The following is a 144179-nucleotide window of genomic DNA, read 5'->3' as shown; positions in this document are numbered from 1 at the left end:
TCCCAGAAAAAAAGGCTATCTATCTATCTATCTATCTATCTATCTATCTATCTATCTATCTATCTATCTATCTATCTATCTATCTATCTATCTATCTATCTATCTATCTATCTATCTATCTATCTATCTATCTATCTATCTATAGTATATGAGTGTGTATGCATAAATATATATATATATATACACATGTGTGTGCGCGCGCGCACGCATGCATGCACACACTCACTCACACACACACACACACACACACACACACCCATACAGCAGTTCAAATGCAAAATTAGGCTACCAGAAAGCCTATAATTCAAATTCTCTTTTAGTTCTGCCTATATTCTACATCCCTTTGTGGCTTACAGACTTCAATTTCAATATAGGATCCAACGCAGGATATACAGTACCAGTCAAAAGTTTGAGTACACCTGCTTGAAACCAAGTTATTCATGATTATCCATGCTTGAAATTGCATAAACTGGTTTATAAACACTGAATATTTAATGGTATGATACATGAACTTATACATGTGGATATAATCATCAAGTGAATTGCATTCAAAAATGTAATTTTAAATGAAAATATGAATAATTCACCAAATGCTAGTTAACTCAGAGAACATCTAACAAAGACACTTTTACAAGTGTTGTAATTCCATGTTATACACATTTCAGACTTTAAACTGACCTGGGATTCAGACCTGAAATCCTCTTGCTATAGGTGACCATTTCATACAATTTTATTTTCATTTAAAATAAAATAATATTGAATGCAATTAACTTATGATTATATGCACAGGTATAAGTGCACATATCCTATAATGAAATATTAAGCATTTACAGACAAGCGTATACAGTTTGAAGCATAGATAATCATGAAAAACCTGGTTTTGCAGGTGTACTCAAACTTTTGACTGGTAGAGCCATATAAATAAAGTTGAACTGAATTGAATTGAATAGAGTATACAGTTTACTTACGTTGGTTGTAAAACTGCAAACAGGATAATACATATGAATTCTATAATGCTCCATAAATTGCAATTAATACTCCATACTAATGATCTAGCAACGGCAGGTATATCAGTAGCCTAAAGAGTCAGCTATAGTGAACTAGTTGATTTTGGTGACTTCTGAAAGGAGAATATTGTAGACTACATTGCACACCTTCTACTTTTTTCCTCAACTATATTCTCAAGACTGTTTTAGGGGGAGGTCCAAGACAAGGCAATTTGCATTTTTGTAATAGGCCTACCTCTAAGAGCATTTTTCTGCCATTAAGGACCCCTTAGCACTTGATGGGTCTCAGGCCTTTTTCCCCTTTTTCTCCAACCCCTGCATACATTTATCACACATTTATCACCCCTACTCATATTTCTTACACAGATAAGCCATTGGTGGTACCTCAGCCAGATGCTGTTAAAAAGTTGTTCGTGCCTCCGGCCAGTCACGTCAGATGAAAATGATGCAAAGGCTGCGGCCAGTACGAAATACATGGAGATGGAGAGGGAGGGGGATTTAAAAAAAAAATGTTTTATTAATAACTAATACATTTACAGTTTGTGGAATGGGAATGACATGAATGATGGCACATACAGGGAATATATGTCTAATATTATACATATTTATATACAGTTAAAGTCAAAATTATTAGCCTCCAAGGAACTATGGAACATTTCCCTAAAATTCTGCCCAATGTTTGCATCATTCATAAAACTTTACATAGTAAAAAATTCATCAATGTTAAGGCCCCTATTTGGTACATTTTGGAATGTGAAATAAAGGTTTGCCTTATACCAAATGCAGTGAAATTGAGGTGGTCAAAATGATTAGCCCCCATGTGATTTTTTTGCATTCAAACCACACCTGAGCAATCAATCAGCATTGAACTTTACTTAAGGGACTCCAATGAACAGGGCTAGTGGCACTTGAACACTTGATCGCGAGGGACTACTCTTAAATTCTTGGTAAGAAGTAATTTCATCATGCCAAAAAGTAAAGAAATCAGTCTGGAACTCAGTAAGAAGATAGTGGATGGTCATCTTAAGGGGGAAGGCTATACTGCCATTTCCAAGCGTTTCACAGTGTCTAGAACAGCTCTACATTACATTGCAGTTATTTAGCCGACGCTTTTATCCAAAGCGACTTACAATAAGTGCATTTAACGTAGGAAATCAGGAGAACTACTAGTCATCAGGGGTCATAAGTGTATCTAAACAAGCATCTAAGAGCAAAACCAGTGCTAAAGTAAAAGCGCAAGAAAGACTTTTTTTTTTAAATGAGTGAATACAATAAGTGCTAAGAACAAGTAACAGGGTAGTAGTTCCTGAAGAGGTGAGTTTTCAACCTTTCAACCTCCGACCCCCCCCCCCATATTTTGCGCCGATGCGTTTAGCAATGTGGTGCTCGGTGGTACTAGCCCATTTAACTAGTGCCCAAAATTCCTTGTGGTTAACCCATTATTTGTATTCTATAAATATTCAATGCCAATCTTTGTCATTCTTCTTTTTTTCCCCAAAGTGGCTGCATGGTGCATTATACATCTAATTCAAAATTTCCCTCCTCTTTTTCATTCCAAGCAATGGACATCGAACGCTGGAACCTGGACTGTGAGTTTAACAACACTGACCACCATACTGAACTCAATGGTTGGGACAATCTGATTGTGAGGAGGGGCCAGCTGTTCACGATCAGTCTGTACCTCCGCTCTGGGAAGTATCAATCAGGAGTCAGCTCCCTCAACTGCGTCGTGGAAACAGGTACTGAAACAGATAACATCAAGTTAAAGAATGCTTACGGTTCTATGTCAGTTATGCGCAATAATGTGCCTCAGAAGGGCTCAGGTGTATGTTGGTTTTCATTCCAACCCAACGCTACTCTGGCTCATTTTACAAATTAACACATCTTCAGCCGGATAGAGGAGGACTAACCAGTGACGTCAGGTTGGAAAGAAAACCCAAATACACATGGCTGTTTGTGACGCAGGATTGGGTATCGCTGTTATTTAAAATGTTGCATGTGTTGTCAAGGAAAGGCTTAGATTTGCCAGCTCCAAATGCAGGTGTAAGCAGGCATATATTTTTACCCCTCTGGCTTTGTTTATTTTTTCATTATTATTTGGGATTTTTCATTTTATTTCTCTTGGATGTGATGCTACCCACTAACTTCTAAACAATGTGGTATTACATAATGATGTTTCAAGTCTATACATGGTAGGCACAGATAGTCTGTTTAGCATGATTCATCACTGAATACAGATGCAAGCATACCTTTGGATTAGGAGGAATTTAAAACAAAACTTTTTTTCCATTTTCCAAGAATGGAATATATATATATATATATATATGAGCGGTGGATAGGAGAAAGTATTTTGTAGCTGCATCCTGTCATTCAGAAAGCAGCATGAAGATGTCTACAAGTTGGCATATCTTTTGGCAATGGGCCATGTTGATTTTTCCTAGCACTATTGTGATTGAAGGGAAATAGAATTACCAATAACTGGAGGCCATGCCTGCTTCCAAGGAAAAGGAAGCCCTTTCTGTCCACTCCAATTGTTACTGCTTGTGGCTTTTAAAAAGTCATTCCTGTTGTTGTGCTTTTTGTTACAACTTTTTATTCTGTTAAGTTTTTTTTTCCATTGTTATCAGTTGCTCTTCTTTCTGTGTTCTCTTGGGGTCAACTGTCTTCATTATTATTCTTGGAGGCTGTGGATATAAAGTATGCAGGAACAATACTGAGCTCTATTCATTATTTATGACATAGTCAGCATTTGGATGAACTGTTGCCTGCCATCAAATCCAGCAGTTTAAACAGGAAGTCGAATGACCGACCAGACAGCATGTGTGGAATCAGAGATAACTTTATCAACTTGAAAGTTCAAGTATTTTTTTGTTTTTGTTCGGATTTGTGTATGACGCTTAGTGCTGTCCAAGTGAAGAACTGATATGGAAACCGAACCCCACCGCCTGCTTAGTCTGGCTGGTTGTGCAAAGTGGAGGACTTGAAGGGCTTGACTGTTTGGAACGTAGCCCAGCGCAAACACAGGGGAACTTGAGTTCATGTTGTTTGCCAAAACCCAAATCTCCACTGCGGTCACAAATGGACGTTTTGCATCTCAGTCTTTGGTACCAATTATGCACCATTATACAATTACCCACCCCATAGATGAGAACAGATTCCACAGAGGTTTTAACTAAATTAGGAAGGGATTTTGGCGTACTGTGGGAACACAACTCTGAATTTTCCATTTCCGTTTTATATTTACTAAAGGACAGGGGTGACAATGTTTCATTGATGTTTCTTGGCTACTGACCAAGTCTGGTCTTAGCTCTTTAACTATGTTGACTTTTTCCCTCATAGGCCCAAATCCGTCTGACCAGTATGGCACCAGGGCTGCCTTTGCTCTGTCTGCCAAAATCGACAAGTCTCGCTGGAGCGCAGCTGTCGTCAGTCCCCCTGGGGACATGGTGGCCCTGTCCATCTGCTCTCCTCCAGACGCACCTATCGGCCGCTACACCCTGACCCTCGGGGAATCAGGGCAGTTTAAGTTCATCCTGCTCTTTAACCCCTGGTGCCCAGGTGCGTAAACAGACCATATGTCATGCTGTCAGGCCATATAGGTCCTGCAGAGTCAGATGATGAGGTTTCAGGTCAAACTGGGATTATGAGAGAAGCTGCAGAGAAATAAAACCAGGGGTGCAAGCATGTGCTGCAGCAGTTGTGGTGATCTTTTTGTGCAACCTGTAGAGGAATAGAAGTAGTTTGGATCATCCGGGTAGCGTGGCGGTCTATTCTGTTGCCTACCAACATGGGGATCGGCGAATCAAATCCCTGTGTTACCTCCGGCTTGGTTGGATATCCTACAGACACAATTGGCCCTGTCTGCGGGTAGGAAGCTGGATGTGGGTATATGTCCTGGTCACTGCACTAGCGCCTCCTCTGGTCAGTCGGGGCACCTGATTGGGGGGGAGGGGGAACTGGGGGGAATAGCGTGATCCTCCCATGTGCTACATCCCCCTGGTGACACTCCTCACTGTCAGGTGAAAAGCGGCTGGCGACTCCACATGTATTGGAGGAGGCATTTGGTAGTTTGAAGCCCTCCCCGGATCGGCAGAGGGGGTGGAGCAGCGACCGGGACGGCTTGGAAGAGTGGGGTAATTCACCAGATACAATTGGGGAGAAAAAGGGGGAACCCCCCCCCCCTCAATACAAGCAAGTAAAACTTCAAATGTACAAAGTACACTATATTTTTTCCAGGAAGTCCCATTTGAGGTAGGCTCTACTATGTCTGAGCAATAAACTGCACCATGTCAGCCTTTTCTATTTCATAAGCATTTTGTTCCTGCATGGTTTATGTGTCTTGGTAACAGGAGACACGGTGTATATGGACGACGAGAAAAATCTGAACGAGTACGTGTTATCTCAGGATGGGATTATCTTTCAAGGCACTCACCAAAAGCCCTTTCCCACACCTTGGAATTTTGGCCAGGTACCAACACCAACAACAGACTCATCTACCCACATACTCAAATGAGAGAAGCACTACTTAGCCAGTTTGATATATATATACTGGTTCAGAGTCTGGATGAATGATGAAGTATTGATGTTGAAAGCCCATGTATAAAATTATTGAATGGACATGGACATTTCTTGCCAATTTCTCAAGTGTCACTTGCTTTAGTAGAAAAGATTCCCTCTTGCCATTCAAGAAATGATATGAGGGAAATTGAAATAGAAACACATTTATTGAATAAGTCTACTTTTTCTATGCCTTTACAATTTTTGTTATAATTTGAAAAAAACTAAGGGTATTACTACACATGGTGAGTAAATACCGTGTTTTGTTTATCTGCGCAGTTTGAACCTGACATCCTGGATGCTTGCATAACTGTTCTGGATATGAATCCTAAATACCTGAAAAATCCTGGTAAAGACTGCTCGGGGAGGAGAAATCCAGTCTATGTGTGCAGAGTACTGAGCGCCATGGTAGGCAGCATATAAACATTTTGATTTTTAAGTTTGCCATGCAGCGTTCTGTGTGGACAACAGTTTAACGGTTGCAAACGGCAACGATTTTACAATATGTTCAATAATGGTTTTTTGACTTGTTTTTATAAATGACTTGAAAGCACAACAAAATTTGACTACCTTTAAAATAAGATTGTAACGGAAGCAAAAGCAGTCCCTCAAAATAAAGTAGAAATGTTGAAAATGAGAAACTCAGCTAAACACATAATGAAGCCATAAGAACAGCCAATACTGCATAGCCAACACACACACACACACACAGGCCAAATAAGGAATGTAAATCATGCAGCAACACACAACATACCACTACATAAATATGCTCCCTTTCTTTTGCACTTTAGGTGAATTGTAATGATGACAAAGGGGTGTTATTGGGCAGATGGACAAATAACTACGATGGTGGCGTGAGTCCCCTGTCCTGGAGGGGTAGTGTGAAGATCCTGCAGGACTGGTGCTTTAACAGTTGTCAGCCTGTACGTTATGGACAATGCTGGGTATTTGCTGCAGTGGCCTGCACCGGTAAGCTTTCACTACAAAGCAAACACGAGCAAGGTCTGTGATTCCCGGGGATTTTGTAATCCTTTAGTTTGCTGGATGCTTGCTCTATTATACTGTTTTGTCAGCCTCTTAGACAATATCATCCAAAAGTAAATGCAGCAGTATCACCTGGAAGTGCAGCATCACATCAGCGTCATTCCACTCAGTTGTGTTATATACGTCGTAATGGTCATTACCCTGCTGTATATTTCACTCATTTTCAATGTACACATATTTTTTACAGTTATGTGAAAATAATGTCTTAATTCTTAGATTTACTATAATTTATACTTGGTGGTTGCTTATTTTCTATTGCGAATTATATTTGATTTAATAGGTAGGAGATTTTATTGATGCTTCTATGCAGGTATTTTCTCCTGATAGTCTTGGAGATTAGTCCCTCTTTCATTACATAGATAGAGAAAACATTATAATTGAATGGAATTACATTAACATTTAAATATTGTCAACATTTTCAACATGCTGCCTGTAAAGATTGTGTAGCAGTTGTGCTATTATATTGTTTTTGCTTCCTCTTGAAGTCTGTACTAGTCTGCGTAACACAACTTGGGTTAACGGGCACAGCTTAAGAACTTTTTTTTTTTCAAAAGAAATTTTCATGTTTTTAACTCCTCCAATACATGTTCCAATGCATATAAATTGTTTTATACCCTGACAGTTGCCAGAGCCCTTGGCATCCCCTGCCGAGTAATTACCAACTATCTGTCTGCCCACGACACCAACAGTAACCTGGTCATTGAGCAGTACATCGATGAAAATGGAGATTACAGTAAATCCAGAGACATGATCTGGTTAGAGCTTTTATCAACCTTATACATTTTTATAGATCTAGCCTGACAGATTTTCCAGTGAGATTCAGTCCCATTGGTGCACTGCACTTTGATGATGGCACTTATGTATTGTTCAGCACTATGTTCCGGTTAAAGAGCTATATTACTTGTAGACTACAAATTATTATTATTATCATTATTATTATTATTGTGTTGTAGAAAAGTTTTGACTCAGATTTATTGAACATTAGTGTTCTTTCATATTGATGAATGAATATGATCTGTAGTGAGAGTAGGGTGCAGGTGGAGGAGAGCCTGGAGAAGTGGAGGTATGCACTGGGGAGAAGAGGAATGAAAGCCAGTAGGAGCAAGACAGAATACATACGTGTGAATGAGAGGGAGGACAGTGGAATGCTGAGGATGCAAGGCGTAGAGGTGACAAAGACGTATGAGTTTAAATACTTGGGGTTGACTGTCCAAAGTAATGGGGAGTGCGGAAGAGAAAAAGAGAGTGCAGGCAGGGTGGAGTGGGTGGAGAAGGGTGTCAGGAGTGATTTGCGACAGAAGGGTACCAGCAAGAGTTAAAGGGAAGGTTTACAAGATGGTTGTGAGACCAGCTATGTTATATGGTTTGGAGACAGTGGCAGTGACAAAAAGACAGGAGGTGGAGTTGGAGGTGGCAGAGTTGAAGATGCTAAGATTTTCATTGTGAGTGACGAAGAAAGACAGGATTAGGCATGAGTATATTAGAGGGACAGCTCAGGTTGGACAGTTTGGAGACAAAGCAAGACAGGCGAGATTAAGATGGCTTGGACATGTGTGGAGGAGAGATGTTGGGTATATTGGGACAAGGATGCTTAATATGGAGCTGCCAGAGAAGAGGAATAGAGGAAGGCCAAAGAGAAGGTTTATGGATGTGGTGAGAGAGGACATACAGGTGGCTGGTGTGAAAGAGGAAGATGCAGAGGACAGGAAGAGATGGAAAGAGATGATCTGCTGTGGCGACCCTAACAGGAGCAACTAAAAGTAGTAGTAGTAGTAGTAGTAGTAGTAGTAGTGGTAGTAGTAGTAGTAGTAGTGTTCTTTCATAGTGACTATCAAATTTGTTTAACATGCTCCCATAGTAGCTTTTCTAAAATAACCGCAAAACATGGCTTCTCACTGCCTAGTCCTTAAATAGCAAATGTTGAATAGTTAAATTGGCAGCATTACAAATGTAGCTGATCTGTTCATTTCTGTAGGAACTATCACTGTTGGGTGGAGAACTGGATGACCAGACCTGACCTCAAACCAGGTTTTGATGGCTGGCAGGCCAGTGACCCTACACCACAGGAGAAAAGTGAAGGTAACTAAACGCTTTTCTGGGAAGTAATTTTTCACCAAGGGAGACCTTGAGTGACGAGGTTCTTCCATCTTAGTTTTTGCATCTTATCGCTTCTCTAGGGGTGTACTGCTGTGGGCCCATCCCTGTCAGAGCTATCAAGAGCGGCGAGCTCACTTTCAAATACGATGCCCCGTTTGTCTTCGCTGAGGTCAACGCCGATGTTATCGCCTTTCGAAGGAATAAGGATGGCACCCAGAACAGGATCACTCATGCTGCCATGGTGGGCCAGAAAATCAGCACAAAGAGTGTTGGCAATAATGCCAGAGAGGACATCACTCACCTCTACAAGTACCCTGAAGGTAGAGCCACTTTGGTTGCTCCACAGTAAGATAAGAGGTTTAGTTAGGAACAGGATACGTTATCACCACATACCATCACAGAGCATATCCTGCAGAATAAACATCCCTCGCTGCATACCAACCAACCAACAAGACTGCTATATACTCAAGCCCCATTTGTAGGTTTGGGCTGCCAAATCCTTTGAGGAAGTTGTCTCATTTTAAGTTGCTTTTATGTGCAGTACTCCGGTCAAAGTTTGCAGTTTTGTTTAACTTAATGACACCTTAGTGGTACCTATTGTGATACCACATTGGTATCTGACCTCCAGTAATCATTTCAAAAGGAGATAGAGTCACCAGCGCTCAGGTTAATTGGCCATGCAGGTTTGCACATACATGGAATTTGACTCCGGTTTTGTGGCTCTCTCAGTGTACTTAACATAGAATAACAACACTACAATCTTCATTATATATATATATATATATATATATATATATATATATATATATATATATATATATATATGCATACACACACACACACACACACACACACACACACACACACACACACACAAGGACTGACTTATACAGGCAAAATAAGAGGTGAGAAAGTGCAATGGTGCAGAGAATATCAGAAATGCTTAAATAGATGTTAGCAGGTTACTTACATACATACATGCCTAAGGTAGAAGGACATGACAGAGTGAACCAGTATATGCACAATGTACAGTACAGTATATACAAAATGGTTGGATTTATTTGACAGTGTTAAGCGTTCATTTGAATGACAGCCCACAGAAAGAAACTGTTTTTATATCTGGTTGTTTTGGGATACAGTGCTCCGTAGCGCCTACCAGAGGGGAGGAGTTGGAACTGGTAGTGACCAGGGTGTGATGGGTCTGCAGTGATGTTGCCTGCCCGTTTCCTGACTCTGGAGGTGTATAAGTCCTGAATGGAGGGTAGATTGGCACCAGTTATTTTCCTTGCAAACTTAACTGTCCGTTGTATTCTGTCCCTGTCCTGTTTGGTGGCTGAACCAAACCAGACAGTGATGGATGTGTAGAGGACAGACTGGATTATTGCAGTGGAACTGAATCAGCAGTTCTAGAGGCAGGTTGAATTTCTTGAGCTGGAGGAGAAAGTACATCCTCTGCTGGGCCTTTTTGATGATTGTGTCTATGTTGGATGTCCACCTTAGGTCCTTGGAGATTGTGGAACCCAGAAATCTGTAGATTTTCACTGTAGACACCATGCTGTTTAGTATGGTGAAGGGGGGCAGTGTTAGGAGTCAACTCCTGAAGTCCATTGCATCTCCACTGTTTTGAGCGTGTTTAGTCCAGGTTATTATGGCTGCACCAGAGGGCCAGCTGGTCAACCTCCTGTATATATGCAGACTTGTCACCATCCCAGATAAGGCCAATAATGGTTGTGTCATCCGCAGACTTCAAGAATTTAACAGATGGGTCACCTGAGTAGAGGGGAGTGCACACATCCCTGGGGGGTGCCAGTGCTGACTGTCTGGATGCTGGTTGTGATTTTCCCCAACCTCACATGCTGCCTCCTGTCTGTCAGGAAGTTTTTAATCCACTGGCAGATGGGGGCTGGTATAGTGAGCCAAGTGAGTTTGGAGTGGAGGATATCTGGGACGATGGTGTTGAATGCTGAACAGAACTGAAGTCCACAAACGGGACCCTTGCATATGTCCCCGGAGAGTCTAGGTGTTGGAAGATTTACTGAAATCCCATGTTGACTGCATCCTCCACTGACCTGTTCGCTTGGTAGGCAAACTGCAGGGGGTCGAGCAGGGGGCCTGTGATTTCCTTCAGGTGGGCCAACACCAGTCTCTTGAAGGATTTTATGACCACAGATGTAGAACCCACCCCAGTGTCAAAAAAGACATTGTTGAACCTGAGCTTTAGATATTGATTTTATACTATTTGTTGGCAAAGGTCTTATCTGACTTTACTCTGCCATATCTGCCTGACAGCCAGAATAACTCCCTTTTCTTTAATCATTCCGCCACCTGCCCTTTTCCCTTACATTTAAAAGCTATGGTGAAGATGTAAAATGCTATCCGCTGCTTAATGTCTCCTGGGAAAGTCCAAATATTTTGTGGATTAGCTATTGTCTTTTAATATGCCATAGAAAGTGTGCAAAAGGACATTTGCCTCCATGTAAAATTGTAGCCTCAAGCATGATGGTCACTACTGGTCCCTCTCTAATTTGATGTATGATAATGAACTACTCATCTCATTTAATTATTTATTATCATCCTTACTACAAGGCTCTGCTGAAGAGAGAGAGGCTTTCCAGAAGGCCAACCATCAAAACAAGTTACTCCGGCAGCAAGAGAACCAGGGCCTGCATCTGGCCGTCAAGGTGTCATCAGAGATGAAGAAGGGCTGTGACTTTGATGTGTTTGCTTTGGTGACCAATAACACATCCAGCGAGAAGAAGTGTCGTCTCGTGTTTGGGTCTAGAGCTATGTCCTACAATGGAAACATTGGAAAGAGTTGCGGCTTTAAAGACTTGCTCAATGTCGAACTCTCCCCGGGAGCAGGTGAGCTCGAGTCAACCTATGACTGGAGTGCTGTATGGATACTATGCTCAGTACTTTTGGTCTGTCAGTGTCAGTGTTGTAGTTGATCCACAAAACTGTGACTCTTGTTGCAGAGAGGCGGATCCCACTAAGGCTGAACTACTCCAAATACGCTGGCGCGCTCACCGGGGACAACCTGATCCGTCTGACAGCACTGCTGATTGACCACACTGCAAATGAAGTCATGCTGGGTGTGAGAAACATTGTGCTGGAGGAACCTCAGATCACAGTCAGGGTGGGCAAATTTATCTGGAACAAAACATATAGATGTCAAAGAAGAAGCATCTGTTGGATCTAGTCCATATTTGAAAAAGAGGGCTATTTTGTGCCTCTGGGGCTGGTCACTAGCGGAGGCAAACAGTTGTGTAATCATGACCGTCATTTTAATGATGGTATGAATTCTTTAGGCCTTTGCAAGGTTTAAACTGAATCCAAATTTGGAATTTGAATTAGTTTATTAGCAAATGAATTGAGTGGAGATTCTAATGGCAGCAACCGCAATTCCTCGAAATAAATTAGAGATGTTGAAGTGAAAAACTCAGGTAAACGCATAACTAAAGCCATAAAAGATCCACCACTGCATACCCAACACAATCACACTAAAACACACAAACACTCAGAGGGCAAATAAGGAATCTAGATTATGCAGCAACACACAACATACCACTGCATAAACATGCTCCCTTTCAAATAAGATTGTCAATAGCATGATTATTTAGAAAGATGTCATTGTCATTACTGAGCATGAAGACCCATTATAGGCTACAGTACATAGATCAATTACAAAGACTTGGCCCACTTTCAGTATATTACCTTTTATGCTAAGATTGGCTGCTCCTCCGCCATAATTTCCTAAACATTGCTGAGAGAGGTGGTTGAGCTCATTTACTATATAAGGGATGGGGTGTACTCAAATTGTGGGAACTACCCCACGATCCTGAAGAAACTACATTGACCTGAGCACAAAGCGCAACAGCAAATCAAACCTGAAATAAATAGATTAGAAGTTCATCTTTCCACCACATTGAGAGGGGTAGAGGTTAATGTTGACAATACCTTTAAGATTTGTGTCAGATCACCGTGACTCTGTTCTTCAGATCATTGGTGAACCAAAGGAGAACCGGAAGCTGACAGCTGAAGTAACCCTGAAGAACCCCCTGCCAGAGTCTCTGGAGGGCTGCTGCTTCAGCATCGAAGGAGCCAACCTCACCGGCGGACATGCTATTACAGAGAGGTAGCAACACTATTGGATTATCAAACAAACTCAGATTTTATAAACTCAATAAACCAGCAACTTTCTGCTCTGTCGACTGACATCTTTTGCATCTGGAGAAAGTGACCCGTACCAAATGATATACAATTTTCTGTTAAACAAGGGATTGTGAATTGAGCAAATGTACACATGAAAAAGGCATTCCTCGTCTGTCTGTCCATCTGTCAATCATATGATTGCTTTATAGGTCTAGGATCAACAGGAGCTTACTCACCAAGCCAAGATATTAAATCTGTCTAGCAAGATATGTTGGCTGAGCTGTCCTAATCTGAAAGGAAATTGGGCTCATTCAAAATCATTCATTTTCCAGATGTTCCATTCCGTTTTGATTTCTAAAGTTCTGAGTTGCATTGTCTCTTGGTTGTGATTTGCTGGTTTGGTCTGTATGCTGTTCATTGTGGTGTATAACTATAACTGAGCCAACATTTTTACAGCCAAGCAAAGATAAATTGGTTCACGGAAATTGCAGATAGACTCAGACAGCCTTGGATCAGTACAAAACTGGGGCTTGTTATTGCTAAGAAAGAACCACTACCCTTCCTATATATGACCCATAAAACGTGAAGTTTAATTTTGGATGATGATTCAACAAAGGTTGCAAGTAAGGAAATATTTTGATGTCCCTTAGGGAGTTAGGTCACAAGTGGCCAGTCTGTCGATGCTCATAATACAGCATTGCATAATTAATCACATGATCGATAATGAGACAATAAGCAAAGCAATCTCAGTATTACAATCTTCGCATTTGAAAGCATAGGGATTCGTGGGCTTTGCCAGAGCAGGAGCATATCAACAGCAGTGAAACTGTATTTGAAACTTTCCCCCTCTTTCTTGCTTTTACTCAACTACAGAAACTGCAAAATATTTCAATTCCTGCAGGCCCATTGCCACAACTCCATAAATATCCTTAACTGTTATAGAACTCCAACGCTAAGCAGTTGTCAATGCTATAAACGTCTATAAAGCCTGACTAGTGGATAATGTGCTCAGTGAGTGTCACTAATCCAGGGATTAAATATTTACCCTTAGGCTGAGCTCCACAGTGGGACCAGGAGAAGATGCCAAGGCCAAAATCTGCTTCACACCCACCCATTTTGGGCTCAGGATGCTGGTGGTCAGCTTCGACAGCAACAAGCTTTGCCACGTCAAGGGCTACAGGAATGTGATTATTGGCAAATAGAGCATCCCAAACTTTACACCAAAGTACAGTGCAGAGAGATGATTGTCGTTTGATTTTTTTTTATAACATCTTAAGGACAACAAAAGCATAAAAATTTGATTTCTTTTTTCTTCTTCTTTTTTTTTTACACAAGTCATATAGATACCTAAAAAGAAATTGTTTGATATCCAGATAGTTTTAGACCTCGCTGTATGTTGGAGAGTGGCATGCATGAACATGTCGATGTTATCGGCCAGAAGTATGTTTATGTAACTTGGAAGAGCCAGTGATATTAGTCCTCATAAGAAGTTCAAAGAAGGTTGAATCAGTTCATCTGAATACACTGTTAATGTTGTATTACCTGGATTATCAAGCATGCATCAAGATATACTCATAAGAAGCTAACCAAACTTTGCATGCAAAACTTTGCTTTTAAACCTAGCATTTGATTCTTCTCAAAGTCTCAAGTAATTCGTTTCTTTTTAAGCACTGCATACTATTTTCATACTTTGTTAATGCTGAATCAAAAGGGCTTGCCTGAAATGTTTGTGTGATATGATTAATTGCAGAAACAATATGTATTTGCACTGGATTTAAGCTCTGCATCCTGTTTTATAAGGTATTGTCCAAAAGGTCATCATCAAATGACCTCTAACCTCAACCAAATATGACCATTGAGTACTGGGGCCTTAAAGCCAACATATGTATCCATGTTTTGTTTTTTTTCCTTTTTCTTTTTTTCCTTTTTAACTCGTTTTTTTTTTATGTGGTCCAGTGAATGTGCATTCCTCTACTCTTATGTTCTTATGTGACAGTTTGACAGGTGCATTCAACTTATAGGTGTACCCTTGCTGGATATATTTACACAGCTTAGCAACAAGCTACCATACAATGAAAGACACGTCTTATGTAATCTTTGGGGGGGAACTCAAGAGGTAATGAGGTCACGCTAAATGTTTTTGGGCAGAAATGAATGAGACGACAGGTTGGCAGAGAGACTAGAGGTAGAAATTCATGAGTTTTGACAACGTCGATGATGAAGATATACCATATGGTGATCTCTGAGAAAAAAGAAGAGGGTGTAATGCATCACATGAGAAAAACAGCATGTATTATACTAAAAATGTTCCCTAAAAAATGAAATGAGTGTTCAGATTTATTTGCTCCTATATTCAGTGAATGTCAAGTGTCACACAAATTGCATGATGGAGTCACATGTAAACCTGAGAAGCCAATCAACAATTTTAATCTCCTGTGGGCCATTAAACAAGGGCTGAATGTTACCTATGGCAACTCATGCCTGTCCAGTTAGAAGGTTTGTGATCTTGTTACAAGCTCAATTCTCAAACACAAAGATTTGCCATTGAACCGAGTTCCCTCGAGTAATCTGTTGGCGTGGAATGTCCAATCTGCTTTTTTTTCGGGATGTATATTTTTCAAATTACTTTTTTTTTAAAATGGTTTGTATCTTTGGTTAAGGTTTTGAGCATATACAGGAATTAACACAATTGTAAAAGTATAACTCATTAAAATAAATGTAACCCATATAATCCCTTAGATAAAATGATCCAATCTTTGCTTGGAATAGTGGCCCACTTCACCCCACAATCACCATTTTGACAAAACCGCTGCACATCACAACCCAGGCCCACAGCTATTCTGAGGTTATGACCTCATTCTGCAGTTTACCCTGGCCCAAATAAATAAATAAATACACGATTTTGCCCCAAAATGTATCTTCTTCTATTTAGAAACAAACAGCACAACAAACAATGAACCTAACCATTTTGACCACTGTTTATGCTCTTCCTTCTCATCTACAGAAAAAAATGAATTTCTCTTTCTGAAATCTTGATTGTATGATTTCTTTATAGATGCTTAGATACAAGAACGGCCTATTGTAGCTAATCACATCAAATTTTTTTGGCACAATGGCAAGTAGGCATGAAACTCTAAAACAATAAAATAAAACTTGGTGTTTGAATTCATTGAAGTTATTTTTCATACATTGCATGGCCGGATTATAGGCACCACCTCTGTATTGTAGTTTCCCATGTGCTTTTTGTCGTCATTGTTGACGTTGTCATCTTTGAGGGCAGGAATACCGCCTCAACTGGACTCATTTCACCGAGAAAAATCACACGTGCACTTTGTAATGTCCGTAGACGCCTTGTCTTACTGACATAAGAATAATTCAAGAATGAGCCGACTTCGTAGGTTCTTAACTGTGTAGCTTTTACTAGCGTCCGTTCAACATACAACCTTCATAACATGAGCGTCTAACTTCCTGTATACGTCACACGCGCTGCACGTACACCCGTGAGTAGGTCAAGTTAAACAAGTGACAGGACCTTCAAAATAATAACATCTTTCATTCATTACATCTCCCCCTCTAAGATGATTTTCTAAACATTTCTCTGAACATTTACTGCCAACAATTTTAACTCCAGTTTAGCAACTCCTGACTTTAACCGTAGCTTTATTTGACAAATAAAATAATACCATTTTCTTTCTTTCAGCAACTGTAAAACAGAAAGAGCAAAGACATCAAACATCTTTGATTTACAGTGTCCCACATTTTACTGACAGGCCTGGGGTGTAAGCTTTAAAGAGTCCATAACTCAACTGAAATATTTATATTTTAATTCCAACCTGTATATCACCCCCCTTTTCACAAAAAAATTTAAAAAATCTCCCACAGTACACAAGTCCATACGCCTCACAAATCCAGCTGGATTGCTGGCTTGCTCACCCTGCCAGAGCGAGTAACATATGGTGTGGAAGTTGGCATTTCTGCTGCTCAGGACTCATCCGTGTTTCCACTCTCCCCTGGAGTGACATGGTCAGGATCCCTGCTGACAAAGGTGAGTGTTTTGGGTGTGGCCAACAGGTGGCGCCTGTTCCTTCTGTAATGTTCACCTTGAGCTGTCTCCACTATGTAGGATCTGGGAGTGGAGCTCTGACTGTGAACAACTGCTGGCATTGTCCATGTTTTCTGTCCATCAAGTTTGGTGAGTACTGCGTCACCCGAGTTCAGTGGGTGCAGTGTCCGCACGCCGTTCCTGCGGTTGTAGTAGAAAGCCTGCCTCGATTTGGCTGCGGCGTCAGTGGTTTTGATCAGTTCCTCTTTAGGCCAGGCCGGTTTCAGGTTATGCTGCAATGTGGGTAAGGTGGTTCTGATTCTCCTACCCATGAGCAATTCCGCTGGACTGGCTCCAGTGGAAGAAGAGGGTGTAGCTCTGTATGTCAACAGGGCGAGGACAGGGTCTTCCTGTCTTAATATGCTTTTGGCTATCTGAACAGCCCTCTCTGCCTGTCCATTACTCTGGGGGTAGTGTGGGCTTGAAGTCACATGGATGAAATCATAATCCTCACTGAACCTCCTCATCTCTTCTGAAACTAGCTGTGGCCCATTATCGCTAACTACAATTTCAGGGATACCAAAACGTGCAAATGTAGCCTTCAGCCTAGCTACAACCTGACTGCTAGTGGTTGTTGGTAGATTTAGGATCTCCAAAAACCTGGAATAATAGTCAGACACTATCAAGTAGTTTTGCTTTTTGTACTCACACAGGTCTATGCCAACTTTCTGCCATGGTCTGGATGGGAGCTCACTCGACATTAAAGGCTCTTTTCTCTGTGTGTTTTTGTGTTCTCTGCAGAATTGACATTGCTGTATCTTTGTTGTAATGTGCTCTGTCATTTTGGGCCACCACACTGATTGGCTAGCTCCCTCTCTGCACTTAACTATCCCCTGGTGCCCGTCGTGTATTCTCTCTAAGATCACCTCCCTCATCTCTGTGGGAATGACGATACGACTGCCTCTGATGACTAAACCATCTACCTCAGATAACTCCCCTCTCACCTGATAAAAGTCTGACTGTCTCCGGCACTTTATCGACATACTCAGGCCAGCCGTGTCTGATGAAGCCCAACACTGTCTGGAGCTGCAGATCCCCATCCGTGCTCTGTTTTATCTCCGGCATCCTTTGAGGTGTGGCAGGCACCTGACACACGATGGCATCGATGTGCGCCGCAACATCATCATGAGAAGCACCATCTCCGTAGCGCAGCTCTGGGCCTCTGGAGAGTGCGTCAGCCACAGCTAACGTTTTGCCTGGTGCGTATTCAGCCACTGCATTGAAACGCATCAGCCTCATTAACAGTCTCTGGCACCTAATGGGCACATTATCCAAGTCTTTGCTGTTCATGAGAGGCACTAGTGGTTTATGATCGGTGACAAGTCTGAAATTGTCAAGCCCAAACAAGTTCTTCTCGAACCTTTCACATGCCCAGACGCCGGCTAAGCACTCTTTCTCGATCTATGTGTACCTTGTCTCTACGTCACTCAGCCGTCGGGAGCAGTAGGCCACGGGCTTCCAGTGTTCCCCGTGCTGCTGGAGCAGAACGCCCCCCATAAAAGGTGAGTACCGGGGCGGTGGCGAGTGCTGCTTTAAGGTCTTGGAATGCTGTGTTCTGTGCAGGTCCCCACAGCCACTCTGTCATTGCTTTAAGCAGTCCATAAAGCGGCTGACCTACAGTGGACAGCTCTGGGACGTATTTTGCCAAATAGTTCACCATCCCGAGGAACCTCTTGAGTTCCATCACGTTCTGGGGCTGAGGAAAGTTCTCTATTCCGGCCACTTTGTCCGGGTCAGGTCTGATGCCTGCCTCGTCGATGACGTGACCAAGGAAGCGGACTTGTTTCTGTTTGAACTTGCATTTCGCTTGGTTCAGTTTGAGACCAGCTGTTTCAATGACCCCCAGCGCCTCCGCTAGGCGCCGGTCATGGATTTCCTCAGTCTCTCCATGTATAAGGATGTCATCCATGTACACCTCTGTGCCCTCTAGCCCGGTCAGAGTTTCCGCCATCTTTCTCTGGAAAATCTCTGGAGCACTCATTATACCAAATGGAAGGCGGCAGAAAGCATACCTCCCAAATGGGGTGATGAAAGTGGTGAGCCCCCTGCTGTCTTAATGCAAGGCGATCTGGTAAAACCCACTTGCTGCATCCAACGTTGTGAAGAACTTTGACCCTGCGAGCCTTGGCATTATTTCCTCCATAGTGGGCAGCACGTATTTCTCACGTTTCACCGCTCGATTCAGCCTCCTGAGGTCAGCGCAGCAGCGAACCTCTTTCTTGTTCGGTTTCACTACCGGCACCATAGCGGCGCACCATTCTGTGGGCTGAGTCACTTTTTCAATAATGCCCTCATTTTCCATGCGCTGCAGTTCTTTCTTAACCAGTGGTACAAGTGGCAGCGGTATCCGTCTGGCTGTATGCACCGCGTATGGCTGGGCATCCTCCACCAGAGCTATTTTCACTGGGTCTGTTTTCAGCAGTCCACTTGAACCGAAAACTCCACTGACCTCATCCATCCGCTTCACTAGACCCATCTCCACTGCCTCTGGACGACTCAGCAGACAGCTGCCTCTCCCCTTGATCACATACACTGGAAAGGAGTATTGTTTCTCCTTGTAGTTGGTTGTGGCTTGAAACTGTCCTATGCAGCTGATGTTTCCACCTGGGCTTATGAAGCATGTGTCAGGAGGTCCCAGTTTTATGTTTGGCTTCAGCTTTTTAAATGTCCCTTGGTTGATAACAGTAGCGTCAGCCCCCGTGTCAATTTTAAAGGTTATTGGTACATCACTTATTGTTAAACTAACAGTCCAATCTTCCTGACTGCTCTCTTTGCCAACTTCTCCCAGAAAGTACAGCTGTTTAACCTCTTCAGTGACTTCTCTCACCACTTTAGAGTGACATACACGCTCCCAATGTGCCTTTTTATGACACTTGTTGCACTTACTGTTCATTGCAGGACACTTCCGCTCATCGGTGTGCTGCGTCTTGCCGCACCTCCCGCATTCATCCACTTTGTCGGTTGCAGGTCTGCTGCCACCATGACGCTGTCCGCCCTTTTTCTTTAGGTGTCCGTCCCGCCGTCGGACAACATTGACGTTAGCCAGCTGGGCCTCTGGTTGGTTAGCTTGGAGGCTGAGCTGCTTTGTTATTGCCTCCGCCTGGCGCACTTGTTCAATGACTTTCACCAGAGTAAGGTCCGCTGTGAGCTGGAACTGACGGGAGAGCACTTTGTCTTTTATGCCCACTACCAGACGGTCTCTGATATGTTCATCCCTCTTATCCCCAAACTCACAGTGTTCAGACAGCTCATACAATGTCCGGATGTACATCTCCGCTGTCTCTCCTGGCTGCTGGCTACGTTGATAGAGGCACGCCCTCTCATGTATGATGTTACGGCGGGGAATAAAGTAGCCGTCGAACTTTTTCAGTACGATATCATAGTCCACCTTATCACCCTCCGCCGCGAAGTAAAACGAGCTGAATATCTTTTCAGCCTCGCTGCCCATTGCATAAATCACCGAACTCACTTGAATCTCCCCGTCGTCTTTATCCAGCTTTGTCGCGAGCCTGAAGCGCGAAAACCGTTGTTTCCACTCCGGCCATTCAACGGGGCAGTCAAACTTGAATTCACTCGGCGGATTAAACTTCGACATGACCGCTCGTGTTCAGATACACAGACTATTCTGACACCACGTAATGTCCGTAGACGCCTTGTCTTACTGACATAAGAATAATCCAAGAATGAGCCGACGTCGTAGGTTCTTAACTATGTAGCTTTTACTAGCGTCCGTTCAACATACAACCTTCATAACATGAGCGTCTAACTTCCTGTATACGTCACACGCACTGCACGTACACCCGTGAGTAGGTCAAGTTAAACAAGTGACAGGACCTTCAAAATAATAACATCTTTCATTCATTACACACTTCATCGATGTTGCTGTAACCGGAACGGTTTCTTTATTTTGCGGCGCGCTCTAATATACCACAGGTCAACACGGCAGCGCCCTCTAGAGGCTGAGCTCAGTTTAAGAGCACGCACACATAATCTTGGCCTAGCCAATATTCTAACAGCCATCCCTGGATCGGTCTGGTTAAAGGCTTTCAATGTCCAAACACAAGAAAACCGAGTAAAACGTGTACCTTAAAGGTAGCATGAGTAGGCTGTTCCTAAACATCTATGTACAGACTCGTAAAAAATAACTCCTCTCAATCATCACGTATGATGACCCACTAGACGTGTGGTATTTCTGTTTTTTGTGTGTGTGTGTGTGTGTGTGTGTGTGTGTGTGTGTGTGTGTGTGTGTACACGGGACGTTTCTGGGCGTTAACCTTTGGGGAGCGGGACTCTAAAAACGCAGCGACTAGGTGCCAGATCGAAGTCAGGAGCACACATCAAGTGTACAATCGGCATTCAGACTCTGCAGTAGTCGGGTATTTATCGGCTCCACCTTCGATCGACATTGATGTTAACGCGACCTCGGGTGGACACCCAATTTGCTTGATGACGTATTATGCGAGCGTCATAAAATCGCGCCGGAAGATGAGGAAAAGCATTTGTGGGTACAGCGTGCAACAGCAATTTCGGTCTTCACACTAAACGAGATGCAACACTGGCAGGACAGCGAGGTGAGTGAGCTTCTCCTGATTCGAGGTGCAGAGGAGGTAAGGAGACAGGTCACTGGGACTGTGAGAGACACTGCGATGTATAACAATATATCGAAAATGCTCCGTCTGCCTTTAATACGACCAAGACGGCCATCGTGACCGTTTTTGATTTTCAAAGTTTAATTATGTGACGTGGTCAAATAATGGACTTCTCAGCCAACCTTCCACAGTTAACCAGTAAGCTATAAATGACCGTAATCCAAGCCAGTCATAACAGACACAAGTTAGTATTGGTCTCAGCTTATCCTCTTTTCTTGGCCACAGAACCGACCTTACCCATTTTCCTACTCTCTACACTCATGGTGGGAAATAGCATGCTGTCTAATCCAACTTCTCTCATAACGTCCCCATTACTGTTACGGGTCTAGATAGATCGATGCCATCGGCTATCCACTAGTTTACCTTAGATACACCTGACCCGCGCTCAGGAACATGTTACATCACTTTGATTATACTTGGCTGCACTGAGCAACTCGTGTGTGTGTCATTCTTTATAAGATAGACTACTGAAACATGGTGCCAGAAGTCGGAGAACTTATTTCCTATTTTACTAGCTCGCATGTTTAAGTTTGTAGGCCTGAGTAGGTCACATGTCGGAGGATTCCGATTCAGAGCAAAGTACTTCTGCTGAAGACGTTGTCACAGAGGAGCTAACGCTAGCATAACCGGCGCCGATAGCATCACATACAATGGCAGCTAACGTGAATATTCCACTACCGTCCCCGATGAGCTTCACAGGCGATTGGAGTGTCAATTGGGACATTTTTCGGGCCGAATATGAAGACTACGTCCTCGTCACGGGCATACTTGGCAAGGACAAGAAAATACAAGCGGCTACTCTAAGGAGTGTGATGGGAAGTGAATGCAGGCATATTTACCGCCACAATCTGAACCTCTCAGAAGATGATCAAGGGGATCCTGACGCCATACTGAGAGAGTTGGGGAAATGCTTCAAGCCAGCAAAAAACACAATATACGAGAGGTACATTTTCGGGAGTTGCAAGCAGGAGGAAGGAGAATCGTTGGATACCTTTGTGACGAGACTGAGAGAGAGGGCAGCAACCTGTGAGTATGGACAGTTGAAAGATGAAATGATCCGTGATAAGATAGTCCTGGGAGTTGCAAGCGAGGCCGTTAGGCGCAGGCTGTTGAGAGAGAAGGATTTGAACATGGTCACAGCTATTGACATGTGTCGCGCAGCAGAGCAAACTGACATCCGTATGAGAGCAATGGAGTTTGCAACAACACCGCAGCCGGAGGCAGTGCATGCCGTTGCTAGGCAACCCAGACAAAACCAATGGAAACAGAGCAATCCACCCAGAACAGCAGGAGATGCAGGCAATTGCAAATATTGTGGCAGCTCGCATTCAAGGGGCAGAGAGCATTGCCCGGCCTTCGGGAAACAATGTAGGTCATGTGGGACACTTAATCACTTTTCTAAAGTGTGCTTAAAGAGCAAAAAGGGGCATGCTGAGGGCAAGGTAAACTGTGTGGAATACACAGAAGAACCCCCAGAGCATAGTAATGATGCAGATGATCTGTACATGTTTGAGTCAATCGGCGCAGTGCACACCAAAGGAAAGAAGTGGTTTGTGACTCTGAAACTCCATGACAAGCCACAACAATGTCAGCTGGACTCTGGAGCCACCTGCAATGTAATGGGCTTTCAAGACAAGAAAAGGCTGGCCCCAAACACACCTCTCCGCCCGAGTGACACCAGACTGAAGCTGTATTCGGGGGAAACACTGAGCTCTATGGGCACCTTTGAGACTGACTGTACTGTGAGAGGCCAAACACACAAGCTCTCATTCGAAATAGTGAGGACCAGCCAACATCCTCTTCTGTCAGGCTCCACCTGTGAATGCTTAGGGCTCATGCATTTCACAATTCCAGAGGATGTGCTCAAAATGGAACACACACAACCAGGAGCCCTAACTAAAGAACAGCTTATCAACAGATACAGTGACGTGTTCAACTCCCCTGTGGAATCCGTGCCTGGGGAGGTCCATTTTGACCTTGATCCTAGTGTTGCTGCAGTACAGAGTGCCCCTCGCAATGTCCCAATCGCAATGAAAGCAGCAGTCAAAGCCCAGCTGGACAAGTATGAGGCTGACGGCCACCTTGCGCCTGTCACAGATCCTACAGATTGGATCAGCAACATGGTGATTGTTAAAAAACCAGAGAAGCTGAGAATATGCATTGACCCTAAACCATTGAACAAAGCCCTAAAGCGCTCTCACTACATCATGCCTACCTTGGAGGACATTTTGTATAAATTGCCCAAGGCCAGAGTCTTCACGTTAGTGGACGCTCGGGATGTATTTCTGCAATGCAAACTGGACTATGAGAGTAGCCTCATGACCACGTTCTGGACCCCCTGGGGGAGGAAGCGGTGGCTCAAGTTACCATTTGGAGTATCGGTGGCGCCCGAGGTATATCAGCACAAGCAGCACGAGCTCCTCGCCGGTCTGAAGGGCGTTGAGCCCATTGCAGACGATATCCTGGTCGTCGGCTGCGGGGACACAGACAAGGAGGCTGGGGACGACCACGACGTCAAGCTTGCGGCGTTGATGGAACGCTGCCGCGAGGTCAAGCTTCACCTCGGCCTGAAGAAGTTGCAGTTCAAGGTGGCTGAGGTGCAGTTTCATGGCCACATTCTCTCATCTGCTGGACTGAAGCCCGATCCAGAGAAGGTGAGAGCCATTATTGACATGCCGAACCCAACAGATGCCAAGGGCGTGCAGCGTCTCATTGGCTTCGCTAACTATTTAGCCAAGTTCATGCCTCATCTATCTACTGTCTGCGAGCCGTTGCGACGCCTGTTGGACAAGGACACACCCTGGCACTGGCTGCCTAAGCACGAGGCGGCGGTTCATGAGCTTAAGGCGCTGGCGACAGCCATGCCCGTCCTGCGCTACTATGATGTAACTAAGCCAATCGCAATCCAGAGCAACGCCAGCCAGAGCGGTCTCGGATGTTGTCTCATGCAGGAAGGTCAGCCCATCGCATTTGCCTCGAGGGCTCTTACCCCCACCGAAAAAAACTATGCACAAATTGAGAAGGAGTGTCTCAGTATTGTCTCCGCCTGCCAGAGGTTTCACCATTACCTATATGGCCGCGACCCAATCACAGCAGAGACGGACCATAAGCCTCTGATCTCTATTTTCAGCAAGCCACTTCTCAATGCGCCCAAGAGACTCCAGAGCATGCTCATGACTCTGCAGAACTACGACCTGAGGGTAATCTACAAACCAGGCCCAGAGATGTTCATAAGCGACACACTCAGCAGAGCTACGGCTGGATGCTCCGGTAGAGGGACTGCATATCAGCGACACGCTATCTGCCCTCTGCAACAAGAGCAGGAAGACATACAGCACGTGAACCAGGCAGAGTACCTGAATGTGACTAACCAGCGGCTGGAACAGATCAGACGACACACCGACAGAGATGAATACTTACAGGCACTGAAGAACACTGTTCTCGTGGGCTGGCCAGATGTAAAGGAGGAAGCGCCCCTCATCGCTAGGGAGTACTGGCCCTTCAGGGATGAAATCAGTGTGCAGAACGGAGTTCTGTTCCGGGGGCAAAAAGTCATCATCCCAAAGTCACTCCGCCCAGAAATGTTGACGCGCATACATTCAAGTCACATAGGGGGTGATGCATGCTACCGACACGCTCAAGAGACATTGTACTGGCCCAACATGCAGTCAGAGATAAAGGACTTTGTAAGCAGCTGCTCGACCTGCAATGTGTACGCCCACAATCAGCAAAAGGAGACCATGCTCTCTCACGAAGTACCAACCAGGCCATGGCAGGTCTTGAGCATGGACCTATTCAGCTTCAGACAGAAAGACTATCTCCTAATAGTCGACCACTATTCCGATTTTTGGGAGATTGAGCTTCTACCCGACATGTCTGCAGAGACAGTCATCAAGCGATGTAAGGCACAGTTCGCCCGACATGGTCAGCCAGAGAAGGTTATTACAGACAACGGCCCTCAGTTCACAGCTCAGTTCACACGGTTTGCTTCTGAGTGGGAATTTGAGCACGTGACCTCCTCTCCCAGACACCCGAAAGCGAATGGCAAGGCCGAGTCGGCCGTGAAGATTGTAAAAAATCTTCTGCGTAAGGCCGCGCATGATGGTGAAGACCCCTGGAAAGCCGTGCTTCACTGGAGGAATACACCTACGGAAAACATGGGCAGCAGCCCAGCACAACGCCTCATGTCCCGCCGGTTGAAGACGTCCATCCCGGCGGCAAGCAAGCTCCTGGAACCAGCTGTTGTCGTGGGCGTCACTGAAAAGCTGCGCCACAGGAAGCAACTCGCCAAATCCTTCTATGACAGATCTGCCCGTGAATTGCCGGTACTTGAAATTGGGGAAGTCGTACGGATGAAGCCCCTGCCAGGTGATAACACTGGCCGCTGGAGAGTCGTAACTTGTCTCCGCAGGGTTGCGCCGAGGTCTTATCTTGTGGACATTGATGGCTCCCTGTACCGTCGTAACAGGATCGATCTCAGAGTGGCTGAGCCAGCTGCACGAGCCGTGCACGATCCTGTTGAACCCGCTGCGGCACACACACCGGACGGGGATCCAGCTACAGAAACTGTCATTGAGACCCCTCAGGCTGTGTTCGAGCCGAGCCCCATCAGGTCCATGCCCAAGGCGCCATCTACTCCTGTTGGCGCTCCGCATTCGGATGGACACACTCACACAGGGTTGGACGGCTGTCTAAACCTCCACTGAAACTCACTATGTAATCTGAATAATGTTGATGGTTGCTATGTGGGAGAGAGGGGGAAAAGAGGAGAAATGTTATCATACGCTACTGTGGTTATTACACTGGTATGGGATATGAAGAGATTTACTGCTGTTGCACAGTTATTGGTTGTTCGTATATGAAAGTAATTTTATTTTGCACTAACTTCATGTGTATGTGTTTATACTTGGAAAAGGAGGATGTTACGGGTCTAGATAGATCGATGCCATCGGCTATCCACTAGTTTACCTTAGATACACATGACCCGCGCTCAGGAACATGTTACATCACTTTGATTATACTTGGCTGCACTGAGCAACTCGTGTGTGTGTCATTCTTTATAAGATAGCCTACTGAAACAATTACCTTCCACCACATCCCCGCTATCTGTAACAGATATACCCGTTTTTAACATGTTCAATATCCAAAGGAGTTGAATCAAGTGCAACTGGACTTAGTATATATCCGTGAAGACGTTTCGAGAGGCGAAATGTCTTCACGGATATACCAAGTCCAGTTGCACTTGATTCAACTCCTTTGGATAACCATGACCTGGATGAATGAGAACATTCACAGACATGTTCAATATCCCACAACATAACCAAAACATTAACACTCTTCAGTTGCATCGTGGGTAATATGCAAATGAACCCCTGACTTCGAACAGGAACACTCCAGTAGAATTCGTCACAATAACTTTGTGGGGGGAAAAAAGATACAGATCTGCCGCTCCCCGAATTCTCCAAAAATTGCATATATTTGTATTAAAACGAGTTTTAGACCAATTGCACACGCAAATAACTTATGATAAGATCTAACTAAAACGACCATCACCGGTCAAAATAACCGCTCGTGATCGTGCACGTCATGTCACTATGACGTGTTTTGGTCGTATCATTTCCTTCGCCAAGTTCTTTGCTCTGTCCTAGGAACACGCTAGCGTTCTCCAGTGCAGAGTAACAGTCAACTGGATTATTGCCAACATGCCTGGGTAAAGACGCCGTTTAAGACGCACCATGACTACCACCGACGCGTTGCAGTATTCACAGGCGCTGGACAGCCATTAAATTGTTTGACAAATAATATTAAAGTTGTTAAAATGTTAATTTTGGTGTCGGTTAATTTCATAACAGAAATACTAACATATGTAATGCATTAATATCTCAAATGCGTATTTATCTTGACAGAATATAGACTTTAAAAACCGTGGCGGTCAAAATGACCGCGCACTGTCGTTCTAGCAGTTTTTAAGTTCCGGTCATTGTTTGGGACTGTTTCAATATTTATTTTAAGTTCTTTATTTTTTTTTACATTTAACTTTTATGGGCCTCATTACATATGTTGGATTAGCAATATGTGTTTTCCGTTTAGTTTTTCAGGTAATATTTTCCCTTTTTAAATTTTGCTATTCAAGGTTGGCCATGTCTCTCTGAAGTTTAAATTGTTTAAAAATATTATTATAGTTGTTAAAATGTTAATTTTGGTGTCAGTCGTTTCCTAACAGACATACTAACATGCAGTGCATTAATATATCAATTGGGTATTTATCTTGACAGAATATAGAGTTTAAAAACCGACCGTCATTTTGACCACACATGGTCGTTTTAGGTAGGAGTGAAATCCCGGTCATTCTAATACTACTACTAGTAATGATAGTAATAATAAATGATGATGATAATAATAGTGCATTGTGTGTTAATTAGATCAACTTTGTAATTCCAATATTACTACCCTTATCTAAAAATGCCATTATGGTAATTTTTATCAAATAGATCGTACTGATCTTGCACTAAAGTTGTGGAAATGTTTTGTTGTGTAAAATGTGGAAAAGGTGTTTGAGTTGTTATAGGATATAAAAAGCAAGCACTTTCTTTGTTATTAATCATATCTACCATTCCTCTGTCTTAATGTATAGTCGGATCAGCCTACTCCCATAAAAAAACAACATACTGTGGCAAGCTGGCGTGAAAGGAGGAGGCAAGAGGCAAAGATCTCGTTTGAATGGCAGCTTTTAACAAATAATCTGATGTACTATATGGAGATCTGTTCACTGAGTTTGATGTGTGGATTTGTCGATCACTTCAGATTATTGGCAATGGATTATCTGCATGTTATATCCTGCTTGTTTACATGTTCGAAATAAATCATTTATTCGAAGTAATATGTTGTAGCAAATTCGGGGGGCAGCTGGGAACGGCTGCAGCCGAGATGCGAACCCGGGTCTCCCGCACCACGGGCGACTACGTTAACCAGTCGACTAATGGGTCCGACCCGTTAGCCAAAGGCTAGCGAGTCTACACATCCGTGGTTGTCACATATTGTAGCAAGCGAGGGAGGCGGTTGCTCCGACTGTCAGTGGCTCCGCACTAGGGGGAGTGCAGGGGCTCATGGGACTGTCAATGTTTGAGTTGATTGTGTTATATTTTTGTGTGTTCAGGTGTTCTGTTCATGATGGGATGTATTGTTGTTTGGGGGTTTCACTTAGACTGAGCAGAGGACTGTTACTGACCGACTGACCTCGTTATGTTGTTGTCAGTTTGGTCTGTTCTGGCCGGTGTGAATAAAGGAGCACCCTCGGGGTCGTGCAGTGTATGGGGCATGGGATTCGCGATTAAAAGGAGATTTCTGCCCCTCAAGTCATTCTCCTACACCGTCTCACCACAATATGCTGTGTGGTTGTGGTTGCCCTGTGCTATTCTGTGACCAAACTGTGTGCTTGGAGAGGGTACAATTTGTGTATGTGTGTGTAGGTAGGGGCCCGTGGCGAGTTTGTGTCCAGGACCCGGGGTTATGATAATCTGTCCATGGTCAGATCTCATATGCTGCCTGTACAGAGTTTGATGTTCCCCACCAGGCTTTCCATGCCAGAGAGGCCACTGCCCCTCACTTCAGTCACTCCCTTCCTCCGTTTTCAGAGATCTTTTGCTATGATTACTGCACCGTTCCTGACTACACTTACTCCACCCTTTGAGCTTCATAGTTTTTTTTTGTCTTGCAAGCATTTTTCCTTTGTAATTTGATTGGCGTCTTTAAGACCTCTTCCTCTCCCTCTTTGTTTATACCTTTTTCAAAGTTTAGAATATTCTCAGTTGTTTTATATAATACCTTTTGTTTCTCAATTCAAGTGAAGACTGAATTATTGTTTAAAGCCTGGTTTCTGTCTGCTGTTTTCTGTACTTGGGTCCAACCCCAAACTGAGACCCTAACACCCTTTGGCCTGTAAAACTATAAGGACTAGAAGACGGACCCAGATAGTAGAGGATGAAAAGAGAATGACATCACACCACAGTATGTTCAGGATCATAGTTAATCATATTTAGGCCTCCTTCAACCCAGCATTAATGTAAATCTTGTATATGGATTGTGGCATGTAATGATTTAGCTGGACTAAATTAAACTTTATTCATTCATTCGTTCATTATCCAAACTGCTTATCCTGCTCAGGGTCGCGGGGATGCTGGAGCTGATCCCAGCAGTCATTGGGTGGCAGGTGGGGCGAGACCCTGGACAGGCTGCCAGACCATCACAGGGCCGACACACACATCCACACACATTCACACCTAGGGACAATTTAGTACGGCCGATTCACCTGACCTACATGTCTTTGAACTGTGGGAGGAAACCAGAGCACACGGAGGAAACCCATGCAGACACGAGGAGAACATGCAAACTCCACACAGAGGACGACGTGGGACGACCCTCAAGTTTGGACTACCCCGAGGCTCGAACCCAGGACCTTCTTGTTGTGAGGCGACTGCGCTAACCACTGCACCACAGTGCCACCCATTAAACTTTATTGAATTTTAACTTTTAAATGTATTAAACATGATTCTTTTATTATTTATAAGAACTTCACTTATAAATTAAAACACAATTTGATTGTGTGACCATATGCACCATATGCATGCAAACTTTTTATGCATACCCATTTACATAAACAAATGCCAAACTCACCAGTTTTGGCTCCTAATGGATTAAAGATTGTTACATGTTTTGATTCTCCCGAATATAATTAGGTAAAAGTACTTAATGTTTCAAATTGACTTTACTTGGCTACATCTATAGCATAAATATCTTGCTCAATATTATTTAAAAACAATAATAACACAGTGAATTTTGGTTTCATAAATGTACCATGTAACGGTAGCAAATCTTTTATATGGTGTATACATGGTCACTATTAACCAGGCTCATAGTATGTTTTTCCTTTTCTAAAGCAATGTTGTTGGCTGTCTGATGCAAGCTCAATAATCCAGGTACGGAAATCCCAGAAAGTTGAGTCACTTCATCTGGAACCACTAAAACGTGTGTCCAGATGAACTGATTCCACATGCAGGCTGTGATGCAAGACAAACACACACACACACACACACACACACACACACACACACACACACACACACACACACACACACATATATATATATATATTGTAGCAGGATGAGAAAAAACACAGGAGACGATGGCGAGTTTGAACTTTATTCCTCAGCTCCAAAACCAAACTGAAACAGGAACAACCTTGCACCAGAGAGCCCGGGAACGTAAACCACGCCCCCAGCTCACAGCCCTGCTGGGTGAGAGGCATAGCCCCTAGTGTCCGCCACACAGCCTCCCCCCGAACACCCAGAAGGGACTGCTTGTGCGAAACGTCGCAATGGACGAACCATTAGCTGCACTCAACTGTGGGCCGCCGCCTTCGGCTGACATGTCTGTGCTAGCTGGAGGGAGTAGGCTCTTTTGCGAGCCGGAGTCCACCAGAAACCGTTTTCCTGACATTGAGTCCTTAATGAAGAGCAGCTCACTACGTCCACCAGCGCCCACAGCTGCTACTGAGCGCTGGCCCTGGAGTTTCCCGGCGCCTCAAACGTGCACGGAGGGACGCAGCGCCTCGCCTTGCCGCCGAACCGCCGGTGGAAGAAACAGAGGCCGCTCCCGCGCCGTCTCCGGGCAGTTACTCCAGCCACCACTGCCGGATCCGCGTCCTCCGACACCGGCTGCAGAGGCTCCGATGCCACACTCTTCACAGAGAACCGTCTGGTAGCCAGCAGGACACGATCGGCCTCCTCAGCCAAACCTCGGCAGTCACCAGCGGCCAGACACGGGGAGTTAGCCAAAGCCGTGCGCACAGGAGACGGGAGCTGGCGCAGGAAAACGTGCGGGAAAAGGAACCCACCTTTGTCCGAGCCTAGCAGCGACAGCATATTGTCCATGAGATCCACAGCCGTCCCGTCGCCCAAACCGGGTAGGGAAAGGATTCTATCTGCCCTCTCTGCGGCAGATAGGCTGTACCTCCGGAGCAGAAGATGTTTGAGGGCGACGTATTTACTGTGTTGGGGGGGCGCGCAACAGCTGCATGGCACGGCGTGTGGACTGCTGGTCCAGCGCAGCGATGACCAAATAGTATCTGGAGTCGTCCGCAGAGATTCAACGCAGGTGGAACAGCGCCTCAACATGCTGGAACCACGAAGCCGGGTCGCTCTGCCAGAACTCTGGGAGCTTCACAGCCGCGGCGAGAACGGCCGGCTGTGAGAGTTGGGGCAGCGTGGCCGAAGTGGATTCACACTCTTCTTCTGCTCCAAACATGCTCAATTCGGGGTCACCAATGTGGCAAGATGAGGAAAAACACAGGAGACGAAGGCAAGTTTGAACTTTATTCCTCAGCTCCAAAACCAAACTGAAACAGGAACAACCTTGCACCAGAGAGCCCAGGAACGTAAACCACGCCCCCAGCTCACAGCCCTGCTGGGTGAGAGGCATAGCCCCTAGTGTCCGCCACAATATATATATATATATATATATGTAGAGCCGAAGGAACGGAGAAGACCGTAGGTTCACACTTTAGCCGTGTAGGCAACTTTCTTTAATCCACGGTAAATCAGAGAGACAACCAAACCACAGCTCGACTGAGCGGAGGTGGCAAGAATAATCAGAAAACTGGCTGGACAACCATAACTTAACCCTGCGTTAACCTGCCAGGGCAACCATGACTTAACCCTTAGTTCCTGGGTTGAATTCTGTCCCCAATACGTGTCCACCACATGAGCCCCCCCAGAATTCGCCCTAGTAATCGAAGTCAGGCAGGCGCGGGGGGACAACAGGCCGTCCGCGGCGGCTCCGGATAACAGGGGCCGGAGTGTCTCTGGGAGGCATTGACGCGGGCCTGTGGAGGTCGGCCTGAGGAGCAGAAGAGGCAGCTCGGGCCTCCACGGGGGGAGGAGGCGGAGCCGGGGGACGACCGCGACGAGGAGGTTGGGCTAACTCCAACGGCTGCGTCAAGTCCAGGTGTGCGGGTTTAACTCGGTCCACTGAAACATGCTCGGCCGTGCCCCCAAAATCCACCACCAGGTGCTTAGTTCCCCGTTCCAGGACGCGGAAGGGGCCGTCATAAGGGGGTTGCAGAGGGGGGCGGTGTGCGTCGTGACGGATGAACACGTAGTCCGCTGACTGCAGACCTGGGGGCACCTGGGACACCGGCGCGCCGTGTTGGGCGGTAGGGACGGGTGTGAAAGCTCTGACCCCGTCCAGCAAGGAGGCTCGTTGGTCCACAGCTGACCAGGGACGCGTTGCATTGGGCATGAAATCGCCTGGGACTCGCAGCGGCGTGCCGTACACCAGCTCCGCAGAGGAGGCTTGTAGGTCTTCCTTCGGGGCGGTCCGCAGGCCCAGCATGACCCATGGGAGCTTGTCGACCCAGTTGCAGTCCTTGAGAGTAGCCCGAAGCGCAGCCTTCATGGACCGGTGGAAGCGCTCACATAGGCCGTTCGCCTGAGGGTGGTAGGCGGTAGTGCGATGAAGCTTGACACCCAGAGCCTCACCCACAGCATTCCATAGCTCTGAGGTAAACTGTGGCCCGCGGTCAGATGAAAGGTCGGAAGGCGTACCGAAACGTGAGACCCACGACCCAATAAAAGCCCGGGCCACATCAGCAGACGTCGTGGATGCCAGGGGAACAGCTTCAGGCCAGCGCGTAGTCCTGTCCACCACAGTGAAGAGGTAGGTGAACCCATGGGAGGGGGGTAGGGGACCAACCAGGTCGACGTGGACATGGTCAAATCGTCTCTCCGGCACTGCGAAGCGTTCCAGGGGCGCCTTAATGTGGCGGTGTATCTTAGCCCGCTGACAGGCAACACACGAGTCGGCCCACGCTTTCACGTCTCTCTTAAGTCCCTCCCACACAAACTTAGCAGAGGTCAGGCGCACGGATGGCTTACCGCCTGGATGAGAGAGGCCGTGCACAGCTTCAAATACGGGGCGTCTCCAGCTGTGCGGGACGATGGGCCTGGGCTGTCCTGTGGAGACGTCACACAGGAGGGTGGCACCTGTGTCGCTGAAAGGAACGTCCTGCAGGCGGAGCCCCGTGTCGGAGGCCCGGAGACGGAGGATGCTCGGGTCCGTGGCCTGGTCAACGGCCATCTGTGCATAGTCAAGGCCTAGGTGGACCGCTCCAATCACTGCCCTAGAGAGGCAGTCAGCTACCTGGTTAGACTTACCAGCGACGTGCTGGATGTCGGTAGTGAATTCCGAAATGTAGGAGAGTTGTCGCTGCTGGCGAGCGGACCATGGCTCGGCCGTCTTGGACATGGCAAACGTGAGGGGCTTGTGGTCCACGTACGCAGTAAACTCGCGGCCCTCTAGCAGGAAACGGAAATGCCGGACAGCGAGCCAGAGACCGAGGAGTTCCCTGTCAAAAGTACTATACTTGCGCTCTCGGGGTGTAAGCTGGCGACTGAAAAAGGCCAAAGGCTGCCAAGCCCCCCCCACCCACTGTTCGTGAACCGCACCAACAGCATAGTCCGATGCATCCGTGGTTATGGAAATAGGCGCTGTAGGTGAAGGATGCGCTAGCAGGGTAGCCTGGGAGAGCGCAGCTTTAGTCTCGGTGAACGCACGGTCCCGCTCTGCTGTCCAGTCGACCGCCTGGTTGGGGGACATGCCTTTCAGCGCCTCGTACAGTGGCCGGATGATAAAGGCGGCTCGGGGAATGAAGCGGTGGTAGAATGTCACCATCCCGATGAACTCCCTGAGCGCACGAGCTGTTTGGGGGCGCGGAAAGGCCGCCACCGCTTCCACCTTTGAGGGCAGGGGGACTGCCCCGTCCCCAGTGATGCGATGCCCGAGGAAATCAATGGCTGTCAGCCCGAACCGGCACTTCGCCGGGTTGACGATCAGCCCATGCTGGCTGAGGCGTGTGAAGAGGGCATGAAGATGGGACAGGTGTTCTTCCTTGGAGGCGCTGGCGATGAGTATGTCGTCCAAATAGACGAAGAGGAAAGGAAGGCCACGGAGCACTGAATCCATCAGCCGCTGAAAGGACTGGGCCGCGTTTTTGAGTCCAAATGGCATTCGTAGGAATTCAAATAGGCCGAATGGGGTAGTCACCGCTGTCTTGGGGATGTCTGAGGGGTGCACGGGAACTTGATGATAACCACGGACCAGGTCGACTTTTGAGAAGACGCATTTGCCAGACAGGTTTGCAGAAAAGTCCTGGATATGCGGGACAGGATAGCGGTCGGGCGTGGTGGCGTCATTTAGTCGGCGGTAGTCCCCGCATGGGCGCCAACCTCCATCAGGCTTAGCGACGATGTGGAGTGGGGACGCCCACGGGCTGTCAGAGCGGCGGATGATCCCCATGCGTTCCAGGTGCTCGAACTCAGACTTGGCAATGGCGAGTTTGGCGGGGTCGAGACGCCTGGCTCTGGCGTAGACCGGGGGCCCCTTCGTAGCAATGTGATGCTCCACCCCATGCTTAGCGGTGGGTGCAGAGAAGGTAGGCTGGGTGAGGTCAGGGAACTCAGCGAGGAGGCGGGTGAACTTGTCTGCCTCTGAGAGAGAGTTGGCTAGACCTGCATAGGCCGCTTCCCTCCGCGTACATGCGAAGGAGGAGAAGGTTAAGGCATCGACCAGACGGCTGTTCTGAATGTCCACTAGCAAACCGTAAGCGCACAAAAAATCAGCTCCGAGGAGGGGAAGCGTTACATTGGCCATGACGAACTCCCACGTGAAACGTTGTCCACCAAAACACAGTTCTACAGACCGCACGCCGTAGGTGTGGATAGGGCTGCCGTCAGCCGTCGCCAACTGGGGGCCCCGCTCCCCGCCCATGATGTCGACGTCAGTAGCAGGGAGCACGCTTCTCTGTGCGCCCGTGTCACAAAGAAATCGCCGACCGGAGATGGTGTCGAGGATGAAGAGTAGCCTGCTCGTATCGCCAACACTCATGGCCACTACTGAGTGTTGGCCCTCTCGTTTCCCGTCGGCCTGTAGTTGCAGGGGGAACGGCACCGTTTAGCTTTCGCACCAAATCGAGCGTGGTACATACAGAGTCCAGAGGGCTTGTAGCGGTCTGATGCTGTGGCGCCACCGTCGGGCCACGCCCGCGATGTCGGCGGGGGGCCAGTGAAGGTAGGAGCCAGCACCCCGGCATGGGAGGAACGTTGTGTAGCGACGAAGAATCGGTCAGCCTCCTTTGCCAGCTCACGGGGATCAGTGATGGTGGAGTTAGCGAGCGCAGTCTGGACGTGGGGCGGCATGTTGCGCAGAAACAGCTCCATAAACAGGAAACATGGCTTTTCTTGACCCAGTAGGTTTAACATCCTGCTCATTAGCTCCGATGGTTTGCCATCTCCCAAGCCCTGAATTGCGAAGAGGCGACGTGCTCTCTCCGTTGTTGACAGTTCAAAAGTTTCAAGGAGGAGATGTTTAAGTGCGGCGTATTTACCATCGGCCGGTGGGTTGGTTATGAAACCGCTTATCCTGGAAGCCGTAGCGCACCCCAGCGCTGCCAATACGTAGTAGTACCTGGTCTCGTCTGCTGTTATGTCTCTGAGCGCAAACTGTGCCTCAGCCTGCGCGAACCATGTAGCCGCGGAAGACTCCCAAAACTCCGGCAGTTTAATTGCAACGGCGTTCGTAGCCATAATGTGTGTGGTTTCAGAAAACTTATCCGAAAACCGACGTCGGGGTCACCAGTGTAGAGCCGAAGGAACGGAGAAGACCGTAGGTTCACACTTTAGCCGTGTAGGCAACTTTCTTTAATCCACGGTAAATCAGAGAGACAACCAAACCACAGCTCGACTGAGCGGAGGTGGCAAGAATAATCAGAAAACTGGCTGGACAACCATAACTTAACCCTGCGTTAACCTGCCAGGGCAACCATGACTTAACCCTTAGTTCCTGGGTTGAATTCTGTCCCCAATACGTGTCCACCACATATATATATATATATATATATATATATATATATATATAAAGATATAGATAGATAGATAGATTGTTAAAAGAAACACTCAACGGTAGGGAAAGTGCTCAACAAATAAGTAGCAAAATAATCCAGTGAGTCGACTCAATTCTTTGAGACAGTACAAGCCTATTTCATGCCAGAAGCCAGTGGTACTCACTAATTTTCTTAGGAGAGCCACTTATGAGTAAGACCATTCCTCAAAGAGCCACAGAGCTTGCAAAACATTTCGCAAATACAAGGCTACACACATAGACTATACGTCTACCCATGATCCCATGCTGTTACGTAGCCTAAGTTCTTTGACGTATCTTCAGTATGCTGCCATCTGCTGGATAATTCATTTCAATGTGCTAAAACAGGACACAAACGGAACCTATAGAAGTAAATTATGGCTATTGTAGAGGCACACCCTGAATTTGGCTCTTACAACACCGTCCCCTAATTGTTAGAGGCGTCAAGACACAACAATTCAAGACAAAAGAGGCCAAATTCACAACCCAAACAGGAGAATCAAATGAATATGATTAATCAACCTCTTGCACCAAACACAACTTTGTTATGGGTCTTTTTACAATGTTAGTTTTGGTTTGGAGTGTGACATAATGCACCAGACCACCTTTATCTGGGAAAACCTCCAGCACTTTGCCAAGAGGCCAGGATCCACGTGGGGCTGCAGGATCCATAATCACCACCACGTCCCCAATCTTCGGACTTCTTTTCCTTCCATTCCACTTCTGTCTCTCCTGTAGCAACGGCAAATATTCCCGGATCCATCGCTTCCAGAATAAATCTGAAAGGTATTGCACCTGCCTCCAACGTCGTTTCGCATACATGTCGGATGAGTCAAACAGCCAAGGTGGCATGGCTGGCTTGCCCTTCAGCAGAAGCAAATGGTTCGGTGTCAAAGGTCCCAAGTCGCTTGGATCATCAGACAGTTTGGTGAGTGGACGATCATTAAGAATGGATTCCACCTCACACATGATCGTGTGGAGCCCGTCATCATCCACCACTTGCTGGTGCAGGACTGAGCTGAGGATGCGTCTTACTGAACGAATCAGGCGTTCCCATGCCCCGCCATGGTGCGAGCCCCCTGGTGGATTAAACTGCCACTCGATACCAACTGAAGTAAGAGCTTCTTGGATGCGATCGTTATCCAATCCAGAGCGAGCCTCCCTCAGCTCCCTTTCTGCACCATGGAAGTTGGTTCCATTGTCTGACTTCATGAGGACCACTTGACCTCTTCTACTTATGAACATACGCAATGCATTTATGCAAGTGTCCGTCTCCAAAGAGTTTGCCACCTCCAAATGGACTGCTGTACTGACCAAGCAGGTAAAGATCACTCCATACCGCTTGTAGATGGTTCTGCCCTTCTTAACTTCCAGAGGTCCAAAGTAATCAACCCCGACGTTCGTAAAGGGGGGGAGATCTGGGATGATTCCTTCTTTAGGAAGATCAGCCATCTTCTGCTCTACAGCCCTTCCATGATGTCGCCTGCAGAAACCGCATTTTGAGATCACACTCCTCACAGCTGAATTGGCACACGTAATCCAGAACTTCCTCCTCACTGCCGACAATGTGTAGCTTCGTCCACTGTGACCCAATAGCTGGTGAGTATCTTTGAGGATGAGCTTGGAAATGTACTGATCCTTGGAGAGGATGAGCGGATGTTTAATCTCTGAGGGCATAGCTCCTTTGCTTAATCTTCCCCTGACTCTCAGGAGCCCATCCTCCACGACTGGATCCAGCTTGTAGATGGAACTCTGTCGGCTTACTGTTCCCTTAGACAGCAAAGAGGAAAGCTCGTATTGAAACATCTGCTTCTGACAATAACGAACAATGGCCAACTCGGCCTCCGACATCTCACTTGGTGCCAAGGATTTTGTCCACTGTGTGCTCACGGCCTTTTGCCTTTCCACTCCATCTCCAAAGGCCTTCCTCCGACGACTGCGTTCCAACAAGATGGCTTTCAATCTGAGGAACCAGGCTACAGATGCCTTGAGCTTTCTCCAGTCTGAGAAGTAGGTAAGAAGATGATCAGTGGCGCTGGATGGCTCACTACCAATGACATTCACCAAGGCATCCTTCTTGACCTCCGGATCGTCTGACGTCGCCTTGATGTCAATGCCATAGCTGGCTGGCCACTTTTCCTCAGGACCCCGGAGAAACTCCGGACCTTCGAGCCAACTGCGATCCTTGAGAAAGTCTGGTGCTCTTATTCCTCTGGATGCAATGTCTGCTGGGTTCTCTTTGGTTCCCATGTGCCTCCATTGTGAAGGATTTGAAACTTCTCTGATGGCAGTGACCCGATTCGCCACAAATGTGTGGAAGCGTTTGTCTTCATTCTTGATGTACTTTAAAACCAACGTACTGTCGGTCCAAAATGAAGATGAAAATCAAGATGTGTCAAGGTCAAGTTCCAGCTCTGCCCTTAGCATTACATCCACTCTTGCCGCCAGGACGGCAGCTGATAGCTCCAGCCGTTGAACAGTTACGGTCTTCAAAGGCATGACCCTGGCCTTTCCAACAGGAAAGCAACATGCACCTTGTTTTTGTCATTTTTAAGCCTGAGGTAAGATACAACCCCGTAACCTTCTGTGCTGGCATCAGCGAAATGATATAATTGACTCTGCAGTGGCTCACCAAAGTCCTTTGGTTTTACACATCGGTTTACCTTGAATGATGACAGCACCTCGATATCCTCCAGCCACTGTTTCCACTGCTTTTCAATATTGGGTGGCAATGCTTCATCCCAGCCCTGGCCTCTTGTGCACAGCTCCTGTTGCATCATTTTGGCAGACAGAGTAACTGGTGCCAACATACCTAGAGGATCGTACACAGAGGTTGCTGTGGACAACATTCCGCGCCTGGTAAGAGGCTGCTGTTTCACCTCCATCTTGAATTTGAAAACATCTGATTCGACACACCAGAGGAGGCCCAGAGCCCGCTCAATGGGAAGCTTCTCTCTGTCCAAATCGAGCTCCTTAAGATCCTTGGCCAACTGTTCATCTGCAATGGTCTGCAAAACCTGCTCGACTGTTGCTGATCCACTTTTCTAGAACGAAGCCACCTCTCATACAGCGAGCGCTGAGATCCTGAACCATTTGGATAGCCTCATTTTCTGAGCCCAGGCTCATCAGGCAGTCGTCCACATCAAAATGTTTCTTCACCGCTTCAATGGTCTCAGTAGAGAAATCGGACATGTTGTCGTCGGCAGTTTTCCTCAGTGCATAACGAGCACAACTGGGAGATGACACAGCCCCGAACAGATGCACAGTCATCCTGTAGACCTCGAAGTCTCTGCTGAAGTCCCCTTCTGGCCACCAAAGAAATCGAAGGACATCTCTATCTTGCTCCATAACCTTCACCTGATGGTACATCGCCTTCACATCACCCATAAAAGCAACGGGCTCCTGTCTAAACCGAAGCAGAACTCCAAGCAGCGAACTGGTGAGGTTGGGCCCTTGCAGTAGTTCTTGATTTAGATATATTCCTTGATACGTGGAGCTACAATCAAATACCACTCGTAGAGAAGCCTTTCTTGGATAGACAACACCATGATGTGGGATGTACCACATTTTTCCATTGCGTAACAACTGCTCCTGAGGTACCTGTTCTGCATACCCCTTGTCAATAACTCCCTTCATGTTGGTGGAGTATTCCTGGTGAAACTGTGGATCATTGACAAACCACCTCTTCAATCCAAGCATCCTCTGCTTGGCCACAGTGAAGTTATTTGGCAGGAGGACATCAGATTTCTTGAAGGGCAGCTTCAAACAGTACCTCCCTTCTTGCAGTGTTGCAGAGCTCCTCATTATCTCCAGAAACTTTAGATCCTCTCTCGACGCCTGCTTTTCCTCAGACGGCACTTCATTGAAGTCGTGATCATACTGATTCTTCAGCATAAGCTCCAAGTTAGAAATTGAAATTCTATTCACCGCAACAGAAGGCAGTGCCATGTTACGGTTGCTGACATCCCCACTTCCATTCAGAGGACCATTGATGACCCATCCCAACACTGTCCTTATAGCGTACGGGCCATCTCCTTGGCTGTTAACAGTTTCCTAAGGCTCCAATAACCTGGGAGCGTTACTTTCAATTAACATGTCAATGTTAGCCTTTACGGTGGAAATTGGGATCTTTGACAGATGTGGCCACTTTTTCACATCTGCAGCCACTACAACATTATCCATAGTTGCCGGCATCTTCCTCTGTGTAAGTGTTTCGGGGAGGGGATAGAAGTTATTTTCATTTAAAGCAGACACCTCCAGGCCAGCTAAGGAGTAAGCAGAAACAACCTTCTCTTGTTCCATGGTTGTCAAAAGGAAATTAGTTCTTTTTCCTGCCATGTTCAATTTCTGCACGAGATCTTCTGAACAGAAAGTGGCCGAGCTTCCTGGATCCAAGAATGCGTAGGTCTGTATAACTCTATTTCCCCTTGTGGCCTTGACCTGAACTGGAATGATGGGAAGAATACAACGGTCTTTTCCATCCCCTGTTTGAGCACATGTCCCAGGAGACGTCACAACTGCAGCTGATAGTAGAGAGACTGATGCTCCACCTGCTGGTGGGGGGGCAGGTGATGGTAGAGAGGCTGATGCTCCAACTGCTGATTCCTCCGTATTAGTCTTGTTGATGTGAAGCACAGTGGGATGTTGCTGTTCACAGACAGCACAGACCAAGCGTTTACTGCAGTTGCGGCTTATATGTCCAGTGCTTAAGCATCCAAAGCAAATGCCCTTCTCCTTTAAAAGGCTGATTTTATCTTTGTGCCTTTTACCTTTAAATTGTTGGCGTTTCTCAAGAGGATGAACACGTGAACAGCAGTGGCAATATGGCGTGTCTTGCTTCATTGAGCTAGTTGGTGGCTCGTCTTCACCAGAATCCTTCTGTGTCACAGTAGTAACAAAGCTACTGCCTTTGTACTTTGACTGTGTTGGCTGTACAATAAACTTATTGGAAACGGCACTTGATGATAATACACTGTCAATATCACCAAAGATGGGGTCAGACAACGTTTTCTCATGCTTCTCCAGGAACCTGACCAGGTGCTCAAAATGAGCTCTTTCTTGAGAACTTCCCATTATGTCATAAGCTTTATTTCTCCACCTCTCTCTGAGCTTATGTGGAAGTTTTGAAATGACCATCCTCATGTTAGTTGGCAAATCCAACTCGTGCATGTACTCAGGTTCTCCCATCATATTGCAAAATCCCCATAAGAACAAAGCATAAGCCTGCAAGGCTTTGGCATCCTCAGATTCTATGGTTGGCTGAGCTACTGCCTTTGCTATATAAGCAGTGGCAATCCTGTACTTGTTTCCAAAGTGTTCCTCAAGAAGTCACTTTGCCTGGCTGTAGCCCTGCTCAGGAGCCATGTGCTGACAGCTTTGAACCAATTCCTTTGGCTGTCCTCTGGTAAACTGCTCCAGATAATACAAACAATCAGCTTCACTAGCTTTGTCCTCCACAAGTTGCTCAAATGCTCTAATGAAGGCTTGATACTGTAATGGGTCTCCTTCAAATACAGGAATGTCTCGTGTGGGCAGCGACAACATCCTCTGCTGGTAGACAAGAGAGGCTGTGATTTCATTTTGCTTATGCATAATGGTGATGATATTGTCAGGTGGTAGGCCTACTGGTGCAGTTTGGGTTTGTTGATTTACATACTGTTGTTTTGATTTGGCCATGCAGTCATACTAGGAGGAGCATACGTGCATGCTCCTGTTGCTTGTTTCATTGGAAACGAGACGTTTTTCTTTGGCCTGCAATCCATTGCTGGTGGTTGGCGTGCCAGTGACCAATCCTGTGGCTGCGAGGTCTGTGCAACAGGCCTATATGGCTTGACTGTAGGGTCAAGGGTGTAAGCAGGTTTCATTTTCCTCTTTTCCTTTTCACAATAAGCGTTCGTGCCATTAGAGGAGACTCGAGAACCACCTGCTTCCAAGACACTCAGCTTAGCAGTAGTTACTGCAAGCTCCGCTTCCAATTCCATCTGTTGCTTTTTCCTCTTTAATTGTTGCTCCTGTTCCTCCAGTTCGCGCAGCTCCTTTAAGGCTGTCATGCGCGCAAGAAGTGCAGCCTTCTCTGCTGTTGCTTTTGTTACTGATGAAATATTTGACCTGTTGGTGTCACTTTTATTTGAGGGACGAATATTGGACGCACTGTCCTCTGGATTAATTTCATTTTCATCACCATGAAATTCATCTTTGTCACAGTTAAGTTCACCTTGATTTTCAACATTGTGATCATTTTTATCAGGACCATATTGTATCTTGTTTTTCAACCACAATTCTATTTTACTGAAAAATTCATCATTGAACAACATTTTGGCTCGAAACCACACTTCATGTTTCTCGTGTTCTGCTGGTGGCAATAAAGACATTAAAGAATCATGTGTACACCTTATGTCGTCACAACATTCAATAAATTCATCAAAAGCTTGTTGCATCTGTGAAACATTGCCATTTGACAGTAAACCTTGTATCATGTGTCTAAGATTACAAGCTTTAGTCAGATTTGATTTTCTATCTTTTTGCAATCTGTCCAGTTTATTACACAAGGCTTTGGGGGTAAGTGTAATCACCCGTTTGGGCCTGATAACATCATCGGTACTGTTTGTTGTGCCAGACGCAACCGGCTCATTCGCGTCCGCGAGCAGTGGCTTGTCCGTGCCACCACTCACGCTCGTAGTGACAGTCAACAGTTCGCCCGGCTCATTCGCGTCCGCGCGCAGTGGGTTGTCCGTGCCACCACTCACGCTCGTAGTGAAAGTCAACAGTTCGCAACAAACAACGCGAAAGTTTGTTTATCCGCTTCGCGACCGATGCATCGGAATTACGCAATATTGTGTGCACACATACTACAGATGGCCAAACGTTGGTAGCGCGCTACACATACCTACCCAATGATGAAGATGATCCTGATGATGATGACCCAGTCACCGGCTCCTTCTCGTCCACTGCCCGTTCTGTTGTATCCGAAACCGCAGACCCAAGTGCAGTCAGCCGATGAGAAGCAGCCGGGAGGTAGGATATTCCATTCAAACGCACGGCTCACTTTTCTGGCTACGGTGCTCCATTGCCGTCCAGAATCGCGAACACTTGACACGCCGTGGGTTTGTCTTCAAACCAGCTTCTTTGGCAAAGTTTTCGACTTGTTGTAGAGGCTAAGCCCAGTGCTTTAAGCCACTGAGGCGCTACTGCTCAGGTTGACCTAATCGACGCACATTTCACACGACCATGTTTGTAAACAAAGTAGAATCGGACGATACAAACTGCTGTGCGAACACTTGTTCCATTTATTGTTCTTTGGCAATAACCCATTGAACATGTAAACGCTACACAAGTGTGTGTTAGTAGTGGTCGAAAACTATTTGCCCTCCGTGCAGCAACACCTAACAAACAACAGGTGATGTCCTACCTATGTGTTCCCCATAAAGTGGGAGGAGCAAACACCTTGACCCAATTAACCAATTGGAGGAGCAAAACATAGACCCAAAGGGACACCCTGGATTTGGCTCTCACAGCTATGTTCTTATTGTTATCAGTGGATCTATATGAGGCTCAAAACAAAGTCTCACGAGCCGCATAAAAAGTAACACTGCTAAGCAATCCTCAGCTGTCGATAATCATTAGTAACAGCTGGTGATTGCTTATGGCATGAAACAGGCTTGTACTGTCTCGTAAAGAATTGACTTGACTCACTGGAATATATATTAAGATATACATTTTAACATTCCGCTTCTCATTTGATGAGCACTTTTATCTACACCATTGATGGTTTCCGGAAAAAAAGATGCTATACACATTATCCAAGCCGCTTATCCGAATTCGGGTCCCAGGACGCTGGAACCTATCCCAGCAGTCATTGGGCGGCAGGCGGGGAGACACCTTGGGACAGGCTGCCAGTCCAAATCAGTATTTATATATATATATATATATATAAAATATTATTAAAGGAGAGAGCTGTATTTTTCTGATTTTTGTTTTCAGTTTTTACAGTGGCAATAGAAACACAGGGGAAGTGGGTGTGCATTTGAGTAACTAGCATCAGCCTCCTGGAACCGTTAAAGAACTGTTTTTCACAACAGGAATGAATTTTTAATGGTAATTTGCATACTTCTCCTTTGACTGGTCATAGGTCCTTAGTATCATAACTTATCATTTAGTTTGGGTTAAAAACATTGAATTTCATGGTGTATCCAAAAGTAGTTTAAACTGTAATCTACATATAAGTTTACACTGTAAATGCATTAGGAAGTTTGAGTGCTGCTCTCTGTTGGCTGTAAATAGTAACTTCAGCTGTAGTGTGCTGTGTGAGCTTCCGCTAGAGAGCATTGCATCTGCTGAACAGTAGCTGGCAGCATCGTACAACTGTCCGTAATAACCTGATCACAAGTAATGGGTGTTATGGTAAATGACAGCTAGTGTATTTCCTCTTTGCCATTCCATGATAGATAAATACTTTGCACTTTGGTCAGTTTATGACAGATGAACAGGAAAAGTGTTCTTGCCCATCCATCTAACATGTGCATAAGCACCTGTAATGCCTAAAAGTAGTTAAAAAAGAGAGCTGCAAAACCAATTACCTTACGTTTCACAGGTAGAACTCTCTCTTCTGCCAGAGAAAACTTATTCTCTTAATTTCTTTCTGACTTCTACCTTTAATAATGAGATTTAAAGTAAAATGGCCCTATGTCCGATGAGCAAGGCAGTTCAAACCCTCGGCTATTATGATGTTCACAATCAAACTCTTCAACCTACCTAAATTGCCCTGACATCAAAAGGTAATACAGGAGGAGGAGAAATGCAATCCAGAAATACTTTCTATTTGGGGTAAACTCTGCAATGTATATGTGTTTTGCTTGCCTGAGGCTGAAATCCTGATGCAGCCCCCCCCCCAAGACATCAAGCGTTGTAAGACACGCAATCATTAATTCCAATAATGGCTGAAAAAATTACATCCTTGACATTCAAAGAAGGTTGAATCGGTTCATCTGGATACATTTATTGACAGATACGTTTCATCACTCAACTAAGTGACCTCTTCAAACTAAACTGACTGCAGGTATCCCCACTCCTCATAAATAACACAGTACAATACAGTGCCTAACGACCGAAACCAATGACCAGTTTCATATGCAAATATGTGTGTGACCTTTAGCTAGAATTTCAAAGGCCATGTGTACTATTCACAGAGGATTAGGGAATGCTGCAATTAAAATGGTGACTGATGTACTCATAGCCCCCCCCCCAGTAGTTCAGGGATGGTCGTTCCCTCTTAACATTCCATCCCTTAACATTCTTAACATTCCATTCATCGGTTCCATCCCTGAAATGGGGGGGGGGGGGCTAAGAGTACACCAGTCACCATCTTACAATGCTGTGATTGCAACTAGACACGGTCATCAAAACTCTAGATAATGGTCATCCCCTTATTTGCATATGAAACTGGTCGTTGGTTTCGGTCGTTAGGCACTATATTATACTGTATTGTTTATAAGGGTGGGGATACCTGCAGTCAGTTTAGACTGTATCTGTCAGTAAACGTTGTATCCAGATGAACTGATTCAACCTTCTTTGATTTTCTTACCTGGATTATTGAGCATGCATCAAGACACCCTTGACATTTGTTGGTTTGTAACTGAACTTTTCATTAAAGAGAGACTGACATGCCCTTTCTGAACACATGTTTTAACACTGGGAGTTTGAATCGTAACCGAAAATAGGCGTGGTTTTATGACTTCAAAGCTATTGGCTACTGTCCTCCTGACGTCACCGCGCTACCGCCGCTGCTCATACCGCTCATGTCCGCCGACATAACTGACCGATAAACGTCGATTAATATCACAGTTCGGTGAGTATTTTGACTTCATAACTCAAATTCTGTTACAAACAACAATAACACACAGGTACGACGATATAAAGTTTTTAAACATGAGCGGTAGCGCGGTGACGTTTGACATGGATCCAGTTAGCCACAGCTCTCATACGCAGGAAAGGGCTGTGTAACCCTATATGCAAATTGACTTGTGTCTACGTAGCCACCGGCACAATTTCTCCGTGGTCGCTTTCCAACTCGGAACATAGCCTATCAATAGGAGTTTTCAGATTTTGATGTCAGTATCACCTTAAGGGCACTTTGACCCTGGCTAGCTTTACTCTGTTTCAAATCCTCTCTTCAAATGTGGGAACAACAATCACCTTGCAAACCTTTCATTGGCTGTCCATGATTTAAATTCCCTGGACGGGACAGCCGGGTTTTCATAAATCCATCACAAGCCACCAGAGAAAGGCAGAAGCACAGCAACAAAGACCAAGGACATTCTTTCTTCCTCCTCATTGAAATGTGTGTATTTAACAGAACAGATATCAAACAGCAGCACTTTGATCATAGAACAAGCACAGTCAAGAAGAGGATCGTGATACAAAGATGAGAACTTGACATGTTCCACGTCAAAGTGTTGGCAAGAGCCAAAGACAAAACAGTGACCAAACTGTTGGAGGATTAATATACCAGTTGTGTTCCTAGAATCATTTGGTTAAGTAGCACATATTAAATTGTACTTAATGATGAAAATAAGTGTGTAATGTCAAGTGATTATGCACAGAAATATATACAAGTTATCTTGATGTGACGAAGGCATACGTTTGTAAACTGTCAAAACATTCTACTTGAAGTTTGAAAAGCTACTGTACACTTTTTGAAATTCAAACCTTCCAAATTGTTGGAACAAAACAAACCGAAATCAAAAAAATTGACATCTAAAAAGTTGAAAAATTGCCCTTCGTGTACCATGTAAAGCATCTGCGGTGAAATACTACAACCAGTCAGCCTGCAGTCTCACTGAGGAGTTTGAACGCATCATTTTTTCTCATTATCAGCAAACTAAGCCTGTAACTCCTGTTCTCCATACCTATAATAAGTTGTTGCTCCTGTAAATATTGGCCAGGATAAATTCTGGGTCCTACTTTTGTCTAGGCCAGTGTTTCCCAACCCAGTCCTCAAGGACCCCCTATCCTGCATATTTTCTTTGCAACCCTGAATAGGTACCTGTTTGTAGTTATTCAACCAGTCAGCAATAAATTATGTCAGAGTTTGCACACCTTGCATAATTAAGTGCTATGAGATGATTGGTTAAATACAAGCAGGGCTACCTATGCAGGGTTACAAGGAAAATCTGCAGGATAGGGGGTCCTTGAGGACTGACTGGGTTGGAAAACACTGGTCTAGGCCACTGAAAAAGTCCCAACACAGACAGAAATGCCATCTTCTTGCCCATCACAGCCTCAGAGTAAGATGAACCATAAACCTAAAGCAATGGGGAAATACACAGAAACAACATAGCAACAAAAGCAATACAATCATGTGTACTAACAACATAATCATGCTGTAAATTGATGTTCAACAGCACTGGCATCCAAATGACCATATCAAAGATGAACAAGCAAAGCCAGCAACCAAGCTGATACATAAGCATGTTGGTGGAACACAGAGTGCAGTTATGGTCCAACGCCTCTGTTGTTATGACGTATAAATAAATGACCTTGCCGCTTAAAGATAAATTGGCAACATGCACTCCTCTTCCCCATCTGTGCGCTCATATTTCACCGTGGGTAAAGACAGACAGATCACCTCCTCTAAAGCATACAGCTCTCATTGCAGTCAGTGGTGCTACCAGCTGATCTCCTCTTCAGTTCCCTGCCCTCCGTCTGGTGGAGGGGTTGGGGATAGACAATGCTGCCCTGCGCCAGATGCCCAGGGGTGTTGCGTTGGGTGTCGTGTGACCCGTGCCCTTGGCTTTTCTCGGCCTCCACCTGGAGGTAGGCGCGCACGCGGTGGTGCTGCGCCACGGCACCACTGAAGTCGATGACGCGGCACTCATACGTGCCCTCATCTGACGGCTTGACGCTGGACAAACGGAGCTTGTGGGAGATGTTGCTGCCAGCAACTTTCACCACCTAGAAAGGGCAAATTGTACATGTTCACATTTCAAGCCATGTCACGTGGTACTAGCTACCAACACATCCCTGAAAACGTATGAATCGACAGGAAACGTGTTTGCGCTAAATTCTCGGTTAACCAACTTCTGTAACTGACAATTATTCTCGGATGAGATGGTTGCCTAAGTTTTCTTTTCTTTTTTCATATTCACTTTCAATATTTTCTTTGGTGTGCGTTGATGCCAGACAAAACTCACACTTATTTTGGTAGCATCCTTGGACATGTCCTCCAGGGGCACCACCTGTACAGAGTTACGTATGATGCATTATTGAGAAAAGGTGCAGCAGGGCAGCAAAAATATCTTTCACCAGAAACATCTCACTTTGTCAAATTACAACAGCAAATGTGTAACAGGGAATCTGGAACATTTTTTTTTTTTTTTTTTTTGGCAAAGTTTAGTTGTAATGCCTGGGGTGGCTGATCTGTTGCACTCTTTTTTTTTTCTCTATACAACGGGTAACATCTCAGCTCTGAAGCTGTGTGTGTGTGTGTGTGTGTGTGTGTGTGTGTGTGTGTGTGTGTGTGTGTGTGTGTGTGTGTGAATCTGCAAACAAACTGAATGTGTGTGTGTGTGTGTGTGTGTGTGTGTGTGTGTGTGTGTGTGTGTGTGTGTGCATGCTTATATAAGTGTATGTATGAGTATGTGCATGAGTATATTTGTGTGTGGCATACGCTTCATCAAGCATGCAAGCCCCTGAGAATGAGACTATGTAGTGTATGTGTGTGTGTATGGAGGCACTGAAGTATTCTTTTGGGCATAAGTATGAATTATTCATGGTGCAGAAGGAGATTTTGAAAATCTATTTCTTCCTCAGTGCCAATTATAGTGTCTAGAGGCACAACAGGGGAGCCCGAGTTCCCCCATGTTGAGAGAGTCAACCTGCTCCTCCAATGCTGATAAATGCTAATCAGCAATTATCCATTCCTTTCTGTGCCAGCGGGTTTCTGCTGTGGCTAATGTGCTACCTGTTTCCATCCCATGAAAAGTAAGCGAGTTTAGCATCAGGAAATCCAACATGGCCACTGAGTGAACCATAGTGGGTTAAGTGTGCCAAAATGGACCTTGTGATCACGGATAAAAAGAGAGAGGAGTAAACTTGGGAGCAGAACGATGGCTTGACCTTTTAAGTGCACCAGAAATGCAAAGTAAAAGCCGCAGCCTTTATGATAAAATAGCTCTACCATTTGTTTACCTGTATACCAAGAGTACTCTATTTCACCGTCTATGGGAATGTCTACAGATCCAAAACTTCTGGAAGGATATTATAAAATGTTTGTCAGAGATATTTAAGTCCCTTTAAATGTAAAACTCTATGTGCTTGGAATATATCCGAAGGACTTTATACAAACTTTGAAACAGACTAAGCTTTTGGACTTTGGACTTCTTCAAGCCAGGAGAGCTATTGCACTATGTTGGCAGAGTATGAACGCTCCATCATTGAGAATGTGGATAAGGGAGCTTTCGGATAGTATCAGTCTGGACAGACTAACTTACATTGCTAAAGGGAAGTGGAAAGACTTTGTTCAGCTCTGGGAACCATACATGAATATCATGAAAGATGGAAATGTAGGCTTTACCTGAAAGGAAATTGTAAACAATATAGGACATATTTCATTGTATTTGTATTCTATCCAATATCAGTGCAAGTTGTGTGTGTGTGTGTGTGTGTGTGTGTGTGTGTGTGTGTGTGTGTGTGTGTATTTTTCCCTGTTTTTCTCCCCAGTTGTACTTGGCCAATTATCCTACTCTTCCGAGCCGTCCCGGTCTCTGCTCCACCCCCTCTGCTGATCCAGGGAGGGCTGCAGACTACCACATGCCTCCTCCAATACATGTGGGGTCGCCAGCCGCCACCTGATCAACCAGAGGAGGTGCTAGTGCAGTGACCAGGACGCACACCCACATCTGGCTTCCCACCCTCACACATGGCCAATTGTGTCTGTAGAGATACCTGACCAAGCCGGAGGTAACATGGGGATTCGATCCGGCCATCCCCATGTTGGTAGGCAACGGAATAGACTGCTATGCTACCCGCACGAGATGTATGTATTTCGGTCTCAAACTGTTGTACGTATTGTTACTGTATGTTTCTTTGATGGAATGTTATAACATAAAAAATGACAATAAACATATTGTGGGGGGGGACTGCATACCAAGATGCGCTATAGCACGCTTCAGCCAAGCTGAGTACAACTCAAGAAACCCTTTAATCAGGTTATTATAGATTAGCTTTGCAGTCTGGTAATGATCTCCTCAGCACTTTACCTGATTAGTGGTCCAGGTGGGCTTCTGTTGCCAATTTTTGTGATTTTTAATGTACCACCACTGGATCTCCAGGGAGTAGGAGGGAGAGCCTGCCCCACGGAAAGAACAAGCCATCTCTACGTCCTCACCGCTTTGTGTGGTGATATCATGTGGCACCTCTGTGAAGAGAGCTGCAAATGAGAGAGAGAGAGAGAGAGAGAGAGAGAGAGAGAGAGAGAGAGAGAGAGAGAGAGAGAGAGAGAGATCCAAAACAGCGGAGGAAACCAGTTTAGAGTGTGTGATTAAAAACACAAAATTATCTCATGTAAAGCACTCCAAGTACAGTCAATAATAATTATTCCAAGATGTTGCTGTCTGAAAATTGGTTTTCAGAAACAGACACAGTTAAAGGAAGTTTATATTCCTGGAAGCCATGGACAGACAGGATATTGAAGCAAAACCTTGTGAAACCTTAGACAAACAATGTGCTGGAGTGAATTACTAAACCATTGTACTTTTATGGGTATGGGGTAGGGGTGTCTTAATATACCGGTATTGACAATAACTGTGATATTAAAAAAATGAAATATTAATATCGTGTAAATAATCCAGCGCCTCTGGAAACATTTTCGTTTCTTTCCGTTCTCGCTTCGTCTCCCTCCCCCAACGTCCCACACATATGCATGCATGCATGCACACACACACACACACACACGGCGTGACGTCATGACTCAGTAACTAGCTAGCTAGCTAGCTAGCTACTACCTCAGTGAGTGGCTACTACTGCCGTGTAAAATCGTGTCAGAAGAGATGACAGACGGGAGCGAGACACTACCTGCACCTGAAAAAGTTAGCTCGCCAGTGTTGGGAGTTTTTCAGATTCCGTAAAAAAAAAAAAAAAAAAGAAAATTAGGGTTGGCAGACACCCCAGTCTGCAGGAAGTGCCGATCAACAGTAACCGCAAAAGGGAGCAATATCTCCAACCTGTTCACCCACCTTCGCTTCCATCATCCTGCAGATTTCGCCATGGTAGAGAGAGTAAGTTGCAGTTAGTTTGCTAGCCCTGAAATGGGAAATGTTACATTAGTTGTTAGTTGTGTTGTTAAAGCTAAGTTATCATGGCATTGGACTTGACAGTATTTTCTCTCTCCTGGTTATTTGTTAGGCAGCATCAAAAAAGAATTAAGTTTCCTTTATTAATCCCCTTGGGGAAATTCAGTTACGTCAAATCAACCCATCATAGCTGTGATCTGTGTAGCTAGGAGCAGTGGACTGCCGCCAGCACCCGGGGACCAACTCCAGTTCTTTTCCCACTGCCTTGGTCAGGGGCACAGACGGGAGTATTAGCCCTAACGGGCATGTTTCTTTTGATGGTGGGGGAAACCGGAGCACCTGGAGAAAACCCACTGCAGACAGGGGGAGAACATGCAAACTCCACAAAGAGGATGGCCTGGGATGACCCCCAAGGTTGGACAACCCCAGGGTTCGAACCCAGGACCTTCTTGCTGTGAGGCAACAATGCTAACCACTGAGCCCCCGTGCCGCCCCAGACGAAGTGAGAGAGAGAGCTAGGGATTCAGGTCGGCTAACACCGTTTCAGTTGATGGAGAAGAAAAGTGATGATGATTAGTATTTCGAACATGTGAATAAGCAGGATATAACATACAAATAAGCCATTGCCAAGTGATCAACAAATCCACACAGCAAACAAATTTCCATATGCATCAGATTATTTGTTACATGTTCCAAAGGGAGTAGGAGGAAGTATACACTTTTTTCCTACCCCTTAAGTAGACATGGCTAGTGTATGTCAGGATGAAACCATCAATATATCATTGGCCAACTTCATAGCAAAGGACATGATGTCCTTTAGAATTGTAGAGGCCAGGGTTTAAAGCACCGATGAAAACAGTTGCTCCAAAATACAAAATCCCCAGAAGACAACAATTTTCTAATAAATAAATCCCAAACATGTGCCTAAAAGTACAAGCTTGACATTATCAGCTCTTTGGCTGAAGCCAAACACTTTGCATTTTACAACTGATCTCTTGATCAGTAATACTGGACACTCCTATATGAGCTTAACAGCTCACTTCATCACATCATCATGGGAAATGAAAGCTGCATCTCTAGAGACTGTTTTTCTACCTGATGACCACACGAGTGAAAACATTAAACAGACATTTGAAAATCTAATTGAAGAGTGGGGAATTCACAAATCATCATCATTACACATACGGTGTGCGATATGCATCTCAGTTCATAATATCACGCGGTCCGATAAAAGTCGATAATGTTACTGTTCTTATGAATTTTGCATGTTTGATGGTAATAAGATAGGTGGCATTGGGTAAAGCTCTGGACTTTTCTTTTTGTTTTTTTGTATTTTCTCTTTGAGCCAATCTAAAGCAATGCAAGGTTAAGACAACTGAGCCGACGACAACTCCGATGACACTGCTATTGTTCTTCGGTCTAATATCAACTCCCTCTGCTGTGAACATGATTTCCAGCGGATCTGCATTATGTAATTGTCAGTACTGGAGGAGTGCAAGGGGTCACCGAACAGACAGTCCAGCGTCCATCTACTTTCCCATTCTCTTGCCTCCTCCAGGCCACTGGGCACATTCTGTGACTCAGCATCCATTGTACGTGGAGAGACAATCTCTAATCCCTCTGGTCTATGGAAGGCTCGGCAAAACAGAGACATCAACTTCCACCAACATCCCCCTGGTGTATCTGTAACTGCATATCCACATTCAAAGCCTACAGCTATATCCTCTTAACTGGCTCTCTTAACACATGTAGAAATTCTGTTAATCTGCTTTGACTCATGACCTGATGGAACAGGGCTCATGTCTTCAAGCAAGACAGAAGAGAGAGAATATTGTTGGTTGTTTTCTTAGTGCAGATAAGACTACTATTTATACAATCTTGCTACTGTCAACTAATAAAAAAATGAGAGAGAGATTGAGTGGTTATGGTGCTTAGATGATGCTATGTCTTAGTTAAATAGAAGAACGGTGACAACTCAAAGGTTTTGTTTTTGGGAAACTATCAGCAGAAAATATGTTTTTAGTCTTTTTGGTAAATGGGTAATTAATACCAGACATCTTTGCCTCAATTGCTCTGAGGCTTTCAGTACAAGAATTTCAAGTTTCAATGAAGAATGACTGACAACTTGTGGGTAAGACAAAAACTCTGGGGACCCCCAAACAAAACACAAAAATCTAACAAAAACAGAAAAAAAAATGTGGAAAAACACAAAGCAATCAAACCGATTTAGAAGATTTTGTCATTAAAAATCTGCTTTATTTGTAAGTGTACGTGCTCAAACTAGCCCCCCCCCACACACACACACACTGTTCGGTATTGCACAGATATAATCCTGATGCCTTCCTCATACAACATTGATTACCTCTCTTTGTTGTAGCGTGCTAATTGATGTTGCTAATGGACGGTGCAACTGGGGGCACACCCAGACCTATCCAAGCTGTTGTCTACACACTATAGAGGCGGAGGCCCAAGGCATGATCGGTTGTAAATGCATCACACCCCATTGAACCTTGTATTGATGCTACTCCCCCTAGATGTTCTGTCTCTTTATCGCGCTCTCTCTCTCTCTCTCTCTCTCTCTCTCTCACTCCACCTGCCTTTCTTTCTCGCTCTCTGCAGGTATCGATTTTCCATAACCATGTATATGAAATACTGTTATTACATTTCTGGCATAACTAACCTGGTGACAACACAAGGGTTTGTTTTTGTTTGCATTCACCTTGTGGTGAGTGGGCAAAATGGCCTTTTTGAAATGAAAACTAAAAGTTGGAATCTTGAGGCGCTTTGCTTTTAAAGAGCTACACAACAGTGACGTGACTCTTCTGATCTTTGTAAAGACATCTTAACTTGCACTGGGTAAAGGGATCGCTTGATCATCCATCCATTATCCAAGCCGCTTATCCTAATTAGGGTCGCGGGATGCTGGAGCCCATCCCAGCATTCATTAGGCGGCAGGCGAAGAGACACCTTGGACAGGCCGCCAGTTCATCACAGGGCTGACACACACACACATTCACACCTAGGGACAATTTAGTATGGCGGATTCACCTGACCTACATGTCTTTGGACTGTGGGAGGAAACCGGAGCACCCAGAGGAAATCCACACAGACACGTGGAGGACATGCAAACTCCACACAGAGGATGACCCCCAAGGTTGGCCAACCCCGGGGTTCGGACCATGGACCTTCTTGCTGTGAGGCAACCGCGCCAACCCCTGTGCCACCGTGCCGCCTCAGTTGCTTGATCAAACCATTACAATTACTGCTGTCGCTGAAACATCGCACTGGCTGAGATTTTCAAATGAACAATCACATTGTGTGTGAGCTCTTAAATCAGATTTGGCAGTAAAAAGAGTTCATTTTCACTATATGAAAATGAACATATGTTAGCATGACCATCCAGTGTCCTAGCACCTTACTGTGCCAAAGCTTTGGTTGCTTTGAATTTGAATTCAATAAACAAGCGGGCTCTAGTGTTGCCCTTTAAACACACATAGAAATTACCTAAATACATTGTCAAATTTGTTTGTTCAATGAGTAATTGTTAAGAGTGACTAAATATTTGGGTATATTCTCAAAAAAACATTGACAATAAACCTCTTTTGTGATTCTATTTGACACAGAAGGTTACCTGGTAACCCAACAGCAAAATAAAATAACACCTGAACTTGCTGATGATGCTTTTTTCAGTTTAATCAGGGGGCAAAGCCCATTACATCTCTTTGATGAGGACAGTTGTGAATTTTATAACCTTCATAAAGAATACGAAAAAAAGTTAAGTTTAATTGAATATTTAAATAGCCCATGGAGAGATATTGAAAATCATAGATTACATTATGAATTTTTATTCATCTTGTTTCTTTTCAGCTCTTGCTGCTGCTGCACCTATTGACAGCCCTTATCAGCTACAATCATATTAAATGCAAAGACATCTACCCATAATACTCAAGCTCAAATGAATTGCGAAATATAGCAGAGTTTAAACGTATTAAATATCACTATAACATGGAGCAATACCTCAAAGGAGTAAAGACATGACATCACCTGCTCAATATGGAGATTTAATTATCCAACTAACGGTTTGGTAAGGTGAAATGTCCTTCAACAGCCCGTTTTTTGGTCCATTAAAATCAATTAGCAAATTGGAACTGCTCTAAGGTATATTCAACGTCACATCAACCGGATAATCCTCTTTCCGCTGATACAGAGAACTGTGAATCTTTAGTCTGTGCAAGCAAAGTGGAGAGCAGTGAGACCCTGAATCGGTAATTGGTATTCACTTGGCCTTTACGCCTCTGTGACATGCAGTGAGCAAAGGAAATAGAGGGATGGATGAAAACCGAGAAGAAAAAAGATGGGAAGCGGAAAAGGCAGAGGGAGGTCAACACAGTATGCCGGGATTCAGCGTGTTTGACTGACTATGTGCCTAGGAGTCATGCCCTTGATGCACGGCTGCTTGCGACCAACAGAGACCTAATTTGTTAGAAGGAGGTGCAGGGGTGGAGAACCATCGAGGCCGAGCAAGATGTGGAGGAGGGAAGTGCCAAAAAATGAGAGAAAGGGAATATGTAATATATAAGGGAACAGGTGTGGAGAGAATTTAGTGGGGAGAGAATGTAGAACTGAGAAAGTGGATTAAAAAAAAAGAAAACGGGGCGAAGAGCACAGCAAAGATGGGAAGGCAGAGCTAAAAAAAAGAGAAATAAGACTTCTGGAGAGGTTTGAATGTAAAGGAGTAAGAGCTAAACAGGCATGCAGGGACAGAAAAGTGAGTTATAAAATGGACAGATGGTGCACCAGCAAATGAGGAAAAAAAAGAAGAAGCATGAAACAAGTCCAGAGCCATACACTGAAAAAAGGTCAAAATAAGGAATATAAAAACCGGCAGGAGTACTCAATATCGTCTTTCTTTTCAGCCCATAACTCAAGTTTCAGTTCTGCCTATTACAAAACAGTGGACATACTACAGCTGGCATTGATACTGTTTTAAACAATATAAATGTTCTTTGAGGGCTCAACTGGGGACTGTATGTGCTTTGATTACGAACCCTATTTGCTGTTTGGTTTCTAACCTAATGGGCCGTTGCATGAACTATAGTTCTGCTGCCACTGAGTGGTCTTAAAGTGAAATTTTTTAGTCTACCATATGACCTAAGCCTGAATTTACCTAATGCCTCTCATATGAGGTGGAATGACAAAGTGTTCCTGATTCCTGATATGCATCCATATATGCCGATGCCACCGTTGTATGTTGCTACAGCAGTATGGTAACTCAAGCCCTAGAGTCATTGCAGACTGCTTTCAACGTCACTCAGTCACACCTGTGTCAACTCAAACTGGTGTTGAACGTTGACAAAAACAAAATAATGTTTACAAATGCCAAGACGTTGCCGCCGGTGCTTCCTATTGTGACCTCTGCTCAAGGCACTGCAGTTGTTTTTGTGTCTAGTTACAAGTACCCCAGTATCATCATTAATGACCACTTGACTTTTAAATGTCATATTGAACAGCTCTTAAAAAAATTGAAGCTAAAGCTGGGATTCTACTGTAGAAATAAATCTGGTTTCTTTTTTAAATATATAAAAAGACTAGTTGCTGCAACTTTCCTGCCTCAGCTTGATTACAGTGGTGTGTTCTATATGAATGTCCCCGGTCATTGTCTTCAGATGTTGGACACTGCTTACCACAGTGCTCTGAGGTTCATCACTGGGTGTGAGACCCTCACACATCACTGTACTCTGTGTTCCTTGGCCAACTGGTCTTCTCTCGCCATGCATAGATCCACATTTATTTTTAAGTCCATCCTTGGTTTGCTGCTTTCTTATCTATGTGTTTACATCTCTCATAATCTCGGGAGCTATCAGCTACGATCTTGGGAGTATTTGACATTGTCGGCCCGCACAGTCTGTACTGAGCTTGGCATAAGGGCATTTTCATACTCTGCACCTTCTGCCCGGAACTCACTACAAAAGGGCCTGACTGCCTTATGTGATTCCACTGTGGGACTTTAAGAAAGTCGTTAATTTACTAGTGATGGACTCCGCTAGCCCTTGCATATGCACATTTTAGTCTTTAATATTGTTTTAACTGCATTGACGTGTTTATTTATATACGTTTATGTCATGTTCCTTGTATTTTGTGCAACCTGTATGTCTGTGTGCAGCTGCTGTCTTGGTCAGGACTCTCCAGAAAATGAGACTCCTTTTCTCAATGAGACCTTCTTGATTAAATAAAGGTTGAATAAATAAATAAATAAAATATGTATCATGCCATTTTGTTCTCTAATTTTAACCTTGATATAAAATGTTTAATATTGAATCGTTTGTCTGTGAATGTTCTCATTCATCCAGGTCGTGGTTATCCAAAGGAGTTGAATCAAGTGCAATTGGACTTGGTATATATCCGTGAAGACGTTTCGCCTCTCATCCAAGAGGCTTCCTCAGGTCATGCCTTTCTGACTAGACCAAGCACGAACTGAGGAAGCCTCTTGGATGAGAGGTGAAACGTCTTCACGGATATATACCAAGTCCAGTTGCACTTGATTCAACTCCTTTGGATAACTATGACCTGGATGAATGACAACATTCACAGACATTTGAGGAAACATTTCACAGAAACGCTATTGACAGAAAAGTAAGACGTGTTCAATTTTAACATGCTCAAATTAATTGATGTTTTATTAATTTTTTAAGTGTTGTGTCAGCTCACTTTTTTAGGTTATTGGTCAGCTAAAAATTCCCTTTAGATCAGCTAACTTTTGCTCTGTTGAACCAGCCCAAAATATGAAAGTGGCAGTCTCAATCTTATGCTTTCACTTGATAATTTGATTTTCACTGACACAAAACATTTCCCAATAGAAAAAATAATCTAAAAGTGGCCCTAATCATGTTCATTCCAGCTCTATATTTTTATTCTGGGGCTCCACTAAAGTAGTTTTACATGATTCACAGTTACCAAACAAATAATAAAAAAAAAAACCTTATTTATCTTACACTGGCTCTTTTGCGGTCCCTCAGCTCATCTTCTTCTTCTTCCCATTAGACAAGGCTGTGGCATCTCCCCTTTATTATTCATTGTTGTATCAGAATTACTTTCCATTCTAATTAAAAATGATAATATTGAGGGCCTAGAGGCCTTGGGCAACAAATTATTGATAAGCCAACTTGTGGATGACACCACACTTTTCTTAAAAAAAAAAAGTCTCCCAGATCCCCTTGGCCCTTAAATCAGTTGAGCTCCTCACTAAAGCATCAGGTTTAACTCTGAATATAAGCAAATGTGAACTTCTGGCAATACACGAGCATCATTCTAGGTCTTTATTTGGTGTCCTTGTTAAAACTGAGGTTAAATATTTAGGAATTAACTTAAGTAAAAACCTTGAATCAAGAGAAGAGATGAATGTTCAGAATGATATTACAAAATGAAAAGCTATATTAAACAGCTGGTTACAGAGGGACATTATTCTATTTGGGAGGACTCTACTCACCAAGATGGAGAGTCTCTCTAGATTTATTTATTACATTACAGTCATTTAGCCGACGCTTTTATCCAAAGCGACTTACAATAAGTGCATTTAACGTAAGAAATCAGGAGAACTAGTCATCAGAGGTCATAAGTGCATCTAAACAAGCATCTAAGAGCAAAACCAGTGCTAAAGTAAAAGTGCAAGAAAGAGGCTTTTTTTCCTGCTTACTCATTGGCTATTTCATCAAGAATGATTAAATCCATAAACCAAACTAATTTCAATTTTATTTGGAAAAACAAGTGTCATTATATCAGGAAACGTGACCTCTTGAAAAGTTATGAAAATGGGGAGTTGAATGCCATTGATTTTGACATGAATGGTATGATTAAACTGAAGTGGCTAAAAGCCTTTGTCATTGATGAGACTGTGTTTTGACATGCCATTCCTAATGCAATCTTTAAAAAGTTGGGAGGGATTGCTTTTCTTTTGAACTGTGATTTTGAACTGTCCAAGATACCATTACGTTTATCCGCCTTTCATAAACAAGTTTTACAATATTGGAAACTGTTGTTTAAACACAACTTTACCCCCCATGCAGTTCCAGATTGGAATAATAGATGTGTCCTGTTTAAGGGAAAAATCTTTGTTTTTGGAAGAGTGGTGGAAGAAGGGTATTTGGTCCATTACACACATCATGGATGACAGAGGCAATCTATTGAATTATAATGAGTTGTGTTTGAAATATATTATCCTCCTCTGATAAGGTCTATGACATGGTAATAGGTGTGATCCCTATACAACTCAAGATGATGGTCTCACAATGTCTTATGTACTCCTCTGTCAGCCCCACACTTCGCCCCTTAATGATTAACAACTTAAAATTTGTCGATAGAACCTGCAATAATCACTTTATCAGAAACTCTATTGAAGATATGTTATCCTAACCATTTAAGAAGGAATTACACTACCGTTCAAAAGTTTGGGATCACATTGAAATGTCCATATTTTTGAAGGAAAAGCACTGTACTTTTCAATGAAGATAACTTTAAACTAGTCTTAACTTTAAAGAAATACACTCTATACATTGCTAATGTGGTAAATGACTATTCTAGCTGCAAATGTCTGGTTTTTGGTGCAATATCTACATAGGTGTATAGAGGCCCATTTCAAGCAACTATCACTCCAGTGTTTTAATGGTACAATGTGTTTGCTCATTGGCTCAGAAGGCTAATTGATGATTAGAAAACCCTTGTGCAATCATGTTCACACATCTGAAAACAGTTTAGCTCGTTACAGAAGCTACAAAACTGACCTTCCTTTGAGCAGATTGAGTTTCTGGAGCATCACATTTGTGGGGTCAATTAAATGCTCAAAATGGCCAGAAAAAGAGAACTTTCATCTGAAACTCGACAGTCTATTCTTGTTCTTAGAAATGAAGGCTATTCCATGCGAGAAATTGAAGATTTCCTACACCGGTGTGTACTACTCCCTTCAGAGGACAGCACAAACAGGCTCTAACCAGAGTAGAAAAAGAAGTGGGAGGCCGCGTTGCACAACTGAGCAAGAAGATAAGTACATTAGAGTCTCTAGTTTGAGAAACAGACGCCTCACAGGTCCCCAACTGGCATCTTCATTAAATAGTACCCGCAAAACACCAGTGTCAACATCTACAGTGAAGAGGCGGCTGCGGGATTCTGGGCTTCAGGGCAGAGTGGCAAAGAAAAAGCCATATCTGAGACTGACCAATAAAAGAAAAAGATTAAGATGGGCAAAAGAACACAGACATTGGACAGAGGAAGACTGGAAAAAAGTGTTGTGGACGGATGAATCCAAGTTTGAGGTGTTTGGATCACAAAGAAGAACGTTTGTGAGACGCAGAACAAATGAAAAGATGCTGGAAGAATGCCTGACGCCATCTGTTAAGCATGGTGGAGGTAATGTGATGGTCTGGGGTTGCTTTGGTGCTGGTAAGGTGGGAGATTTGTACAGGGTAAAAGGGATTCTGAATAAGGAAGGCTATCACTCCATTTTGCAACGCCATGCCATACCCAGTGGACAGCGCTTGATTGGAGCCAATTTCATCCTACAACAGGACAATGACCCTAAACACACCTCCAAATTGTGCAAGAACTATTTAGAGCAGAAGCAGGCAGCTGGTATTCTATCGGTAATGGAGTGGCCAGCGCAGTCACCAGATCTGAACCCCATTGAGCTGTTGTGGGAGCAGCTTGACCGTATGGTACGCAAGAAGTGCCCGTCCAACCAATCCAACTTGTGGGAGCTGCTTCTGGAAGCGTGGGGTGCAATTTCTCCAGATTACCTCAACAAATTAACAGCTAGAATGCCAAAGGTCTGCAATGCTGTAATTGCTGCAAATGGAGGATTCTTTGACGAAAGCAAAGTTTGATGAAAAAAAAATCTTATTTCAAATACAAATCATTATTTCTAACCTTGTCAATGTCCTGACTCTATTTTCTATTCATTTCACAACATATGGTGGTGAATAAGTGTGACTTTTCATGGAAAACACAAAATTGTTTGGGTGATCCCAAACTTTTGAACGGTAGTGTATATTTTAGACATGTACTCAAATTTGAATGCCCATAAAATTAGAGAAAGATACATTTCATTCCCTATCCCACCCAAAGCCAAAGAGGTTCACTTTAAGATAATTAATGATATTTACACCTCCAGTGAATTTATAAGATTAAAATGTAATATAGTCTGTAATTTCTGTCAATTTTGCAAGACAGACATAGAAACATCGGATCATTTATTCTTCCACTGTAACATTACTTATACGTTTTGGTATAATTTGTATGTATGGATGAAGTCTAGCATTGGTGCTTTACCGCCATTTCTGCTAGTAAGTGTCACATTTGGAATGTTTATGGAAGATAGAAATATAGAATTCTTGTTGAATAATTATTTTGGCAAAATATTTTATACACAAATGTAAATATTGCAAAACGCAACCCTGTTTAGCAGCCTTTAACACCGAATTAGTAAGTTTTTTCAAATCTCTAAAAATGTATGAAAAACAGAAATGCCCAAAAATTATTCTTTGCATTTGAACAATTTAATGTAATTTAACCCCTGGAATATTGTATTGTCCGATTTTATTTCATTTTATCGCTTTTTAATTTTCTATTTCTGTTTCCTTGTTTTGTTTCTGATTGTCTTTGACATGTTTGATGTACCGTTCTTAGCCTACTCTGTTGTTATAGAGTATACTGGCTTTGTTTGACGTGTTTGTTTATTTGAAGTCTTTAATAAAAAAAAATCTTGTTCTAGTCTTCTATTTTATTGGCGAATTGCAAGCTATTGTTACATTAAAGAGTCCTTGGAACGGGCTTTTTTTGGTCTATTTTCTTTTAAGGCCCCCCTCCCTTAAAGTTGACGCTAGATCCAACTGGGTGTAGGCACGGACGTAGACATGATTGGTTGTTGCGTCGGCCAATAGACAGCGCGGAACCTCGAAGCGCACTGACTGCCAGACCGACAGACAGAGCAATAGTTGCGGCGAATTAAGTTAGTTAGTTAGCAAATTTAGTGTAGGAATAGCGGGAAACAATAGATTGACGTTATTTCGCTCGTCCAGGACCTTAGACGCAGCTCGGGCTTTCGGCCCTCGCACCACGTCTAACCAACTCTTTGTCAACGTGGATTGTAAAAAACACTCAGCTAAATAACTATAAAGCTAGCTAGCAACATAATCCGTGACTTCATATGTAGTCGAAGGACCCCGAGTCGATGTTTCAATGCATTTCGACATTCCGCGCTGTCTATTGGCCGACGCAGCAGCCAATCACGGCTACTTCCGTGCCCACACCCCGTTGGAGCTAGCATCAACCCGCCCTCAACGCCCACTTTTTTTCTGATTGGCCAACTTCCGGAAGCCTGATGAGAGGGCAGCGTCCAGTGCGCTTGTTAAGGCCGCGTCATTCTGCCTCATCCTCTTTCCGTTGTAGGAGGCTCCGTAAGCAAATTGAAAACCTACTAAGTATCATAATTTCTTGTTCTTGATTGGAAAGGACGACTTCTCAAATCCATCCGTACATATGCGAGCCTGAATATGATCCGGAATATGAGAGTGGACAGCATAAACATCCGCAGCTTCAAAGATTACAGCAGGACATCGCTGGTAAATACTATTACACACATTACCTGCATATTTTGTGCCATATGGATTTAGTCTTTCAACCACAAACCGTATATAGAACATTTTCTTCTTCTTCTTCTTCTTCTTTCGGCTTGTTCCCTGTTTCCCAGGGGTCGCCACAGCGGAATCGACAGTTTCCATCGGTACCCTGTGAGGGCACAACACCGATGGCGGTCTTGTCAATCCGCATTTACGTCGGATGCCCTTCCTGACACAACCACTAACCCTATGGAAGAACATTTTCTATATACGCTAATACGTTAATCGGTATACGTGTGGGAAATGCACTAAAATGCCGTAGGAAGAGGAAAACATCTGCTGTCATAAAATAGTGTAGCGAATTCGGGGGGACAACGCAACCACAGGAACTGCCGCGGCCGGGAAGCGAACCCATGTCTCCCGCACCGCAGGAGACATCGTTAACCGCTCGACTGAAGAGACAGATTCACGAGCCAGTGGCCAGCGTGTCTTCTTATCCATACACGTTACAATAACAAATGTTACATAACTAGCAAAATGTTATTCTGCCGTCGCCAAATGACTGTATAGTATCCCTGCATTGTAGATTATTTGTATGCTGGAGTACATTACATGCTTATAATGCTACTCAAGAAGACTGTTTTTGCGAGAATTTACCAAGAAGACCGTAGTTGGACAGGCTTTTGGCTTGGAGTATCTTCGCTTGAGTATAACTGCTTTTGGCATTACAGAAATTATAGTTGATTGCTTATTACTTGAAAACATTTGGTGTTTTGGGGGACAGTGACATTTGTCCTTGGCGGTTAGGAAAATAACGCCATGATTTTGACCGGATATGGTTGAAATAATGTCCTATATGTGACCGCTCGGTACATGGCTATATTGTTATGTGCAAACCACCGTTAGCTCCCTAAATAACTTTAGCTTAATTATATACATCCATTGTCTGCGTTTAAACTCTATTCGCAAGCCATTTGGTCCGATTATCAACACAAAACAGACATTTCAGTGATACAGCTTGCACTTCTGATTCCTGAACATGGCCCTTTGGAGACGCGACAGCCCCATCCTTTAGCACAGTGGTTCTCAACCTTTTTGGGGTCCTGGACCCCCTGCGTATTTTTGATCTACCCTGAGGACCCCTCCACCTGATCTTGGGGGAGGGGGGTTGCAATTTGATAGAAACAGTAGAAACTGCATTTTAAATTGCATTATAGCATTTATTCACTCTTTGGGGCAAAAATAAGAGCTTTCAGTTGTAACTTAGATATAGTTAACAAAACAGAATTCTTATGCAGTAACTTTCAGATATATGTAACAAAACAGAATATGTATTCAGTAACTTTCAGATATATGTAACAACAGAATTTTTATGGAGTAACTTTTAACAATGCAAACGGGAGCGAGATCTCTTATTAAAATGCAATAAATTACACTTGTGAAACAGATGTAATTAGAGAAAAAAGTCATGTTACCCTTTATAGTTTAGGTAGATAAAGGTCTCAGTCACATTTGAGTAAAATAATCCTATTTCTATAAATGTCATAGGATCTTTTTTTTTAAAGATATTTTATTTTCACGGACCCCTTGCAATTACACCACGGACCACTAGGGGTCCGCGGACCCCCGGTTGAGAAACACTGCTTTAGCACTAGCCTAGCCGAAAATTTTGCTTCATACTGGGCTCTATTGAGTCCTCTGTGAAGTGACGTGAACAAACAAACACGTTGGCGTATGGCTGTTGTTGACCAGAAGAAAAAAAAACTGTAACCAATGTTTTCTGGTGCTTTCTTCTTTAGAAAAGCCAAACAAAGTGAAAATCCAGCATTGAACTGTGCCCGGTTGAGGAAGCAGTCCTTTGTAAAATGAAGGAGACTCAATAAAAGGTTGGAGTTGTACTGCTGAGGAATAGTGGTGAAAGGGAATTTTAACCACTGATTCTTCTTTTCGCCTCCCTTTGGAAGTCCATACAATGGCAATTTGCCTTCGCGCCAAAGATAATAGTGTCTTCTTGACATTGCAATACATACTAACCAAACTCTTCCCAGCCTCCGCTCTACCTAACTTTGAGTCCTCCCGCATTCGCTATACCTAGCTTTGTTTGGAGGTAGGCCAAACTAGCCGTTAGGCAGACATTATGAAAATGTGTTACATAGTGACGTAGATAAGTAACAGAAGAAAATGCTGGACTACAAACGAGGCGTTTCAGGCACTGTTTTCTGTCAGAGAGAATATCTCTTTTTGGCGTTGACTTTGCGCTTTGTAACTGCAGATGTTTTACATGCACCTCCCAGCTATATAACACACTAAAGGAAAGGGAAAACCCCCAAAATCATGATATGGGCTCTTTAAGTCCAAACAATAAAATAATGTGTATTTGTACAGAAACTAGTGAGCGACATTTTTTTATCACCTGCAGCTGATTGAACACAACGGATTATGGGATATAGTGTTTGCCATACACCTCTGTTTTGCAAATTCTTTCCCTAAACTGTCAGCAATATAAAGTTTACTATGTAGTGGGTAGTGAACAGGTAAGTAATTTTTTCTGTTCACAACAAAAACGGTTGTGTTTTGCAGCCATGACACTATGTGTCCTTGTTAATCTTTAAAATATGCAAGGCCATCACCTACAGCATAAGCATGCTAAATATAAAAACATAGCAGAGCTGATGAAAAACATAATCTAGCTACTCAGTCACCCGTTGCCATCCCTCCGCTCTTCATTATGCAAATTCTCTGGAGGGGGTTCCAAAATAACATGTTAGATGAGGATACATTTCTGTAAACTTTAGCTACCTCTCCACTTGCCCGACTTCTCCCTCCTATGAATTTTCATTAAAAGAATGACAGATATGGGGCATCTGGGTAGCGTAGCAGTCTATTAGGTTGCCGACCAACATGGGGATCGCCGGTTCGAATCCCCGTGTTACCTCTGGCTTGGTCGGGCGTACCTACAGACACAATTGGTCATGTGTGCAGGTGGGAAGCCGGATGTGGGTATATATCTTGGTCTCTGCACTAGCGCCTCCTCCCACGCGCTACGTCCCCCTGGTGAATCTCTTCACTGCCAGGTGAGAAGAAGCGGCTGGCAACTCCACATGTATCAGAGGAAGCATGTGGTAGTCTGCAGTGCTCACTGGATTGGCAGGGGGTGGAGCAGCGACCGGGATGACTCTGAAGAGTGGGGTAATTGGCTGGTTACAATTGGGGAGGAAAAGGGGGGGGGGATTGACCGATACAAAGGAAAATACATTTTCTTCTTATTATTTCTTCACCTCACATTGAGAGACTGGTCCGCTGTGTAGAGTACAAAGAACAAACTGTTTTCATGAAGACCTTTCAGCCATCTAGAAACAGGTCGAGAGATATGTATACAATGCACGGTTAGAAGCTGTTAGTGTTTTGTGTGAAGCAAGTGTCATGTGTGATATACCTTCCGTTTCTGCCTCGGGGAACCACAGCAATAGAGGAAAAAGATATTTTGGTGAAACAATGGGTATTATTTGAAAGACCTGCAATTCTGTCAGAGGGGTGATTCCTGAAGGACAGCGGGGAGTAGTGGTGTGTGGCATTTTCTTTATATGTCTGCAGGCCAAACAAGAAAAGAGAGATGTTGACAATGACTAAAAGCTACCAAATTAGAAAAAACAATACTGTTATGCTTTGCCAACAAATACAGTCACAAAAATGGCTTGTTGCGGTTGCTCGGACCTTGGCTGCCTGGCATTCACTTTGTGTGGTTCACAAAATTGATATAAAATTATGAATAAACAGAAAAAATAAGATACATAGAGATAAAAAGACAGATTATCCGTAAAATCATTATGTTTAATGAGATCACAGTCATTAGGCGGCACGGTGGTGCAGTGGTTGGCGCAGTCACCTCACAGCAAGAAGGTTCTGGGTTCGAACCCCGGGGTAGTCCAACCTTGAGAGTCATCCTGGGTCATTGTCTTTGGGGAGTTTGCATGTTCTCCCCGTGTCTGCGTGGGTTTCCTCCAGGTGCTCCGGTTTCCTCCCACAGTCCAAAGACATGTAGGTCAGGTGAATCAGCCGTACTAAATTGTCCTCAGGTGTGAATGTGTTGGCCCTATGATTGACTTGATTGACTAGCGGCCTGTCCAGGGTGTCTCCCCGCCTGCTGCCCAATGACTGCTGGGATAGGCTCCAGCTTCCCGCTACCCCAGTTGGGATAAGCGGCTTGGATAATGGAATGGAGATCACATTATTTTGTACTTTATCTATTGTGTATTATTACCATACTGTTGGGCTGCAATGGACAATTCCTGCATGAATGTTATACAGTAAAACAAAATGGATATTCAGTTAAACAAAATAAAAGGTTTCTTGCAAGTGACTGATTGTAAGACCATTCCTTTTATCAAAGGGGCAAAGACAGCATAAACTGATTTTCCCATTTAAGTCCCTTCAGATCTGGAAAAATATGGTGCAATAGTATTATTCAGCAAGGATGTGGTAAAATTGGGAATTTTTGGCTACATCACAGGCTGTCATACTGACTTCTATTACTAACAATTCACTTTCAGAAATAGGTGCTTTGTGATAGTATTGTGGAAGGCTCTGGATGAATACCATTTTTTTTCTCTTATAAATAATAATTATATTAATGCGGCTGTTGAAGTAGTTGATAAATAGAACATTTAGAGATTACTAAACTTAATCCGTATGCCTTGCATGGTGTCCAAACTGGAAAGTCAGCCAAAGTTCGGGTAAGAAGAGAACAAATCAGGAAACTAAGGATGTCACTGTGCATGGAACAAAGCTGTGGGCAAAACAACAGAGGGTGGGTGGCACTTCCGTAAAGAAAGTCTTCTCACTTTTTGATGCTGCCACTGGCACTCTTTTCAAAACACTGTTTTATGAAGCACTCTGAAATGTATTTCTCCCGAAGATATCAACAGCACTGGTAGCAGAGTAGTGACAGTGGAGTCTGTCACTCTGAACACACCATGCTGTTCCCGCAAAGGAAAAAAGAGGTTTGTGCGATACACATTGAGGTGGACACAAGAAAGACTCATCATGAACCGAATGTGATTGTCAGGGGTATAAATTTAACATCACGAGCTGCTCAGTTTTGAAAGTTTGCCTTTGAGTTTCCATTTTCAATCATTAACACTGAAAGAAACAAACCAAGTTCAGACTCAACAGACATTTAAGATGATAGTCTGCTTGGCCTCCATAAAAAGTCAAGGGCACTGCTTCACAAAGGGGCTCCTCAAAGATTTTGGAGACCAGGAATGCAACTGGCTAGCAGATAGCTCCAAGGCAACTCTGCAATTTTCCATCTCCCAGGAAAGCCAATAAGACTCAAATTCTTTTTTTATCAAGCCTCCATCTCCCCTCTTCTTGATGCTCTTCTTTATTGCAACCCCGTCTATATTCAATAAATATATATAAGGCTGGCTAGCGGGCAAGCTAGCTAGACAGATACCACGTGGCATTTAAAATGTCAACTGATCTTCTACATTTGCTCCATTTTCTCTCCTTTCCTTTTTTTCCTCATCCTTTTTCACTCTCTGCTTATTAGACCTTACTACTTTTTATTACTTTACATCTCACCACAGACCTCTCCATCAAATCAACCCCCCCTTCTTACTTTCTCCTCCTCTGTCCCCTTCTTGGTGAATGGCAAGTCTGTGCCTATTGGGTTTCTGTCTTCTGGCATCAAGAAATGCTCCCAATGTTCCCCAAGTAGCTAACTACATCCCCCCCCCCCCCACTGGCAGTGGCAAGTGTCCCACATCTGTGTGTGTGTGTGTGTGTGTGTGTGTGTGTATGTGTGTGCACCTGCTTAAAAGCTAACGTGTTTGTGTGTTGTAATATTGTTGTGCACGTGTCGTTCACGTCAAGCATTTGATTCTGCATGACTGCGTAAGGTGGAACATGCTCTCCGAGTAGCAATACATTTTTAAATGTCCCTTTTGATATTGTGTAAAACCACACAGGATTGGCCAAGCTAATTTACAAGCAGATCCTCTCCCTACCTCTAACCCCTGACCTTCAACCCCTGCTCTTTCGTGTTTGTTTTTGTTTTTTTTTGTGTGGATTTTCCCCCCCTTTTCTCCCCAATTGTACCCGGCCAATTACCCCACTCTTCCGAGCCATCCTGGTCGCTGCTCCACCACCTCTGCCGATCCGGGGAAGGCTGCAGACTACCACGTGCCTCCTCTAATACATGTGGAGTCGCCAGCTGCTTCTTTTCACCTGACAGTGAGGCGTTTCGCCAGGGGGACGTAGCACATGGGAGGATTACGCTATTCCCCTCAGCCCCCCCCCCCAACAGGCGCCCCGACTGACCAGAGGAGGCGCTAGTGCAGCGATCAGGACACATACCCACATCGGGCTTCCCAGCAGCAGACTGTGTCTGTAGGGACGCCCGACCAAGCCAGAGGTAACACGGGGATTTGAACCGTGATCCCCGTGTCGGTAGGCAACGGAATAGACTGCTACGCTACCCAGATGTCCAACCCCCGCTCTTTCTTCTGCAAATAACCCTTCAACATGCTTTGTTCCAACACCACAGAATTTATTTGCACACACTCAAATTATATATATATAAGACACACGTGCTATCACACACACATGCACACAGAGTCACTCACATACAAACACAGTAAACACATAGCAATATCATTTGAACCACACAACACATGCTAAGTGAGTGGAGGACATTTTCTGAATGCAGGACATCATATAGCGATTGGAGAGATCAAAGGAGAAATTAAGCACTGTTACTCTCATCAGCGACAGATGGAGAGAGACGAGGAGAGATTCAACAATGAGGACAAGAAAAACAAATCCAAGGGACATTGCCTACACATTGATGCAGCATTTAAAGGAGTAAAAATGCTATCTCATAAACTCAAATCTCTCCCTATTATAGGGAGGCCTCTTCTTTAACCTCTATAATTATGCTTGGTTCCTTGTCATTGGGCAAAAGGGAAAAGATAATTGTTGCCATTTCAATCCACCAAACCATTAGCAGTTTCTATTTATTTGTTTCTAACCAATGCAAACAGCATCATCATTGGCGGTGTTTCAGGACCAGGGCTCAGAGACAAAATGGGGCTGCAGAAAGAGACGCAGATGGAGTGGCTCAAATAAACATGCAGAGGCTTTCTGTATATGTTTATACTGTCTGGAGATGCACCGTCAGAAATATCCCAACCTAGTAAATTATCAGCCTTCTTTCCCAAGTCTCCGTCCGTTTTTGCAATAGCTCGCGTTACAAGCGTCCCAATTTTCAAGATTATCTCGGCTTTGACCATGATCAGGGTGTTTGTGTGTGACAGCGATTTGTTCGTGCGCCCATTGGCCTGCTGTGTAGGACCCAGGAAAAAGAAATAAATAAAAGGATGGATGACATCTGGTGAAATTGTACATAGTCTGCTGAGGAAATTCCCCTCTAAGAACTGCCGACAGAGTTCACTCGCTGCCACGTCCAACCTTGGATTTCTCACTACATTACAATGGTTTCTACACTTGTCTGTCAAGAGCCCCATTACACCGCTTTGGCTCAACTTCGGCACATCTGCTGCCCTTGGATCAGAGCTAAGGCACCTTTCCACAACTTGACAAAACAGCTTCCTCGTGCAGCTTGGTGACCTTGGAATACAAATGGAAAATGATGATAAATGTATTGTTTTTGTTGGTGTCATATAATTAAGCTCTTACTTTTTTTAAACTAGAAATGCAACATATGTTTGTGGAGTAGTGATGAAAAACACAAGTACTGCTGGTTGTTTAATACAAAGACAATAGTGTTGTCTCAATTTAATGTCAAGCACAATGTCATTTTACTGTTTTTTTTAATCAATGAAAGTTTAAAAAAATCTATTTTACTCGGCAGTGATTAAGCCATAGAAAGTAATTAATCTGAATAATCAATTTGATCAAATTAAATATTTTTCATATGCTGTGGCACTATTTTCTGGCATGAGTCAGGTCACTATCAGACCTTAAAGAGGCACTAAACACTTGTTTTTAGAGCTGTAAACTGAATGATATGACTGTACGGTGATAAAACACATCAATGCTGGTGTTACTATTGACATTTCTTACCAAATTAAAAAAAAAATCGGCATTACCATCCATCCATCCATCTATCTATATCCAAACCGCTTATCATGGGTTGAAAATGGCTCAACACGCCACCTGCTGTTTAAATCAGCCCTGGACCTTGCAAAGCCAGTGCTGACGTAGAGTCAACCGATTAGGACTTATCTATGTCATGAAATTAAAAAAATATTAAAAAAGGATATTAACGCCCTCTAATCAGAGGGGGGTGACCCACCTCCCCAGACCCGCCCTTCAGTGTGAGTCTGTGAAACTGCTCATTTTCAAATATAGGTTGATCGAGACTCCTCATTCACAGGGGTTTACTCACTAACCTGAATAATTAGGTATAGTTATAAAATTTCAATTTTGGCACAATGGTTCAGACCTGGGCGGTACGGTGGCGCAGTGGTTAGCATGGTCGCCTCACAACAAGAAGGTCTTGGGTTCAAGCCCCAGGGTAGTCCAACCTTGGGGGTCATCCCGGGGTCGTCCTCTGTATGGAGTTTGCATGTTCTCCCTATGTCTGCGTGGGTTTCCTCCGGGTGCTGCAGTTTCCTCTCACAGTTCAAAGACATGTAGGTCAGGTGAATCGGCCATAGTAAAATTTCCCCTAGGTATGAGTGTGTGTGTGTGTGTGTGTGTGTGTGTGTGTGTGTGTGTGTGTGTGTGTGTGTGTGTGTGTGTGTGTGTGTGTGTGTGTGTGTGTGTATGTTGGCCCTGTGTGATGGCGTGGCAGCCTGTCCAGGGTCTCTCCCCACCTGCCGCCCAATGGCTGCTGGGATAGGCTCCAGCATCCCCGTGACCCTGAGAGCAGGATAAGCAGTTCAGATAATGGATGGATAGATGGGTTCAGACTTGTGCTTTTGATGGTTTTAGACGCACCATCAGTCAACTGGGTCAGTTGGGCTAGGGGAGCAGCCGCTCTGTCACCTTATAGCAGTCAGGCCACTAATTTATGGGGCTTATTAGCCCCCAACTCAAAATGTTTGTCTGATCTTAAACAACTGGTCACACACCTGACCAGATTCATTCATATTTCAATTCAAGAATAGTTTGTAAAGTGGAAGGGTTGGAGGAAGCGCTATAGATAAGACAGTTCTGTTTTAATTTCCAAGATGCATTTTTGCCTTTCCCTTTTCAGCAAAGATTCAACAGAAATTATATGGCCCTCAATCACAACTTTAAAAGTTTTCCATAAAGTAGATTCTGTGACATCTGAGTTGTCATTAGTTTCCAGGAATTCTGAAATCTTAGTAGATATGAATTATGAAAATGGTGCATCAGAGAGCAGTGATGGGTGAAGGCGGCAGTCATACTGCTGCTTCTTATGATTAAGGTCAAGAACCAATGAAGTCAGAGAGTGGTCAGCCATTAAAATATTGTTATATGTTGAATCAATATCATTTTAGAATTAAATAAGAAATAGTATATTCTTGGTGTAAAAGTAGAAATAGTATATTCTACTGCCAGCCTGTCCAGAGTGTCTCCCCGCCTGCCGCCCAATGGCTGCTGGGAACCTCTGTGATGTTGGCACCATATTCTTGAAAAGGACTTGTGCATTTGTGAAAAGAAAAAGAAAGAATAACTGTAGGATTCCCCAGTCTCCAAATATCAACTAGATTCGTGGGAGTCATTGAGTTATTTAACACCATGCAGGAAGTAGGCGATTGACTTGTTTGGGCCAACCTGTCAAGTACACAGTTGAAATCACCCCCTATAATCACATCTCAGAGAGATCAGGCAGTAAATTAAATATCTTATGGAAGAAGGCTGGGTCCATCAAAATGTGGACCATATACATTAAGGAGTGTAACATGAGTAAATGAATAAATGTAGCCAAAATATATGGGCTGTTTGGATCCCTTGCAGTGGAGACATGACTAAATGTCTTGCAAATCAAACTTTCCACTCCTCGGGGTTTACTGGAGCACGTGAACTGAGAAATCTGGTTGGCCCAGCTACGTCTAAACAACTCTTCTTTTGTGGGTCTAATATGTGTTTCTTGTAAATATATGACGACAGCGGACGGAGATTTAAAATGAGAAAACACTTTAGCGGGATCGCCGGTTTGAATCCCCAGCTTAGTCGGGTATCCCTACAGACACAGTTGGCCGTGTCTGCGGATGGGAAGCCGGATGTGGGTATGTGTCCTGGTCGCTGCACTATCACCTCCTCTGGTCGGTCGGGGCGTCTGTTCGGGAGGGAGGGGGAACTGGGGAGGAATGGCGTGAGCCACTGGTGAAACTCCTCACTGTCAGGTGAAAAGCAGCGGCTGGCGACTCCACATGTATCGGAGGAGGCATGTGGTAGGTAGACTGCGGCCCTCCCCGGATCAGCAGAGGGAGTGGAGCAGCGACTGGGATGGCTCAGAAGAGTGGGGTAGTTGGCCAAGTACAATTGGGGAGAAATGGGGGGGGGGGGGGTAGAAAACACTTTAGCTCGTTTGAGCACATGTCCGAATCCATGCACATTCCAGCTAGTGAAAGTAATGCCGCCACCTTGCGGAGGTAAACTAGGATGCATATCGAGTTTGAATGGTAGCAGTGTACGCACATCATGCCCTTGTAAAACACTGATATGAATAACAGTATAATATAAAAAAATAAAATTTTGAACACTACCCCCCGCCCCCACGTCCCCAAACAAAGTGAGAGTGTAAGCCCCACATACTTAGGGGTTGCCAGGCCATTAAATGAACAACTAAACGGCAGCTACGTTGACAGAAGTTCCCTCTCCAATAATGTGGACAAATGCTTGTGCACAAAAAAAATGGCCATGAAAATGTCTCGGTTTGAATGATTACAAAATAAAAGTTAAATACAAAATGTGCCATGTTGGCGAATGGGTGATTAGTATGCGAGCCGAAGTCCCTGCAAGAGCCCCAGCATCCCGCGGGGAAGAAAACACCTTGTCGGAGGTGCCATGACACGCAGCCGTGCCGGGCGGATGAAGCCGTCCCTCACGCCGGCCTCCCGGAGTCGCTATTGGACGTCATCAAAAGGCTGCTGTTGCTTCATCACCTCTGCTGGCTAGTGAGGAAAGAAGTAACGCAGAGGAGTCTGCTGGCGGGCCAGTTGTACTATTTCCTCCTTCGTTTGGAGGTGTTGAATCCATGATATCACTATGCGCGGCCTCTTCGGGGACCTGCCTTCCCAGCCGATGTGCTCGATCCAGCAGCTCAGGGATTAAACTTCGTCACGGACTCCGTCGGACGTCCGTTGTCGGTCTTGCCAGGTAGGCCGGCGAGTTTACCACTGCCGCTTGGAGCGAGTGAGGGTCGAGGTGGATCAATGTCAGGTGAAGTGCTTCGTTCTGCATTTTCCACCCCCTTTATTCGGTTAACGAGACTCACCGAAGGTGCTTGGGTAGATGCCAGAGATGCCTCTAAATCGTCAAAATCGGTCGGTCATCGTCTTGCTCACACGTAGTTTTGCAGAGAGGGTCTTTGTGGACTCCGCGTCAGGCTCGGTACGCGACTGCGAGCCGGACGCAGCCTGCTCAGCTAGCTCGCTCCAAGCGGTCGAGAACGAGTCTCATCTGGGGCTTTATCCCGCTTCTTCCGCCCTTCCGGTTTTGTCGTCCTGTCGGTTAGACGTAGGAAATAATGAGGTGAAAGCGGCAAATTAAACTAGATATTACGTGAATGGCCGAATTATTTGGAGTGTGGAGAGGAACCCTGAAAAAAAAACACGTCTACTCTATGCGGTGCTCACTAGCGCCCCCCCTTTTTGTCTTCCCTCTCAGCTGCTCCAGGGGGAAAAGGTGTATTTTGTAATTAGCTCTCCCACTCCAGGGGTCACACACACACAAGACCAGGGGAAGGATAACACTCAACAGCCTTGATAAAATCATTTAAACAAGTATTTTTTTTCCCTTTACGCATTGTGAGATTTGGTCTTGAATTGATGGTAGATATTTCACCACACTCAAACATTTTCTTAGATCACTTTCTAAAGTTCTGCATTTTCTGTCCATCCATCCATTATTCAAGCCGCTTATCCCAACCGGGGTCGCGGGATACCTGTACAGGCTGTCAGTCTATCACAGGGCCGACACACACACACACACACACACACACACAAACACACACACACACACATTCACACCTAGGGACAATTTAGCATGGCCGATTTTCTGTCCAGTTACTTCTAATCTTGACCATCTAACAACATGCACGCACACACACACACACACACACGCACAAATCCTTAATGGCAAAGATTTCACATGTTCATGAATACATCCCAAACGGTAACCAACAGGCCTGGACTACCTTTTTTTTCTTCATGCCTCTCTTGGCTTCCCGCCCTGTCTTTCCTTTTGGTTTATCGATCTGACAGTTGTCCAATTGCCTTTACGTTGGCAATATATGGCCATCTTCAACCCTTGTAGACAAACAGGCTGTCCTCTAGTAAGTATTGTGCAGCTGTCAGGCCCTGACAAGTCTGCTCAGCAAACATCCAGTTGTTTCCTAACAAATCAAGTTAGCATCACGAAGGGCAAGATATCAATCTGAGATCCGTGGTTGGATGCTAAATCAACAAAATAGCTAGGTCCACCTGTACATTTTTGCAGCTAGTATGGCTGAAAATTACTAAGAGAGAGAAAGGAAACAACATGAGGTGTGTATAGACTTCCACAGAGATATTTAAAGCTTGATTGGTTGTCTCGTGTAAATCACTGTTTAGCTGGCACAGGCCGAGTTTGCTTGACTTTTCTAAGTATAGATTTTCATAAAGGCACTACTGTCAAAATCATCTTCTGGTGATGGCAGGCGATGCTTGTTTGAAGACGCAAGCAAGCACATGCATTTTTAAAATGGCCCAGCCTGGGAAATGTTTCACTGTATTGCTAAGAGAGCAGTTATTGAAATGTGGCCGGGACAATACAGGAACGGTGGCCGGCAAACCACTGAAGACTCATTAAAAATTCAACAGCCAGAAAATGATTTAAGGAAACAGAAAGAGAGGCTGTGAAGCGCATGAATAAATGTTAAAAAAATAAATAAAATATGTATAAATATATATGTATATAGAATTTACTTGACCCAGTGAGTCAAGTAAATTATTTATGAGACAGTACAAGCCTGTTTCATGCCATAAGCGTTCATCAGCTGTCATTGCTTATGGCATGAAACAGGCTTGTACTGTCTCATAAGGAATTTACATGACTCACTGGATTATTTTGCTCCTTAATTGTTGAGCACTTTCCCTACTGTTGAGTGTTTCTTTTAACAGTTTATATATATATATATATATATATATATATATATATATATATATATATATATATATATATATATATATATATATATTCTACTCCTCATTAGTTGAGCACTTATAACAACACCATTGACGGTTTCAGAAAAAAAAACACTAGCGGCACGGTGGCGCAGTGGTTAGTGCAGTCGTCTCACAGCAAGAAGGTCCTGGGTTCGAGGCCCAGGGTAGTCCAGCCTTGGGGGTTGTCCCGGGTCTGTCCTGTGTGTGGAGTTTTCATGTTCTCCCCGTGTCTCCGTGGGTTTCCTCTGGGTGCTCTGGTTTCCTCCCACAGTCCAAAGACATGTAGGTCAGGTGAATTGGCCGAACTAAATTGCCCCTAGGTATGAATGTGTGTGTGTGTGTGTGTGTGTGTGTGTGTGTGTGTGTGTGTGTAGGCCCTGTGATGGCAGCCTGTCCAGGGTGTCTCCCCGCCTGCCACCTAATGACTGCTAGGATAGGCTCCAGCATCCCCATGACCCTGAGAGCAGGATAAGCGGTTCAGATAGTGCATGGATGGATATATATATATATATATATATATATATATATATATATATATATATATATACAATGGGAAAAAAACACTCTTGTTACACATTTTTCTCCAAGGTGGATTCTATACAAAATGAGAGGGTTTTTGCAGCTTATGAGTGTCAGTGTGAGGTCAAGCTGTCAATCTCTGTTTCTCTCTCCCTCCATCAAGAGGGAGCTTCTGCTGGGTGAGTGTCACTAAATAGAGAGCTAATTAGCATGTGTTTGAAGAGAGTGTGACACCCATTTCTTTGAGAGCGAGAGAGAGAGCACGGTGTGTGTGTGTGTCTGTAAGTAAAACTGGGTAGGCCTGACAAATCTCAGTGAAAACTGTACGGACAAGTTATTCTCTCTTTTTCCATTTTCGATTCAGAATGCCGAGTACCCTTGTAGCATCCCATCTCTGTCATCTCATCCCTTACAGCTCATCCCCACTAAGAACGGGGGATTTCACTGGCTTAAAGCGTTACCACAGTGTGTACTGAAGAGTTATTTAAAGTGTTACCGGCAAACGCTGAGGGAAGACTGCAGAAATGACACGTGTTACTACACATGAAAATGTGAAAGCAGGGAATTCTGGCAAAAAGCTTACAGTCAAGTAGAAACTAATCAAAGAAGGCCATTATGCGGAGATGATGCATGCACAGGCATTCGATGCAATGCATGGCTGCAAGGTAGCTGGAAGTACGGCGGAAATCAATCTCTGGGTAAAATACAAACATTTTTCAGCTGAAAAGATGCCACCCTGAGGGGACAGGAAGAAAAATCAAAGGGTCACTGACACATCGCTTCCATTTGAGACATGTCCGCAGGGTCCCGTGTGAATAAGATGATTCATTGAAAAGAATAAAAGGGGAAATACAAAAGATATTAAACTCCAGCTTAATATAACTTTCACCAAGGTGAATGTGAACGGTCTGTGAAGAGAATCCCCATGAGGGGAGGTATCTCACTAATTTGATGAATGGCTTTAATCATCAGGGAAAGCTGTAGGGAACAGTCAGTGTAACAATAAACAGCCCCGGTAATGAAGACACCCACTGCAGATATTTATCTTGATCCGAAAAAGCGTCAGTTCTGCGTATCCGTGGCTAACTAGTGGAGGTTACATTTGGAAGGTGAATACGGTAATTATTTTGGGGAGGGCTACAGTGTTTTGTACTAGTTGAGTTACAGAAACAAAACGCGTCTCTGGGCCCTGAAGTAGGGTTGATTGGTGTCCGGGTAGCGTGGCGGTCTATCCGTTGCCTACCAACATGGGGATCGCCAGATCAAGTCCCCGTGTTACCTCCCGGCTTGGTCGGGCGTCCCTACAGACACAATTGGCCGTGTCTGCAGGTGGGAAGCCCGATGTGGGTATATGTCCTGGTCACTGCACTAGCGCCTCCTCTGGTCGGTCAGGGCGCTTGTTCGGGGGGGGGGGGACTGGGGGGGATAGCGTGATCCTCCCATGTGCTACGTCCCCCTGGTGAAACTCCTCACTGTCAGGTGAAAAGAAGCAGCTGGTGACTCCACATGTATCGGAGGAGGCATGTGGTAGTCTGCAGCCCTCCCCAGCTCGGCAGAAGGGGTGGAGCAGTGACCGGGATGGCTCAGAAGAGTGGAGTAATTGGCCTTATACAATTGGGGGGGAAAGGGGGGGGGTCCAAAATAATAGGGTTGATTTAGCAGCCCTACTATTCGAGTTTTGCATCAAATTGTAATCTGTCAGCAACCAAAACCATTCAGTTTTGCGCCTCGGTTCATAAGTAAATGATCAGTGTTTTTGCAGAACCAGTGGAAAACACTGGTGTGTTTTATACACACAGCTGTGAATTCTTCCACCTTCCCCTCTAAACAGGCCAAAGGGATTTCCGTGCACAGCACAGCAATCATTGTCAACAGTTTATTACCAGGTTTGAAGAAAAACTAATAATAAAGATAAAACAAAAATATGTAGTCTGGGAATTCACCATGAAGTCAATATTGGCCTACGCTGCTCAGTCATTGGCTGAGCCGGCCGACAGGACACTCCTTGGGGAAATAATCATTGCTGCAGGACCTTCAGCCGCCATTCAAGGTGGAAGGTAAAATAATGAAATAAGAGCCAGCAGCTGTCTGCACACTGCAGCTGAAACAGTGGCCCTCGGGAGGGGGTTTTCACAGCCCCTGGGACGGAGGGCTCAAAGGCTATTTCTGCCTCTTCTTTGCCGCGTGTCACGCCGGAATAAAGCAAGTTGGTGTCGACAGCTAGGACCCACAGGCGAGACTTGTCACTGCAGTCAGCTGAACTCCCAGGCGATGAAATCCAACATTAGGTTTTAATACATGGGAGAGTCTTGGTCTTTTTTGGCGATGGTGTGTTTGCCTTCACGAACTGTCACGGCAGAGTAAGTACGGCATCGCTTCACTAATGGAAGCCAACGGTACACTGAACCGCATACCCAACGTGAGTCGAAACCTCGAGTTTGATTTTGGGTTAAATTGAGGCGTGTGTTGTTTATAGTATAACACAATCACATCGCAGGTTGTCAGTGTATTTCAAATTGAGTCGGACCGATGCTTATTTGCTTTGAGGGCCCCGAGCCTCTGAAAGACCCTTGCAGACAAGCTCAAGAGTAACCACATAATGTTCACGGTTTGAATCCCTGCTTAAAAAGCACCTGCATGAACAAGTCTTTTCTTCCCCTCCATGTCACTTTCATGCATCGCCCTTGTGACGAGTGAATGGTTTTACTCAGCGTTGATTTCTGTCTCTTTTTGATTGTTGTGCTTTTACGGAGCCATGAGGCCCTCTGTAGCATCTGTTTTAACGATAAGATTATCATTGCTATTATCATTTATCTATTTATTTACTTTTTCCATTGTTATTCCAAGCTATCGTTGTTCTCATGGAAACCCATACTGACACGCAAAGTGAGCGCAAGTTTATACAAGCAGCACTTTGCCAGATGGGGGGAAAGAAAGTCAAGAGTCATTCAGCATGTTTGCACATCCAAACAGCCACTTTCCAGCAGCACCAACCGCCACAGCCAAGGCTTATCCTGCCCAAGCTGTCTGACAGCCATGTGAAGAGGTAAGCTCCCTAATATTTCCCCCGGCCCACCGCTGACTGTTTACACTATGACAACCTACCCTTCCATGCCCTTTCTCACTGGGAGGCATCTCAATTGTGTTAAAGCTCCTCTCCTGCAATAAAAGCCAGGATGAGACTCTCCCGGGCTTCTCGTTCCCCGGTGCAGTTTTTAAGTGTTAATCTTTTGTTGTTGGACTGATTCCGTTTAGTGAGCATCTGTCTCTTTCAAGCAAGGGTGGTGGTGTTGTTTAAAATTGGACGAGCCTCAAAAGGAAATGGTGGTTTCAAAGTCTGAATATATCCAGCCTCTCTGGATACACAGATTCGGTCCATTTGCAGATTTTGAGGCTGCGGGAATTTGAAAATCATCACTCTCAAAAACCTCCATAATGAGTTTCAATTATTTAACATGCAAGCGTTTTCAACATGTCAATAAAGAAAAGAAAGGCAGTCAAGTTCGTTGCCTACCAACACAGGATCGCCGGATCGAGTCCCCGTGTTCCCGCCGGCTTGGTCAGGCGTCCTTACAGACACAATTGGCCGTGTCTGCGGGTGGGAAGCCAAATGTGGGTATGTGTCCTAGTCGCTGCACTAGCGCCTCCTGTAGTCAGTCGGGGTGCCTGTTCGAGGGAGGGGGGGGACTGGGGGGAATAGCGTGATCTTTCCACATGCTATGCCCCCCTGGCGAAACTCCTCACTGTCAGGTGAAAGGAAGCGGCTAGCAACTCCACATGTATCGGAGGAAGCATGTGGTAGTCTTCAGCCCTCCCCGCATCGGCAGAGGGGGTGGAGCAGTGACCGGGACGGCTCGGAAGAGAGGGGTAATTTGCCGGATATAATTGGGGAGAACAAGGGATAAACCCTCCCCCCCAAAAATATCTCCCACCCCCCAAAAAAAGACTGACCAGATTATATTGATTCAACTCTTAGCGATGGCAAATGGTCCATTGCTTCTTACATACTGTGCCACAAACTTATCATTATCTAAACTATGCTGTCATTTTCCTGCCCCCAGTCCCCCGCCAGTACCCCCAACTGTGACAGCACTTGTGTACAATCAGTTTGCCCCCCTCACACAGTCAGAGCTCCCTTAAATTGAAAGCCGATGCAAAATGCCTGAGCTGTCCAGCCTAATTAAGAGGATGCCAAGCAGCGGACTGGAAGATGTGCCCACACCCTTGGGAGCCCTATTGAATGGTTATACACCCCAGACTGCAAATGTGGCATACAAATAACATGACGAAAATCGCCAAACAAACTAACATGATGCTGACGGTGTTGCGGATGAGGTGGTCAGAATGGCAGATTGAAGAACATCTTCAATTTTCTTCCATACCGCATATGGAGGCATGTACACTGGCGGCTGTTGCTTTGACCCGTATTCACTTTTTTTTTTTTCAGTGTAACCTCGCCAGACCTGAGCCAGTAGGACTGACTGGTGAGAGGCATGCTCAGACCTCATGTGGCACACAGTAAGGTGCAGGTGCTGGTCTGCCTGACCTTATCACCTTGTCATCCAAGCGTATAATTTTACATGTGGTCACATGGCGGGGGGCACCCAAAGCCAAGTCAAATGCCCTTATCGAAAACAAACAAGAGTTGTTGGACACAGCATATAGCCTCTGTGTTCTACATGAAGGATCAGCACCGCTCCGCCTGGGCAATTTATCAACCCACCAGCGTCTGGTCTGAAGGGAGGAAAACTCCTCCAACCATATTGCTGTTCTCATTTCTGGTGACAGAGAGACACTGTCCTCCATATTTGAAAATGCTATGCTAAATATTGTCTTTTTAATCTGGATGTGAAGCTCCTCACTCCCATATCATGATCAGTTTAATTTCTTCCCAGGCTCCACTCGCTGAGGCTTTCTTCTTTCATGTTCATATGACACATGGACTGTGAAACAAAAGATCATTTTAATTAACTCCCACTGGAAGAGATGCATGCTAATTGATTTCCTGCCCGCAGTGCTGAGTCCGTTTGGAAGTGCCGTACAGCACACATTTAACTTGTGGCGTCACTTGGTTATTGGACTTGCTTTAGCCAAGAGGGCCCTCAGGACTGCTGCTGAGACAAAATGATGAAGTGATTATCACACAATTTGAATGACAGTATTATGGTTTGTTTGAGGCTAATGTAAAAAAAAAGAAGGTAAAACTGAATGTGTAATGTGAAACAATGATCCCATTTACACTTGGCATTAAAATGTGTCGAGTTGTGTGAATAGCTATCCTACTGCACTACACATCCACCTGAAAATCCAAGTGCAATGTGATCAGTTCGATGGCCAACTGCTTAAACCCCCTCGATCAGGAGGAGGTCCGAGACGTTTTGGCTAAGTAAATGAATCCGTGTCCCCAAGTCACAAAAGTCAGCTCTCTACTCCTTCCAAAACATCACGTCAGACAAAGGTGCACTTCCCCAGAGGTATGCCTTCTGCAAAAATGGGTCTTCCTTTGCACTGAAACAGGCCACATTTGCTTGCAGATAAAGTCAATTGTAGGATGATGTGTCTGGAGGTTAGTTACCTAGGCACTATCAGGCTCAATGCTGTCTCTCTCTCCACTTTTAACTCGGCTCTCCCACCCGAGTCGGTCTCCCATTAATTGCTGCATTCACTGCGGTATAATTACCTTTATATATGAGAGGGTACATTCAAATTTCTATCTGGCAAGAAGAGACACATTTTAATGACAGGTGTGAATGCAATGTCGCTAAAATCAAATGCAAATACAATCTGCGCACAAGTCACATAGAGTGTAAATGGAGCAAAATCAAACCAAAACTATGCCTCGAAGCCCTTACAAGCAAGCCCTCATCAAAATGAATTACTGGATTGATTCTGGGCAAATGAATTAGAGATCTAGCTCGAAAATGAGACACGAACGGAAAAAAAGTTGAAACTTGTGAGAAAATGATTGCGGTTGAAAGTGTACCTTGGGATATTAGGGGATATTTTGGAAGATAATTGCGAAATGAAAATCTTTGCTTGGAGTAGAGTGGGGTCCTTTTGGGATGGACTCATCCGTTCTGCAGGGAGTCTGAGTGGCTGTTGTCAATATCAGGTGTCAATAGTTATTTGCAGCTTAGGAATGAAGTCCTTTCTTTTCATGTCATTGGCGATCACGGGGTGGGTTGCTACGGTGTCTTGATAAAACAAAATGGTGCCGATATATGAAGACTGACCTTTATTTGATGTATAGTTCTGTTGTCAAATTAGCCAGCTATACATATCAATGTGTGTCATGTTAAGCACTGTAACATCGCCATAACAAACCATTCACTGGCAGGGCTGATCGGTATAATGCAGGCCTTACAGGCCGATTCAGCAGCACCTCAGCAGGAATATTTATTTTCCAAGGTTGGTGAAGGTAAAGGTTGCCTAAACGGATCCTGAACTTTCATCCATCCACCTGCTGGGAAAAAGCCACGTTGAGCAGCAGGGGTTGCCCCCAACATCTGCCCAACCCTTATTACATTTGATGTTATCGTTATGCTTTAATGCTTCCTTTATTGTTTCATATCACTTTTTTTTTTTTTACAAATTACCTAACATCAAGCATCTCTTTAGATCTACTGAGGTATTCCTCAGCTCAAATTTGTCTCAAGAAACCTTAAGCACATAAGCTGCTGGGTCGCTTTGCTTCACCCATCCATCCTCGCAGCTTATTTATGGGATAAGGAGGCAGCATTCATTTTTTACATTTGAAATAAAAGCAACAAAAAACAAAAAAAACCCCACAACAACTAAACTGAGCCCATCTGCCAGGTTGCTATTGAATCTTTACAAAATATTACATACACGTTTACAAGTTATCTCTTTGCCACTTTCAGAGTCATTGTTTTTCTATGAAGGGGATGCTCCCAAGCTGCCAAGTAACCGTACGAGACAACCCAGTGAACTCTGACCCAGGTAATTCTTCATGCATATTGTTTGTTTAAGTGTGCCCTCCATCATTGCTTTTCCTCCATCGATTCTCGGGGATGATGATTGACATCTGCAGGTGAGGCGCGCACGTGCACTGTAGACAATAGAGACGTCAACGGTGCTCAGTTGCATCCGTTATCATGACGCCCCCACCCCCAAATAAAGCCAAAATAATCTAACTTTGCGGATTACAGGACCAATGCGTTTCTTATCGCTTACTTGGCAAGGCTCTAACAACAGTTAACCGGGGAAGTTTTACTCAGACGTCATTTCGAGTTGGTTAAACCGGGCTCAAAACGGTGCGTGCTCATCACGCACCAACAGTTACGGTTCTTAAAAAAAGAAAACTTTATTGTGTTATTCTGTCAAAGTGAGTCCTGGTAGGATTAAATGTACCCCAGTTCTGTCGTCATTTGCAGCACATGGCGTCGCCAACAGTCGCGGTGGAAGTGTTGGTGTAAACGCGGCGGCGGCAGCACTTCGGAGAGGAGGCGGCGAGACGTGTGTGCATCCTCTCCGCCCTGCGTCCACAGCACAACGCACGAAGTGACAACAGAAGAAGGAAACGAGCGATCTTCCCAAGTCCCCCCCCCCCCGGTCCTTCCTTCCCTCCTCCGCTACACAGAGCCACCAGCCCCGCTCACACACACAGGAGTGCCGTGGTCTAGTATGAAGACCTGAACTGAGGAAACAGCCAGGGTCCGTGTGGCTGCCATTTGCGACGCCGTTATCAAAAACAAAAGAGCGCTGTCAAGAACCCAGCCCTCTTCCAACCCCACCCAGACTCTCTAGTCAGGGGTGCCTGGCCTATCACAATACATTTAGACAGTTAAGGCTAATGAGTAAGATACTTCCTCCAGCTTGATGGATGGGTGGATGAATGGATGGGGGGGGGGGGCTATAAAACAACAAAACTTACCATTTCCAGAGACGCGATTGTCCACCTCGCCGTGTCCGACCGTCTTCAGAGCGGCGCCGAACTGAACGTAAAGTCCCATGCAGTGTACAATCCTTGTCACAACTCCGAACGCCCCCATTGCTTCTCTGCTCGTATTCGGACCGCGAGGGTGTCACATTAGGCAGAGGACGCGGATACACATCGGCAGGAGGAGAGGACCTCGCGGAGATAAAAGCGCGCCCGGCACGCGCGCAGGAGCGTCACTGCTCCTTGTCTTGAGAGAGAGGGGGGGAGAGGGAGAGAGAGAGAATGGAGACAGGTGCAGCAGCCAGCTGGGAGTCAATTAGGTGGAGGGGTCTCACTATTGTTTACCCCCTTTTTGTCTAAGGCATCATCAATTTAACGTATTCCTCATAGGCGTGATGTGACAGCTTCTCGTAATTTCTGCACTCTTACAAAAAAAAAAAACAAGGATAGAAAAGGCTTTTCCACTTTTTCTGATTTATTTGATTCCGCATCTCCTAAAAGGCGCGTGTTTGTGTGGGGGGTGGGGGTGGGGGTTGTTATTTTAATATGGCAGCATTTCCCCTGAGCCGCAGCGTTGGAGCGCTGTGATCAGATGCCATGGATGGGTGTGACATGGTGCTCTCTACACCGCCGCATGTCTGGATTTGAATCCTTTGGCTTTACTCGGGGATGCGTACTCGTGTGTTTTTAAGCTATTATTATTATTGCAGTTTTTACTGATACTGGGGATAAGAGAGCAAGAAGCCTTAAAAAAATCAGACTATCGAATTGCAATATATTGCTATTTTAAAAAAATTGCATTATGCATTGAATCAGCACTAAAGTGCTGTCATGACATTGAATTAAGAGGTACACGGCAAGTCCCAGCACTCAATCGCTGTGTAATAGAAGGCCTAATTGGGTTAAGAAATTGATTATTTTTCTTTTTAAATGTTTTCCATTACAGAAAATGGCCTCGTCCAGCTCTATTGCTGTCACAAGCCATAAATGTAAATGTACAGGACATTATTATTGCAAACTGAGGGATTTGACTCCAAAAAAACAAAAAACAAAAATCCAAGCTGCAGCCTACCAGCAAAACTAAGCGAGACTCTAATCGAACCATTAACCGAAGTGTGACTGCAACAGATGTTTGCTCACTTGTGCCTCATCTCCTACTTGGCCTCTCATTGGCATGTAGGGAGTTTTCCGTGTGCTAATGGGCATCAAGACGGAGCTTATGTCCTTGAATTTTAATGCGCATTGGAGGAAAGGGTGGCTACCTATTTGTTGTGTGGCTGAGTACTCATGAAGGGACCACACAGGTGTCATATACCTCATATCCAAAGGGTTCGGCTGACAGCGACGACACCCATGACTCAGAGTACTTCCCAACACCTTGGGTGCAAAACTCAATCGCAACCAGGATTTCCAAGATTCCTTCTATTAGCCGTAGACCCTCTGTGGTTACATGCTTTGCTTTGCTTTGTCTGGTTGGATAGGTGTTTCTGATGAGAGGCTGTGGTTAGTCAAGCATCTATGGCTATGCCAACCAAAACCAACGCAGCAAATATGGTCAGCAGTAATCTGACGGAGAAGAAGCTATGGTCCAAGCTCTTTGTCTTCAGATTAAACAGCTAAGGAGTCATGCTTTTTTTCTTTTCTTTTTTAGAAATTGCGGTACAAAAGTGCTGGTCTGTGTAGTATGCGTGGGTATTCTGCAGAGAAAAGCTATACATAATAACTAACAAAGACTGCACAGCTCAACCCACAGCCTATGTAAACTCTGCTCTGTGTTCCTTACCGTACACAACAAACCATTATTCATAGACACGCCACACACACAAAGGACTGCACATCCCCAGTGTATTATATCCCGTACCAAATTGTTTTTTTACATACAAATATTTAGAAGATCTTGACTGTCACCTGAGCTGGCTGTTTTATATTATACGAGGATAATAACCTACACTGAGATAATCCTCAAAATCCTGACATCTGTAGGCCTAATGAGACAGCTCTGCACTCGCCTCATCCTAAAGCAGAAACAAGATGGCATGCCTCGCAAGGAAAAAGTAAGCCTTAAACAGGCCACCGTGTATCTCTTTTCAAGTGAGGTGTAATCCATCCATATATTTATTATGCGCTTCTCCTTCTCATGTGGTTTTGCCTGAGTGTGTAATTAATTATTATCAAAGGCAAGAAGACCATTTCCCCAGTTGATACTGTTCCATCTGGGCAAGAGTCACGCACACACACACACATGCACACAGACACACACAAGACGCTGGCAGGATGCATAATAATTTTAAATGGGTGGGGTGGGGGGTGGGGGAACAGTATGTGAGAAGTACATCAACTGATGAGGATTGCTATGGCGGTTATCCAGGATCATATGAGTGATAGTACATCGCGGTCTGGGCATTAAGACATGTCTCAAACCATGTGCATCTAGGTATACATTTGACTCGGGTATAAAAGTTTACCGGATCACCTTTTTCGCTTGAAGTCAGCCGAACTATTATAATCTGTTGCAGGTTCAAGTTATATGGGGTGCTGAAGGCTAAATGATTGCTCTCTAAACCTGCAGTCGGAATGCCAAATGCACAGCAGCTTTTGAAGAGTGTTCAGAAATCAATTTGAGCCTAGAAAACTGGTTAACCTTACAGGTCCCCCCAGAAACTCTACCTCTTTTGACAGTGTGCCGGATCCAAAAGACGCCCCTATAGCCGTTTATTATCCCCCCCCCCCCCCCAGTGGTTATTGCTGTCTGCTCTCCCCCTAAAGGTGTCAGCCCCGAGCTCCAGCCGGGGGAGCTGAGGGTGAAATTGAGGCTGATGTATGCAGACGTGAGGCCTGAGAAGGGCACAGCACCTGTCTGGAAGCCCTGAGCTCAGCACCTCCCTGGTGCTAACTGGTTCAGTCAGACCCATCCAGGAAGTATGTGTGCATGCGTGTGTGTGTGCGGCTGCAATGACAGCTTTACAACATGGGGCCATTTAAATCGAAAATGAAGGCAAGGAACTCGCAACGTGGATCAACCTGTGAAAGGGTTTCAAAGCCCGGAGCTTCTAAAGAGGCTTCATTTTATCTATAATTTATTACGCTCACTTTGAAACTCCTTTTTTTTCATCCACTGGATGAGATGCCAGCGCAAAGTACCAAAGATCTCTCCTCAAACAAATTAACACATTCAACAATGTGGGTAAAGGGCAGTATATCCTCTTAAATTAACAATATGACCAAATCTAGTCAACGAGTTATTCGTTTATTAGGATTATGTTTCATTTTTTTTCTGTGATTTGAGAATTAAAAGCACAATTATTATCGATTAATCTTCAGCCAGTTCTGGTTTTCTTGTCCAAATGTGAGCTTATGGATCATCTCCGGCTCTAAATGCCGTTTCCCCTGCCTTTGTTGTGTATCGAGAGAGTTTAAATTGAGCTTGAGAGCTTCAAATACATCTGGTGGTATGGTTAAAGGGCTGGGAGAGAGCAACCTGTCTCGGAAATAGCCTCTACCTTGTGTGGTTACTTCTGCAAGCGCTATATTTACCTCATCGAACCATTTTAATGTCCACAGAACAAAATGCTGTCTGGCTCTTTGGCAAGCTGAGATCTCAAGCTGTGCCGCACCTCATGAATTTTAAAATGAGCCCAAAGCTTTGAAGGAACTAAATAACCGCTGTTTTAATGCGAAAGGTGAGAGCTTAAAATGTGGGCACTATGAATTATTCCAACTGTTTTCAGGGGCGTTTTAATAATAATAATGCATTTTATATATACAGCGCTTTTCACAATACTCAAACACGCTTTACATACGATCCAATAAACATAAAAGCAACACACCAAAAACATATAACACACAACATTAATCACCCATTAAAAACAATTCCGAAGAGCTGAGTTTTGATTGATTTTTTTTAACCCCCCCCCCCCCCCCCCCGAGTTGTACCGGCCAATTACCCCACTCTTCCGAGTTGTCCCGGTTGCTGCTCCACCCCCCCTGCCGATCCGGGGAGGGCTGCAGACTACCACATGCCTCCTCCCATACATGTGGAGTCGCCAGCCGCTTCTTTTCACCTGACAGGGAGGAGTTTTGCCAGGGGGATGTAGCACATGGGAGGATCACGCTATTCCCCCCAGTTCCCCCTCCCCACCGAACAGGTGCCCCGGCCGACCACAGGAGGCGCTAGTGCAGCGACCAGGACACACACCCACATCCGACTTCCCACCTGCAGACACGGCCAATTGTGTCCGTAGGGACGCCTGACCAAGCCGGAGGTAACACAGGGACTCGGAACTGGCGATCCCTGTGTTTGTAGGCAACGGAATAGACTGCTACGCTATTGATTAATGATTTGAATGTGGACAGATTGGTGCAGCCTGATGTGGGGGCTCCAGTGGGAGGGGGTAGCTGTGGAGAAGACTCTGTCACCCCAGGTCCAGGGCTTGGTCTTATGTGGTGGAGACAGGAGGTTGGCATTGGAAGAGCGAAGGCTTTGGGAAGGAGTATGGTAGTGGAACAGGCCAGTGAGGTAGGAGGGGGTCTGGTTATGGAGGCCTTTGTGACTGAGGAGAAGAACTTTGAATTGGATCCGTTGTGGGACAGGGAGCCAGTGGAGGTTCTGGAGGACAGGGGTGATGTGGTCACGGGAGCAGGAGTGGGTGAGCAGGTGAGCAGGCTCCTTTACATGACGTGCAGGGATTTAGTCAATAGGATGTATAAATCCTAAGTAATCTCTTCTCCTTTTTTTCCCCCACCAACTCCTTCTCTCACACTCTTTCGTTGTTACAATGGATGAGCCTTTTAGCAAGTAAATGTTGCAGATATCGCCTCTAAAGACAAGGCAGTTTTGTGATTCAAATGTTGGAAAACAGCCTTGGTGGAGAAGTGTAGGGCTGACATTCAGATACTTGTGTCTCTCTATGGGGGTAAGTTAGAGGAGAAAGCCGATCAGCCCAGAATTCACTGAACAGTCAGAGTTACAGTGAATCAGAGTAGGATTTTCCATTTTGGTGACAACTGAACACAAAGGGTTTATTTTGAAGAGATCATCACAAAAATGACAATGATAATGTCTCTATCTCATGTGGTGCTGAATAAAAGCGGACGCAAAATGTCATACTGGCAATAACACAAGAACAATAAAAAAGAAGTCAAGTTTATTCTTATAGCACATTTAAAACAGCCACAGCTGAACCAAAGAAGGACCCTGTGTCATAGGTGCAAAGCACAACTTTTGTGTGACTTTGTTGTGAACTGAACGATACAGGATCATCGTCTTAAGTTTGTAAGTGGATGTAGTCCCAGCATTGACTGCACATTTTTACTTAAATAGTTAACATTACATATCATTTACATAATATCCTGACTAGAAAATTAACAATGTTATTATAATGCTCTTGCAACAGTTCAACAGAGCTAAAGCTAAGTTGTCTTAATGATGCTCTTCACCATACCAACAACCGAGAAAAGCAAGCTGAGACATCAGAAACACTGAAAATGTTTGTCCAGAGTAGTTTGTTTGAGCAGGTTAAAGCTGATAGAGCACGTCTTACTTACATCTCTGTTGATGGTGTTTCTGTGAAGTCCTACCTCGAATAAAACTGTATCGGCAATACTGCGTGAGAGAATACAAGCGAGACGCTAAGAGAGAATAGTGGTGGGGGTGCAAAAAAAAAATATATATATATATTGGTGAAAAAACATGTAAGGCTTATAATGATGATTAACAAAAGAACACAACATCTTTAAAGTCTTACAACAGCATAGATGTTTAGATGTACTCACAGCCATTTTTAGAGGACCTGCAACCCCCCCACCCGAATTTACATAGGTGGTACTGCCAAATGTGAGAGTTAATGTCGTTTTGTGAGTGAGTGTGTGAGTTAGAAGCCAGTTCATGAGGTACTTTGCATCTAAACACTAAACAAGAGTAAGGGATGAAACAAAGACAAAGTGGGGAAACCGCAGCAGAGGAGCCAGAGGCAGAAGAAGAAAGTCTAAAACATTCCCTTAACCAATCTCTAACCTATTCGCTAGCTAACCCACAGGGCTGAGGGGAAATAGGGCTAGCCCCTCAGGGGCAGATTTTCTGAGGGTAAAGTGGGTGCTGGGCTCAGGAAAATTGCAAATTGAGCTTTCTTTTGGAACATGTTATTTCTTTTCATTATGATACTATGGACTGCCTGGGAAAGTGGCATAGCCAAAAAAAAGGTTATTTTATTGCTCACCGATTGTCACGTGATTCCTGCATCCATGAGTGTTTATTCTATCCAGTTACCTTGGCTGCGGAAGTTAGCTAGCAAGTGAAAACATACTGTGACTTCTGCAAGTGAGCAGAAACAGGACGTATTCCAGATGTAAGCACAAAAGTGGTGCGAAGAAAAGAAAAGAAAAGCGTGTGGATGAGAGAGAGAGGGGGATGAGAGAGAGAGAGAGGGAGATAAGCTTCCAAAACTGGATTTGTTTTTTAGCCGACAGACAGAGGGCTTGTCATTGAGAAGAAGCTGCCGTCAGCTCTGTTGTTTACACTACTGCAAGTCCTGTCATCAGATAACGCTTTCAGCCAGTTAGTCAAATAAGTGAGGAGTTTAAGCTGCATTAATATTTGGATCAATTTGATATTGAACACAGGCCTGTGATCAATTTGTGCATCCGGCCCGTCATCACTCGTTTCCGCCAGTGTTCCTGATGGCTGCAAAAAAATGGAATTTAAGTTGAAACCAGCAGTGAGGTTGATCATTTAACCCTTCTTTAAAACTATCAAACTACCAGACTGCACACTGCCAACGAATCCTCTATAGCACTGCCTTATATATTGCATTCCCTTGTACATGACACTTCATAAACATCCATACTGTAATACAAGTTTTCAACAGAAGCAATGTTTTTTCACAGTCCAGCAGCGCCATCATTTTCCAGTCAGGCATGCCTCTCTCCTCTGTCCCTACCTGTCATCTCGCTGACCATACAGGAAAAATTATGTGATACTAAAACCTCACCACCATTTCCTGGTTCACTGGCTGAAGCTTCCCGCTCCACTGGATCTTTACTGTTCATTTCCCGTTCAATTTGAACTGGCTGCTACCGAGAAGCGAGGATGTCAATGAGAAACCCAGCAGCTGCGTGTTTGCCACAGCAACCCTCGCCGTCGTTTATGGCCTCCCTCCTGGGTCTAATGTGGCTTGACGGAAACATGCAATGAATAAGGATGGAGCAGGATGTAATGGAGATTATTCTATGTTGCAACACGTGTGCAGACTAGGTGGTACCAATTTTGCAGAGATCGTTTTTCATCACATCAAATGCTTGTATGCACAAATTTAACTGTTGCTATACATAGCTGTTTGATATTATTATAGATACCATAGAAAAGATCAGGTTTTGCAGTGAATTGGAGTAAAGTATTGGCAAGTAAGCGGTAAAAATATTGGGGTCTATACTAATCTAGTTTTGACATAATGTGTTTAAGTTCCCTTGTTCCTCTACTTGATAATCATTATGAATTATAATGAAAAGACTCGGCAATCAATGAAGCTTTTCAAGTAGCTACTTGAAACGCCAGCTCTGTGGATTCGTGGTGCTTGATTGTCTGTGGGGACTGAGGCAAGCACTTTAAAAGATCTATTCAAGCTATTAACATATGCAATGTTAATACAGCTTCATTAGAGCTGTATTTCCACAGGAGGCAACACAATCTTCAATGCTCCCACTCCCAGCAGCCCTTGGCATTTCAGTGGGCGCAGCCTGCATTTAACTACTTTTTAATCTTCCTCCAATTTCCATCGGTTTTTCTCAGGCTGCTGCTTTGGTCAGTCCACTCCTCATTCAGCCTTCCACTGACTATTTTTTTCTTTTTAAGTGACAAGCCCCTTGCTCAATCAAATAAAAGCTTATTGACAAGTAATACTATGTAGCCATGCAGCTGCATGATTTGTCTTTATGCATGCTTAATAACCCTTGTAAGGAAGTCACGAAAAGTTGAATCGGTTCATCTGGACACAACGTTTATTGAGTGAAACGACTCTTCGCATAGTTGTGATGAGGGAACGACCATCCCTGAGCCGAGAGGGTGGGGGGCTAAGAGTACATCTGACGTCTGTTGCCATCTTACAGTGCTGCGATTGCAACTGCTATTCCCCTCTGTGAATAGTACACATGGCCATTGTAACTCTAGTTAATGGTCACAGCGATTTGCATAGGAAGTCAATCTTTGTTTTTGGTCGTTATGCCACTGTATTGTTTATAAGGCTGGGGATACCTGCAGTTAGTTGATACTGAAGATGTCTCTTAGATGATGAAACGTTTCTCTCTCAATAAACGTGTCCAGATGAACTTATTGAACTTTCTTTGATATCTGCATGATTCTGAAGCCTATTATCTAATGAATGATCTATTGGTCCATGGTGAACCTTTCACACAGACATGCATGCTATTTGCATGCTATTCACAAAAAGGCATCAGAATTAAGTGGACTCGGGGCTAAGTCTATGTCAGTCACCCCTAACCCACTTGCCAAAAGCCAACCCACCAATACAACTTCAGCTATGCTACAACAAAACCGTTCTTTTCGGCCTGTTTCACAATAAAACAACAGAGGGGCAACTGTGCATGTGCTACAGAAAGATAGTGGCTCAGGTCCTTGTGTTGATTGCTTCAGTAATAAGAGCACTCATAAAAAAAATATAGTGTATCTCAAAAACTCATATCAGGTCTATGCTAGCTAAAAGAGATTATAGCAAGGGCCCTGCATTAATAGACACTGTAGCCTGGCCTTTTCAGGAATAGACACCATAGGTGGAGACCCTTTTTCAGTGTGGACTGTAGTTTTGGCCTCTGCAACAGGAACAACTTTAGATACCTTCAGAGGTTGTGACAGTGGACTCTATCCATAAACTGTATGAGCATCTGGGGCTTTCCCCCAATAGTAAAACTGCAAAAAAAACTATTCCTAGTGGGTTTTTTTTTAACTTTGATGTACTTTATTTTATAAAAAATTATTTCTGATTTGTCCCTTTTTCTCCCAATTTAGTGGCCAATTTATCCCTATTTTAGTTCCAACACCCACCCTCGTACTGCATGCGTTCGCCAACTGCATCTCTCCGGCCGGCAGTCTCGAAGGAGACGCCTCGCCACTTCCGTGACAAGGCAAATCCAGGATGAACCACTGCTTTTTACGACACACACACAGACGCATTCATGTGACGAACACAAGCCGACTTCGCCCCCCTCCCGAAGACAGCATTGCCAATTATTGCTGCTTCGTCGAGTCCGGCCATAGTCGGATCTGACGAGACCGGGGCGCGAACCCCGGTCCCCAGTGGGCAACTGCATCGACACAAAGCCGATACTTAGACCACTACACCACCATGGACCCTTTGATGTACTTTATTAATCCATCCATTCATTATCTGAACCGCTTATCCTGCTCTCAGGGTCACGGGGATGCTGGAGCCTATTCCAGCAGTCACTGCGCGGCAGGCGGGGAGACACCCTGGACAGGCTGCCAGGCCATCACAGGGCACTTTATTAATCGCCGTAGGAAAATCCTTCTCTGCATTTAACCCATCCTAGCTGTGTAGCTAGGAGCAGTGGGCAGCCGCCATGCAGCACCCGGGGACCAACTCCAGTTCTTCTTGCTATGCCTCGGTCAGGGGCACAGACAGGAGTATTAACCCTGACATGCATGTGTTTTTGATGGTGGGGGAAACCAGGCCACCCGGAGCAAACCCACGCAGACATGGGGAGAACAGCGCTAACCACTTGGCCCCCGTATCGCCGACCCATTTTGGGTCTCCTCGTGGCTTTGGGATGACATTCCCCACTTTACTATGTAGTTTACAACAATGAGCGAGAGAACCATCACATGAAAAGAGTTGAAACCCCATTACTGCAAGTATTTTGATAGGAGGATATTTAAAAATTGTGTAGGATATTTTTCACAAATGTCCATCATTCATAAGATCCAGAGTCAGTCAACTTTGCATTGATTTATGTGACCACCAGCTACTGTACCCATATTACCCTCTTGATACCGTGTTGTTGTCATAGCAACACTATTATTAGTCACCATTATATTTTAAAGAAAATCATGAAGCCTTAGCATCCGCTGTTTACAGCAGCTGAAATGCATTAGACACAGAAAACTACAGCGTCTGATGGTACCGCTTTTGCTTCGTATCAGACTTCACGCTGTGCCTGTTCAATAGTGTGCTTTCTTTATACTTTCTGGTTTAAGAGGTAATATTTTTCTCCCTCATAATCGCCTTCAACCTTTTTCTCTCATCTAAAATTTTTAAAAAAAAAAGTGAAATTCACAGCTCTTCAACAGAAGAAAGCCTTCGTACACATATACGCACACACAGGCAAGCACATACACACAACCTCCCGTTTGTTGGACTGGGTCTCAGTCTTCCAACAGATGGGTTTTTATTACACAGTTTCATGTGCAGCGGTGCCAGGCTCACCCAATAAACTGGCTTGAGCTCTAAACCAAGCCCCGGGTGTATTCATGTGCCTTTTGAACAACCATAGTGGTGCGGTGTTGTGCCAAGCCATGAAGCATCAACTAAGCAATGGGACAGAGTAGCGACTGGTGCGGCTCCAGGCTTGGAGTGATAAAGAACAGGAGAGACACGCTGTTATCAAAAGCCAAGCAAGAGGTCTTCACAGGCTAGAAGCTGATGGATTGATATTTTCCATGAGAGAAATGTCAGTCCATCAAAGACGATGCATGAATAACACCCTTTAACATCCCTCCCACTGAACAGCTGGACAAGGAAAGGTTTTCATCATCACCCGCATTGGGGATGATACTATTTCATTTCCTCCTTTAATCTTTTATATCATGGACCTGGATTTTTTGAGGCCATCTGGGTTAAGTTAAGGCAGCACAGTGGTTAGTGCAGTCACCTCAAAGCGAGAAGGTCTTGGGTTCAAGCCCCGGGGTAGTCCAGCCTTGGGGGTCATCCCGGGTTATCTTCTGTGTGGAGTTTGCATGTTCTCCCTGTGTCTGCATGGGTTTCCTCCAGGTGCTCCGGTTTCCTCCCACAGTCCAAAGACAAGCAGGTCAGGTGAATCGGCTGTACTAAATTGTCTCTAGGTGTGTGTGTGTGTGTGTGTGTGTGTGTGTGTGTGTGTGTGTGTGTGTGTGTGTGTGTGTGTGTGTGTGTGTGTGTGTGTGTGTGTGGGCCGTGATCACCTGGCGGCCTGTCCAGGGTGTCTCCCCGCATGCCGTATGTGTGTGTGTGTGTGTGTGTGTGGGGGGGGGGGCTGTGATGGCCTGGCGGCCTGTCCAGGGTGTCTCCCCGCCTGCTGCCCAATGACTGCTGCGATGGGCTCCAGTATCCCCACGACCCTGAGAGCAGGATAAGCGGTTTGGATAATGGATGGCTGGGTGGTTTAAGTTAAATAATTCCTCAGTATTTTGTCACAATACCCAGTACAGTGGTTCTTTTTTATAATTTTGAGGAAAGCAATGAGATCCGATCACAGATGAATAATTTCTCATCGGTGCATTTTGCCAGCTCTGTGAACGCAGAGCTCAACAAGAGTGGCTGTAGTCCTTCGCAGGAGAGCAGTCTTCTGAACTGAAACACAAGAGATTAGACGCTAAAGCCCAGGATGCTGTCCACCCACTTTATGCCCCGACTTGGCCCTCACTATCATATTCCCTGTTATTAAAATCCTTACAGCAGCATCAGGCAAATTAAGGAAGAAGAAAGGGACACTTGCTGCAGCATCTGCTGGTGCTGCATTCTGTGAAATTTGCCTTGTGTTTGGTGTGTGTGTGTGTGTGTGTGTGTGTGTGTGTGTGTGTGTGTGTGTGTATGTGTGTGTGTATGTGTGTGTGTGTGTGCGTGTGCAGGTATGTATGTGTGCTGAAATAGCCTTTCTGTTCTTTCTCAGCTAATCCCTGCTCACATACAGCTCCTGTGTTGTCATGCCTGCAAGAAGTATAACACGACACAAGACTGACAACATCTGGGTGTCATCTCTGACAGGAACATGGCAGCTGGCATATCGGAGTTCCTGTAATTCTTCTAGACGAACTGCGATATACGGTGTTCCTCCCCAAGATGAAAGGAGCGGGAGCATTCATGAAAATGCTAAAGCTTCATTCATACAGGGCAGGAAGTCATACACATGCAAGATTACATACAACCTGGGGAGACATGAATTATGCATGGAGAGATGTAGAGATTTTTATATACAGCACACTTCATCCGTATGTGTGAAGCCAAGAAACTCAAGTATACGAGCTTTGAATTTTTCGCAGGGAGACTAAGAAAAAAAAAAGCTAATCTTCTTTAGGGTACCTATCAACAGTCTTAACAATATATAGGATATAAAACTTCCCATGTTTCAAGTTTTGAAATGTAATATTCTTTTGATAACACAAAGTTTTAGCTGGTATGGTATATAACTTTCATGCAAAATTATTTGCATGAATCTCATACCCTGGTAGAAAGTTTCAAAGCTTTGTGTACAAGAGTAAAAAAAGCCAAGATATGAAGGTGTTGCTCGTCATAAACACTGAATCAGAATACACTAAATAATGCAAAGTCTGCTTAGATGAACTGATGGACAAGAGTAAGCATTTCTTTATGATATAGTATGTAAAGGAACTGGGTTATAGACAAAATTCAAGGAGGAATTGCTTACTGTTAAACATCAACTTAACATTTGCATACAATGAAAATCTTTTTGTTAGTATTTCTGTGATTTCTGCACATATAGAAGTAACTGTAGCATGCAATTTTCCCCCAACATTCAAATTTACATTTTCTGGGATTTGTGTTATTTATTTATTCTCCCCAATTGTATCCGGCCAATTACCCCACTCTTCTGAGCCACCCTGGTCGCTGCTCCACCCCCTCTGCTGATCCGGGGAGGGCTGCAGACTACCACATGCCCCCTCCGATGCACGTGGAGTCGCCAGCCGCTTCTTTTCACCTGACAGTGAGGAGTTTCGCCAGGGGGACGTAGCGCGTGGGAGGATCACGCTATTCCCCCCAGTTCCCCCTCCCCCGCGAACAGGTGCCCCGACCAACAAGAGGAGGTGCTAGTGCAGCGACCAGGACGCATACCCACATCAATCAATCAATCAATCAATCAATCAATCAATCAAGTTGCATTTTATATAGCGCTTTTCCAGCTGCAACAGCCACTGTCTGTAGGGACGCCTGACCAAACCGGAGGTAACACGGGGATTCAAACCAGCAAGCCCCGTGTTGTTAGGCAACGGAATAGACCACCACGCTACCCAGACGCCCCAGATTTGTGCAATTTTAAATTGGAACTCAAATGTTATGACCTCCATAAATTAGGGCTGAAATGCTAAATCAGTAACAGGGAAGGAAGACAAAAAACAAGGGTAACCTGTACAGTAAAATGGAAAAGAGGAAAAAGAGATACATATAATATTGACCTTTGGAAAAGCAAAGAGAGACTAGTTAACATTATGTCTTGACAGTATTAATTTCATTAAGGGAACTTCGGCAGATACTTATTCTAATGGTACACGGTGCAACACTTCTCAAGCAGCAGCCTTGGCAATACTGCACGCTTTAAAGAACTGGCTGATAAGGAACTCCCAGGGAAGAAGCGACTCATTTTGTTCCTTGTTATTGAGGGTGTATCCCTTCAAAAATGTCCAAACTTTGCATGATATACTGAAGCTTTTTTTTACAATTTGACATCAATTAACATTAATATTGATCTGAAGAAAGGTATTCACAGTTGTCACTACCACAGCTTTGACAGTATTACTGTATATTGTTATTTTATAGGTTAAAAGGTCTGCACAGAAAACTCAAACTTCACACAAAATTCAAAGTGAAAATACACTGCAACAACAATCTGAATACCACATAGCAAAGATAACTAGAAAAATGCTTTTCCACAGAAAAAGCGTGTGAATACTGAGCTGCTGAAAGAAATCGCGAAAGCATTGCTGAAAATGGATAAATAGGAAAAGTCAAAAAGTCACTAGCCTACCTGAAATACCTGGAAACTGAAATGTGAAATGGCTGAATATTTTAAAAGTTTTAAAGGTATAAAAAACTGAAAAATTTGCCATAATGTGCTAAATACATTGATTGTTGAATGGTTTCTGTAGTTTAAGGTATGAAAAACTGGAAGTGGTGCAAAGATTTCAAAGTGCTCCCAGTCCCATTACAAACACACAACAAGGCTGTAACAAAACTTGCAAGCATTTGCAGCAATGGTTTATATATGGAAAAGGTTTGAATAGTCTGAAATATGTGACCCCACTGGTAAAAGAGTCCCCAAGTAGGCCTAGGTCATTGAACTGCAAAACCTGACCTGAACATTGTTCTTCTAAAAGAAGAAAAAAAGAGCTACAGTACATCAGAAGAAATGGTCTTTATTCGTTATGAGAGGAGGGATAGAACGAGAGGAGAGGTAGAATGAGAGGAAGAGGGGTAGAATGAGAGGAGGGGTAGAACGAGAGGAGGAATGGTAGAATGAGAGGAGGGGTAGTCATGAAGATGAAGAGTGACGAAGAGGAGGGGTAGTGATGAAGATGAAGAGTAGTGATGAAGAGGAAGGGTAGGAAGGAGGGTAAGAAGGCTGTAGGAAAGAAGGTAGGAAGGAAGGTAAGATTGTAGGAAGGAAGGTAAGAAGGTTGTAGGAAGGTAGGAAAGACGGTAGGAAGGAAGGAAGGAAGGTAGGTAGGTAGGAAGGAAGGTAGGAAGGTTGAAGAGGGAGGAAGAGCAGTTAAGAAGTGGCAGAAGCTGATCAAATCTACCAGGTGTTGAGAGTTGACAGTAATTAGGCTGGCAGTTGAGTTTCAAATTGATATGTGATGTCACAATAGGACTGAACATTCTAACAGGCAAAGTGTATGGCAGAATTGCTAAACTTTAGAGCTGAATTGTTCAAAAACTATAAAATATTTTTAAAATCTGAATAGTAAAGAGCTGAATGTCCTGAACTGTTTAAGCTTCAAATGGGGTTTCTAGCTCAAGAAATGAAGGAGGAAATACAGTTCAAAGGTGATGAGGGTTTCAACCTTTCCCCACAGACTTCCATTGTTTTGAAAAAGTAGAAAAAGCTTAATATGTCTAAAAGTATAAAAGATTAAAAAAAACGAAATATGAGCCTTAATGGACTTAAAGGGATGAACATTTTTATACCTGAATGTTTTCAGTGGCTAAAAGTATGAAGGAGTAAAAGAGGTGGAAAGGTTGCAAAAGTCCCCCATTGACTTCAAAAAATGGCTGAAAAAAGTTGAATATTTCAAAAGTTCAAAAGGTAAGAAAAATCTGAAAGGGGAGCACTAATGTCCTTAATGAGTTCAACATTTTGATAGTTGAATGGTTTCAGTAGCTAAAAGTATGAAGGAGCTACAAAGCGTCAAAAAATGGGCGGAAGAAAAATAAATAAAGAACTGCAAAGCAATAGTGTGAATGAGCTCTGGAATAAAAACTGGTATTCCTTATCAATCAGTCACTGTAGTGGCCTCTGTGTTTTTGTTCTTGTTACCAGAATCTGACTAACAGGTATTACTGATTATTGTAAATGAGTAAAAATGTCAAAACATTATGGTTTGGTACTTGAACAATTTCAAGGATAAAACATCTAGTTCTATTTCCCACGGGCTCCACCACTTATTTTCATGGTTCAGTGCAATGAAATTGACATGTATGAAGCCCACCAATCAGGATGAACCTACTCTCTCCCTTTGAAGTCAAGTCCATAAAAGGGGACCTTGGATGGCACTTCGTATCCACTTGTCCTCAGCCTCTGCTAATAGAAGAGCTCATTATCCAGTGAGAACAAGCGAGCCGTCTAACCTCCACCCCTGCTGTTCCACCAGCCCCTGAAGACTAGGTGGATTCAAAGTACCGACCACAGTCTCTTTTATGGACCGGACACCAAAGGGAGAGAGTTGGCTCATGCTGATTGGCCAACAATATACATGTACATTTCAGAGCGCTGAACAATGTAGATATAAGTGGTTATGCATTAGAGCCCTGTTAGAGGGCTCTGCCTGTAATCATAGAACTTGGGTTACAATACGTAACCTTCGTTCTTATTTAATGGGTTTTCACACTGTCCTCTCCCTCAGCACATGTAATATTGAACATAAATATAGCTTGTCTGTGAATGTTCTCATTCATCCAGGTCATGGTTAGACTAGCTTGGTCAAGTCAGAAAGGCACGAACCGATGAAGCCTCTTAGATGAGAGGCGAAACGTCTTCACGGATATATACCAAGTCTGGTTGCACTCGATTCCATTCCTTTGGATAAATATAGCTTGTCCTCAAGTGCATTAGGACAGGCCTAAATAGGGGTCTGAACAACATGCAGTCACAGATCAAACCCTATAAGATTGGCATTGTAATAGAGCCTCAGGGAATCACCAGCCAGGCAAAACACAAAATCTCATCACCGACTCTGAAAATGCTATTGCTGGTTATGTAAGTCTAAAGTAAAACCATGTCAGTAGCACAGCAAGATAAGAAGAATTAAGAACTTTGAAAAAACTGGAAAAAATACTGGCCATTTTGAATTCCAAACAAATGATATGAGTTAAATGTAAAATGGGGCAGGCCAAATTTTTCTTTATTCATTAGTAAGTAGGTAAGTAATAAAGTAAGCCATATCATCAGCCTTCAATGGGAAATCATTGTCTCACTAAATCACATGCAAATATGAATTTGAATGATGCCTTGCCAAGAAAATGCTACATATTTTGTTCTAGATTATTATCTATTAGCTGTCCCTTTGGTAACAATTGTTCTGCCTCTAATGCAAAATCCAATTTCCCCCAAACAATTTGCTGCAGCTTTTCACTTCCTTTGCTATTTAAATTATGTCCTTTTGATGCTAGTATCGTAAAACTGCTGAATTATGGACCCTCTCTTGGTGTTTGCATTGAAATGTGCGTAGGTGGCTGTAAAAATGCCAGCACTGTGACAACACCATTAGCACAGATGAGGATTGTAAGGTAAATCTGTGGCGATCCATTCCAGAGGCCCGCTGCCCACAGTCATTCTGATTAGCCCTCGCCTCCATGCATGTAATGACCTGCCAGCAGCACTAATACATCACACAGCATATTTGCTCTTACCCTGCCTACGATAGCATCTCCACAGGGAGAAGAAGGTGGAGATGTCGACTGAGTGATGACCTCTGTTTAGCTTGACCACGTCTCTGTTTAGATTAAACATAAGGTCATGGCCTTTTAATGTTCAAAAGCAATGTTAAGGAGCCACGACTCAGGTAGTGTTTACAAGCATATCTTGTGACCCAAGGTTAGAGGCAATTTTGTGGGTGAATAAAAGCAACTACTGTGCAGGCATATTGATAGAATTGTACAGAGGGGTCCAAATGCAGTTTTCATAGATGACAGAATCCCTTTTGGTCGCAGGGGGTTTGATCGTTATTTGGTGTGATTACTGTTACAAATGTAAGCATGCAAATCAGAAAGCAGAAACCCTGGTTGCAAGCCACCGCAATGCATTTCCTAGATTGAAGTAATGTCCTATTTACCACCTGGCATCAAACAATCCAACCCTGATCTTTCCTGGCTCACCTCTTTTAAAGGCGGTATCTCGATTTTAACAAGGTGACAGCCATGAACACTGTGTCTCTCTATATGAGTGTCGTAAAGTCTGTCATCCTTCCCTGTCTCCCTATCAATCACACCTTCTGAAATAGCCAGGCCCTTTTGCATTAAAGCCATTGTCTATTCCAAGTTTCCAATGAAAAATGAATTACAATGGGCAGTGATATGGGAATCACATACTTTGCTTTGGATCATTAAATGCAATTGTCTGCATAAATTACAGAGTTCCTGTCCAAATGTCCTTGAAATACATAAGTGCCTTGTATATCACTATCTGCCAACTCTAAAGATTTTATTCTGGTCGTTTTAAAGCCAGTAAATTTTAGATCTACATTATACTTTTCTGTTTTTATTTTATCTTATATCAGACATAAATATAATCTAAATTGGTGAAGTTACATTTTCATTTGTCAGGCTACATTTTTCAATACACGTGGCTCCGTGGAGGCAGTAGAAAAATTAGCAGGCACAATTAAAAGAAAGAGTATGTGGTTGGAGATGGCTGTACACGGCAGCTGCGGGACTGCAGGAAAAGCTTGGCTGTTGAAAGATGCTGCAATAAAACATCAATCTAAGCAGTTTCCCCAAAGGAAGGATGGAAGATGAGAGAGAAAGATATTGTAGAAGATGTAGAGATAGTCTGACAAAATAGAGATTTATGGGGTGATAAGAGAGACAGAACAGTTTAAAGAGAAAACCAGATGGAGATATAATTCTAACAGATAGCAGCAGAGTGCAACCATTTACAAACATCAGAAACAGACAGTGAATTGATCAAACTGTTGAGCTTAATGAGGGGATTCATACCAACCGAGTAAACTGTTCATTTGAAAAGTGTGTACCAGCAGAGTAATTAGTAATTGGCGGACCGTGTGATGCTGACAGAATGTCAAACAGAGCCAAGACTCATTCTAGGGTGAATCTCATCTTATGCACATTCACTGTGAAAAAGGGTTTACAGTGAGTTTGTACAAGCATAGCCACAGGCGACTTGTATTTTTCACTGTAAAAACAAAGAAAGCATACTCTTCCTTAAGATCTGCTTGTTGATGGCCACAACTTGTTTAATGTGAAATATGAGCTAAAACTAAAAGCGCTTGAAGTTGACTGAGGTGTCTTAATTGACAATTTAACCAAAACACTGGCATGATAAAGATGCTGTCAAAGCTCCTGTTTGAGGAACTGTGAAGTTCTGTAGTGAAATAATGAAATGTGCAATCACAGCAGCTCTTGATAAGATGTTGGAAAGCAAAAGCAGAGTGCTGAAGCAACAATCTATTATAGAAGGACAGACAAAAAGACAGACAGACAGACAGGATAGTTAGATAGATGGATACTTTGAAATGATATGAACTGTATATAAAACTATCAAAACAGAATCTATGTTAATAAGACGCATAACAACTTTACAAGTAAGGATCTTTACTGTCAAGTATTCTTGCACTATAATTTTCCACTGAAAGGAAAGAGTGACAAAACATTGGCCATTAGGCCTTGTGTAGATACACTTGGAGTCCCAATTTGATTATTCAATTTAATTTAAATAACCCTCGACTTTCCCCTTGTTCAACTGCCTCTTTCATTGTGTTGCCCCATAGCCAAGGTCGAAAGATAAATGCAATACAGCCCAGAGCAGCCTGAGCCTATTAAGCATTATAGAGAGGTGACATTATAGAGAGGTCAGAGAGGACTGAGCTCCATAAGCCTTCAGCTATTGTGACACCTCACAGATTTGACCATAAAAGTGAAGGGGCTCTAAATTCCCACCTGGATCACACCTCTTTGTCTGCCTAATCTGAGCCCAGAGAGAAAATGCTAGAGTCTGCAGTTATTCACACTGCATTGCATGACCGTGTGTGTGTGTGGGTGGGTGGGTGCAGTCATGAGTTTGTGTGGGTGGGCTGTCATTTTGATTTTGAACAGTTTTATACAAATGTGCTGCTTAAATACAATTCATTATTTGTCCAAAGGAGTTGAATCAAGTGCAACCGGACTTGGTATATATCCGTGAAGACGTTTCGCCTCTCATCCAAGAGGCTTCCTCAGTTCGTGCCTTTCTGACTAGACCAAGCTAGTCTGACTGGCTGGTGATGAGACTCAGAATTTATCCTCTAGGAGTCGTTGTCAGAGGTATAGATGTCCATGGCTCTTTGTGTTCCGATGTTTACCAACGCCCGTCGCTAACAGAGCCATAGATATGAGTGGCTCTCCTGTGCTCCGATGTCCAGCCGCGCCCGTCGCCATTGGAGCTATTGATTTGCATTTGTTTAGTAGCGACGGTTGTTGGGGGTGTTAGTTTCGATTTCATTATTCAGTGGTCATGAGAGTCGTTGGAGCCGTTAGTGACCGACTGTTGTTCTTGGAGGCTAGGCTTCTTGAGTCTCCTGGGTAGAGATGAAAGGACGGCATTGTAAGTGGGAGATAGGTGGTGTCGCAGACCTCCTCCTCTGTTGAGGGATGGTTTTTCCAGTTTCACATAGATGGCTTCCTTCACCCCTCTTTCAAACCATCTATCTTCTCTGTCCAAAATGTGTACGTTGCTGTCCTCAAAGGAGTGTGTCTTCTCCTTTAGGTGTAGATAGACTGCTGAGTCTTGTCCTGAGGAGTTTGGCCTTCTGTGTTGGGCCATCCGTTTGTGTAGTGGTTGTTTGGTTTCTCCTATGTATAGGTCAGTGCAATCCTCATTGCATTGTACAGCATACACCAGATTGCTTTTCCGGGTGTGTGGTACACGGTCTTTGGGATGAACCAGTCTTTGTCGGAGTGTGTTGCTGGGTTTGAAGTATACCGGGATGCAGTGTTTGTTGAAAATTCTCCTGAGTTTCTCGGAGACCCCAGAAACATACAGAATGACTGTGCTATTCCTTCTGTTCCTTTTCTCCTCGTCGCTCACCCGGTTGGTCTTTTTGGAATGTGTTGCAGTTTTCACAAAGGTCCAACTGGGGTAGTCGCTGGTTTTTAGAGCTTCCCTCAGGTGTTTGTGTTCTTTCCGTTGGGCCTGAGTGCTGCTGGGCACATTATCAGCTCTGTGTTGCAGAGTTGTGGTGACGCCCAGTTTGTGTTCCAGAGGGTGGTGTGAGTCAAAAAGTAGATATTGGTCTGTGTATGTAGGTTTCCTGTAAACCCCAATGTGAAGGCTCCTGTCTTCCCCAATGTGGACGTCACAGTCCAAGAAGGGCAAACTGTTGTTCTTTACATCTTCCCTTGTGAACTTAATGTTCTAGTCCACTGAGTTGATGTGTTTGGTAAACGCTTGCACCTCTTGTGTTTGGATTTTGACCCATGTGTCGTCCACATATCTGAACCAGTGGCTCGGAGGTGTTCCTCTGAAGGAGTTCAGGGCCCTGTGTTCTACCTCCTCCATATAAAAGTTGGCCACAATGGGCGATACTGGTGAACCCATTGCACAGCCGTGTTTCTGTCTGTAAAACTGGCCCCTGAATTGGAAATTTGTAGTGTTCAGGCAAAGGTCCAGTAGTTGGCAAATCTGGTCTGGGCTGAGGTTGGTCCTATTGTGGAGGGCGTCGTCCCGCATCAAATGTTGCTTCACAGTTTCCAAAGCCTCCATGGTTGGGATGCAGGTGAATAATGAGGTCACGTCGTAGGATACCATGGTTTCATCCGGTTCCAGTTTTACGCCTTGGACCTTGTTCAAAAGTCAATGGAGTTTTGGATATGGTGAGGTGTTTCGCCCACTAAAGGGGTCAAGATGTTGGCTTTATGTTTGGTAATGTTGTAAGTGACCGTGTTTATGCTGCTGACGATGGGCCTGAGGGGGGTTCCATCTTTATGGATCTTAGGGAGTCCATATATGCATGGACTATATAACACCCCCAACGACCGTCGCTGATAAACAAATGCAAATCAATAGCTCCGATGGCGACGGGCGCGGTTGGACATCGGAGCACAGGAGAGCCATGCATATCAATAGCTCCGATAACGACGGGCGCGGCCAAACATCGGTACACAAAAGAGCCACTCATATCTATGGCTCTGACAATGACTCCTAGAGGATAAATTCTGAGTCTCATCACCAGCCAGTCAGACTAGCTTGGTCTAGTCAGAAAGGCACGAACTGAGGAAGCCTCTTGGATAAGAGGCGAAACGTTTTCAGGGATATATACCAAGTCCAGTTGCACTTGATTCAACTCCTTTGGATCCTCTCACTCCAGTACATTCTCGTCCCCCTCTCCCTGTCTTCCTGTTCTCGCGATCTCTTCGACTATACTACAGTGTGAAAGCTCAGAAAAAATTACCTCGTTCCAAGAAAATTAGTACGTCGCTTTTTCGCCGCATAATATTCACGTTCTGAGTGAAAGTACTCATGACAAAAAAGCAACAGTTTGAAAAACTATATTGACGTGCGAACCAATCTTAAAAAAAAAGTCTCCAGTGTGTAAAGGCCTGTCCAAATAATATCTTGACTGCAGTCTGCAATGAAAAGTCATTGCGGTCTGGAATTGTCCAGACAAGATAGACATAACCCAATTTATTATAATGAATTAGCTATCGTCCATTTATTATAACAAATTGGCTATCGTCCTTGTTAGCTAATTCATTATAATAAATGGGACTGGACAATTCCAATGTCAAAAATGTTAACAACTCTCAATCTCTTTATTAAGACACAACCAAATCAGAAGTTCAGCCTCCATGCGCTACAGATTGTAGTATATTCAACGTTTACATAAAAATACAGATCTCTTATAAGAAAGTGAAGCATCTTTATTTAATCTCTTTAGAAAATGGATTTGCACAAAGCGCTGTCGCCGTCAGAGGTACAAGAGCCCGCAGATAGACTCGGCAGAAAAACAACAGAAATATAAGCGCCAACTGGAATGCAGACGTGGTAGCATTGTCAACTAACTGAGTGATAACGTTTGACAACTGGGGTGTGTCAGACTGCAATTACAATAGATAGTTTGGCTCTTTGTGGTAGAGAATACAATTCAGATGTTTCAAAATCCCCCAATCACTTGTTTGCTATGAGGAGCACATTCTTGGGCATCAGTGACCATGAACAAGGGACACAGGATCACAATGTGATGCCTCAGTTGTAACTCAGTGTATATGTCTGAAATTGAAGTGTGTGGTTGTTTATAGCCTTCTGAAAGGCTCTTTACAAAGTTGGAAGCATTTGAGCTTTAAATATCGCTGAAATATATGGGTAAGATCTGCAGCAGATTATGTGTAGGCTTGGCTCACCTAAGCCGAAGTATGTCTTACCAAATAGAGGGTACTCACATTGAAAATTTAAGAAAAAAAAGGGATTTTTGAGGGCTGTATAATGTTTTCCAGCATACTGTTGATCAGGAGTGAATGTAAATTACTGCTCATTAACATTATCAGTAACATTTTGCCACCGAATACTGGCCTGATGAGGGGCAAAACTCCCCGTTCTCTGGTGGCAAATTGGCAAATAGTGGTTGAATGATTTTAAATTTATTTAATGAGTTATTAAGAACTTATTGTTGGTTGCCGTAATAATAAAAAGTCCCTCCTCTAGAAACAATGTGGGGGAAACTTAGAGAATTTTTTTTTTTTTTTTGTCAAATTTAACTTTTCTGAGTGGTACAGTTAAATCAGAATAATTTCATTTCATGCATTTGCGCACATGAACGAAACATTGTTTTCCCCAGCCCACAGCAGTGCAACACAAAGACAAAAACACATCCAAAAATTACAAGAACTACAAGAACACATAAATCCAAACTAACAAATATCTAAACTAGGCCCTACCCGGATCAGCAGAGGGGGCGGAGCAGCGACCGGGACTGCTCAGAAAATAGGGTAATTGGTAAAGTACAATTGGACAGAAAAGGGGGGGAAATAAAAGCACCAACTGAACAACCAAGTACCACAGAGGACTCATCATCATCATCATCAGTTCCATAACCTATGAAGGTGGTAGGAGCACAGCTGATGCCTCAACAGGTTGAGTCATCATTGTGTTTCAGTAGGGGGAGTACCTGGTGGTCCCTGTCTCCTCTCCAGGTATGGATGGCCGTTGGTTCACAGAGGAACTCATCCGCCCTTTGACAGGTTTTGTTTTTAGTCCAACTGGGTGTCCACACACCCTCCTCACAACAACCCACAGGTAGAAGTGGGGGTGCCGGTTTAGTCACTGACGACACGACGGTTGCAGTTTAACGTCGTACCCAGGACGACCACAGACGAAAAGAAAAGAATAAGAATGGGAAAAGAATAAAGCTCTCATACACACAGCAGGTGGCCCGAGGCACAACAACCACACAGACACACAGACGGAGAGGGCAGAGTGAGACCGACGTGTGGCTGGAGCTGTCACAAATGGTGACGAAGCAGTCATGAACAACAACGACAAAAACAAAAGGCAGACAAGAGTGTGTAGAGACAGGCCTGGGGTCAAAGGGAACACAGGATGCAGTGCAGTCCACAACTTCATCCCCTCAATCACCACGTTGACCCCGAGCAGCACAACTGCTAGTCCTGAAAAGACAGGACAAGAGAGAGAGACCAGACACATGATAAGAAGACTCAAACAATCACAGCAACCATGCAGATAGACAGATAGTGGGAAGGGCGTAAAAGCTTTCAGGTGAAGGTATGAGTGTGGGATTTCCAACAGGAGGACAAAGAGTTAATACTGCTGCCAAACTTAAAAAACAGGCAAATTAGGATGCATGACATAAATCCAAGTAGAACATGTGTTACTCAATAATCCAGGTAAAATCAAACATCTTAGTCTAAACTGACAGCAGGTATCCCCCCCCCCTTATAAACAATACAATACAGTGGCATAACAGCGAAAACCAACAACCAGTTTCATATGCAAATATGGGTGTGACCATTTATCATGTGTACTATTCACAGAGGATTAGGGACTGTGCCCACTAACCAGAGTTTAGATGGCTGTGTGTGTGTGTGTGTGTGTCAGCCCTGTGATGGCCTGGCAGCCTGTCCACGGTGTCTCCCCGCCTGCTGCCCAATGACTGCTGGGATAGGCTCCAGCATCCCGTGACCCTGAGAGCAGGATAAGCAGTTTGGATAATGGATGTATATATTCTGGCATTCAAAACAAGTCACCTTGTGAATGATGCATGACTTTGACTACAAAAAAGTGAAAATTTTGCAGATCAATTGGTAGTATCCAAGCATGAAAACAGAAAGTGAACATGAGTGGAAATGCTCTTTATAAGGGAGTGAAGAGAAAACCCTGTTTGAATGTTAGTGAATGAGGCCCCTTGTTTCATCGTTACATTTCTTACAGGTGAGCCACCACCAACACCATTTTTTTCCTTCCCGGACTCCACTGACACACTACAACCCTGTGTGATATCTAGCCATCAGTCATCCCACAGTATCCCGTCTACTTGTATCTCATACTGCATATTGCCAACACATTCTTTACCTCTGGATTCAATCAATCAACTGGTCATATTTTGTCTCTGTACAATTCCCCCTGCAATCTACATTTTGTTGTGACAAACAAAACAAAATTTGACCCAGAAGACAAGCCCACACACAAGACATTATTGTGAAGTTGCAGAACACTGTATGTACACACTATATTGCAGCTGGAAACCAGTGAGATTAATATATATTGATCAGCCATTTGTTGGCTAGAACGTATACATACATGCATGCTCACATGGGCAGGCCTATATGTCTGAAACGTATGAAACGTATCTGTCAATAAACGTTGTGTCCAGATGAACTGATTCAACCTTCTTTGATCTAAGTGGAACAGGTCTCTAGACACCAGTAATAATGGTGTTGAATTAAGTAAGTGTAGTCAAGTCAAGTCAAGTCAAGTTTATATACACTCACCGGCCACTTTATTAGGCACACCTGTCCAACTGCTCGTTAATGCAAATTTCTAATCAGCCAATCACATGGCAGCAACTCAATGCATTTAGGCATGTAGACATGGTCAAGACGATCTGCTGCAGTTCAAACCGAGCATCAGAATGGGGAAGAAAGGTGATTTAAGTGACTTTGAACGTGGCATGGTTGTTGGTGCCAGACGGGCTGGTCTGAGTATTTCAGAAACTGCTGATCTACTGGGATTTTCACGCACAACCATCTCTAGGGTTTATAGAGAATGGTCCGAAAAAGAGAAGATATCCAGTGAGCGGCAGTTCTGTGGGCGAAAATGCCTTGTTGATGCCAGAGGTCAGAGGAGAATGGCCAGACTGGTTCGAGCTGATAGAAAGGCAACAGTAACTCAAATAACCACTCATTACAACCGAGGTATGCAGAAGAGCATCTCTGAACGCACAACACGTCGAACCTTGAGGCAGATGGGCTACAGCAGCAGAAGACCACACCGGGTGCCACTCCTGTCAGCTAAGAACAGGAAACTGAGGCTACAATTCGCACAGGCTCACCAAAATTGGACAATAGAAGATTGGAAAAACGTTGCCTGGTCTGATGAGTCTCGATTTCTGCTGCGACATTCGGATGGTAGGGTCAGAATTTGGCGTCAACAACATGAAAGCATGGATCCATCCTGCCTTGTATCAACGGTTCAGGCTGGTGGTGGTGGTGTAATGGTGTGGGGGATATTTTCTTGGCACACTTTGGGCCCCTTAGTACCAATTGAGCATCGTGTCAACGCCACAGCCTACCTGAGTATTGTTGCTGACCATGTCCATCCCTTTATGACCACAGTGTTCCCATCTTCTGATGGCTACTTCCAGCAGGATAACGCGCCATGTCATAAAGCTCGAATCATCTCAGACTGGTTTCTTGAACATGACAATGAATTTACTGTACTCAAATGGCCTCCACAGTCACCAGATCTCAATCCAATAGAGCACCTTTGGGATGTGGTGGACCGGGAGATTTGCATCATGGATGTGCAGCCGACAAATCTGCAGCAACTGCGTGATGCTATCATGTCAATATGGACCAAACTCTCTGAGGAATGTTTCCAGTACCTTGTTGAATCTATGCCACGAAGGATTAAGGCAGTTCTGAAGGCAAAAGGGGGTCCAACCCGGTACTAGCAAGGTGTACCTAATAAAGTGGCCAGTGAGTGTATATAGCACATTTAAAACAACCACAGTTCAACCAAAGTGCTGCACAAGCTTAAAATACAATATAAAATAAGTAACACATATGAATATAAAAATACATTTAAAAGTAAAATAAAGGAATTAAAATGTAAACAATAAAACACAAGAGTAAAAGTTTATTTGCACAATAAAACCATGGTGTCAAGCTCAACTTGAATTGAATGCCAGTGAGAAGAGGTAGGTCTTTAACAAAGATTTAAAAGTCTCTAGGGTCTGAGCGGATCTTATGTGTCTTGGTAAGTTGTTCCAGAGATCAGGGGCAGCAGCTGCAAAGGCTCTGTCACCCCTATTCTTGAGCCTGGATCTGGGAACATGTAAGAGCATCTGGTTTGCTGACCTGAGTGCTCTGACTGGTGTATGATAATGTATTAGCTCAGAAAAATAAGATGGTGCCAGCCCATTTAACGACTTGAAAACAAGTAATACAATCTTAAACTGGATCCTAAAACAGACAGGAAGCCAATGAAGGGAGGCCAGTACAGGCGTTACGTGAAGTGTACGATAATAATTCATAGTCACTGCAAAGTCTCCAAAAAGACCTTTTAAAGATTCAGGTGCGCCTTAAAGGGAAAAGGTTTTAGGCATTTCATGAAGGAAGTAAGTGAGTCAGCAGCTCTGACAGAGACTGGGAGTCGTTCCACCATTTTGTGGCCAGCGATCGAGAGAAAAGTCTGGACAGCTCGTTGCTTTAGTACGGGACACAGATAGTAGCCTACCAGAGGTAAATTGAAGAGCTTGAGCAGGAGTGCACGTGTTAATATGGGTTTGCAGGTAAGTTGGTATAGTTCCTTGAACTACCCTGAACGCCAACACCAGGGGTATGAACTTTATATGCACCAGCAGATAGCCAGTGTAAGGACACAAAGGGAGGGGTGACATGGGTGCATAGAAGCAGGTTGAAAACCATTCACACAGCATCATTCTGGGTTATTTATGGTTGAACTGCATGTGCTTGGAGACCTGCAAGAACTTTATTGCAGTAGTCTTGAGCCTGACCCAGGAATTGGGTGGTGTAATTTGAAAGGTACAGCATTTTTAAGTATCAATAAGCAAGCCAAATCGAACGCAACTGCTCATCAAATGATAATGAGACTAGACAAGCTATTTTGTTTATATTTGAAAGAAACCACAAAAGCCTCTCTAATGTCAGCAGGAAGTTTATTTCAAAGAAGAGGTGTGCGGTAAGAAAAACCGACGCCGTTTGATGCTCATGATGCTTATGTCTTTATGCATGCTCAATAATCCAGGTAAGGAAATCACAGAAAGTTGAATCAGTTCATCTAGACACAATGTTTATTGAGAGAAATGTACTGAAACACACTGAGAGAAATGCACTGTTGTATTAAACCAGACAGACTACCATGTAAAAGTTATGATGTTACTTAACGACATAAATACCTATGAGCCCCTGAAATGAGATCCAAGCAGGGGTTGCAAGAAAAAGGTAACAGATTATCTGGAGCTGTTAGAACAGGACAATGGTATTGACTGAATTTTGTACCACAGATTATACCCAAGGGAAGCTACACCTAGTCTGTATGGTTTACCTAAAATACAGAAACAGGATGTGTCATTACTGCCTACTGTTAGTATGATTAACTCAGTGACCTATAACATCTCTAAGTTTCTGGCATTTATTCTTAACCTACATCTATTCTTAACCTTAATCACATTCAGAACAGTGTGGATTCTGTGGATAAGGTGAGGGACGTCATTATGGAGGGGGATGAAACAATGGTCTCTTATGTTAAGTCTCTCTTCACGTGCATTCCTGTTGATGAAGCAGTGGAGGTAGTCCGCATGAAATTACAAAACGACCTCACCCTTAGCAATAGGACCACCCTCAACACTGACCAAGTGTGACTGCTCCTGAAGCTGTCTTCAGTCCACGTACTTCACATACAGGGGGCAGTACTACAGACAGAAGCATGGGTGTGCCATGAGTTCCCCATTTTCAGTGGAAAAAGAGGGTTCTGATGTCCTATCCAGGGACACCACTTAGCCATTGGTTCAGATTTGTGGATGACACCTGGGTTAAAATTAAATCTCAGGTCATGCCACATTTCACTGACCACATTAACTGTGGACAACCCCTTCAAATTCACCAGGGACAATGTGAAAAATTACAGGTTATGGGGGAATTGGTGATGGGGGAATTGTTGATGTTTACCATAAACCAACACATACTGATCAGTACCTAAGGTCTGACTCTCATCATCCCCTGGAGTGCAAACTAGGAGTCATCAGGACGCTGTACCACCGAGCTGACAACATCCCCACTGACACAGCGGCCGGGGAAGAGGAGAAATCCCACATTAAACAGGCCCTGGTTAAGTGTGGTTATCCTAACTGGGCATTTGTCAAAGCCAGGAAGACGCCCAAACAGTGCACCAGCCGATCGAAGAGAGGAGAAGGACAACAGCTGCCTAAGCATAAACCAGTGGTGATTCCTTATGTGGCAGCAGAGGCAGAACAGTTGAGATGCGTATTTTCCAAACACCACATCTCAGTTGTTTTCAAACCCCAAAACATGATGAGCCAGAAACTGGTCCACCCCAAGGATCAGGTCCCACAGCACAGAGCAATATAGTGTACGCTGTTTAGTGCTGGGAGGACTGTCGTGACGTGTACATTGGGGAAACCAAACGGACACTGGCCAAGAGGATGGCACCACACAGGAGAGCGAAGATGTCAGGCCAGGACTCCGCAGTCTACATCCATCTACAGGCCGGTGGCCACTCTTTCAAGGATGAGGATGTACACATCCTTGATAGGGAGGAACGCTGGTTTGAATGGAGAGTCAAAGAGGCCATCTATGTTAAGAGGGAACGTCCATCTCTGCATGGGGGGGGCAATCTGTCACCATCTTACAATGCTGTGATTGCAAACATTCTCAAATCCTCTGTGAATAGTACACATGGCCATTGTAACTCTATAGTTAATGGTCACGGCAAAATGGATATGAAACTGATCATTGGTTTCGGTCATTATGCCACTGTATTGTCTATAAATCTAGTCAAGTAGGTTTTAATTGTCCCCAGAGGGGGAATTGTTGTGTAGCAGCGGAAACATTTAAACACACAAACACTCCACAGAACACATAAGGCAAATAAATACATGTAGTGAGGAGAACAAAGCCAACAAAAAGCAATGCAACAGTAAACAGTTGACAGTGTTTATCAAGGTGGAGCTGGTATACTGGAGTTTACTATTGGAGTTTAGCAGTGAAATGGCTGAGGGAACGAAGGAGTGTTTGTATCTATTGGTTTTGACCACTGGGTGTTTGAAGCGGGAACCAGAAGGCGAGGACTGAAACTCTAGGTGAAGGGGGTGGGTGCTGTCGGACAGGATGGATTCCGCTTTCCTTAACATCTGTTTGTTATATAAATTATATATAAGGGTGGGGATACCTGCAATCAGTTGAGACTGAAGAGGTCACTTAGATGAGCGATGAAACGTATCCGTCAAGAAACATTATGTCCAGATGAACTGATTCTACTTTCTGTGACATGATGCTGATGGCGTAAGCGCAGGGTAGAACAGCTGTTCTCTGGAAACTGTAGTAAACCCTGCATTTTTAGGGGGATGTGGTGCTCTTTTAGATGTCCGTTCATTTATTTGGTGTGCGTAGCCACCCCATCCAATTTATAAAATATGGTATGGGGCTGTATTGTTTCCCAGCATTGGGTGGAAGGTAGGGAGACACCCTGGATAGGTTACCAGTCCATTACAGGAACCACATGCAAGTACCTATACACACCATTGATCCCTTTGGTCAATTTTAATTTTCTTAAAGTCCCATTAACATGCAAGTTTTTTTGACTATGGGATGAAACCCACGCAAACACAGGAAGAGCATGCTAACTCTTATTTTCTTGTCCCGGTGTCTTTTTGTATTGCCAGTAGTTTCTGTCCTTGGAAATGACCTAAGACTACCAAGCTAATGTGCAGTAGATGCTCACCTGGCGACCTGAGTATGCAATCATCCACACACCATATGAGAATGAAGTCTTGGGTTGTCATCGTTATATACAAATAATGAAGTCTCAGATACACTCAATTCTCTCAAAATGACAGTTAGATGCCCGCTAAGTCCTGGAACATTGAAGCAACAATGCTAAAAAAAAAACAAAACAAACATCTGGGTTATTTTTATGTATGTACAAATCTTCAACATGACTTAAGAGCACACCCAGCCTCGCTGAAAATTACCTGCTCATTTGAGATAAAAGAAGTCAGGCAAGCTCTACAGGGACGAGGAAGCATGTTCACACCTTCCAATTCTCAATTCCCAACCATGAAATTCCTGTTAGAGCGTCATGAAAAAATACAGCAGCAATGAACATGCAATATTAAAGAAAACCCAATTAACATCAATTCTGCTTCCTTTTTTTTAATTATGTCACACATTAAATGAAGAGTGCATCCACAAATAGTAGCCTGAGTTTTTATACGACTTCCAATCCAGTGAAGTTAAAAAAAAATGTCAGAGGGATATGAGAAGGAACGGGGCTTCAATGGAGGACCTGCAGGGAGTCTATATCACGTTTAAAATTATATAGTGAGCCACAAAAGGTCTTGATAGATATCAAAATAATGATGATCGTCATACTTCTGCATTAAGTCAAGTCAAGTCAAGTTTATTTATATAGCACATTTAAAACAACCACAGTTGAACCAAAGTGCTGCACAAGCTTAAAATACAATATAAAATAAGTGACACATATGAAAATAAAAATATATGTAAAAAAGACATAATAAAATAAAGAAATTAAAATGTGAACAATAAAACATAAGAGTAAAAGTATATTTGCACAATAAAACCACGGTGTCAAGCTCAACTTGAATTGAATGCCAGTGAGAAGAGGTAGGTCTTTAACAAAGATTTAAAAGTCTCTAGAGTCTGAGCAGATCTGATGTGTACTGGTAAGTTGTTCCAGAGATCAGGGGCAGCAGCTGCAAAGGCTCTGTCGCCCCTATTCTTGAGCCTGGATCTGGGAACATGTAAGAGCATCTGGTTTGTTGACCTGAGTGCTCTGACTGGTGTATGATGACGTATTAGCTCGGATAAATAAGATGGTGCCAGCCCATTTAAAGACTTAAAAACAAGTAATAAAATCTTAAACTGGATCCTAAAACAGACAGGAAGCTAATGAAGGGAGGCCGGTACAGGTGTTATGTGATCACATCGTATTAAATAACTCTAGCTCTTTTAATGGTGCCGTTGTTTTAAGATGAGGGCATGGCTGTTTTGCTCACTGTTTAGCATGCAAGGCATGGCCATCCAGCTGTAAAGCAATTCAATAGAGGAATGCCATTAGCCTTTCAGCTCATGTGAAATGCAATTTTTTTTTTGTACAATTATCAAACTAAGGTGTCAAACACAATGCAACAGCAAAGTTTGATTTCAAAGTTTTCCCAGTCTGAAAGCTGAGCGCTACAGATAACATTTGTGCATTCGGTCATGTTATTCACCAAATATTATTAATGGGACTTAGCTTCATTCCATAACTCATTTCTCTTCAAAAGCTCTGTAAAGGCTGATTATGTGAGTCAATAGACCGAAAACCATGATTGAGCCATTATTAAACCATCAGTCTTGCATATTGATGAATATATAATGAGGCCCACATCGCATATAAACTGCCAATTTAAATAAATAGGGTGTTCCCCAGAATGAATAGTGAATAACAAATAATTTTTTTTTCTGGAATATAAAGCCTTTTTTCCAAGCCAATATAAACTGAATGATTTCAAGTTGCCATTTTGGGGGTTCACTCTCATTTATCGCTTTTTAGTTTTGTTCAGAGAGCAACACACAGCCATCACGCTTGTCGCTATCGTCTATTGTACCTTTAGTTGTTGAGACTCAGATTTACTTTATAATCTTTAATCTAATCTAAATTAAAATTTTAAATTAAATGATCAATTTAAATAATAACCTAATCTAATCTACTTGTTGAGACCCAGATTTACTTTCTAATCTTTGTTAATAATTTAGCAAGTCTGTTCAGCCCTTAACATGAAAAATTAAATATATTGCTAATTGTGTAAATTACTCTTTGGATTAAGACTGCACATTGTGTATGTTAGAAACACACGTTTGCCTTGTGTGGGCAACTGTTTCTTCTCTTCCGGTTCAGCTTTCATCTTTATATCTGAATTGTGCTCCAGCCGGTGCTGCCGTATTTCAGCTTGGCTCCACCTGGGCAACATGCTTCACCTTTCTTATACTACTTCTGGTATTCTGCCATCTATGTTGTTTTAACTTGCCATTCATAATCGCTTATTTGTTATAATGTTTTACTGATTTGTTATTTATGCTTTATGCTCCTCTACTGTCCTCTTCTTTATTGCTCTCTTTTTTTGTTTTAGTTCTTCTGTTCTTCTACTCTGTAGTGTCCTTGAGCTCTTGGAAAGGCGCTGGACAAATAAAATGTATTATGGTTATTATTACGGTGACAGTGTTCTTTCTTCCGAGCAGTGGTAGTCAACAACTGCTCTCGGGCAGGCAGATAATCCCTTTTTCAAGCATGTCCGGGTTTATGAGAATCTGCTGGCAGTACCTGCCTTGGTTGTCACTGGCCATCAGTCACACAGAGCCATAACACACACACACACACACACACACACACACACACACACACACACACACACACACACACGGTTTGGTTTCAGCACGTAACCTTGAACGAACACTTACAGTGTGTGTGTGTGTGTGTGTGTGTGTGTGTGTGTGTGTGTGTGTGTGTGTGTGTTAGGGTCAGAGGCAATGGGGGGGGGGGCTAGTGGTGGGCGTGGGAGTGAGGATAGATGTGTAGATAAAATGTTGGGGAATTTTGAAATTTCAATGAATTATGACGACCTTTCGTCACATTTTTCTTTGTGTTTAGCAAATTAGCTCAGCCAATAATCATGATCGCTCTGCTACTTGATGTACTTCTCACTCCACTTCTTGTGGTGTTCTGGGCTGTAGACCAGCCCTCCCGTCTCCTCTGTTGTCTACGGCAGATGAATGGAGGACGGGGAGTGGAGGTGGTCAGTGGATGGAGTCAGACTGAGAGTGGACGGTTCCTTTTCCTCTTATACACCCTCTGTTGACTTCCTGCTGTCATCTTTTCTGCTCTGTACCCTCTCTGATGCTTTTGTGTGAACTGTCTTTTGGCTTTGCACGATGGCTGCTTCAGGTGTTGCCTTCTTATCGCAGTCTAGTCTCTGTGATCACTTTACTTTAATTCTTTCAGGGTCCTGCCCCCCCCCTCTCCTCTGGTTTTACAGTTTTTGGTACATTCACCTTTACTCTCTTTTTATGGATTTTTTTTATGATTTTTTTTTGTAAATCCCCCCCCCCTTTTCTCCCCAATTATACTTGGCCAATTACCCCACTCTTCCGAGCCGTCCTGGTCGCTGCTCCACCCCCTCTCCCGATCTGGGGAGGGCTGCAGATGTGGAGTCGCCAGCCGCTTCTTTTCCCCTGACAGTGAGGAGTTTCACCAGGGGCACGTAGCACATGGGAGGATCACACTACCCCCCCCCCCCCAGTTCCCCTTCCCCCCTGAACAGGTGCCCCGACCAACCAGAGGAGGCGCTAGTGCAGCAACCAGAACACATACCCACATCCGGCTTCCCACCTGCAGACATGGCCAATTGTGTCTGTAGGGACGCCGACCAAGCCGGAGGTAACGCGGGAATTCCAACCAGCGATCCCTATGTTGGTAGGTAACAGAATAGACCGCTACGTTACCCAGACGCCCAATATTTTATCTTTTAAGCATTAAATTAGCCGTGCAAATTGATATTTTGCGATCATAAAATGCATTTATTTCCCCACAAAAATGGCCCCCTGGGGGGGGGGGTGTCTTTGGTAAAGTCCTGTGCAGGCCAGTGTGATAGACAACCATGCTCTCTTCGGGGGAACCTGTTCAGTAATTCTGAGGTCCACTCCTGCACCACGGTAAGGTAGTTTGTTATAATTTCAACCACAGAAGGTGGCTTATCTAACTTCTTCTTGTCCATTATGTGCTCTAAATGAAACAGTAAAGAACACCTTTCATGTTTCATTGATATCTGTATAACCCAAGACGACGCATGCATTAAATCGCTTTCTTTTCACTTGTTTAGTTTTAGAGCCCAGGGTGGATTGAAGACTGAGGAGTGATTGAGAAAAAAGAAAAAAAATGTGTGTGTGTGTGTGTGTGTACACACCTCTCTCTTCACTGAAACCATCTAAAATTACTGACTCTACTTTGTCAGGAGGACTCCACAGCAGTCCGTGTTGTGACTGAAAAACACAAGGTACTCTATCACCCTGCTGCTCTACTCCATCTCTGGAAATAAAATGAAACCCTCTTCACTCTTCCCGCCCCCTATTGTGTAGGGGAAGCATCTCAAACTTTACGTCCTCATGACAGAACGCAGCCTCCATGGTAAATAACAAATTGGTAATATAAAACGAGTTGCTTAATTATCACTAAATAGTACTATACTATTTTATCAAATGTTTGGTAGGTCAATAGCTGACCGCTTCGGATGTTTATCCATCTTCGCTGTATGCTAATAGCTAACAAGAATCCAGGGCACCGGTTAGGAACACAAGTACAACTGGCTAATAAAGAATTGCATCCATCTGCCCAGAAACATTTCAGTTAAAGTTGGAATCCAATAAACTGAAATATGTGCAGGAAAGTGGCACTCAAAAGAACTACGCAAAATCTACTTCAGAGCACAATGCTCCACACCAGGCAGCACAGATTACCAATTACACCTAATTGGCAGGCTGGTCAACACTTCTGTGAAAACCCAATCCTGAATCTCATTCAGCGGCACTCGAGCACACCTCCATTTCAATCAGCAAATGAAGTAGCCTCGGTAAAATATGATAAAACTCATACATTTTTAACAAGCCTGCCCAGGCTACTCTCCTCCACCGCCAGTCTGCACCCGGACCACTGCCTGTCCGGTCCCATCAGCCACTGAGCAGCCAGACACAGTGGGGTTAATCAGTGTCACTAATGGAGGCTGGGCTGCTTGGGGACATGGCCATTACCAGTACAGGAGGGGATCAAGGGGTGTGGAATGGTACAGTCAGTTGGAATTGAGATCGTGTATCCCTGATGTGTAGGAGCAAGTGAAGGTACTGGAAGAATGAAACTGTACATTTACCTTTTTTTTTTCTCTGAAAGGGCCAACCTGAGAGAAAAAGAGACGTTGTGTGTGGGCTAGACTATTTTTAATTTGAATTTGCAATGGGTCATCTGTCCGCTCAAAATAAGATCCATCTTAGTTGTTTTGGGAGATTCTATATTGTTGTAGGTGCTGAAATGGGGAAGAAATTGTGACTGAAAGGGATGTTTCAGCTCTGTAAAACATTTCATAGTTTCTGGGTTAATAAATCCTTGCAGTGAGCCACAAAGTCATAAAAAGTCATGAAGTCATTAAAGTCATGAAGTCATAAAATGAAGGCCCTCGTAATTAGTAGTTACAACGGTGTCATTCCAATTATTTTGCCTCTTGTCAGTCATGTTGTTAATGAATTCGAATCAAATCAATTTTATTTGTATAGCCCAATATCACAAATTACAAATTTGCCTCAGTGGGCTTAACAGCAACACAACATCCTGTCCTTAGACCCTCTCATCGGATAAGATGAGGAAAGTGGCAATTTACAAGGTCAAGGGGGAAAGATCAGAACCACCAACATGTTTTACCGTCTTCAGTTGTAGAGTTGTAGTAATTTTGTCTGTTTGTGGTCAACAAAGAGAGACGTAAACTCCGGGGTAGTAGTTAATACACAATGGGGAAGACACTAGACTGGAGAAAATTTTTTATTATTCCTGAAATTTCTTCCATTTACAAAAACCAGGACATCAGCCAACGCAACATTAGTATCTACGAGTTCCAGAGGAAACCTCGGCAGGGAGAATCAGTCCCACAATAAGTAGCAATCTAAACACTGGTATCCATCCATCCATCCATTATCCAAACCGCTTAGCCTGCTCTCAGGGTTGCTAGGGCCTATCCCGGCAGTACACTGGGTGGCAGGCGGGGAGACACCCTGGACACCGGTCTATCACAGGGCCCCCCCACACACACACACACACATTTTAATACCTAGACATGTCCCTAAATGCTGGTATTTTCAATTAAAATCGATTGGTCGGACACGTGCCTCCGGTGCTTACTGTTGCCTCCATTAACAAGCCACTGAGCTTGGGTTGGCATCAGCTGTTACAGCCCCATTGTTGTTTAGTGAATATTGAGAGCGCTGTGGCCTTCATTGAAATTCAAGGTAGCAGCGAATGGAGCCGCTATTGCAGTGGTCGACTGTGTGCAGCTGTTGTGTGGAGAGCTTGGTATTAATCTAAATCAGTCGGTGCCAAATTACCTTTACCGTGGCATGCTGAGATAATGAGGTTAGACAGGGGACGGTGAGCTGGAACACAAGGTGTGGCAGTGTGCAGCGAGGTCTACCTCAGCTGGAGTTTGGATCGGGATGTTCTTCCATCTGCCTCACTGGTCTACCAGAGCATGCTCTTTTACAAAAGGATTTTGATTATAAGAATACATCTCTTTCATCCGTCTCTCAGATCAGAGAGGGAGCTAGACTCTTGTTTGTATTATGGCTCCCTCCAATAAAATGTCGGGTATTTGTAACAAGTACATACCATATAGCAGAGACAGAATGACACTGTAGATTCTACTTGGTAGGTCATCCAGGGGGCGTGGCGGTCTATTCCATTGCTTACCAATACAGGTATCGCCGGTTTGAATCCCCATGTTACCTCCAGCTTGGTCGGGCATCCCTACAGACACAATTGGCTGTGTCTGCGGGTGGGAAGCCAGATGTGGGTATGCACCCTGGTTGCCGCACTAGCACCTCCTCTGGTCAGTCGGGGTGCCGGTTCAAGGGGAAGAGGGAACTGGGGGGGATAGCGTGATCCTCCATGCGCTACGTCCCTGCTGGCGTAACTCCTCACTGTCAGGTGAAAAGAAGTGGCTGGCAACTCCACATGTATCGAAGGAGGCATGTGGTAGTCTGCAGCCCTCCTCGGATTGACAGAAGGGGTGGAGCAGCGACCGGGACAGCTTGGAAGAGTGGCGTAATTGGCCAAGTACAACTGGAAGGAAAAAAAGAAAAAGGGGTGGGATTCTACTTAGTAGATACCATCCGCCAGGAAGAGTATGTTTGTTTTATAGGTAGGTAGAGGTTAAAATCCAGTTGGTTGAACAGTGTGGTGTTAATGATCAGATTTACTCCAGTGTTCATAAGACCCACTACATCGGTGTAGGCCAGGGGTTCTCAAACTTATTACTCAAAGGTCCGCATCTGATTTTCATTTAAGGTCAGATGTTCGGAACGATAGGCGATCTGTGAAGACCCACCCTACCCTGCCTCTGATTGGCTCTAACCCTAACGATGACTCAAGTACCGATACCATGAAACGTATGTCAATAAACATTGCATCCAGATGGACTGATTCAACCTCCTTTGATTCACGTACCGGTAGGCTACTCCTTACTGCCATTTATGGTCGTGCTAGTTTCTCTCCTCTCCTCTGTCTGTTTTAATGAGGGTAGGGCTCTGCCCCTCCACACACACACACACAAACAGAGCAGACAGTGAACCATGTGAAGTGAAGATAGCCAGTTGACGACAACTACACTCGTGTTACGGTAAGTGCAATAAAAGCTTTGCACCACCCTCAAAGCAAATTCTCCAGAGCAACGTTAACGCGTAAACTCAGCAGCAACAACACACAAAATAGAAAACATTAAACTTCATAATGTACTGTACTCATAACACGAGGTATGGGCTGGGTCCGGATTGACTTGCCGTTCGGTCTGGAAGCGGACCGAGGTCAGGACTTTGAGAAGCCCTGGTGTAGGCAGTGTCACTAGTATGAAGGACACAAAATTAACATTTGAAATCATATTGTTTCTTGTAAGGAAAGCTAAGAAGAACCTAACAAAGAAGTGGACATCAACATGAACAAACTAAATACCAAATCTAGCATTGACCAAATAGCACTGATGCTGTTTTATTGCCACAAACACTGAGAAAATGAGTCTCTTTAGGCAATTTTCTGTAAAATTTCCAACAGACTTTCAGTGCATTTTAGTATTGAAGTACAATGCAGTGACAAGAAGAAAAGTTAGGGCACTGACATCCCAAATTACATATCTTGACTTTTTCTATGTAACCTCTGGATAAAGATGCAGCCATCCAGTAGTAAATACTGAATCATGCTATGCAGTAGAGTGCATACTCTTGCTACCACCTAGTAATCTGTTAGTTTAAACCTTATCTAAAGTTTCTAATCTACTCGACATTGGTTGGACCTGAGTGGGTGTCAGTGAGCTTTGAGTTTAATTAATGTTCTCCCATCCTGTCAGTGATGCAAATTCTGTGATATTGACATTAGAGCTAATTAAAATGAATTGACCCATGAAATGAGCATGGTCTTCACTAGTCTGGAAAAAAAATGTAAGAAATAAAAACTGTGTGGAGAGAGTCAATGAGATGGTTTTATTGATGAGATTACATATTAAGAATAAACTCATTTGGGGTTGGTTTTTCAATCCGTCCGAACAGCTCTAGAGCAGCCGAATATCATGTAAGATTGAGGATAGTTTCATTCCGAACACATGGAGAGCAATGCAACTGTGAAGTTACACAGACTTATTCATTGCCGGTGTGGTGTTGGATAGAGGAGAATGCATCTAGCTGCTACCTTCGAGCTCAGGTTAATATTGCATCTGAAGATCAAATCCTGCTTCCTAACACAACCTCTAGTCAAAGCCGAGTACACTCGCATATACACAAGGGCCAAAAAGGAAGGTGCAATTATTTTTACACCTTAGTGGAGACCTCCATGACGGCTGCCCAGACACTGGTGCACTCCTGGTGCAATAGGACTGCCCATATGACTGATGTTCTGCAGCTGAGAGAGAACAAATGAATTTTCTATATTTGTAGCCAACCACAATGCAGCTCTCAGACCTCCGGATATAGCACTTGACTGTGGGAATGGTGCCCAGTGGATTTAAGTACACCATACTGCAGAACAAAGTGCTGTGTGGCATTGATACAGTCCATTCATCTAAATGACCCCTAAGTCTGTCAGTTCTTTTCGCCTACATTCTTTTAAGCCATGAGCAGAAAGAGATAAGCTTTTTTGGAAGCAATTATAAGTAGGCATAGTGTTCATAATGAATAATCACATATTATTTGGGCTGCTCACACACTGAGGGTGAGTTTCACAGAAACGGCTTCAATAAGGTGAGAGGTATGCATTTAGAAAAAGAAAAAAAAACAACTAAAGGGAGCTAACACTTACTTAATTTCAATATGCAATATTTTCCCCATATTTTTGTTTAATTGGCAATTCCCCTCTGTGAACTCAAAACTTGCCCAGTGCCCTACATTGTAATTTCCAGTTTTATTTTGAATGAACCGAAAACACAAGAACTATGAGAGAAGTCAGGACCATTTTATGGTTCAGAATTGTTAACATCTTTATTTATTTCTGAATCAGCAGTGTGCTCTTCTTCTGCCCTTCTTTACATTCAAACTGATAACTTTGGGTTCGCGAAGCAAACCCTAGTTATATGAACAACGACAAAATGGCTGAGAGGGTTATTGCATTGTGACATCATCCACAATAGCTCGCTGGAAAAAAGAAAAACGATGGAGGTGCATTCCCCGTGCCAATGCCGGACAATATGACCCCCTGTGGTCATATGTCCTCCCACCAACCCCATATTGGCACGCCCACCGGAAGCGCTATTCCTCTTTGTAAGTCGAACCATCTCCAACTAAACGAGCACCACACCTGTGGCCCGGGTAGGAGGAGAATGGCTCTATTCTCAGCCATTTTGTCATTGTTCATATAACTAGGGTTCGCTTCGCGAACCCAAAGTTACATTTCACGTACTCCAAAATGGCTGAGAGGGTTATTGCATTGAACAACGACAGGATTCGTGCCTCCGTTCCCTAGCCGTCCAATAAACCCTTCAAACCCCTGGTGGGAAGGGGTACGCGTTCTGATGAGAGCATCCTAAGAGGCCTACTCCAGAACAGCGTCGGCAACCGACCGCACCTTAACGTGCCGGTAATAATGCCGTAAGAAAGTGGTCTCACCACTCCAAACCGCCGCCTGGCGGATGACCTCCCAGTCGATACCTGACAACACAGCTATCGACGTAGCAGTCCCTCGGGTAGAATGCGCCTTCAGCTTAGGAGCGGTTTTACCCGCTTTGGTATACGCCTCCGTAATACCATCCACCAGCCAGTGTGCTAGCCTCTGGGTGGAAAGGGCATAACCTGGTTTGCTCACTCTGTAGGTCAACAGCAGCCTGTCAGACCTACGAATATCTGCTGTGCGCCGTATGTAAATGCGTAAAGCCCGTACAGGACATGAGAGGTGCAAGCGTTTCTCATCCCTAGTCACCGGTGACGGATGAAACGCGTGTATCACCACCGGGGCCCTACGCGTCAGGACAGACACAGTTTTGGGCACGAAGCTGGGGTCTGTAAAGAGCATGACCATCAGATCACCAGAAAACACCATCCCCTTGATGGTGAGTGCAGTGAGCTCACAACCCCTCGCTGCGGTGGTAAGTGCCAAGAGCACAGCCAGCTTAGCCGAGACATAACGCATGTCTGCCGTAGACATGGGTTCAAAGGGATCTTTCTCTAGTGCGCGCAGAACAAGGGAAGCATCCCAAGTTTCAGCTCTCGTAAGCTCCTTAGCTGAGAGCTTCTTAGCACCCAACAGGTACTGCGTCATGAGCGGGTGCGTGAAAACCGTGCTACCCTCGATCTTCTCCCCGGAAGAACGTGAGAGCCGATACACAGACTTTGACTGAGGAGAAAGACCATAGTCTATCACTCCTACAGACCTCCACAAAAGTCAGTATAGGGCCAATCCCTACTGACAAAGGGTCCATGTCGCGTTCAGCGCAAAATTGGTCAAATCGATTCCAGTACCCCTGGTACCTGGAATACGTGGAGTCTTTACGCGCCGCTAAGATGACACGAATCACTTGCGCACTAAGTCCCATAGCTAAGAGCCTGGCTTTGTAAGCATCCACGCCGCTAATCGGGAGCCTCCTATCCAGGGGCCCTCCCGTAGCAGCCCTCCTGCTTGCGTGAGCGCGTCCGCCCACTCTGGGACGTCGAACCGCTCGCCTACTATCCAGGGCACTATTCGCGGAAACCACGGGGTGCTCGGTTCGTACGGGGCCACGAGAACTAACCGACCCCCTGTGCGCTCGAACTTGACCACCAGGTCTAGGAGGCACCTGCGCGGGGGGAATGCGTAAAGCATCTCCTCGGGCCATGGATCTAGTCCAAGCGCGTTGACCCCCAACGGCGCTAGGTCGGACGGGAGCATCGAGTACCAACGAGGGCACTTGTAATTGAGTTTCGATGCGAACAGATCCACTTGAGCTACCCCGAACCTCTCCCAGATCATAGCCACTATGGCTGGGTTGAGGCTCCAATTGTCCGCATGCAGGCCGCCTCTCGAGAGGATTTCCGCTGCTTCGTTGTCCTTCCCAGGAACATGAAGCGCCCTGATTGATAGCGCGTTGCTGTTGACCCAAATCCAAATTTGCATGGCCAACTCTCTGCAACGCTTGGACTTCATACTGCCTTGGCGGTTGATCCTGAGCGAAATGCTGGATAGCCAGCCAAATCGTCTCCGTCTCGCGCGCGTTGATGTGGACCTTCTCCCCAGACGGCCACACTCCTCGCGCTGTTTTGTAGCCAAGGATGGCTCCCCAACCCGAGAGGGACGCATCCGTATAAATCGTTACCTCGGGTCCCCTGGGGCCCATAGGGACCCCAGACATGTCCACGCAGGCTCTGTTCCAGTGGTCTAGGTCCTGCGCTACCACGCGCGGGACCAGGATAAGATGGTTGTTGTACCGGCGTTCGTTGCCGTATTTCAAGAAGTGAACTGCGAACCACAATTGCAGTCTCCTCATGAACAACAGACCTAAAGGAACAACTTGGTGAGCCGATGCCAGAAGGCCCAGCAGCCTCCTGATCATCCGATAAGTGACATATGTCCCCGGGACGAAATGTGCCAACGTGGTCCTGGTGGAATGCCATCTCTCTTGCATAAGGGTTGCGCGCATGGATACCGTATCCAAACTCAGACCCAGATACGTTGCCTGGCACGAAGGCCATGGCGCGCTCTTCTTTATGTTGATAGTGAAACCCATGTACTCCATGAATTCCATCAACTCCTGAGTATGGAGTATTGCTTGTTCCGGCGACCGGGCCAACACCAACAGGTCGTCTAGGAACCATGCCAAGCGCATACCTTTGCGCATCAACACTCCGAGCGCTGCTTTCACACACCTTGTGAATGTCAGAGGAGAGAGGCGATATCCGAACGGGAGGCATGTGTACTGGTAACACTGACCCCGGTAACAGAACCGAAGATACTTTCTGTGTCTTTCCGCAATCGGACAATGATAGAAAGCATCTTTTAGGTCGACCGAAGTTAGCCAATCGGACTGTGTCACCATTGACAGCAGAACCAGTGTGCGTAGCATTTTGAAACTGACCTTCTCTACATACTTGTTGAAGGGTTTCAAATCTAGGATTGGGCGCATGCCCCCATCCTTCTTCGGGACCAGAAAGTAACGGCTGTAAAACCCGTCTTCTCTTTCTAGGGGAGGAACCACCGTGATTGCCCCTTTCGAGAGTAACTCTGTGAGTTCGTTGTCTAGGATTTGTGCTTTGGCCACCGACCCCGGTTCCGTATGCACTATTCCCAAGTACGGGGGTACAATACCGTTCTCGAAATGGATTTGGTGTCCGTGGGCTATCTGATCCAAAACAGAAGCCGACGGGACCAATTCCTTCCACCTGTGTAACATGCGTGACAGAGGTCTCGTTGCCTCCTGTACCTTGCTGTTCAGGTAGCGCGCGTAAGTTGCACGTAAAGGGTCTGGGGAAGCCCCGCCCACCATGCCCTGCATCCATGGGGGGGCTTCGTCCTTGTAAAGGAGACCCAGATGGGGGAATTGGCGTTTTGAACCTTTCCAAATTACCATTTGACCCATCAGAGAGACTAAACATTGTCGCATCATAGTCCCCTCCCAGGGGCTCATTTGCGCTCATGTCATTATTATCCAATATTTCCAGCAGGGATGTTATTACATTGTTATCATCATCTTTACCTAAAGATTCAGACAGACAATCAGACTTGCGTTTCAAACCTTTTAAAACGCAATCACCATCATCACCAACATAAAAACTTTTATTCACATTCACAACCTTTGGAACAGAACAAGTAGACTGTGCATCAGAAACCAAAATAAAAGGCGCAGTGTTTAGCCCTGCGCACGCTGTGTCCCCTGAACAAGCGTCTATATCGCCGGAGACGGCTCTGGAATCAGTCTGTTGGTGTGGGTCGTAACATCCTGCCGAAACACGTCACTTGGCAGCTCCCTCCTTGGAAGTGTCTGTGCTGTCCGGCTTGGCCGCCTTGGCCGCTGGATCTGTGGAAGACTGGGAGTTTGGACGTGAGCCCTGTCCACGCCCGCGCCCCACTTTACCACCTCTTTTTGGATAAGTCTCTCTCCATTTCTGCTTGCGCGCAGGCTTGTCCCCCTGCCCTGTGCCCACCGCGGGCTTAGGGGTAGGCGGGTTCTTCATCATCGGGAGAAGCTCCTTGTGCAAGGTTTCGCGCTCGGCCTGGGCGGCCTTGTATTTGCTGATAATGTCCGGGGTCGTTCCAAACAGGCCCTGGTTCCCTGCGCAGGAGTGGGCCATCCACTCCTTGCAGAATTCCTCTTTTACCCCGGCTGTCTCTAGCCAGAGACGTCTGCGCGAAAGGGTGGAGGCAGCTGCGCTAGAACCGCACTCTAGAGCGATGGAATACAGCAGCGATCCCAGGGAGTCAGCTATGCGTTCCATTTCCAAGATGTACTCACAACCTGCTTCGCTGGCCACTACGTCACCGAACTCGGCCCCGTCGATACCCTCTGTAGCGATGACGGCTTTGCTTTGCTCGACGTTTGATAGGCTGCAGAGCTTGCGCATGTACGCCGTTATCATCCCAGCCATTGAGACGAGTCCAGCTGCGCGTGTACTGGCGTGCCATGCATCACACGCGTAACGATCCACCTGTTGGCCCCACTGCGAAGGGTGTTTGGGAGTATCGCGAGACCCCACCTTGGTGTTAGGGTTGAACGATAAAACGTCCCTCTCTGGTTGCGGAATTTTCCAGTCTTTGTAGTTGAGGTTCCTAACCTCGACTGCTAAGACGTCAACCCCCTTCTGACTGAACTTTGAGGACGATTTAAGTAGCGGATCCGCCTCCGCCCGCTTAAACGCTCGTTCGATGTGAGGATAAGGTGGTAGAGTGGAGTCCCTGACCCTCTCTGCCATTCGTGGAAAATCGGCTACCACCGGATCTTGAGGATTGCCCGGCTCGGTAACGATATCGGCAGAATTGACCGCTCGCGCGAACAGATCGCGGAAACTGGCGAGGAATGTTTCGGACCCACGTTGCATGGCGTCGCCATCTTTGTTTGGTTGAGACGAACTTGGCTGGTCGTCTTCCACGCCCTGATCGTCTACTTCCTCAGGCAGCGAATCCTCGGGTTCCGCACCCGCCGAATAACATGCCACGGATTCACCAGGGAGAGATAGGATCTCATTGATCCAGTCCTCTCTAACTATCCCGGATGGTGGGATAGCCTCTGGCTCCGGAGGGATGCTAATGCTAGCCGCCGTCCCGTGACTGTAGCTAGGAAGCATCGGAGGGATGTTGCTAGCCTCCGCCCCATGGCTATAGCTAGGTAGCACCATGCTAGCCGCCTCGTTAGCAGGTGCGAAGGGATCTGCAAGTCCCCATCTTTGACGGTACAGGGCAGTCCACCTTTGGCGCCCCGATCCTCTGATGGTTTTACAGAAATTGCAGTCGATCTCATTACGGTCTACATCCCTCAAGTAGCCCGTGTAGTGAACATGCGGGATATGGGAGACACAGTCCGGATGGGGGTCCCATTGGAGCGTCGCCGGTTTAACACACCCACACCAAGCGTAGAATCCGGCCACATCGACCGGATTAACGAACATCTTGGCGATAAAAGGTAAGCTAACTATAAGTTAGTATCTAATATACCAGTATATCACTAGATTACTTGCGTATTTGCAGTTTTCCTCTTAGTCCCAGCGAGAGAGAAACAGCCATCGACCGATCTCATTTAGTTGGAGATGGAAAGAGGAATAGCGCTTCCGGTGGGCGTGCCAATACGGGGTCGGTGGGAGGACATATGACCACAGGGCGTCATATTGTCTGGCATTGGCACGGGGAATGCACCTCCATCGTTTTTCTTTTTTCCAGCGAGCTATTGTGGATGATGTCACAATGCAATAACCCTCTCAGCCATTTTGGAGTACGTGAAATGTAACAGTATATTAGCCATTAAACAACTGTGGCTATATGAGGCCTAGAGGTCGACTGATTATCGGCCCCGCCAATTATCGGATCCAATATTAGCATTTTCATGATTATTGGAATCATTATTTTTTTATCTGATTATCAATAAAATAAATTAATTTAAAAATGCCCACTTTGGCTCTGATGCAGCCGCTTCTCTCTGTCCGCAGTCACCACTCTGTGGTCTCGAGCAATGTCCCGCCCACACCACTGTCTGATTGGTTACATGTCACGAGTAATAGCTTATCAACACGCAGTCGCAGACTGGAGCAGCTCAGGTGAGCTAGCGGAGCTGTGTTTCGAATGTAAGGCAGCAGATATTGCCCAAGTTGCAATAAACTTCACATTTGCCTACACTGAAGTTGTAAAAACACCACAATCTTATGATCTTGTTCTATGACGACAAGCATGCCCAGTTTCCCAGTTACACCACCAAAAATTCCCAAATAATGCACTTTGTTGCAGTGATATACAGTTAACTATAACCAGATAATAGAGTTTATTTGTGTAACTACAGCTATATCTTTGAGTAACTGGCGCCAGTGCAACAGGAACATATTTTAGCTACCATATTGCGAACTAGGGTTGGGCGATATGTCAAACTGTTCCTACCGACCGTCATCCGCCCAACAATCAGTGATTACCGATATATTTGACTTGATCATCCTCTACTTAAATGAAATGCGATTGCATAAAAATTGTCGTGTGGTGAATGGCGATCATGGTTGCAGACCATGAATGCAGTAGCCTATACAGCAGGAAGAGTCCAAAGGGTGAATTATCTGAATAGAGATAGCAGAATCATGATAGCAGAATCATGTGAAGAAATCATGAGTAAAAACTAAAACAGAAGATCAAGTTTTCATACAATGAAAGATTATCACAGACATTTTTTTCTCAAAATTATGTCATATATATATATACACTACCGTTCAAAAGTTTGGGATCACCCAAACAATTTTGTGTTTTCCATGAAAAGTCACACTTATTCACCACCATATGTTGTGAAATGAATAGAAAATAGAGTCAAGACATTGACAAGGTTAGAAATAATGATTTGTATTTGAAATAAGATTTTTTTTACATCAAACTTTGCTTTCGTCAAAGAATCCTCCATTTGCAGCAATTACAGCATTGCAGACCTTTGGCATTCTAGCTGTTAATTTGTTGAGGTAATCTGGAGAAATTGCACCCCACGCTTCCAGAAGCAGCTCCCACAAGTTGGATTGGTTGGATGGGCACTTCTTTGAGCAGATTGAGTTTCTGGAGCATCACATTTGTGGGGTCAATTAAACGCTCAAAATGGCCAGAAAAAGAGAACTTTCATCTGAAACTCGACAGTCTATTCTTGTTCTTAGAAATGAAGGCTATTCCATGCGAGAAATTGCTAAGAAATTGAAGATTTCCTACACCGGTGTGTACTACTCCCTTCAGAGGACAGCACAAACAGGCTCTAACCAGAGTAGAAAAAGAAGTGGGAGGCCGCGTTGCACAACTGAGCAAGAAGATAAGTACATTAGAGTCTCTAGTTTGAGAAACAGACGCCTCACAGGTCCCCAACTGGCATCTTCATTAAATAGTACCTGTTAGAGCCTGTTTGGGCTGTCCTCTGAAGGGAGTAGTACACACCGGTGTAGGAAATCTTCAATTTCTTAGCAATTTCTCGCATGGAATAGCCTTCATTTCTAAGAACAAGAATAGACTGTCGAGTTTCAGATGAAAGTTCTCTTTTTCTGGCCATTTTGAGCGTTTAATTGACCCCACAAATGTGATGCTCCAGAAACTCAATCTGCTCAAAGAAGTGCCCATCCAACCAATCCAACTTGTGGGAGCTGCTTCTGGAAGCGTGGGGTGCAATTTCTCCAGATTACCTCAACAAATTAACAGCTAGAATGCCAAAGGTCTGCAATGCTGTAATTGCTGCAAATGGAGGATTCTTTGACGAAAGCAAAGTTTGATGTAAAAAAAATCTTATTTCAAATACAAATCATTATTTCTAACCTTGTCAATGTCTTGACTCTATTTTCTATTCATTTCACAACATATGGTGGTGAATAAGTGTGACTTTTCATGGAAAACACAAAATTGTTTGGGTGATCCCAAACTTTTGAACGGTAGTGTATATATATATATATATATATATATATATATATATATATATATATATATATATATACATACACTACCGTATATATATATATATATATATATAGTATATATACACTCACCGGCCACTTTATTAGCCACACCTGTCCAACTGCTCGTTAACGCAAATTTCTAATCAGCCAATCACATGGCAGCAACTCAATGCATTTAGGCATGTAGACATGGTCAAGACGATCTGCTGCAGTTCAAACCGAGCATCAGAATGGGGAAGAAAGGTGATTTAAGTGACTTTGAACGTGGCATGGTTGTTGGTGCCAGCCGGGCTGGTCTGAGTATTTCAGAAACTGCTGATCTACTGGGATTTTCACGCACAACCATCTCTAGGGTTTACAGAGAATGGTCCGAAAAAGAGAAAATATCCAGTGAGCGGCAGTTCTGTGGGCGAAAATGCCTTGTTGATGCCAGAGGTCAGAGGAGAATGGCCAGACTGGTTCAAGCTGATAGAAAGGCAACAGTAACTCAAATAACCACTCATTACAACCGAGGTATGCAGAAGAGCATCTCTGAACGCACAACACGTCGAACCTTGAGGCAGATGGGCTACAGCAGCAGAAGACCACACCGGGTGCCACTCCTGTCAGCTAAGAACAGGAAACTGAGGCTACAATTCGCACAGGCTCACCAAAATTGGACAATAGAAGATTGGAAAAACATTGCCTGGTCTGATGAGTCTCGATTTCTGCTGCGACATTCGGATGGTAGGGTCAGAATTTGGTGTCAACAACATGAAAGCATGGATCCATCCTGCCTTGTATCAACGGTTCAGGCTGGTGGTGGTGGTGTAATGGTGTGGGGGATATTTTCTTGGCACACTTTGGGCCCCTTAGTACCAATTGAGCATCGTGTCAATGCCACAGCCTACCTGAGTATTGTTGCTGACCATGTCCATCCCTTTATGACCACAGTGTTCCCATCTTCTGATGGCTACTTCCAGCAGGATAACGCGCCATGTCATAAAGCTCGAATCATCTCAGACTGGTTTCTTGAACATGACAATGAGTTCACTGTACTCAAATGGCCTCCACAGTCACCAGATCTCAATCCAATAGAGCACCTTTGGGATGTGGTGGACCGGGAGATTCGCATCATGGATGTGCAGCCGACAAATCTGCAGCAACTGCGTGATGCTATCATGTCAATATGGACCAAACTCTCTGAGGAATGTTTCCAGTACCTTGTTGAATCTATGCCACGAAGGATTAAGGCAGTTCTGAAGGCAAAAGGGGGTCCAACCCGGTACTAGCAAGGTGTACCTAATAAAGTGGCCAGTGAGTGTATATATATACACTAACTACACTGGCACTGTACCTGTGTTGTGTGCTGCTGTGTACTATGCCTGTATGTAAGACTATGTGGATCATCACTAATGTGTGTTGTGTTTTGTTGTGTCTGCTAATATAAAATATTCTTGGAATGCCTGTATGCATGTTAATTGGTGGATTAACAAACTTGTGTTGATTTGTGTGTGTGGAGTTTACGTTTGTCTTATGTTTGTGTGTTTCTAAGTACTATGTACATGCCTACACATGTCTCTGTGCATGCATGTAAGCTAAATTGAATTAAGTTTCCTTTATTAATCCCCTTGGGGAAATTCAAGTTACTGTAAATTAGCCCATCCTAGCTGTGATCTGTGTAGCTAGGAGCAGTGGGCTGCTGCCTCCATGCAGCACCTGGAGACCAACTCCACTTCTCTTCCCATTGCCTCGTTCAGGGGCACAGACAGGAGTATTAAACCTAACATGCATGTTTCTTTTGATGGCGGGGGAAACCAGAGCACCCGGAGAAAACTCATCGTAGACACGGGGCGAACATGCAAACTCCACACAGAGGACGACCTGAGATGACCCCCCCCCCCCGAACCTTCTTGCTGTGAGGCGACAGCGCTAACCACTGGGCCAATGTGCTGCCCAATGTAATGGGGTTTTTTTTTCTGTGTCCACTTGTGCCAACCTAGTGGCATGTGTGTGTGTGTGTGTGTGTGTCTCCTCATTGTTCTCATTTAATAGAGGAACTCATTTTTCCCTGATGGGTCTCAACACATCGCCCTGTCACCGTCTCATTTAATCCCCCGCAAATACACACACACACACAAACACACACACACACACACACACACACACACACACACACACACACACACACACACACACACACACACACACACACAGCTGACACCTTTCCACCCATGCCACTCTATCATTTTTCCCTTCAGCAGTTTTCAGTTTAGCTGGTTAAAACTAGTATGTTCTTTTTCTTGGGGTGAGGAAGTAAATCTTACGAGTTGGTGGGAAAGCACGGTGACAGTGTTTCCTGTCTCAGGGTCTTGTGATGATTTGGTAGTACTTAACACGTCTGTCACCATAGCTGATGTGATCAGATCAGAATCAGAATCGCGTTTATTGGCCAGGTAGGTTTGCACATACATGGAATTTGACTCCAGTCTCATGGCTCTCTCAGTGTACTTAACATAGAATAACAACACTACAACACAACAATCTTCAGATATATACACAAGGATTAACTTACACAGACAAAGTAAGAGGTGATAAAGTGCAATGGTACAGAGAATATATCAGAGATGCTGAAATAGATGTTACCAGGTTACTTACATACATGCCTGAGGTAGATATGACGGAGCATACCAGTATATGTACAATGTATAGTACAGTATATACAAAATGGTTGATGGAAAATGGATGACAGCAACCACACAGCATGAGTGAATCTGTGCCAGCAGGACCCCAATACATATGGTGACTACTTTTTAACATATTAACAAAATACCATGACATTATCTCCACCCAAGCAATCTGACACCTTTTACCAAAATCTTCCTACATCAATCTCTTGCTTATTACACGCAAACACTAACCTATGTGATCAAGCAAATGGACCTTTAATTCTTTCCCAATACCTTCCAACAGTCAGATAGTGGATTTTGGGACTCCTCAGCATTGAGCATTTTATATAATAATGACCCTGACACAAACTGTTTTGCTCAGCTGAAACAAAATTCTTTTGGAATATCTGATTACTACCGTAAGAATGAATTTAAATCCTCCGTTGACCTCCTAAAAATGAAGAATGACTTTTCCCTTCTTCATATTAATGTTCGCAGCCTGCCAAAAAACTATGATACTTTATGCCTTTGTTTGGCCAACCTCGACTTCTCTTTTAATGTAATAGGGCTAACTGAAAGCTGGTTGACTAAAGACAATGCTGATTTGTATGAATTTAACAACTATAAGCATATATATAGATGCCGGTAAGACCAAATGGGTGGGGGTGTCTCCTTATATCTCAACCCTAGCCTGGTCTACAAAGATATGATATTGAAAAGTAATTTGCCCTTTCTGTTGAGGCTGTGATTGTTTAAACCTGCCAGACCATTATCATATCTATCTATAGACCACTTAGCTCTAGTTTGACTGTATTCGTTACTAACCCAGCAAATGTTCTTGATATTATTTCTAAAGAAGGGAAAAACTGTTATTTACAATATCAATATTGTAAACTTCAACCATTATGAAATCCTTGAATACTAAACATAGACTACAAAAAACCCCTTTCAGTCCCACTCCATTTAATCTTGCCCAATTTAAAAATGATATAAATAAATTAAACCATGTTATCAGAGGAGCAAAAAAAAACACTACTAGAATTATCTAAACAAAAATGACATTACCTTTCTTTGGAGAACAATTAATTGTATCCTCGATAAAAAAAATTAAATACAAGCAGTTACCTAACGAATTTAAGGTTGATGGGGGTCTTATCACTGATCCACAATTAATTCCAAACAATTTTAATAGCTTTTTCTCAGAAGTTGGCCTACAAGATTCCTCCGAGCAACCATAGTCATCTTCAGTTTATTAATTCTCCAATTCTCATTTTTTTACCAGTTACAGGAGATGAGGTTCGGGAGACCTTAATCAATCTGAAAGATTCTTCTTCAGGTTATGATAGCATTGACAGAAAACTACTGAGTACATTTACCCCTTTTACTGTAAAGCGACTTTGAGTATTAGAAAAGTGCTATATAAGTTTAATTTATTATTATTACATTGTGAAACCTCTATCTCACATTTTCAATCTCTCATTGGAAAAGGGAATTGTTCCCCTTGAACTAAAAACAGCCAAGATTATTTCTATTTATAAAGATGATGAACCAGCTGTTTTAACCATTATAGACCCATCTCCATTTCACTTGCTATATCAAATGTACTTGAAAAGCTCATCTATCAAAGATTAACTGTGTCAAATGTCTTGGATAAGACTAAAAAAAACAACCTATAGTGTTTTCCTTTCTATCGCTAGCTTTGTATGTTTCATTAATTACACGTGTAAGCGCCACATATGTTGAAAGTTTCTTTCTGATCTCATACTGATGTGCATGTATAATATTGTACTTATTAAGATGTTTGATTAATCATCATATTCTTCTCCAGAAGCTTTCACATCTTGGAGTTAGAAACAATGCACTGCTCTGGTTCACCAGTTACCTTAAAGATAGACAGCAGTTTGTGTTCTATAATGGAACCAATTCTCATTTTCTTCCCATACTTTGCGGCATACCACAAGGCTCAATTCTTGGGCCCTTGTTATTTTTGATATATATACACTCACCGGCCACTTTATTAGGCACACCTGTCCAACTGCTCGTTAACGCAAATTTCTAATCAGCCAATCACATGGCAGCAACTCAATGCATTTAGGCATGTAGACATGGTCAAGACGATCTGCTGCAGTTCAAACCGAGCATCAGAATGGGGAAGAAAGGTGATTTAAGTGACTTTGAATGTGGCATGGTTGTTGGTGCCAGACGGGCTGGTCTGAGTATTTCAGAAACTGCTGATCTACTGGGATTTTCACGCACAACCATCTCTAGGGTTTACAGAGAATGGTCCGAAAAAGAGAAAATATCCAGTGAGCGGCAGTTCTGTGGGCGAAAATGCCTTGTTGATGCCAGAGGTCAGAGGAGAATGGCCAGACTGGTTCGAGCTGATAGAAAGGCAACAGTAACTCAAATAACCACTCATTACAACTGAGGTATGCAGAAAAGCATCTCTGAACGCACAACACGTCGAACCTTGAGGCAGATGGGCTACAGCAGCAGAAGACCACACCGGGTGCCACTCCTGTCAGCTAAGAACAGGAAACTGAGGCTACAATTCGCACAGGCTCACCAAAATTGGACAATAGAAGATTGGAAAAAACGTTGCCTGGTCTGATGAGTCTCGATTTCTGCTGCGACATTCGGATGGTAGGGTCAGAATTTGGCGTCAACAACATGAAAGCATGGATCCATCCTGCCTTGTATCAACGGTTCAGGCTGGTGGTGGTGGTGTAATGGTGTGGGGGATATTTTCTTGGCACACTTTGGGCCCCTTAGTACCAATTGAGCATCGTGTTAACGCCACAGCCTACCTGAGTATTGTTGCTGACCATGTCCATCCCTTTATGACCACAGTGTTCCCATCTTCTGATGGCTACTTCCAGCAGAATAACGCGCCATGTCATAAAGCTCGAATCATCTCAGACTGGTTTATTGAACATGACAATGAGTTCACTGTACTCAAATGGCCTCCATAGTCACCAGATCTCAATCCAATAGATCACCTTTGGGATGTGGTGGACCAGGAGATTCGCATCATGGATGTGCAGCCGACAAATCTGCAGCAACTGCGTGATGCTATCATGTCAATATGGACCAAACTCTCCGAAGAATGTTTCCAGTACCTTGTTGAATCTATGCCACGAAGGATTAAGGCAGTTCTGAAGGCAAAAGGGGGTCCAACCCGGTACTAGCAAGGTGTACCTAATAAAGTGGCCAGTGAGTGTATATTAATGACCTCCCCAATGTTTCAGACGAGCAGTCTAAAATTTTATTTGCAGATGACACAGGTGTCTTCTAATCACATAAAGATCCTGACACCATCCATCATTAAGGTGTTAAATGAAGAACTTAATATGCTGTCTATTTGGTTTAAGTCCAACAAACTATCACTTAACATTAAGAAAAAAAAACAAAAAAAACAAACTTAAAACTTTTCAGTCTTAAATCTGGGGTTTTTAACTCCTTGTCTAAAATTGTAATCAATAACATCTCCATAACTAATGTGTGTTCTACACGATTCCTTGGCATTCTGCTTGATGAATCCTTATCTTGGAAACCTCCTATCAGCTATTAGCCTAAGTCTATAACGTTTTACAACCTGAACCTAACAAGAGTCAAATAGACATACAAAACATGCATATTTCTGTTATAACAATACTTTTAATGAGATAGCTGTAAAAGTAGGCTTAACAGTGTAATACCCCGAAATTTTTCTGACAACGAAATCGTAAATCAATCAGAAATAGTTATTATTTTTACCAATTACCAATACGGTAAAGAACCAAAAATAAATGAACTGTAACAAATAGAACAAGGTAGTGCATTTATAATAACAGCAGCACAGCTGAGGTCTTTGGCATTTTGTCTTCCTTTTTTTAATAAACTTTATTCACACAATTGAACTTACAAAATGCTCACAATTTCAACAAAGCAATGCATGCTCGAGGTATTGATAAATCATAATATATAAAAACTATATGAAATTTCTTAAATATTTTTTTATAAATTTAATAATTAATAATAATAACTTAAATTTAATAATTTTTAATTACGGAAAATGCAGCTAGCTGCGAGAACTAATGTGACTTGCAGGACACACTGATCAAGCGCTTTGAGTGGCTGTTGCAGCTAGAAAAGCGCTATATAGAATGCAAACTTTTTTTTTGGTACCTTTTGTGGTTAGAGTATGGCTCTTGTATCGGACCCTGTCACCTCTCTGAATGTACCGAGACCCGGAACACACACGCCAATTGTGTGTATTGCCTCTGTTAAACTGAGCCTCTCCAAAGGGATCCTTTCTCCCAGTGAAATCTCTGAACCAACTCCTTCAAAGCGGTTGTCCTCCGGCTGTTACCACGGCAACCCGAAGTCCACCGAGTCTGCTTCAGCACGCCCGGTGGTCTCCGGAAAAGCCTGCCATACAGCTGTCTTATCACCGCAAATGGGGCAAAACCATTTTGCATATGTTCTGCATATGAGAGTTGATGCAAAAGAGCTATCCTAAATTGTCATTTTTTTCCAATTGGTTTTTGTTGCCATTTTCGTTAACCTCAAAATTAAATCATTCATTCATTATGTTGGCAACGACTTGTTAGTGTAATGCCATTCACCCATCCACCCCTTAATTTATTTCCCCATTCATTCAGTCATTCATGTTTAATTTCTTTCGCTACTTGCTCTGAATGTATGTATGTATATATGCTCATTTATCCCATTAGTTTGTCAAGAAATATTCCCATCTAGAGCAAGTTGAAGATGTGTGTATTTTCTTCATCTGAGAGGTGATGTAATTACTATCTTTATTTGTGTTGTTTGTTTCTATGGAGCAGGACTACAGATGCCTGAATTGAGAGTTCACAGATTTCAGATCTTTGACTGGTTAATTTGGCTTATTTTATCTTCTTTCCTCTGGAAAGTGGTGCCCCCAAATTTCAACTATTGCAAATTTTATATTATAATGTAGTTACACTACATATTTGAAGGGGAATCCCGACATTAACTTCAGCTTTTTGAAATGATAATGATTTTTAAGATACCCCACTGCCAAGAAACCCAAATTTTTAGCTTGACATGTGCCATCTATCTTTGGTAGACTAGCTGATGCTTTCTTAACTTTTATAAACAATGTTCTTTTAAATCAAGATTTAGATCAAGCTTAAGCTGATGCAAATGAGACTCCACACAGTATTAAATATCAATGTGTGTGTGATACTTGGGTGTTAAGCTGCCCCAAAAGTGTGAACACACATCACAGTGCTACTCTGAGAGAGACACTGCTACTCTGAGAGAGACACTGCATCCCTATACAGTGTCAACTTCCAGAGCAGAGGGATTGCATTCTGAATTTTGAGTTGAATTCACCAAGTAGGCCTACATGAATGTGAAACACGATGCCATCTCTTCCATCAGATGTAATGATAATGAGTAATCAGTCAGAGGCCAACACTTTATTCATAGCGAATTAGCTGTGAATCTTGCACAGCTCAGCCTTTAGTACTGTGTTCAGTTATGAAACAAGCATCAGCCTGGAGCCACTGATCTAATTCATTCTGCAACTAACACTACATTGCATGGGCCACTGGCTTATGCAAGCAGCATATTGCCATTGTCTCTTCTCATTAAGGTTTTCAAGGTAGCATCTCACCACAAGTCACTGTTGTCAAGTTGATATTTTCCTTGAAGGTACACTGTAGCACTTTGCAGCACAATGCACAATCCATATTTTAATGAATGCACCTTTGCTAAATGATGCCATTTTCATTTCACACGTTCCCCTCCAGTGTTTGATTTGTTGGCAACTTGTCCTTCAAAGGTCTGTTGTGACACAGACTGAAGCAGCAACACTTCTCAGGGTGCAGAATCGTTGGTGCATGAAATCTATTAATTCAGGGGTAAAAGACTTTCTTATTGACATGCATACTCAGGGTGTTTTCTCAGCGATTTGAATGAATTACAGATTCATTTCATTGCCTTTTTACTTATGTGCAAACAGGTTGTGTGGAAAGCGAATTTCAGGGGTTGGAACAAAATCAGCAGTAATCTCATAGGGAAAGTTTATCTCTGTGAGTGGAAAATTACAATAAGTAAGGTGGCGGGACCAAATGTGCATGCTTTTTCAACAATACATAGAAAACACAAGCAACCACTTTGTCCTTTTGTTTTTATTTTTTTGTGGGTAGCAATTTCAAATGAAATCTTTTGTGATATTCGGGATGAAATTGTAATAAGCAAGGTGACCGAATCCCTGACTACTTCTTCAACTTGCAGTAATGGTTGTACTCAGAACGCACAAAAAAAACAAAATACAAAAAAACAATTCTGTCAACCCAGACCGGCACTCATCTACACTGCTCCCGCAACATATTGCCTCTGCTCATATACCTGCACTTAGCCCACAACATTATAACAACTCCTGTCCAAACACCGTTTCAATCTCAACAATGAGCAGTGCGGAAAGTAGACCGTCCCCGCTCGAATCAAACCACTCAATAGATCAGAAACTGCATTGTACCAGCAGTAACAGGATAAAAGTGTAGTTTTTTTTGCTCGGTGAGTAAAGAGCCCACAAGAGAGTCCAAGTCCAATCTGCCAGACAGAAAGCATATGTCCTGCTAAAGTGTCCTTGATGGAAACACCAATTCCAGGTGGGACGTTTTGTAGTTTTTTTGTGATTTCCCCTTTGGATATCATTCAAGTAGTTCAAAAAGAAAGACAACTGTGTCTTTCAAAAACTTTTTTTTATCAATAAACAATAGACTTGGCCACTGAGAAGTGTTAGGAAATACATTTCATCAAGATATGGTGTGGAAAAACCTACCAAAGCTATACAATTAAATGCCCCTATTTTAATCTGGATGTTTTCTCTAACTTTTAAACCTGAATCCGTCACACATCTTTCATCAATGTATATTCAGAAACAGGCTTATCTTTTTGTTGGCCAATTCCTGGGTATATAATCTATGGATTGTTGTTATAGTGTTGTTATTCTATGTTAATTACACTGACAGCCACGAAACGAGTGTGCAAATTTACATGGTCTAAATCTGATTCTGATCTTGTAGCTTGCCCTCCCCCCTTTTTCTCCCCAGTTGTATCCAGCCAATTACCCAACTCTTCCGAGCCATCCCGGTCACTGCTCCACCCCCTCTGCCCAGCTGGGGGGGGGGGGGGTGGTGTCTGCAGACTACCACATGCGTCCTCCAATACATGTGGAGTCGCCAGCCGCTTCTTTTCACCTGACAGTGGAGTTTCGCCAGGGGGACGTAGCGCATGGTAGGATCACACTATTTCCCCCAGTTCCCCCTCCCCCCCGAATAGGTGCCCCGACTGACCAGAGGAGGCGCAAGTGCAGCGACCAGGGTGCATACCCGCATCCGGCTTCCCACCTGCAGACAAGGCCAACTGTGTCTAACGGGTAACCTGACCAAGCCAGAGGTAACACAGGGATTCGAACAGGCAATCCCCGTGTTGGTAGGCAATGGGATAGACCGCCACGCCACCCGAACGCCCTGATCTTGTAGCGATATACTATTCAGTGATTGAAGTGGGCCTGTACTCACCGGTACACTGCACCAGGCTTTGTTTTGTTCTTCGGACTACTGGGTCGTTCTCATGGTACTGCCACCTTTCATAAGCTCCGGGTACATGTAGTATTAATGTCCATGTCAGTTTCTTGTCTTGCTGACTCTCCCTCCCTCCCTCAAAAGTCACCTTTTTCTGTTGTAGCCCAAAGCAGTTCTTACCAGTAAGTCCTTGCAAAATGTTAAACCAAAGGACTTCATTAGCCAGAAGGCAATATGTTACCGAGTTTGTCTTGAGTGCTCCTGCCCTACCCATTAGTTCTACAGAACCAAAAAATGTAATTGTTATTTTGTAATCAGTTTTTATTTCATTCATATTGTATTTTTGTGAAAAATATAACTGAATTCATTGTCTCTTGCATATGGGGTGCCGTTTGTAAGCTTGAATAGGAACACACACACACACACACACACACACACACATATATATATATATATGAACATTTATACTACCC

At 44.1% G+C, this 144179-nt stretch overlaps 2 protein-coding genes across 2 annotated transcripts in view; one reads left to right on the top strand and one right to left on the bottom strand.

Annotated features, from left to right (window-relative positions):
* tgm2b (transglutaminase 2b) overlaps positions 1–14185 on the top strand; it is a 21575-nt gene extending 7390 nt beyond the window's left edge. Inside the window, exons 2-13 of the mRNA XM_056273185.1 lie at positions 2567–2746; positions 4347–4565; positions 5357–5475; positions 5844–5972; positions 6356–6533; positions 7231–7363; positions 8584–8687; positions 8786–9025; positions 11292–11567; positions 11681–11841; positions 12704–12840; positions 13909–14185. Coding sequence (XP_056129160.1) covers positions 2567–2746; positions 4347–4565; positions 5357–5475; positions 5844–5972; positions 6356–6533; positions 7231–7363; positions 8584–8687; positions 8786–9025; positions 11292–11567; positions 11681–11841; positions 12704–12840; positions 13909–14059 — 2027 coding nt within the window. The 3' untranslated portion in view covers positions 14060–14185. The remainder of the gene's footprint in view (positions 1–2566; positions 2747–4346; positions 4566–5356; positions 5476–5843; positions 5973–6355; positions 6534–7230; positions 7364–8583; positions 8688–8785; positions 9026–11291; positions 11568–11680; positions 11842–12703; positions 12841–13908) is intronic.
* Positions 14186–48206: 34021 nt separating this feature from the next.
* On the bottom strand, positions 48207–85379 carry vstm2l (V-set and transmembrane domain containing 2 like). Its single transcript, XM_056275189.1, has 4 exons — positions 85249–85379; positions 50834–51003; positions 48767–48811; positions 48207–48527 (listed from the first exon to the last, which is right to left on the bottom strand). Exons 1-4 carry the CDS (start codon positions 85364–85366, stop codon positions 48207–48209), a joined length of 654 nt encoding a protein of 217 aa, XP_056131164.1. The 5' UTR covers positions 85367–85379.
* Between the last annotated feature and the right edge of the window lie 58800 nt (positions 85380–144179).

This window comes from Lampris incognitus, chromosome 2 (assembly GCF_029633865.1).
Source record: "Lampris incognitus isolate fLamInc1 chromosome 2, fLamInc1.hap2, whole genome shotgun sequence".
Taxonomy (NCBI): Eukaryota; Metazoa; Chordata; class Actinopteri; order Lampriformes; family Lampridae; genus Lampris; species Lampris incognitus.
This window is presented reverse-complemented; position numbering and strand designations above follow the sequence as displayed.

Coding starts and splice junctions, on each gene's coding strand:
- vstm2l (XM_056275189.1), bottom strand. CDS start 85,366: ATGGGGGCGTTCGGAGTTGTGACAAGGATTGTACACTGCATGGGACTT. Junction 51,004..85,248: donor CAATCGCGTCTCTGGAAATG/GTAAGTTTTGTT, acceptor TCTCATTTGCAG/CTCTCTTCACAGAGGTGCCA. Junction 48,528..48,766: donor AGGATGCTACCAAAATAAGT/GTGAGTTTTGTC, acceptor TGCCCTTTCTAG/GTGGTGAAAGTTGCTGGCAG.